Source organism: Cnephaeus nilssonii (assembly GCF_951640355.1).
Source record: "Cnephaeus nilssonii genome assembly, chromosome: 13".
Classification (NCBI taxonomy): Eukaryota; Metazoa; Chordata; class Mammalia; order Chiroptera; family Vespertilionidae; genus Cnephaeus; species Cnephaeus nilssonii.
This window is the reverse complement of record NC_137084.1, coordinates 19,927,747-20,043,386: the sequence shown is the minus strand read 5'-3', so window position 1 is coordinate 20,043,386 and position 115,640 is coordinate 19,927,747. Positions and strand designations below refer to the sequence as shown.

General features: G+C 43.2%; 4 protein-coding genes and 3 pseudogenes across 7 annotated transcripts; 4 read left to right on the top strand and 3 right to left on the bottom strand.

Moving 5' to 3' along the window:
- Positions 1 to 7,772: 7,772 nt before the first annotated feature.
- On the top strand, positions 7,773 to 22,922 carry LOC307110073 (glycine N-acyltransferase-like; the record flags this gene model as incomplete). The annotated part of the gene is made up of 6 exons (XM_079789118.1): positions 7,773 to 7,913; positions 14,999 to 15,094; positions 16,654 to 16,761; positions 20,614 to 20,740; positions 22,147 to 22,318; positions 22,520 to 22,922. The coding sequence occupies exons 2-6, from the start codon at positions 15,017 to 15,019 to the stop codon at positions 22,920 to 22,922; spliced, it is 888 nt and encodes a 295-aa protein (XP_079645244.1). The 5' UTR covers positions 7,773 to 7,913; positions 14,999 to 15,016.
- Positions 22,923 to 35,745: 12,823 nt separating this feature from the next.
- LOC307110075 (glycine N-phenylacetyltransferase-like) lies at positions 35,746 to 80,135 on the top strand (the record flags this gene model as incomplete). The annotated part of the gene is made up of 6 exons (XM_079789120.1): positions 35,746 to 35,886; positions 66,100 to 66,195; positions 67,293 to 67,400; positions 77,889 to 78,015; positions 79,360 to 79,531; positions 79,733 to 80,135. The coding sequence occupies exons 2-6, from the start codon at positions 66,118 to 66,120 to the stop codon at positions 80,133 to 80,135; spliced, it is 888 nt and encodes a 295-aa protein (XP_079645246.1). The 5' UTR covers positions 35,746 to 35,886; positions 66,100 to 66,117.
- LOC307109370 (large ribosomal subunit protein eL6-like) lies at positions 39,719 to 40,722 on the bottom strand (annotated as a pseudogene). Its single transcript has 3 exons — positions 40,624 to 40,722; positions 40,239 to 40,320; positions 39,719 to 40,191 (listed from the first exon to the last, which is right to left on the bottom strand). The product of its transcript is annotated as a large ribosomal subunit protein eL6-like (transcript).
- Positions 40,939 to 48,819, top strand: LOC307110065 (glycine N-acyltransferase-like; the record flags this gene model as incomplete). The annotated part of the gene is made up of 4 exons (XM_079789111.1): positions 40,939 to 41,016; positions 42,099 to 42,206; positions 47,180 to 47,306; positions 48,644 to 48,819. 4 exons carry the CDS (start codon positions 40,939 to 40,941, stop codon positions 48,817 to 48,819), a joined length of 489 nt encoding a protein of 162 aa, XP_079645237.1.
- LOC307109369 (large ribosomal subunit protein eL6-like) lies at positions 55,751 to 65,493 on the bottom strand (annotated as a pseudogene). Its single transcript has 3 exons — positions 64,896 to 65,493; positions 64,594 to 64,818; positions 55,751 to 55,947 (listed from the first exon to the last, which is right to left on the bottom strand). The product of its transcript is annotated as a large ribosomal subunit protein eL6-like (transcript).
- A 10,131-nt stretch (positions 80,136 to 90,266) lies between the features above and the next one.
- On the top strand, positions 90,267 to 111,684 carry LOC307110072 (glycine N-acyltransferase-like; the record flags this gene model as incomplete). Its single annotated transcript, XM_079789117.1, has 6 exons — positions 90,267 to 90,411; positions 95,010 to 95,105; positions 98,687 to 98,794; positions 107,860 to 107,986; positions 109,526 to 109,697; positions 111,282 to 111,684. Exons 2-6 carry the CDS (start codon positions 95,028 to 95,030, stop codon positions 111,682 to 111,684), a joined length of 888 nt encoding a protein of 295 aa, XP_079645243.1. The 5' UTR covers positions 90,267 to 90,411; positions 95,010 to 95,027.
- Positions 92,663 to 94,402, bottom strand: LOC307110062 (large ribosomal subunit protein eL6-like; annotated as a pseudogene). The gene is made up of 3 exons: positions 94,315 to 94,402; positions 93,590 to 94,085; positions 92,663 to 93,495 (listed from the first exon to the last, which is right to left on the bottom strand). The product of its transcript is annotated as a large ribosomal subunit protein eL6-like (transcript).
- Positions 111,685 to 115,640: the final 3,956 nt, after the last annotated feature.

Genomic DNA, 115,640 nt, shown 5'->3' with positions numbered 1-115,640 from the left:
AGAGTGGGAAGAACCAGACCCAGGGATGTGGCTATTTATTGAGAAGAGAGAATTTTAGAGGGAGAGCAGTACATCATGGGTACCTACCGTTTCACTTGACCTTGGCACATTGTTTCAGGATGCCTAAATTCTATGCAGTTCAGACAATATTCTCATGGGAAAATCTGGTTGGTGGTGTGGAGCAATTTTTGTCCCAGTTGGATCAGGGTAGTTGGGAGAGTTTCCTGCCACAACATTTCAACAGGAACAGCACTACACCTTGACACTGAGCAACAAGGAGAGCACTGGACTGAAGACAGTCACCTGGACTAAGAACCTGTGTGCTTGTGGTCCATCTACAACTAGAATTAGCTGCGGAATTGATGATTAAAGCCCCACAAACAGAGAAACCCGTGTGTGAGGTTTAATTTCTTGTCCCCTAAAAAGAGTGGAGGCTCAGTTTAGAGAAGGGATTCTCAACCTTGAAACAATGGGCATTATAGGGTGGACAATTCTTTGTTATAGGGCCATCCTGTGCATTTATAGGATATGGAGCAGGATCCCTGCCCACTACCCACTGGATGTCAGTAACATTTTCCATTCCTGTTATGACAATGTCTCCAGCTCTTGATAACCTCCCCTGGTGGCAAAATCAACTTCAGTTGAGAGCCACTGGTTTAGCAGTTGAAGTTCTCCCACTTGAGGATACATCTGAATCATTTTGGGGGATTTTTAATACAGATAGTGGGCCTCACCCTTATATTTTCTGATTCAATAGATTTGGGGTAGAGTCCCAGATTTACATTTCTAACACGTTTTCTGATGCTGCTGGTCCAGGAGCCATAGAACTATAGATGAAAATTAGTATTGAACACTTCTTATATATATTGTTTTACCTTAGTATTTATAATGTAAAATTTTTTGAAATCTATTTTTATTGATTTTGGAAAGCAAGGGACAGGGAGGGAGAGATAGAAACATCAGTGATGAGATAGAATCATTGATCGGCTGCTTCCTGCATGCCCCCTATTGAGGATTGAGATTGCAACCTGCGCATGTGTCCTTGACCGGAATTGAACCCGGGACCCTTTAGTCCCCAGGCTGACACTCTATCCATTGAGCCAAACTAGCTAGGGCAATGTAAATTTTTTTCTAATTGATATGTCATATTTCATAAAATTATTTTTTTCAATTAAATAGACCTTCAATATTTTATATTCACTGCAGCTATATATTACTAGAGGCCCAGCGCACAAAAATTTGTGCACTTGGGGGTCATTCTGCCCGGCCAGCGCCCTCTCGCAGTCCGGGACCCTTCTGGGGATGTCCGACTGCAGCTTAGGCCCTTTCCCTTGCGGCCGCCTCTGCGGAAAGGGAGGTGCCAGGACCAGGTCTGCGCCAGGATCTCTGCAGAAGCGGGGGGTGGGAGGTTCCCAGTACTGCCATGGCTGGCCTGGCAGCGCAGGCTCACTGGCCCCACCCCTTGCCCACTGGTTATTCTGGAAGGTTGTTCTGCCATCTGGTCTAATTTGAATATTAGCTCTTTACTATATAGAATAGTAGATAGTTATATAATTTGCAACATTATTTCCCTAATAAGTTTAGATACACCCTCGCTCCCTACATAGTTATTACAATATTATTGACTATACTAGAGGCCCAGTGCATGACATGCATGCACTAGGGGGGGGGGGGTGTTCCGCAGCCCCGCCTGCAACCACTTGCAGTCAGGTACCTCTTGGGCGATGTCTGACTGGTCCTTAGCACTGCCGCGGAGGCAGGAGAGCCTCTCACCACTGCTGCTGTGCTCACCATCCATGAGCTTGGCTTCAGGCTGAGTGGCGCTCCCCTTGTGGTTGCACACTGACCACCAGGGGGCAGCTCCTGCATTTAGCCTCTGCCCCCTGGTGGACACTGCACTTCATAGCAACCGGTCATTCCATCGTTTGGTTGATTTGCATATTAGGGTTTTATTATATAGGATTCATTATGCTATACTTTACATCCTCACGACTATGTTGTAACTGCCAATTTGTACTTCTCAAATTCTTCACCTATTCCACCTACCTTCCTGATACCCTCCCATCTGGCAAACATGAGTTCTCTGTATTGATGAGTCTACTTTATTTTGTTTGCTCATTTATTTTGTTCTTTAGATTCCACATAAAGTTGAAATTGTGTGGTATTTGCCTTTCTCTATCTGACTTACTTCACTTAGCCTAATATATCTAGGCCCATCATAAAAAATTCTCAAAACTTACATAAACATTGTCATTAAACAGTGCAATAACCAAACACCAAACTACCCTTTTACAACTTTGCCATGAAACCTGAAAACTAGAGAGCACCTGAGATTATTTTTTAATAAATGGGGAAAAAAAATTCAGCTATTGAGTGTTGTGCAGTGGCAAAGCACAGACCTTTGAGTGATAAGTCAAATGGGAGTTCCATTTTTAAATTTTTAAGGAAACTCCATACTGTTCTCCACAGTGGCTGCACCAGTCTGCATTCCCACCAGTAGTGCATAAGGGTTCCTTTTTCTCCACATCCTCCCCAGTACTTGTCGTTTGTTGATTTGTTGATGATAGTCATTCTGACAGGTGTGAGATGGTACCACATTGTCATTTTGATTTGAATCTCTCAGATGATTAGTAACTTTGAGCATGTTTTCATATGTCTCTTGGCCTTCCTTCTGTCTTCTTTTGGAAGGATTCTATTTAGGCCCATTGCCCATTTTTTTATTGGATAATATATTTTCCTTTTATTAAGTTGTATAAGTTTCCTATAAATGTTGGAGATTAGACCTTTATCAGTGATAACATTTGGAATTATGTTCTCCCATACAGTGGGCTTTCTTGTTGTTTTGTTAATGCTTTCTTTTGCTGTGCAAAAACTTTTTATTTTTATATAGTCCCATTTATTTATTTTTTCTTTAGTTTCCATTGCCCTAGGAGCAGTATCTTTGTTGTAGGTTCTTGCTATTCATCACTTTGAATATTTCTTTCCACTCTTATCTTGCCTGCATAGTTTCTGTTGAGAAATCAGTTGATAATCGTATGGGTACTCCCTTATAGATAACTAACTGTTTTTCTCTTGCTGCTTGTAAGATTCTCTCTTTTGTCTTTTGCCCTTGGCATTTTAATTATGATGTGTCTTGGTGTGGTCCTCTTTGGATTCCTTTTGTTTGGGGTTCTGTGTGCTTCCTGGACTTGTAAGTCTATTTCTTTCACCAGGTGGAGGAAGTTTTCAGTCATTATTTCTTCAAATAGGTTTTCAGTATCTTGCTCTCTCTCTTCTTCTGGCACCCCCATAATTCTGATGTTGGTACGATTGAAGTTGTCCCAGAGGCTTCTTACACTATCTTCAAATTTTTGGATTCTTTTTGCTTTTTGCTTTTCTAGCTGAGTGTTTTTTGCTTCTTTGTATTTCAAATATTTGACTTGATTCTTGCGTTCCTCTTGTCTTCTGTTGGGTCTCTGTATAATATTTTTTATTTCAGTCAGTGTATGCTTATTTCTAGTTGGTCCTTTTTCATATCCTCGAAGGTCTTGCTAAATTTATTGGCCTTTTCTAGTAAATTCTCTTCAAAACCATGATTTTGAATTCTATATCCAGTTGTTTGTTTTCCTCCATTTTTTTCTTTTGTGATCTGTTTCTTTGTCTCCACATTTTTGCTGCTTCCCTGAGTTGGTAGGGTAGCTTTGTGTGCTAGGTGTCCTATATGGCCCAGTAGGTCAGCCTCCCCAGTTACCTGAGGTGGACACTCTTGGTGCACCCCTTTGTGGTCTGTGTGTACAGCCTTGTTGTAGTTAAGTCTTGATTGTTGTTGGTATCACTGGGAGGAATTGATCTCCAGGCCAATTGGTTGTGAGTATCAGCTGTGTCTACACCGGGAGAACTTCTGTGCTGGAGAGAGCCTTATAGGACCAGACTTGCAAAATTGCAAAAGCCTCTGTGCTCAGCTTGAATGGGGTGGAGTCTCAGGGCTGAGCAGACAGTCTTGGCTTCACATCAGCCCTACCCTATGAGGCCCCTGGGTCTCAGTGTCCCTCAGTAATCTCTGCAAGCACCTCTGAGAGAAAGCCACGCTCGAGTTTCGCCCACTGCCAGACAGTCCAGTTTCTCCCCCAATGAATCTGGATTCCCAGATTCTTGCCCAGAACTGGAGTTCAGTGCAGTTGGAAGCTTCCGATTCCCTCCAGCTAGAGAAAGCCAGTGGCACACTCAGCAGACAGTCCTCTCTGCATGCACTTGTGCACGCGCCTCCAGACCTCTGCTTTTTGCGGCTCCCCTGAGTTTCTGCATGGCAGTCCAGATCCACCCCAGAAAGAGCCTGTGTCCCCAGTAGCTTGCCCAGAACTGGGGGTCAGTACAGTCGGTACTGGGGTTGAGTGCTTTTGGGAGCTTCCGACTCCCTCCCGTTAGGGAAAGCCAGTGGCGACCTCAGCAGTCAGTCCTCTCTGTGTGCACTGGCGTGTGCCTCCAGACCCCTGCCCCCCGTGGCTCCTCGAGTCTCCATGTGCCTTTCTTTCTACCTGATAGTCCAGACTCCCCCCATATGATCCGGTTTCCATAGGGTCTCACCCGGAAGTGGGGTTCAATGCAGTCAGAACTGGGGTTCAGTGTAGTCGGGAGCTTCCTTCTCCCTTCCACCAAAGAAAGCCAGCAAGGCACTCAGCCGCCCTTCCTCTCTGCGTGTGTGTCTCCATACCTCAGCCCTTTGCAGCTCCTCTGATTCTCCGTGAGCTTTTCTCTTTTCTTCTAGTTGTAGAATCTCCACTCAGCCAGCTTTCCTGTGGTTCTGGATGATGTCCGTTCTGTCTTTTAGTTGTAATATTGAAATTGTTGTGTGAGGCATCAGTTTAGGTTCTTACTTATGCCACCATCTTGGTTTCTCCCTCATTGTGTAGTCTTCATCTGGTTTTGGTATTATAGTGATGCTAGCTTCATAGAATGAGCTTGGAAGGGTTCCTTCCTCTTGAATTTTTTGGAATAGTCTGAGGAGGATAGGTTTTAGTTCTTCCTTGAAAGTTTGGTAAAACTCCCCCGTGAAGATATCTAGTCCAGGCTTTTGTTTGCTGTAAGAAAAACAATAATTTTTGATGACTGCTTCAATTTCTTCCATAGACTGTTTCAATTTCTTCCATAGTTATTGGCCTATTGAGATGTTTGAATTCTTCCTGATTGAGTTTTGGAAGGTTGTATTTTTCTAGGAATATGTCCATTTCCTCCAGGTTGTCTAGTTTGTTGGAATAGAGTTGTTCATAGTATTTTTTAATAATTTTTTATTTCTGTGGGGTCTGTTGTTATTTCTCCTCTTTCATTTCTGATTTTGTTTATTTGTGTCTTCTCTCTTTGCTTCTTGATGAGCCTGGCTAGAGGTTCATCAATCTTGTTTATCTTTTCAAAGAACCAGCTCTTGATTTTGTTGATCGTTTGTGTTGTTTTTTTGGTCTCTGTGTTGTTTATCTCTGCTCTGATCTTTATTATTTCCTTCCTTCTGTTTACACTGGGCTTTTCTTGTTGTTCCCTTTCTAACTCTTTGAGTTGTAGGGTTAGGTAATTTATTACCATTGTTTCTTGTTTTTTTCTTGCAGTAGGCTTGTAGAGCGATGAACTTCCCTCTCAAGACTGCTTTCACTGTGTCCCATAGATTTTGGATTGTTGTTTTTTCATTGTCATTTACTGCCATGATGTTTTTTATTTCTTCTTTGATCTCTCTGGTAACCCAGTCATTGTTTAATTTAGTCTCCATGTGTTTGATTTTTTTGGATTATTTTTATTGTAGTTGATTTCCAGTTTTATGCCATTGTGATCTGAGAAGATGCTTGATATGATTTCTATCTTCTTGAATTTGAAGAGACTTTGCCTGTGACCCAATATATGGTCAATCTTTGTAAATGACCCATGTGCACTTGAGAAGAATGTATATTCTGTGGCTTTGGAGTAAAATGTTCTGTAGATGTCAATTAATTCCATCTGGTCTAGTGAGTCATTTAGGATTGATGTTTCTTTGCTGATTTTTTGTCTAGAGGATTTATCCAGTGATGTCAGTGGTGTATTAAAGTCCCCTACTATGATTGTATTGTTGTCAATTGCTCCCCTAATATCTTCCAGGAGTGTTTTTATGTATTTGGGTGCGTATATGTTTATCAAGGTTATATCCTCCTGTTGTATCTATCTTTAGTATTATGAAGTGACCTTTCTTATCTCTTGTTATGGCCTTTACTTTGAGGTCTATTTTGTCAGATATAAGTGTTGCTACCCCAGCTTTGTTTCATTTCCATTTGCCTAAAAGATATTTTTTTAATCCCTTCACTTTCAGTCTGTATGAGTCCCTTGTTATGAGGTGGGCCTCTTGTAGACAGCATATATATGGGTCATGTTTTATTATCCATTCAGCCACTTGATGTATTTTGATTGGAGCATTTAGTCCATTTATGTTTAAAGTTATTATTGAAAGGTACTTGTTTGTAGCCATTTTTATTTTTTGTGTCTATGTTCCTTCTTACCTTTCTATTTCTTCTTTCATATCAGTCCCTTTAACATTTCTTGCATTGATGGCTTTGTAGTTATAAACTCCTTTAGCATTTTTTTTTTTTTTTTGGTCTGTGAAGCTTGTTATTTTCCCTTCAATTTTGAATGATAGTCTTGCTGGATAGCGTATTCTTGGATTCAGTCCATTGCTTTGCATCACTTTATAAATTTTCTTCCATTCTTTCCTGGCTTTATGTGTTTCTATTAAGAAGTCACTTGATAATCTAATGGGAGATCCCTTGTACGTAACTTTCTGTCTCTCTCTTCCAACCTTTAAGATTATCTCTTTGTCCTGAACATTTGCCATCGTAATTATGATGTGTCTTGGTGTGGGTCTTTTGGGGTTCATCTTGTTTGGGACTCTCTGTGCTTGTGTGACTTTTTTCTTCCTCACAACAGGGAAGTTTTCTGACATTATTTCTTCAAAAAGGTTTTCTAACCATTGTTCCTCTTCCTGTTTTTCTGACACTGATATTATTTGTATGTTGCTTAGTTTCATGTTGTTTCATAACTCCCTTATGCTCTCCTCCTGTCTTTAAATTTTTTTCTCCAATTGCAGTTCAGTTTGGGTGTGTTTTGCTTCCGTCCTCAAATTTGGTAATTCTGTCCTCTGCTTCTCCTAACTACTGTTGAAACTTTCCATGGTGTTTTTTGTTGCAGCTATATCACTCTTCATTTCTTCTTGATTCTTACATAAGTTGTTGATTTTTTTCATCCATCTGGTTTATGAACTGTATTACAGACCCTTATTCTGAATTATTTTTCTGACATATTGCATGCCTCTGTTTCACCTAGCTTCTTTTCTGGAGAGTTCTTATTTTCTTTCCTTTTAAAATGAGGTATAATTAACAAACACAGAGATATTAAGTTATAATTCTGTGCGGTTGAAACAAGTTTACACTTGTGGAACCTATATCATTTTCAAAGAAATAGAACAATATCACTTCTGATACCACTTCATTAATGTTAGCTTATTTAACTTAAAAACAAAAACACCAGTAAGAATGGGTACTATTATTCACCCTACTTGTAGATGAGGAAAGTGAAGCACAAAGATTACACAACTGGACAAACACTACTAAATGGATCCAACCCTGGGACACAAGCAGACTCTCAAACTTGTAGAACCTGCTTACTGAATAAGCCACCAAGAGGGAGGGACTGAATACCTCTGGATCACACACCAGTTAACAGAAATTTCCCATTCCTCCCAGCCTTTAAAAGGGCAAGTCCTGCATTAAGTGCTTTAACTTAATGATTTCTGTAGAAACCTTACCAAAACACGCTTTGCAGGTCTGAGCTGTGCATGCCAGGATAAAGGGGATTTTATATTCTGGAAAAGACTGCTGCCTTTCATTTGTTCCTGGAGACTATTCTGCGTGGAGTTCACCTTCCAGGTGAGAACTCATCCTACTGGAAAGAACCAGTGCTTTGTGACACCCCCTACCCCCCCTGCTCCCTTTTCTCCTACAACTAATGACCTTGGTGATTTTAGAGAGGAAGTGTTGAGCTTATTTAGTGATACTTGGACCATGGGAAAAGGAATCTATTACCATTGAGAGACAACGTTTCTGCACCTACTATGTACACAGCAGATGTAAGGTGGAAAAGTTCTCAGGAGGACTAAGTTAGTTCTCCTTTATGATCAAATAAATCTTATGAAGGGATTTTGGAAGCTGGTGGGTTAAGGGAGAGGTAATAACATTGAAAAGAAAGGATTCTTTGTCCAAGTAACATTAATTTAGTACCTAGTGTATAGAGACACTATGCAGACATTATTTTGTTTTTCCTTGGGGAAATATTTTAAACAAGGCAGCTTATTCCTTGCATAAGTGTTAACCAGGAGGGTAAAGTACTCTATTAAAATCAGAGAGAAAATATTCAGACCAGATGTACTGTTCATTTAAATCATGTGTGTGTGTGTGGGTCGGGGGGGCGGGGGGAGGGCGGTGGTGGGTGTAATTTAAATGATTTTATCTATAATGCTCTGACCGTAAAATAGGTTTCTTAAATTTTTGTTTAATATATTTGAATATTATTTAAAGCTTAAAAATAAGCTTTTCATCCAGCAATTACACTTCTAAGAACTTTATCTTAAGAAAATAAACATGGATGCATATTTACATAATTATTAACAATAGAGAAAAAGAGTTAACAACCTTAATGTCCAACAATAGGAGACTGGTTTAAAATATGTATGTTATGTGCATACAATGCAATAATAAAAATATAATGTTTATCATTTACAATAATGAAATATATATTCACTATATATAGATATTTTATAACATTCATGTTCTAAACATATTTTATGAAATGGATTATGTCATTTTAAAAACAAGCTATTAAATTATATATATATATATATATATATATGCCATTATTTTTGTAAAAAATTAATCAATGCCTAAAAACAAATGGATACATATTCTCAAGTTAATATGTATCCATATTAACTGGATAGTGGAATTTTTCTTTTATTTATAAAATAGTTTTTTAATATTTTATTTACCCTTCTAAATTTTTTCTATATTCTTAAAATTCTCATGTATATTGCATATTGAATATGTATAAGCACAGTTTATATACAGATATTATAATAATAATAAAAACTATGTACTATTTTCTGTTCCACATTTTCTCCTTTTGTTTTAATACTGTCCCTTGTGCATGCCTGTGTTGTATCATAGTTCTTATGTTAATGGCTCCTTGTAATTTCAATATATTAATTTATGTAACCTTATCCCAGTGACAAAAGTGACTGTGTCTTTTTTTTTTTCCTATTTGTTGATGTTGCTATATAAAAGTACTCTTTACACTCATTTTCCTTGTTTAAGTTATCACTTTTGAAAACATTTCCAGTAAGGAGAAGACTGGGTCTAAAGCCCCTTCTTTGTGGACTTTGCCCACTGCCTTAGGCTGAAAGCCCACATCAGCTATTTTAGAGCCACTTCAAGTTTCATAAACGTTGAGGATGAAGGAAATGTTCTCTCTGCTAAGTAAGATGAAGGATTCATGGGTTTATAACATGTCAAAGCTATAGAATTGTTCACATTATATGCTTTTAATTGTGCCCATTTAATTTACTCAGTGTGCCCTAGCCAGTTTGGCTCAGTGGATACAGTGCTGGCCTGCGGACTGAAGAGTCCCAGGTTTGATTCTGGTCAAGGGCACATGACCTGGTTGCGGGCTCAGTCCCCAGTATGGGGCATGCAGGAGGCCTCTGATCAATGATTCTCTCTCATCATTGATGTTTCTATCTCTCTCTCCATCTCCTTTCCTCTCTGAAATCAATAAAAATATAATTAAAAAATAAAATAAATCATTCAGCTTTGAAGTTGTTTTTAAAAGAGACCCAAAAAAAATCATAACAATGCCAGAAAAGACTTTCCTCTCCCCCAACTGAGAAGTAGTGTTAGGGGGATAAAATAGCTGTTATTTCCCCTCAAAGTACTGACAAGCAACTGAGGGTGTGGGACAGGACATATGCACATGGAAAAGTCAAGAACATTCACTTGTGCAATTTCAACCTGCTCAAACAGCAGTTGCCAAAGAGTAAATGAGATCTTTAGAACCAGAAACATTTTCCCATTGAAAACAACCACCACTGGTCCCATCGCTGTAGCTGATCATTCACAAAAGACATGTGTTTCTTAAACAAGAAAGAAGAAAGAAAGAAAAGAAGAATGAAAGAAAATAAAGGAAAGAAAGAATGCTAACAACGTCCTGGCCAGAGTTCTGGGAAGCCAGAGTGCTCAGCACTAAAGGGCTGAGTACATCAAACAATCTTTTCTCTGCTTCCTTCAGGGAATGATGGTAATCATGATACACAAATACTATTCTGTGCCAAGTACTTACTAAGAAATTCCCATGGTCTTTTTCACTCACTTGGTGCCAGTGCCTAGATTACCTCATTTAATCCTCACAAACTGTCTCTCACATAAGTGTTGATGTTATTCTCAGGACATGATTCACACTGAAAGCACTCACATGGTGGGCTAGGTTAAAGTTACACCCCATTTCTTAAAAAAACAACAACAATTAATCCAATGGACTGAGCTGAAATACTGTGTGGTTAGCTTCCAGTAATGATATCTATACTAATAAAAGGGTAATATGCTAATTAGACTGGGAGACCTTCCAAGAGACCTTCTAGATATTCTTCTGGAGAAAACCATTGTGGCGGGGATGAGGTAGAGGTGGTTAGAGGCCAAGAGGGGAGGGCAGTTGTGAGTGATCAGGCCAGGGTGGGATAGCAGTTGTGGGTGATCAGGTTGTTGAGGGGCGGGGCTGTTGGGGGTAAGCAGACCAGCAGGTGAGCCCGTTGGGGGTGAGCAGGCTGTCAGTGGGGGTCAGTTGGAGGTGATCAGGACAGTGGGGGGGGGAGCAGTTTGGAGTGAGAAGGCCAGCAGAGGGGCAGTTGGGGGCAAGCAGGCCAGTGGGGAGGGAAGGTGGGGGTGAGCAGGCCAGCTTGCGGGGGCAGTTAGAGGTGAGCAGGCTGGCATGGGGGCATTTGGGGGTGATCAGGCTGGCGGGCAGGCATTTGGGGGTGAGAAGGCTGGGGGTAGGGGTCAGTTGGGGTAAGCAGGCTGGCAGGCAGAGGGGTTAGGGGCAATTAGGCAGGCAGGCATGCAGGTGAGCAGTTAGGGAGCCAGCAGTCCCGGATTGTGAGAGGGATGTCCAACTGCCGATTTAGGCCAGAACCTTGTAAACCGGCAGTAGGACATCAGTCTAGGGGTCCCAGATTGGAGAGGGTGCAGGATGGGCTAAGGAACACCCCCTTACCCCAGTGCACGAATTTCATGCACTGGGCCACTAGTTAATAATAACAGTAGTAAAAAATTATAATTTGGAGATATTATATGCTAAAAACTCTACTATGCATTTAAGATGTATTAACTCATTTAACCATCAATATTATTTTCTTTTTATTTCTATACCAATAAGGTGTTCAGTTAGGTTTGTGTAAGACATTTCAGACACCAGTTTGTGAGGATAAAGACAATTGGTGAGAGCAACCGCAGAGGGGAGGTAGCCTGGAGCTGAGGAACAACTTTGATTTTTGGCAGAAGTTGCAAATCCATGGCTTTCTGATCAACCTCCCACTTCTCTGTCCTCTCTTATTTCTGTTTCTCTGTGTCAAGGGCTCAATCTCCTGATGACTGGGCTGACACTGCTCCTTCTTCCTAAAGTGAGATGTTTAAGATTTTGACCTCTCCTCTGTGTTTACTCTCACCAGTGGGCTTTATCCTCACAAACTGGTGTACTAAATTTCTTACAAAAAACTAACTAAACACTGATATTGGTCTTAGTAGAGATGGTGATGATGAATTTCTGGTGTGTTCTAGGCAGAGGAACTTAATTAAGGCACAGAGTCGCAGACATTAAGGCCCCTGCTCAGTTGCTTTAAGAAAACCACTCTCTTGCCACTGTGGTGCCCAAGGAGGATGATCAGAATGGTCCCGGGAGTAAAGTTGGCCCACAGTTTTCTCACATGCTGACTGAAGGGTATCTTGTCATGGCTCAAAAGCTTTGGTGGCACATCTTCAGTGGGATAGTATCTAGGAATTTTGCAAAGTATAATCACTTGGGTACCACCTTTCTTGTCACTACCAACTGGTTTTGTGACAGTAGCAGGAACTTTTTCCTTTTTCGTTTCAATCCAGGATTTAGCTACTGAATAATTCCACTTGTGCATGGCCTTTAGGAATACATAGCCAACTCCATCAAAAAATTATTAGACTTAATAAATGAATTCAGCAATGTAGCAGGATACAAAATTAATGACAAGAAATCTATGGCATTTCTATACACCAATAATGAACTTACAGAAAGAGAGACTAAAAAAGCCATCTCATTTACTATTGCACCAAAAAAATTAAGATACCTAGGAATAAATTTATCTCAGGAGGTAAAAGACCTATACTCAGAAAACTATAGGACACTGAAAAAAGAGATAGAGGAAGATATAAACATATGGAAGAACACACCGTGTTCTTGGATTGGTAGAATCAACACTATTAAAATGTTCATACTACCCAAAGCAATCTATAGATTCAATGCACTCCTCATTAAAATTCCAACAGTATATTTTGCAGACCTAGAACGAACTTTCCAAAAATTCATCTGGAATAAAAAGAGACCCCAAATAGCTGCAGCAATCTTGACAAAGAAGATCAAAGTAGGTGGGATCTCAATACCAGATTTTAAGCTGTATTACAAAGTCACTGTTCTCAAAACAGCCTGGTACTGGCACAAGAATAGACATATAGACCAATGGAATAGAATAGAGAACCCAGAAATCGACCCAAGCCACTATGCTCAATTAATATTTGACAAAGGAGGCATGAACATACAATGGAGTCAAGACAGTCTCTTCAATAAATGGGTATTGGGAAAATTGGACAGATACAAGCAAAAAAAAATGAAACTAGACTACCAACTTACACCATACACTAAAATAAACTCAAAATAGATAAAGAATTAAACATAAGACAGGAAACCATAAAAATACTAGAGGAACCCACAGGCAGAGAAATCTCAGACATATGCGAAGCAATTTCTTCATTGATACTGCTCCTAGGGCAATGGAAGTGAAAGAGAAAATAAACAAATGGGACTACATCAAAATAAAAAGCTTTTTCACAGCAAATAAACCATCAACAAAACAACAAGAAAGGCCACTGCAAGAGAGAACATATTTGGCAATGTTATCACCCATAAGGGCTTAATCTCCAACATCTACAGGTAACTCATACAACTTAACAAATGGAAGATAAACAGCCCAATCAAAAATGGGTAATGGATCTAAATAGATACCTTTCAAAAGAAGACAGAAGGAAGGCCAAGAGGCATATGAAAACATGCTCAAAGTCTCTAATCATCAAAGAGATGCAAATCAAACGACAATGCAGTACCATCTCACACCTGTTAGAATGGCTATCATCAACAAATCAACAAACGACAAGTGCTGGTGAGGATGCAGAGAAAAAGGAACACTTGTGCACTGCTGGTGGGAATGCAGGCTGGTGGGAATGCAGTCTGGTGCAGCCACTGTGGAGAACAGTACAAAATTTCCTCAAAAAACTAAAAATGGGACTCCCATTTGACCCAGTGATCCCACTTCTAGGAATATATCCCAAGAAAACAGAAACACCAATTAGAAAGCACATATGCACCCCATTGTTCATAGCAGCACAATTTACAATAGTTAAGATTTGAAAACAGCCTAAGTGCCCATCAGCAGATGAGTGGATTTAAGAAATTGTGGTATATCTACACAATGGAATACTACACTGCAGTAAAAAAGGAGTTCTTACCATTTGCAACAGCATGGATGGAACTGGAGAGCATTATGCTAAGTGAAATAAGCCAGGCAGAGAAAGATAAATATCACATGATCTCACTCATTTATGGAATATAATGAACAACATAAACTGATGAACAAAAATAGATCCAGAGACAGAGAAACATTGATTAGACCACTAACCGTCAGAGGGAAGGTAGGGGAGGGTGGGGGTAAGGGGGAGAGATCAACTAAAGTACTTGTATGCATATGTATAAGCCTAACCAATGGACACAGACAACAGGTGGTTGAGGGCATGAGTGGGCAGGGATAGGCAGATAATAGGAGAATAAGGACACATATGTAACAACTTAATCAATAAAGACATTTTTTAAAAAAAGGAATACATAGCCGACTAGGAATATCTGCCAATTGCTCTGACCAGGACAGGATTTCACCCCTGTAGGGCATCCTCTTCTTATACATATTGACTTTAGGGTTACCCTTCTTGACCTTGTCACTAGCATCAGCCTTCTTGGCTCCAGGTTTCTTCTCCTTAGTATCCAGCTTCTCAGCTTCTTCACCCTCCATCTTGCAAGATGAGAAAGAGAAAATAATTTTCTAGGTAGAATCTGTGTTCATTAGGAGGAATGAGTAAACCATGGAACCAAGAGGCTAAGGAACTTTTCCAAGGCTACAGAGGTTGTTAGTGGTGGCACTAGGGAATCACTGACTGCAACCTAATCGCCAAAGATGCACTAGCATATTTAAAGAACATATTTGTTAACATAAATGTTTATTAAATAAAATTTCAGGGTAGTGTAAGAAAGTGAAAGAAACATTTTCAAAATGAGAACCATGTGCTTTTTGCCAACTTCCTCCTTCCTTGCCATTACCAAGGACTTCAGTGTGGGTAACACCAATAGAGGGCACTGAAGAGGTCCTGGACATTAGCATAGAACCTGCTACTCTTGTCTCTTGGTGGTGGTCCCATCCGAACTTTTATGGTGTGTCTCCTTCATAGTAATGGTAGACATCTAGTGTGATTCTAATTTCTCTCCCCCCAAGGCAGTTATTTTAGAAGTGGGCAGAGTTATCTTACCTGTTACCTTCTAATATTCAGGTAAAGGTGTGTGGATCTAGTTCCTGTGTGTTCAACATTTTCTCATCCTGACTGTTTGTTGATCCTCCCTCTAGGCTAAAATACCAGTCAAGATGCTCCACTTGCAGGGTCAACAGATGCTGCAGATGCTAGAAAAATCCTTGAGGAAGAGCCTTCCTGAGTCCTTAAAGGTGAGACAATCTCAGGGAAAGAAAGGGTTGTGTATTCTTTTGATGGATGTGGGGAACAGAATGATCCTATCTAATAAAAGAGTAATATGCATATTGACCATCACTCCAACACACAAGATGGCCTCCCCCTTGTGGACAAATATGGCTGCCCCCATGTGGACACAAGATGGCCGGCAGGGGAGGGCAGTTGGGGGGGACCAGGCCTAAGAGGAGGGCACTTAGGGGTGGCCAGAATGGCAGGGGAGGGAAGTTAGGGGCAATTGGGCCAGCAGGGGAGCAATTAGGCATTGATCAGGCTGGCAGGGGAGTGGTTAGGGGGTGATCAGGCTGGCAGGCAAAAACGGTTAGGGGCAATCAGGCAGGCAGGCTAGAGGTTGGCAGCCAGCAGTCCTGGATTGTGAGAGGGATGTCGGGTGGGATTGGGCCTAAATGGGCAGTTGGACATACCTCTAGGGTTCCCAGATTGGAGAGGGTGAAAGCTGGAATGAGCCTCTACTCCCCACCCCCCGTGCATGAATTTTGTGCACCATGCCTCTGGTCCATTAATGAGCAGCTATTTTGTGGTGGAATTTCATTCATGCTCCACATCATTTACACTCATGTTCACATCACCTCTTTGCAAGAGGTATATTATGAAACTTCTTTGTACTATCTTTGCTACTTCATGTGAATAACTTAAAAGTTTAAGAAATAGCTATAGTCAATTTGGCTCAATGGATAAAGCATTGCCCTAAGGACTGAATGGTCCCTGATTCAATTCTAGTTAACGACACCTTCCTGGTTGCGAACTAGATCCCCAGTGGGGGACATGCAGGAGGCAGCCAATCAATGATTCTCTCTCATCATTGATGTTTCTCTTTCTCTCTCCCTTTCCCTTCCTCTCTGAAATTAATAAAAATATATTTAAAAAGTTTAAGAAATAAGGTTTGTTCATCCATGTCATAGAATGCTCTGAAGTTAATAAAATTATTTTTATTTATTAGAAAAGAACCATGACTAGAATGTATTAATTCAATGGGTAAAAACATTTTAAAATCACATCTATCTGAAATATTTATTTTGTAAATTTCCTGTGTATGTACATGAATAGTAGGAAATCTATTAAAAGATTTTTTCACCCATTTAAAAATTGAGGTATAATTGACATACATTACATTAAATGTTTACTAAATCCTACAATGGAGAGTTCATGATTTTCATTAATACATTTCACTAGTCTGAATATATTACAATGTAAATATATTTCTAAAAGATAAATTTATTGAGGCAAAACACTAAAACTTAAAATTGCTTGGCAGAAATACTCATTAGAGACCTTTCAATTTTAGAATTCCATCATTTCATAGAAATAACCATGTCTTGATCAAACAAGTTACTTTAACATCCTTTCATAATATAGGGTTGGGGAAAAGTAGTTTTACAGTTGTGAGTATGTGAAACAGAGTTAATAAAGCTATTGTAATAATCATGACCTGCATGTTTTTTCCAGATGAACAACCATAAACCTACTTTTACCAACCCCGGTATATTGACCCTTCCACTTTCTTGTAATGCTGCAGGTTTATGGGACCATCTTCCACATGAACCAGGGAAACCCTTTCAAGCTGAAGGTTCTGGTGGACAAGTGGCCTGATTTTAATACAGTAGTTGTCCACCCTCAGGAGCAGGTAAGGTGTCAGATATGGAATGACTGTGCATCTATGTTTGTACTTGCTAGGTGTTTATTTGCACCTGGCAATGTGAGAGACCTGGGAATATAGAAATGAATCCCAGGAATAGTGAACAGTCTCTGTCCTCAAAAATTGCACAGCCTGGAAGAGAATACAGGTGAATCCACAGAAAAATTACAGTATGGTCTGAAATGTGCAGCAACAGGAGAATTGAATGAGGTAATGATTGTCTAACCACTATGCTGTATACCTGAAACTAATCCTATCCTATCTAATAATAGACAAATATGCAAATTGACCACACCTCTGACACACCCACAAGCCACGCCCACCATCCAATCAGAGCGAGCATGCAAATTAATCCAAACAAAGATGGCTACAGCCACAGAGAGCAAGGTTTCCTAGGTAACAGAGGAAGCCAAGCTTTCCGCCTGCCCTTGCCAGGCCTAAGCCTCCACTCAAGCTACAAAGTTTCAATTATAGAAGGTAAACAAATTCAAACAAATGGCGGCAGAATGGAGCTTGAGAGAGCAGGCCAGGGTTGCCGCTGGCAACAGAGGAAGCAAAGCTTTCTGCACACCCTGGCAGGGCCCAACCGCTTAAGGCAACAAAGTTTCTATTATAACCCCAATACAAATGGCTGCCAGCCTCGGAGGGAGCCCCAGGCTTGGCTCCGCTCCAGGCTACAAAATTTCAATTGTAGAAGGAAAATAAATTCCAAATACCAGGGCCTCTGCTTGGGTTGCCAGGGGGCGTGGCCGGCCTGCAAACCACGACAGGCCCCTTGCTCAGGCCGCCCCATGCCCCAAGGGAACCCTCACCTGATCCGGGACACCCTTCAGGGCAAACCAGCTGGCCCCCACTCCTGTACCAGGCCTCTGTCCTATCTAATAAAAGAGTAATCTTCAGATTGATCATCACTGCAACACACAATATAGCTGCCCTCATGTGGTCAAAGATCCTGCCCCCATGTGGACACAGATGGCCACCACAAGATGGCCAGCAGGAGAGGGCAGTTGGGAGGCACCCAGCCTGCAAGGGAGGGCAGTTGAGAGGGAACAAGCCTGCAAGGGAGGGCAGTTGGAGGTGATCAACCCTGCAGGAGAGGGCAGTTAGGGGTGACCAGGCCATCAGAGGAGGGAAGTTGGGGGCAAACAGGCTGGCAGCAGAGTGGTTAGGGGGTGATCAGGCTGGCAGGCAGAAGCGGTTAGGGGCAATCAGGAAGGCAGGCAGGCAAGCAGTTGGGAGCCAGCAGTCCTGGATTGTGAGAGGGATGTCCGACTGCCCTCAAGGGGTCCCATATTGGAGAGGGTACAGGCTGGGCTGAGGGACAACTCCCCTCCGTGCACGAATTTCATGCACCGGGCCTCTAGTACTGTATAATAAAAGCCTAATATGCAAGTTGACCGAATGGCAGAATGACCAGTGGAATGACCACTCGCTATGATGTGCACTGACCAACAAGGGGCAGACGCTCAGTACAGGATCTGCCCTCAGCCCACCAGTCCAAGACCAGCCAATGTGGATGCCAGCAGGGATCCCCTGATCACCCCACTGGTCGCCCTGCATAGGGAGGTGACCGGCAGTGGTGGGAAGAGGGGCAGGGATGGCTGGCGAAAGGGACGGTGCCGCCTCCTGATCACCTTGCCAGTTGTTCTACAGATTGGCCCTGATCATTGGCCAAGCCTTGGGACCCTACCTGTGCATGAATTTCATGCACCGGGCCTCTAGCATAAAATAATATTGAAAAGCCGCTATAATTGGAAAATAAACTTTATTATTAAAAGAAATAACACAGATGGAATGCTGATTAAAATTTTATAGGAGACATTTTCATACTCACTGTGTTTTTTTTAAATTTCTTTATTGATTAAGGTATCACATATTTGTCCTCATCCCACCATTCCCATCCCAAACCCCTTTCCATACATGCCCCTACCCCCCTGTTGTCCGTGACCACTGATTAGGCTTATATGCATGCATACAAGTCCTTTGGTTGATCTCTCCCCCTTACCCCACGCCCCCTACCTTCACTCTGAGTTTTGACAGTCTGATTGATGCTTCCCTATCTCTGGGTCTGTTTTTGTTCATCAGTTTATGTTGTTCATTATTTCCCCTAGATGCTCACTCATTGTTATGTGTTTTTTTTAAATATCATTTTTATTTATTTATTATTTTTTATTAAGGTATTATATGTGTACATATCTTACCATTGCCCCCCCCACAACACTCCCTTACATGCCCTCACCCCCCAGAGTTCTGACTCCATTGGTTATGCTTATATGCATGCATACAAGTCCTTCGGTTGATCTGTTATCTTCCCCACCTCCCCTAACCTTCCCACTGTAATTTGACAGCCTGTTTGATGCTTTACTGCCTCTGTATCTATCTTTTTGCTCATCGGTTTGCAATGTTCTTTATTATCCACAAATGAGTGAGATCATGTAGCATTTTTCTTTCATTGACTGGCTTATTTCACTTAGTATAATGTTCTCCAATGCCATACAGGTTGCTGCAAATGGTAAGAATTCCTTCTTTTTTATGGCAGCATAGTATTCCATTGTGTAGATGTACCATAGTTTTCTGATCCAGTACTCATGGACGTTACTTTTCTCTTGGAAACTCCAAAGCAATTTCTTCACCGATACTACTCCTAGGGCAATGGAAACTGAAGAGAAAATAAATGAATGGGACTACGTCAAAATAAAAAGCTTTTGCACAGCACAAGAAACCATCAACAAAAACAACAAGAAAGCCCACTGTATGGGAGAACCTATTTCCAAATGTTATCACTGATAAAGGTTTAATCTCCAACATTTACAGGGAACTCATACAACTTAATAAGGAATATAAATGATCCAATTAAAAAATGGGCAATGGACCTAAATAGATACTTTTTGAAAGAAGACAGAAGGAAGGCCAGGAGACATATGAAAACATGCTCAAAGTCACTAATTATCCGAGAGATGCAAATCAAAATGAAAATGCAGTACCATCTCACACCTGTCAGAATGGTTATCACCAACAAACGACCAGTGCTGGGGAGGATGCGGAGAAAAAGGAACCCTTGTGCACTGCTGGTGGGAATGCAGACTGGTGCAGCCACTGTGGAGAACAGTATGGAGTTTCCTCAAAAAACTAAAAATGGAACTCCCATTTGACCCAGTGATCCCACTTCTAGGAATATATCCCAAGAAACTGGAAACACCAATTAGAAAGGACATATGCACACCTATGTTCATAGCAACACAATTTACCATAGCTAAGATTTGGAAACAGCCTAAATGCCCATCAGCAGATGAGTGGATTAGAAAACTATGGTACATCTACACAATGGAATACTACACTGTTATAGAAAAGAAGGAATTTTTACCATTTGCAGCAGCATTGATGAAACTAAATAACATTATGTTAAGTGAAATAAGCCAGGCACTGAAAGAAAAATACCACATGATCTTACTCATTTATGGAAAATAAAGAACATTATAACCTGAGGAACAAAAAGATAGATAAGGAGGCAGTATTGCACCGAACAAACTGTCAAATTACAGCGGGAAGGCTGGGGAGTGTTGTGGAGGGGGGGAAAGAGATCAACCAAAGGACTTGTATGCATGCATGTAAGCACAACCAATGGACATAAGACACTGGGGGAGGGGATGAGGGCAAACGACAGAGGGTAGGGGAGGCCAGGGGAAGATCAATGGGGTGAAAAAAGGTGATATATGTACTAGTATATGTAATACTTTAAGCAATAAAAAAAAATATCAGACCATAATGGAACTGAAAACCTGTATGGCAATCACAAAATACAATTATTTTGGTTGATTCTGCATTTCCCAATACAAACAGGAAATGGTGGATGACCTTGATCACTACACAAATACTTACCAAATCTACTCCAACGATCTCAAGAACTGTCAGGAATTGCTTGGCTCACCAGAAGTCATCAATTGGAAACAGCATTTGCAGATCCAAAGTAAGTAAGAGGAATGGGAAGTGTGCTGACTCGCTTCTCTCTCCTGACAATTTCCCTTATGATTCATGTCTTTCTCCATACTTCAGACCCTCAGCCTGCTATCAGGTTTTTACTCAGCTGTGAATATACCTGTAATGGAGAAAAACACTCTCAAAGCTTGCAAAAAAATGGGTTTCATATAGAAAACATAATATAATTGTATGATAGCCACAAATTTATTTTGCAGACATATCTAGAATCACTTAGGTTGATTGAATGGCAGGGCAGAGCTTCCCCTAGGTCCTTCCATGCCAGGAATAACAATGACAACTCATGCCATAAAGCACCTCCTAGATCATTAAGGAAACTGTCATGGTTATGAGCATACCATCCAGAATCACACTCCCTAGGATGGCATTTGTCTGTTATTTGCTATATCATACTAGCCACATGACTTACCCTCCCTGATTTCATACATAAAAGTGAGGATAACGGTAACTAAAACACAGGGGTGTTGAAAAGATGAGATAACATGTTGAATAGAATTGCTTAGCACAATAGCTGGCTGTGTCAATTAACTTGGACTGCATAGCAAACCCCATAATTCTGTGAATCAACATTTGGGCTGGGTTTTGCAAGGCAGTTCTTCTGCTGGTTTCATCAGGATTTCCTCTTGGAGCTGTAGGGTGTTAATGGATGGACTATGTGTTGGTTGCTCTAGTATGGCATCACTCACATGCCTGAATGACCGTTCTGGCTGTTGGTGCTGGCCACCATAGTGACAGCATGATAGAAGCACAAGTCCTCAGCTGACTAGCCTAATCCTATCCATATAGTGTTGGTCTCAAGGAAATCAGGGGCACAAAGAAAGCCCAGGTTGCAAGCCCCCTTTAGCCTCTCCAAGCATCAAATTTACTCTTTCCCAGTGGGAAAAGCAAGCCATATGGGCAAGGCCAGATGCAGTGCCTGAGAGGACTATTCCAGGGAAAAGATACAAAGAGATGTGGGCACATTGTGGGTTATTCCTGCAGCAATCTGTCATACTATGAACAGAGTAAGCACACAAGAGATGTTGGCTACTATTGTTTTATAATGCACCTCCTGTGATTATGAAAACAATATGTTCATGTAACCCAGAAACTTGGTTCCAGTCTTTGTATGAACACAATATGTTCATGTAACCCAGAAACTTGGTTCCAGTCTGTGCATTGCCACAAATGGTATGACCCTGGTTGTGAATGAATCTCTGAGCATGTTCATTGCACAAATCCTGACTATAATCACATGTTGGCAGTACTAAGCCAGAACCTAGGTTTTTAGACTGTAAACGTAGACACGTACCACTCTGGACAACTAACCTAGGTTCTGGACAGCTTCTCCATAAAATGCACTGAAATAATTGCATGTCTCCTTAAAACCCCATCTAGGTTCCCAGTCCAACCTGAATGAGGTGATACAAAATCTCGCAGCCAGGAAATCCTTCAAAGTCAAGCACACAGAGCGCTTTCTCTATGCGGAACTTGACACTGTAAAGAAACTGATTCCTTCCTTGTTGGATGTAAAGAACTTACCACCTGGTGGTGGCAAACCCAAGGCCATGTAAGTTTGCACTACTCACACCTCCCATTCCTGAAGTAGCCTCCCAACTTCTCTTTCTGCTTTTATTCCTGCCTCCCTATGGTCAACATGCTTCAAAGCAGCACAAATCATCGTTTTTCAGAAATGTATTATGGAAAATAGTTATAAGAACAAATATAATAAGTACTCATGGACTTTACTTTTCTCTTGGAAACTCCATAGCAATCAAGAAATGCTTAAACTCTCATCCCTGGATGTTACCCACGCTGCCCTGGTGAATAAATTCTGGCATTTTGGTGGCAATGAGAGGAGCCAGAGATTCATCGAGCGCTGTATACAGACCTTCCCCACACTCTGTCTGCTAGGGCCTGAGGGGAACCCTGTGTCCTGGGACCTGATGGACCAGACAGGAGAGATACGGATGGCAGGCACCCTGCCTGAGTACCGGAAGCAGGGCCTCATCTCCTATATCATCTATATCCAGTCCCAGGCTCTAAACAACCTCAGCTTCCCCGTATATTCTCACACTGACAAGAATAACAAAATTATGCAGAAAATGAGTTATAATCTGCATTATACCCGCATGCCCTGTACCTGGAACCAGTGGTACTGTGTGCCTCTGTGACTCCATCCTATAAACAAGTATCAGATGAGCCCCAACTTGTGGCTGGAGCAATGGATGGGTTGGCAAAAGAAAGAATAAATTGTACATAATTTTAATTATCAGTAAAGCAGTGGGCTCTGGGGAGGCAGTGCAAATATTCAATACCATGTTCCCTGCACTCAAGTCACTGCTGGCTTCCCTTAGATGTCTCAGGTTGACGCAGTTCCTGGCACTCCACATGGTTTACTTCCCCCACACTTCCGGGCATCTCCATGACACTCTCATCAGCTGAATGCTGCCCAGAATGGCTTCTCCTGGAACTCATAGTGTGGATGTGTAGAGCCTTGACAGATTTTCGAGGGAGAGGTATAGTTTTTGAGCATTATGACTTATTCTTCTCTCTTCCTATGGTCTTTCTCTTAATGATCAGCAAGTGGACTCTGCTCAGTAGGTCTGTAGAGATCATCCTCTCCTCTTATTGCTGCTTTCTCAATACATTAAAGGATTATACATAAATATGTATGAATACTAGGTTAAACATAGTGTACGTGATATGTCAGGGAGAGTTTTGAAGAAAGAGAGTAACTTATATTAGCCTGTCCTCTCTTCACTCCCACAGCAGGGAAAATGATTCAATGTTGCTTCTAAAAGCAGAGCTTTCTAAATCCACCCAAACCCCAGACAATAAAGAGACTTTGTGTTTGACTGTACAAGTTGACATGAAATGGGTCGTGATGGGAAGAGCCTGAGTTGGGTTTATGGAGAGTGAGAAGACCCAGACCTATGGAGGTGGCTATTAATTGAGAAGAGAGAATTTTAGGGGAAGGCAGTACATCATGGATACCTACCGTTTCACTTGACCTTGGCACATTGTTTCAGGATGCTTAAATTCAATGCAGTTCAGACAATAGTCTCATGGGAAAGTCTGGTTGGTGGGTGGTGTTGGGCAATTTTTGTCCCAGTTGTATCAGGGTAGTTGGGAGAGTTTCCTGCCACAACATTTCAACAGGAACAGCACTACACCTTGGCACTGGGCAACAAAGAGAGCACTGGACTGAAGACAGTCACCTGGACTAAGAACCTGTGTGCTTTTGGTCCATCTACAACTAGAATTAGGCTGCGGAATTAAGGATGAAGGCCCCACAAACAGAGAAACCAATGTGTGAGGTTTAATTTCTTGTCCACTCAAAAGAGTGGAGGCTCAGTTTAGAGAAGGGATTCTCAGCCTTGGTACAATGGGCATTATAGGGTGGACACTTCTTTGTTATAGGGCCATCCTGTGCATTTATAGGATATGGAGCAGGATCCCTGCCCACTACCCACTGGATGTCAGTAACACTTTCCATTCCAGTTATGACAACTAAAAATGTCTCCAGCTCTTGATAACCTCCCCTGGTGGCAAAATCAACTTCAGTTGAGAGCCACTGGTTTAGAAGTTGAGGTTCTCTCACTTGAGGATGCATCTGAAGCATTTCGGGGGATTGTTAATACAGATAGTGGGCCTCACCCTTAGATTTTCTGATTCAGTAGATTTGGGGTAGAGTCCCAGATTTACATTTCTAACAAGTTTTCTGATGCTGCTGGTCCAGGAGGCATAGAACTATAGATGAAAATTAGTATTGAACACTTCTTAGATATATTGTTTTGCCTTAGTAGTTATAATATAAATTTTTTAAAATCTATTTTTATTGATTTCAGAGAGGAAATGAGAGGGAGAGAGAAATAGAAACATCAGTGATGAGAAAGAATCTTTGATCGGCTGTTTCCTGCATGTTCTCTACTGGGAACCCCGCCTGCAACCTGTGCATGTGCCCTTGACCATAATTGAACCCGGGACCCTTTAGTCCCCACGCGAACACTCTATCCATTGAGCCAAACTGGCTAGGGCAATGTAAATTTTTTTCTAATTAATATGTCATATTTTATAAAATTATTTTTTTCAGTTAAATATATATTCAATATTTTATATTCACTGCATCTATATAATACTAGAGGGCCAGTGTATGAAAATTGGTGTACTCTGGGGTCTCTCAGCCCGGCCTACACCCTCTTGCAGTCTGTGACCCCTTGGGGGATGTCCGAATGATGACTTAGGCCCACTCCCCAAGGGATCCCCTAAGCTGTCAGTCACACATCACTCTGGCAGCATGGGGGCACTCAGGGGATGGCCAATTGTGGCCTAGACCAGCTCCTTTGTGGCCGCCTCCTTGGAAGACACGACACCAGGACCAGGCCCATGCTACTGCCTCTCCCACTACCTTTGCAGAAGCGGGGGGTGCCAGGACCGCCATTGCTGGCCTGGCAGTGCAAGCTTGCTGGCTACGACCCCCACCTACTGGTTGTTCTGGTAGGCCATTCCAGAAGGTTATTCTGCCATCCAGTCTAATTAGAATATTAGCTCTTTATTATATAGGATAGTAATTAGATAGCTATATAATTTACAACATGATTTCCCCAATAAGTTTAGTTCCTACATCACTCCACATGTAGTTATTTTAATACTAGAGGCCCAGTGAGCCAATTCGTGCATGGGTGTGGTCCCTAGGGTTGGCTGTCAATTGAGGTCCATCGAGAGGGCCTGCGGGCCAGAAGTAAGGACCCTGGAATGTTGGCCAGCCGACCCCCAATCAGGTCCTATCTGGGGGTGGGGGGGTTGGCTGGCAGGGTGGGGGACCATGGGAGGTTAGCCGGCTGGGTATATGGGTTCTGAGAGGTTGGCTGTGGGAGCACACGAACCACCAGGGGGTAGTTCCTGCGTTGTGCGTCTATCCCCTAGTGGTCAATGCATGTCATAGAGACTTGTCATTCCACCGTTCGGTCAATTTGCATATTAGGGGTTTATTATATAGGACTAGAGGCCCGGTGCACAAAATTCGTGCACTGGAGGGTGATACCTCAGCCCAGCCTGCACCCTCTTGCAGTCTGGAACCCCTCAGGGGATGTCCACCTGTTGGCTTAGGCCCGTTATCCCCGAGGAACGGGCCTAAGCCAACAGTTGGAAATTCCTCTCACAGTCCAGGACCCCTCCTTACCACCCACCTGCTTGCTGCTCCTTACCATTTGGCTCGCTGCTCCTTAGTGCTGCCACAGAGGCAGGAGAGGCTCCCGCTACCACCACTGTGCTCACCATCTGTGAGCCCCACTTTTCTGTGTAGTTTTCTGTGGGCCAACTGCTTTCTTCCTTCTCATTTAGGGCCAGCAGCATGTGAGAGCAGAGTGCAGTGCTGTGGAATGCAGAGGGCTGCCCAGACCTGAGGGGAGTGGCCAGGCCCATGGGGTCAGAGGTGGACACAGAGGACATTAACTCACCGAATTGGGGGGCAGTCTGGCCAGCCTGGTACCTGCCTGACCCAACCCAGGCAGGTACCAAGCAGAGTGTTTGCCTCTCCATTCTCCATCTTTTCATCTGTGACACCTGTCACTCTTGCCAGGCCTCCCCCAAAGTGAGTTCAGCTCAATCCCTCAATGTAAAAGGGCAAGGGCAGGGGGCTCCACTCCAGTGCCCCCTGATTCCCAGTGAAAGGACCTGGTCTCAGGATGGTGGCCACAGCTGTAGACCATACATCTGTTTCAAGAAAAGTTGGGAATGCAGAATTTTGTATGAGCCCCTATTCCAAAAGGTGGCAGTTTATTCACATTGTGGCAAAGACACCTTTAAGAGTAACATAAGTGGGTAAAGTCAGGGCCAAACCGGGCCATTTACTCATCCAATATCTCTGAGGTGTATGGACAGAACCAACTCTCAGCTCTTAGCAGGACACTTTCGGGGTGTTATTTAAGCCTAAAGGACAGTAGACTGTCTCCATTCTTGTTCTTTGGGATTTTTTCATCATTGGATAAAAGGATACATACATTGGGGCAATCCTCTCAAGATACAATATTCCAGTTGTACCCATGTAACCACAACAGCGCCACTCAGAGGGAGGGAGCCAACAGATTGGGAAAAGGCAATTCTGAAAATCAAAGCAATGACAGAGATGCTAAGCCTTTCCTTCACGTATCTGACACCCTTCCTCTTGCGGCCTGTAGGCCGGGCATCTGCTGTACCTTTACCACTTGATGTCCTGTCAGGTTGCCCTGGACTCTGTTAGGTGCTGTGCAGGGCCGAGTGTGCCCACGGGGAGTCACCCCTTCTCCCAGCCACCCCTGGTACAGCTCCTGCACATGGTGACTGGTCTCTGGGGACCACACTAGATGGCAGCATAGATGCCTTCCACCTGCTGCAGCACACCCTATCTGCATGCCCATCGTCCGCCTGGGTCTGGCCCCTGCTGCTTAGGCATCCCTGGCACAGGCCAGGATCTCCACGAAGTGGCAAGGGAACTTGCCCCTCTACAGCTTCAGTACCACTTCTGGATGTTTGAAAAGCCATAGCAGCCTCAAAGCATAGCAGAACCTCTCCATCCCTTTCAAGGGTGACCTCCTGGAAGTCTTTGTTCCTCAGGGTGTTGTAGGTGAGCACCCCCACGTCCTCGTTGAATAGCTCCTTGACCATGTGCCTGAAGATGTGCGCCAGGTACCCATCAGAGCTGGAACCCTCGTGGAGCCTCAACTCCTCCTCCTTCATGTCTCCAAACAGAGTGTCCATGGCAGCGTCATTCGAGGCGAGGTCACTTTGCTCCATTATTGGGACAATTTCACCTGAAGCTAACACTCAGTCAGAACTCTGGGAACTATGCAAAGCTGTGGAAACATCTTCTTGAAGGGCCTCCAGTTTAGTGTCATAACACGGGGCCACAATAACTTGGAAAATCTTGTCTGGGAACAGGTTCTGCGGTCTGGCGAAGTAATCCTTCATCAGAGAGGCTATGATCTGCCTTGGAGACTTGGCTGTACAGAGGTGGGGGGTGATGGGGTGACCCAGCACATGCTCTGCATATTGGACCCAGCCGGGGTAGGCGAAGGTCAGCATGGGTAGCTGGGGCTCTTCCTCATGGAGCTGGCAGTACCAATGCACACATTCCTTCTGACTCTTCAGGATGCTGAAGTCTGCAGCTATCTTCATGTCAAAGACAGTGCTCCCCAAGGCTTTTGAGGAGGCCACAGAGCCTTCTGGATACATCAGTGACACTGAGGCTGAATTTAGCAGCAAAAGAAGGCAGAGACTGAGGACACACAGACACTGCCAGCACCGTGTGCTGTGCTGTATCACATTTCTTATTAAGGTTCAGAACAGGGAAGAACTTCTTGGTGTTCTGCTGAGAAACTTGGACTCCCTCCTCTGAGGTCACACAACTGTCACACACCAGGCAGTCACTCAGAATCATCTTGGCATTGGCCAACTATGGAATTCTCCATTCTCCTGAGCCAGACTCTAGACGTTGACTGCAATATTCTCTTGGTCATCAGTTTTTGTTTTTTACTACATTTCCTTCCTTGTGCAGTGCTCACACTTCATCTGGAGCGGGGCGGGTGGGGCCGGCTCAAGTGACCTGGTGGAAGCACAGGGAGAGCAGTCACCGCTGGTTGCCCATGGCACTGGTGGCAGTATCCTTTCTTCCTTGCGCAGTGTTTAGGGAGGGGAAGCGGACGCAGTGCCCGAGGTCAAATTCCAGGAGGCCGGCAGCACTGTCGGGATTGTGCCTGCAGCGCTGATCCGTTGGTGCCTGGCCTGTCCTCTGGAGATTGAACCTGCAAGACTACTAAGGGAGCCAGTGCCCAGTTCCACCCCTTCTCTGCCACCAATTGATTGGTGTCTGAGAGCTGAGAGGAGGGACCAAAAGGTCTGCTTTCCAGCCACTTGCCAGTCAGCACTGCCACCTATTGATCAGAGCCTGAGGGAGCCCGGTTCCCCCTTTATCATGCTCTGATCAATCTGAGCCTGAGGTCCAGGTGGGATGGACCAGTCGTTTAGTTGTCCTGGTTATCATGGCCATGGGCTTTTTAGATAGGTAGATAGATGATAGATAGATAGATAGATAGATAGATAGATAGATAGATAGATGATAGATAGATTCCCTATACTATACTTTACATCCTCATGACTATGTTGTAACTTCCAATTTGTACTTCTCAATTCATTCACCTTTTCCACCTACCCTCCTAACACCCTCCCATCTGGCAAACATTAGTTTGTTCTCTGTATCTATGAGTCTGTTTTATTTTGTTTGCTCATTTATTTTGTTCTATAGATTCCACATAAAGTTGAAATTGTGTGGAATATTTCTCTATCTGACTTACTTCACTTAGCCTAATATCTCTAGGCCCATCATAAAAAATTCACAAAACATGCATGAACATAGTCATTAAATAGTGAAATAGCCAAACACCAAACTACCCTTTTACAACTTTGACATGAAACCTGAAAACTAGAAAGCACCGGAGATTCTTTTTTAATAGATGGGGAAAAAATCTTCAGCTATTGAGTGTTTTGCAGTGGTAAAGCGCAGACCTTTGAGTGATAAGTCTTGCCCATAATGTATATTCAACTGGGTTGTTTGAAATCTGACCTAAAAGAATTTTTCTATTCAGAGTGACATCTTTACTGTCCTCATGGCCCCACATTTAAGGGCACATTTTCTGTCTATGCTGCTCAGCACCAGCCCAGCTCTACAACTACTTGTGATGAGCCCCCTTCATACCACCCCAAGGTAAGTTGCATTCACAATCTGGCATTCTTCAAAGTGCTTTATGAGCTAAGCTGGAGACCTCCACACATGAAAGCTGCCATTTGTTTTTAGTTTTTAGTGCCTTTGTCAAGAGCACAAAGGATTACAGTGGACAAGATAAGCGCCACCCCTCCAGGAAGTACCTGTGGTCAGTGAGGAGGAAGAGGCTGATGACACTGAAATAGGGAGAAGGACCTCAGGGTCAGGTAAAGGAGAGCACACTCCACTCATGACACCAGCACAAAAGACGAGATCTCATGACATTTATGAAATCAATAGGATATACTGTGGAACACAGCAGACTAAGTGAGGGTTGAGTTTAATGTGTTATTGTTATAATTTTAAGGATTTGTAGTTTTATAAAATAAAGGTCCAAATTTTAAATATGCTTTATGTTGTGGATAGGATTAATTGATTTTCACATTTTTCAATGATGCAATAAATAAGTTAATAATACCACATTGTCTGTGTGTAATTGTGGACTCATAATGCCTCATAGAATTGATGTATTTCAATGACAGTCATAGCTCTCCATTATTGCAACTTTCACAAATAAAACCCCATATTCTGTTGATTCTTAAATTCATTGGACATGACCTCATTAATGTTTGAAATCTTTCTTGCTTTCTGACACATAAAATGGTTCAAATTTATTTTGTAAGTCTCTGCAGGAAATCAGAATCAATTATTTCTTCAAAGAAGTCATAGTTCTTTTTACTGATAAAAATTAGTGTTAGAGATAAGAATGTCTGTATCTTAAAATTTTCATATGTAGAATGAGAATAGCACTACCTACTAACATTGACTTGTTCAAATAATTAAACAAGATAATTCATATAAATTTCAGTGCCCACTGTCTGGTCCACAATAAATGTTACCTTCCCTTATTATTATAACTGAAATGAAAAAAATATGAAAGAGATTCTCTGAATATTTCAATTCTTCAAGAATTGGTGAGGAATTCATTGGTCTATGATTAATCTACTTGCTTTAGAAAAGACTCAGGCCATTTACTTAGGACATTCATTTTTTATTTCACTCTCAACTCCTCTCACATCTGTAATATTTCTTAGTCTTCCTTGAGCTGGAGGTCCCAGCCAAGTTGCTTCTTTTACAAAGCTCATGGATGCTAACTTTAGTAGGGAATTCTTTTAAAGGAAAAATCCAATGTCCTTAAAGATGAAGATAAGATATTTTATGGGAAGACTTTGCAGTCTTTGATGCATATCTTTGGATATCTTTTAGCATGCTGAGTGCCTTATTGTTTGATGTAGATGGTAGAAAAAATATCCAGAATACCTCAGGATTTACCCTCATGTCCATCTAAAGACTTAAAGTTTCTCGCCCCTAAGTCTCCCTAACATAGCTCAATTGTCTCTGGTAACTTTCTCCTTTGTTTTAATATCAAGGATTTCCTGCCTTGGGTTAATAATAGTACTCTATCAAGAGCTTTGTAAGGCCCAGCTGGCTTGGCTCAGTCCTTGAGCATTGATGTATGAACCAGGAGGTCAAGTCTGATTCCTGGTCAGGACACATGCCAGTGTTACGGCCATGATCCCTAGTGAAAGATGTGCAGGAGGCAGCTCATCAATGATTCTCTCTTATCATTGATGTTTCTATCCCTCTCTCCCTCTCCTTCCCTCTCTGGCATATATATCTACACTAATAAAAGAGAAAGATGCAAATAACCATACCTCCGTGACACCCACAAGCCAATCAGGAGTGAGTATGCAAAGTAACCCAACAAAATGTTGGGTAAATTTGCATATGCAGGCACAGAACAAAGACTGAAGGCTCTGCCCAAGCAAAGACTAAAGACTGAAGACTTAAGACTGAAGGCTCCAGTGAAGGCTGAACGCTTAGCTCCACTGCAGCTGGAGCCAAGCCTGAAGGCTGAAGGCTTGGCTCCACTGCGATCTGGGTTTTGGGTGCCAGAGGAAAACTGGTGCTGGCAGCCAGGGGAAAGAAGGCCTATTGCACGAATCTTCATGCAACGGACCTCTAATATATATACTAAATTTTTTATTGGAAAAAGAGAACACACTGCATGTGAAAGTGACTTGCGACTGCTACATGTAGTGGAACTACAGATTATTGTTTTAAGTGCCCAAATCTAGTGCACTAGGTCATGTGGTAACAAGGAAGGACTAGAGGTCAGGAGTGTGTCTACTTTTGGGTGTAGTTTAGCCACTCAGTGGAAGGTACTGGGCAAATTACATTAGCATGATATGTTTTTATTTCCCATTTCAAAAATGCAGTTAAATATATGTACTTGTAAAAATAGATATAAAGAGGATTGTATAAGTGCATGTTAGAGAATTGGCTCAGTATTGCAGGTGGAGTCTAGTTATTATCTGCCTAAGCTTCATTTAATGATTAAATTAACATCAATAAGAGCCAGGGAAGAGAAGAATTCATTAATACTTCAGTGGTGTTGGGGAATTCCTACAAGCTGGAGAGTGAAGATCAGGATTAGGGAGAAACGAACCTGCAAGCATCCACCACCTATAATGCATGTGAAATGTCTGCTAGGAAGGCACAAGGGGGAGGATCAGCAGAGAGTCAACACACAAGTTGGAGGAAACCCAACTCAGGCCTATTATTGATCAGAGCTAGATTACCCAAAGCTTGGCACGTTGACCCTTGATTCCATTCTTATTTTTGCTACATATTTTGCTAGTGTGAGGCAGTAAGGAGGGATACTGGGGAGGGGAAGGAACAGAGTTTCTCACCCTTGGAAGAGCAGAGGGTCTTAGCAAAAAGATGGCAAACTATTGTCATATCTTGCAATGTGTCCCATCCTATCTCCCAAAATACCAGGCACATGCAACTGTCATTTTTTTTAGGTGCGGGGACGAACTTTCAAACTCAAAGATAAAATGAAAACCAGGAATGACTAAAGAATTGGCAAGGAAAAGAGAGGCATCAGACTCAACCTGTGGCTGAATTCACACCTGCTGAAGAAAAAATAGAATAAAGAGAAGACTATCTGCTACATGCATATGAAAGAATCACTTAGAGATTTTGCAAATTAAATAATGGAACTTCAGTAAAAATCTCAGTAGACAGACTGAGTAGCAAAGTGGACACTGTTGACAGATAATTAGAAAGCTGGATGATCTAGCAGATCATAACACAAAATGAAGACCGGATGGGAAATATGAAAGAAAAGACAAGAGAATTGAACAATACTGACAAGTTTAAACATCCACCTAAATGGCATTCCAGAGAGTGAGAACTGTACAAATGGAGTGGTAACAGTAATTTAAAAGGAGGAAAGGAAAGCAATGCAGACTTAGCAGAAGAAGCAGACATTTTTCTAAAAGTGAAGATTGTCTTAAGATTGAATGAACGCACTTGAGACTGAGTGTGAAAAGAAATCATTAGATATATTACTGTGCAATTTCAGAGCACCAGAGATGAAGACAAATTCTTACACATTCCAGAGAGAGGGAAGAGATGGGTTATGGTCAGAAGACTAAGAATCACACTGACTTTAGACTTCTGACCAGCATCTCCAGGTACCTTGTAAACAGAGAAGTAATATAAAAGTTATCGTGTTTTAGGCCTACACACATAAAGGTAGGCAAAACTTTGGGAATAAAGTACAGCATAGGGAATCCTATCTAATAAAATAGTAATATGCAAATTGACCATCACTCCAAGACACAAGATGGCCATCCCCAGTGGTCAAAGATGGCTGCCCCCATGTGGACAAAAGATGGCTGCCACAAGATGGTCTGCAGAAGAGGGCAGTTCTGGGCAGTTAGGGGTGATGAGGTCAGCAGAGGAGGGCAGTTGGAGGTGACCAAGCCAGTAGAGGAGGGCAGTTGGGGGAGACCAGGCCAGCAAGAGAGGGTGATTGGGGGGGACCCAGGCCTGCAGGGGAGGGCTTTTGGGGGGGACCAGGCCTGCAGGTGAGGGCAGTTGGGTGGACCAGGCCAGCAGGGGAGGGCAGTTGTGGGCAATCTGGCAAGCAGGGAGTGCAGTTAGGGGTGACTGGACCGGCAGAGGAGGGCAGTTGGGGGAGACCAGGTCAGCGGGGTGGGGGGCAGTTGGGGGGGACCAGGCCTGCAGTGGAGGGCAGTTGGGGGTACCAGGCCTGCAGTGGAGGGTGGTTGGGGGGATCCAAGCCTGCAGAGGAGGGCAGTTGGGGGAGACCAGGCCTGCAGGGGAGGGCAGTTGGGGGAGACCAGGCCTGTAGGGGAGGGCAGTTATGGGAGATCAGGCCAGCAGGGAGGGCAGTTAGGGGTGACAGGGCCAGCAGAGAAGAGCATTTGGGAGAGATCAGGTCTGTAGGGGAGGGCAGTTGTAGGTGATCAGGAGAGCAGGGAGGGAAGTTAGGGGTGACTGGGCCATCAAAGGAGGGCAGTTAGGGGTGACCAGGCCTGCAGGGGAGGGCAGTTAGGGGCAATTGGGCCGGCCGGGGAGCAGTTAGGCGTTGACCAGGAGGGCAGGGGAGTGGTTAGGGGGTGATCAGGCTGACAGGCAGAAGCAGTTAGGGCCAATCGGGCAGAGGCAGGAGAACGGTTGAGAGCCAGTAATCCTGGATTGTGAGAGGGATGTCAGAGATCCCTCAAGGGGTCTCAGATTCAAGAGGGTGCAAGGTGAGCTGAGGGACACCCCCAACCGTGAATGAATTTCATGCGCTGGACCTCTAGTATAGTCAATAATGTTGTAGTAACTATGTTTGATTCAGATGGGTACTAGACTGATCAGCATGATGACTTCATAAAACATTATATAAGTATGTTTTAAACATTATATAAATATGAACAAACTAATATGTTGTTCACCTGAAACTAATATGATATTGTATGTCAAATGTAATTGAAAAATTTAGAATAAAGAAAATGTACTAATAAAATAAAAAATGTTAAATACATCTATACTAATAAAAGAGAAACATGGAAATTAACCATCACTCTGGTACACCCACAGCCAATCAGGAGTGATTATGCAAATTAGCCCAACCAAGATGGCAGCGGCCATAGAGCTGGAATGAGCAAGAGGCTTGGGTTGCCGCTGTCAATGGAGGAAGCCAAGCTTCCCACCAGCCCTGACCAGCCCTGGCCTCTGCTCAAGGCTTCAATTGTAGAAGATAAATAAATCCCAGATACCTGCTTCCAGCTGGCCCTGGCATCCGCACAAGGAGGCACTAAAAAAAAAGAAAGAAAAGAAAAAAAGAAGGGGCTGGGAGCCTGGATTGTTAGGGGGCGTGGCAAGCCTGAAAACAGCCCTCAGTCCCTCATCACATCAGTTGGGGTCAGTTGGAGATGATCAGGACAGCAGGGGGGGCAGTTTGGAGTGAGCAGGCCAGTGGGGAGGGGAGGTGGGGTGAGCAGGCCAGCAGGGGCCAGTTGGGGTGAGCAAACCAGCAGGTGAGGCAGTTGGGGGCGAGCATACTGGCACGGGGGGCAGTTGGGGGCGAGCAGGCTAGCAGCAGGGGCCTGTTGGAGGCAAGCAGGCTGGCAGGCAGTGTGGTTAGGGGCAATCAGGCAGGCAGGCAGGCAGGTGAGCGGTTAGAAGCCAGCAGTCCCGGATTGCGAGAGGGATGCCCGACTGCCGGTATAGGCCAGAAACTTGTAAACCGGCAGTAAGATATCCATTGAGGGGTCCCAGATTGAAGAGGGTGCAGGATGGGCTGAGGAACACACACCCCCAACCCGTGCACGAAATTCATGCACTGGGCCTCTAGTTAGAAAATATGACAAAACAGCATTTAATTAGAAGAACAATTTTTAAAAAATTTGGAAATACAATTAACTCAGTAAGTTTACTACACAGAGGTTCTCACTTACTATCTTTTAAAATGAGGTATAATTTACAAACACACAGATCTTAAGTTACAATTTTGTGGAGTTGAAACAAGTTTACACTTATGGAACCTATATCATTTTCAAAGAAATAGAACAATAGTATTACTTCTGATAGCACTTCATAAATGTTAGCTTATTTAACTTAAAAACAAAACACCAGTAAGAGTGGATACTATTATTTATCCTGCCTGTAGATGAGGAAACTGAAGCAGAAAGATTAGACAACTGGACAAACACTAGTAAATGGATCCAACCCTGGGACACAAGCAGACTCCCAAACTTGTAGAACCTGCTTGCTGAATAAGCCACCAAGAGGGAGGGACTGAATGCCTCTGGATCCCACACCAGTTAACAGAAATTTCCCATTCCTCCCAGCCTTTAAAAGGGCAAGTCCTGCATTAAGTGCTTTAACTTAATGATTTCTGTAGAAAATATACCAAAACACGCTTTGCAGGTCTGAGCTGTGCATGCAAGGATAAAGGGAATTTTATATTCTGGAAAAGTCTGCTGCCTTTCATTTGTTCCTGGGGACCAGTCTGCGTGGAGTTCACCTTTCAGGTGAGAACTCATCTCACTGGAAAGAACCAGTGCTTTGTGACACGCCCCCCCTTCTCCCTTTTCTCCTACAACTAATGACCTTGGTGGTTTTAGAGGGCAAGTGTTGAGCTTATTTAGTGATACTTGGACTATGGGAAAGGGAATCTATTCCCTTTGAGAGCTGATGTTTCTGCACCTACTGTGTACACAGTAGATGTATGGTAGAAAAATTCTAAGGAGGACTAAGTCAGTTCTCCATTCTGAATAAACAAATGTTATGAAGGGATTTTGGAAGCTGGTGGGTTAAGGGAGAGGTAATAACATTGTCAAGAAAGGATTCTTGGTCCAAGTAACATTAATTTAGCACCTAGTGTAGAGAGATACTATGCAGACATTATTTTGGTTTTCCTTGGGGAAACAGTCTAAAGGAGGCAGCTTGTTCCTTAGATAAATGTTAACCAGGAGAGTAAAGTACTCTAGTAAAATCAGAGAGAAAATATTCAGACCAGATGTACTGTTAATTTAAATTGTGTGTGTGTGGGGGGGGGGGGGTAATTTAAAAGATTTTATCTATAATGCTCTGACCACAAAATAGGTTTTTTAAATTTTAAAATTTTGTTTAGTATTCTATATAATAAAGACGTAATATGCAAATTGACATTCACTCCAACACACACAATGGCTGCCCCCATGTGGTCAAAGATGGCTGCCCCTATGTGGACACAAGTTGGCTGCCACAAGATGGCCAGCAGAGGGGGGCAGTTGGAACAAACCAGGCCTGAAAGGGAGGGAAGCTGTGGGGGGACCCAGACATGCAGGGGGGGCAGTTGCAGGGGACCAGGTCAGCAGGGGTGGACAGTTAGGGGTGATCAGGCCTGCAGGAGATGGAAGTTGGGGGTGACCAGGCTGGCAGGGGAGGGCCCTTAGGGGCAATTGGGTTTGCAAGGGAGCAGTTAGGTGTCGATCAGGCTGGCAGGGGAGTGGTTAGGAGGTGATCAGGCTGGCAGGCAGAAGTAGTTAGGGGCAATCAGGCAGGAAAGTCTAGTGGTTGGGAGCCAGCAGTCCTGGATTTGAGAGGGATGTTTGACTGCTAGTCGGACATCCCTCCAGGGGTCGCAGATTGGAGATGGTGCAGGCTGGGCTGAGGAACACACACACCCCGTGCACGAATTTTGTGCACTGGTCGTCTAGTATATGAATATTATTTAAAGCTTAAAAACAAGCTTCTCATCCAGCAATTACTCCTTAAGAATTTTATCTTAAAAAAATAAACATAGATGCATATTAACACAATCTGTTCAACAGAAAATTATTAACAATAGAGAAAAACAGTTAACAACCCTAATGTCCAACAATAGGAGACTGATTCAAAATATGTATGGTACATTCATACAATAGAATAATAAAAATATAATATCTATTATTTATAATAATGAAATTATATTCACTATATATAGATACTTTTTAACATTCATGTTCTAAACATATTTGATGACATTATGTCATTTTAAATTTAAAACAAGATACAAATATATATATATATATATCATGCCCTTGTTTTGTAAAAAAAAACAATGTGTAAAAACAAATGTATACGTATTTTCAAGTTAATATGTATCCACTGGATAGTGGAATTTTTCTTTTCTTTATAAAATAGTTTTTAATATTTTATTTTCCCTTCTAAAGTTTACTTTCTATATTCTTAAAATTTTCATGTATTGCATTTTGAATATGTAAAAGCACAGTTTATATACAGGTATAATAATAATAATAATAATAATAATAATAATAATAATAAAAAACAATGTACTATTTTCTGTTCCACATTTTCTCCTTTTGTTTTAATACTGTCCCTTGTGCATGCCTGTGTTGTATTATAGTTCTTATGTTAATGGCTCCTTGCAGTTGTAATATACTAACAGGTCATAATTTATGTAACTTTATCCTAGTGACAAAAGAGACTGTGTCTTATTTTTTCCTATTTGTTGATGTTGCTTTATAAAACTACTCTTTAAAACTCATTTTCCTTGTTTGAGTTGTCCCTTTTGAAAACATTTCCAGTAAGGGGAAGACTGGGTCTAAAGCTCCTTCTTTGTGGACTCTACCCACTGCCAAGGCTGAAAGCTCACATAAGCTATTTTAGAGCCACTGCAAGTTTCAGAATTGTTGAGGATGAAGGAAATGTTCTCTCTCTTAAATATGATGAAGGTTTCATGGGCTTATATCGTATCAAATCTGTAGACTTGTTCACATTATATGCTTTTAATTGTGCCCATTTAATTTACTCAGAGTGCCCTAGCTGGTTTAGCTCAGTGGATACAGTATTGGTCTGCGGACTGAAGAGTACCAGGTTTGATTCTGGTCAAGGGCACATGACCTGGTTGCGGGCTCAATCCCCAGTAGGGGGCATGCAGGAGGCCTCTGATCAATGATTCTCTCTCATCATTGATGTTTCTATCTCTCTCTCCCTCTTCCTTCCTCTCTGAAATCAATAAAAATATAATTTGAAAATGAAATAAATTACTCAGCTTTAAAGTTGTTTTTAAAAGAGACAAAAAAAAAATCATAATGATGCCAGAAAAGACTTTCCTCTACCCCAACTGAGCAGTAGTGTTAGGGGGATAAAATGGCTGTTATTTTCCCTCATAGGACTGACAAGCAACTGAGGGTGTGGGACAGGACACATGCACATGGAAAAGTCAAGAACATTCACTTGTGCAATTTCAACCTGCTCTAACAGCAGTTGCCAAAGAGTAAATGAGGTCTTTAGAACCAGAAACATTTTCCCATTGAAAACAACGACCACTGGTCCCATTTCTACAGTGTCTGTAGTTGATCATTCACAAAGGATATGTGTTTTTTAAACAAGAAAAAAGGAAAGAAGAAAAACAAGGAAGGAAGGAAGAAAAGAAGGAAGGAAGGAAGGAAGGAAGGAAGGAAGGAAGGAAGGAAGGAAGGAAGGAAGGAAGGAAGGAAGGAAGGAAGGAAGGAAGGAAGACGAAGCAAGCCAATGATGTCTTGGCCAAAGGTCTGGGTAGCCAGAGTGCTCAGCACTAAAGGGTTGAGTACATCAAACAATCTTTTATCTGCTTACTTCAGGGAATGATGATAATCATGACACACAAATACTATTCTGTACTAGGAACTTACTAAGAAATTCCCATGGGCTTTTTTACTTACTTGCTGCAGTGCCTGGATTACCTCATTTAATCCTCATAAACTATCTCACACAAGTGTTGAGTTATTCTCAGGACACGATTCACACTGAAAGCACTCACACTGTGGGCTAGGTTAAAGTCACACCCCATTTCTTAAAAAACAAAACTAAACAACAACAACAATCCAATGGACTGAGCTGAAATGATATTAATAACAGTAATAAAAATAATGATTTTGAGTTATTATATGCTAGAAACTCTACTATGCACTTAATATGTATTAAGACATTTAACTATCCCTATAATTTTATTTTCATTTCTAAACCAATAAGGTGTTCAGTTAGGTTTTTGTAAGAAATTTCCAACACCAGTTTGTGAGGATAAAGCCAGTTGGTGAGAGCAACCACATTGGGGAGGTAGCCTGGAGCTGAGGAACACCTGTGATTTTTGGCAGAAATTGCCAATCCATGGCTTTCTGATCAACCTCCCACTTCCCTGTCCTCTCATATTTCTGTTTCTCTGTGTTGAGGAGCTCACGCTCTTAGTGTCTGGGCTGGCACTGCTCCTTCTTCCTGAAGGAAGCACCAGTGAGATGTTTGGGGATTTTCACCTCTCCTCTGTGTTTGCTCTCACCAGTGGGCTTTATCCTCACAAACTGGTGTACTAAATTTCTTACAAAAAAAAACCAACACTAATTAAACACTGATATCGGTCTTGGTAGAGGTAGCAATGATGAATTTCTGGTGTGTTCTATGCAGAGGAACTTAATTAAGGCACAGAGTTGCAGACATTAAGGCCCCTGCTCAGCTGCTTCAGGAAAACCACTCTCTTGCCCCCGTGTTGCCCAGGGAGGTCGACTAGAATGGTCCTGGAAGTGATGTTGGCCCACAGTTTTCTCACGTGCTGACTGAAGGGTTTCTTGTCATGGCTCAAAAGCTTTGGTGGCACATCTTCAGTGAGATAGTATCTAGGCATTTTGCAAAGTATAAGCACTTGGGTACCACCTTTCTTGTCACTACCCACTGGTTTTGTGACAGTAGCAAGAACTTTCTCCTTTTTTGTTTCAATCCAGGATTTAGCTACTGAATACTTCCACTTGTGCATGGCCTTTAGGAATGCATAGCTGACCAGGAATATCTGCCCATTCCTCTGACCAGGACAGGGTTTCACCTCTGTGGGGCGTACTCTTCTTACAAACATTGACCTTAGGGTTACCCTTCTTGACATTGTCACCAGCATCAGCCTTCTTGGCTCCAGGTTTCTTCTCCTTAGGATCCAGCTTCTCAGCTTCATCACCCTGCAAGATGGGAAAGAGATAATAATTTTCTAGGTAGAATCTGTTTACATTAGAAGAAATGAGTAAACCAGAGCAAAGAGGGTAAGGAACTTTTCCAAGGCTACAGAGGTTGTTAGTGGTGGCACTGAGGGAATCACTGACTGCAACCTAATCTCCAAAGATGCACTAGCATATTTAAAGAACATATTTGTTAACATAAATGTTTATTAAATAAAATTTCAGGGTAGTGTAAGAAAGTGAAGGGAACATTTTCAAAAAGAGAACCAGGTGCTTTCTGCCAACTTCCTCCTTCCTTGGCATTACAGAGGACTTCAGTGTGGGTAACACCAACAGAAGGCACTGAAGAAGGTCCTGGACATTAGCATAGAACCTGCTACTCTTGTCTCTTGGTGGTGGTCCCATCCGAACTTTTATGTTGCTCTCCTTCGAAGTAATGGTAGAAATCTAGTGTGACTCTACTTTCTCTCCCCCCAAGGCAATTATTTTAGAAGTGGGCAGAGTTATCTTACCTGTTACCTTCTAGGATTCAGGTAAAGGTGTGTGGATCTAATTCCTATGGGTTCAACATTTTCTCTTCTTGACTGTTGATCCTCCCTCTAGGCAAAAATACCGGTCAAGATGCTCCACGTGCGGGTTCTACAGATGCTGCAGATGCTAGAAAAATCCTTGAGGAAGAGCCTTCCTGAGTCCTTAAAGGTGAGCGTGAGACAATCTCAGGGAAAGAAAGGGTTGTGTATTCTTTTGATAGAAGTGGGGAAGAGGATATTTTAATAAGCAGCTATTTTGTGGTGGGAATTCACTCATGCTCCATCTCATTTACATTCATGTTCACATCACCTCTTTGCAAGGGAGGTATATTGTGGAACTTCTTTGTACTATCTTTGCTACTTCATGTGAATAAATTAAAAGTTTAAGAAATAGCTATAGTCAATTTGGCTCAGTGGATAAAGCGTTGGCCTAAGGACTGAAATGTCCCTGGTTCAATTCTTGTCAAGGGCACCTGCCTGGGTTGCAGCCTTGATCCCCAGTGGGGGGCATGCACGAGGCAGCCAAACAATAATTCTCTCTCATCATTGATGTTTCTATCTCTCTCTCTCTCCCTTCCTCTCTGAAATTAATGAAAATATATTTAAAAAGAAAAGTTTAAGAAATAAGGTTTGTTCATCCATGTCATAGAATGCTCTGAAGTCATTAAAATTATTTTTATTTATTGAGAAAGAAATATGACTAGAATGTATTAATTCAATTGAGAAAAACACTTTAAAATCATATTATCTGAAATTGTTATTTTGTAAAATTTCTTGTGTATGTACATGAATAGTAGGAAATCTTAAAAAGATTCTTCCACCTTTTAAAAAAATTGAGGTATAATTGACATACATTACACTAAATGTTTATTAAATTCTACAATGGGAGAGTTCATAATTTTTATTAGTCTGAATGTTTTACAATGTAAATATATTTCTAAAATATACATTTATTGAGGCAAAACACTAAAACTTAAAATTGCTTGGCAGAAATACACATTAGAGACCTTTCAATGATAGAATTCCATCATTTCATAGAAATAACCATGTCTTGATCAATCAAGTTACTTTAACATCCTTTCATAATATAGGGTTGGGGAAAAGTAATTTTACAGTTGTGAGTATGTGAAAAAGAGTTAATAAAACTATGGTAATAATCATAACCTGCATGGTTTTTCCAGATGAACAACCATAAACCTACTTTTGCCAACACCTGTATATTGACCCTCCCACTTTCTTGTAATGCTGCAGGTTTATGGGACCATCTTCCACATAAACCAGGGAAACCCTTTCAAGCTGAAGGTTCTGGTGGACAAGTGGCCTGATTTTAATACAGTAGTTGTCCGCCCTCAGGAGCAGGTAAGGTGTCAGATATGAAATGAATGTGCATCTATGTATGTATTTGTTAGGTGTTTATCTGCATTGGCAATGTGGGAGACCTGGGCATATAGAAATGAATCCCAGGAATAGTGAACAGTCCCTGTCCTCAAAAATTCCACAACCTGGAAGAGAATACAGGTGAATCCACAGAAAAATTACAACATGGTCTGAAATGTGAAGCAACAGGAGAATTGAATGAGATAATGGTTATCTAACCAATGTGTTGTACACCTGAAACCAATCTATACTAATAAAAGGGTAATATGCTAATTAGACTAGGAGACCTTCCGGGAGACCATCCAGACATCCTTCAGGACAAAGCCATGGTGGCAGGGCCGAGGCAGAGGTGGTTAGGGGTGATCAGGCTGATGGAGGGGCGCCGTTGGGGGCAAGCAGGCCAGCAGGGGGCAGTTGGGGGCAATTGGGCTGGCAGGAGGGGCAGTTGGGGGTGATCAGACTTGCAGGGGAGCCAGTTGGGGCAAACAGGCCAGCAGGGAATGGCAGTCAGGGGTGATCAGCCCAACAGGGGAGGGCAATTAAGGGTGAGCAGGCCAACGGGGGGAGGGGTAGTTAGGGGTGACCTGTCTGGAAGCAGGGGGCATTTGGGGGCAATCAGGCTGGCAGGCAGAGTGGTTAGGGATGATCAGGCAGGCAGGCAGGTGAGTGGTTAGGAGCTACTAGTCTGGATTGTGAGAGGGATGTCCAAGTGCCAGTTTAATGAAATGTTTATTAAATTCTACAATGGGAGAGTTCATGCACCAGGCCTCTAGTATAAAAACCGGCAGTCTGACAACCCCCAATGGGTCCCCTATTGGAGAGGGTGCAGGCCAGGCTTAAGGACACCTCCCATGCAGGAATTTCATGCACTGGGGCCCTAGTCCTATATATAAAAGCCTAATATGCAAATTGACCAAACAGCAGAATGCCCAGTGGAATGACTGGTCACTATGATGCACAATGACCACCAGGGGGCAGATGCTCAATGCAGGAGCTGCCCCCAGACTGCAGGACCCAGGCCAGCCAAGGTTGGTGCCAGCGGGACCCCCAGATCACCCCACCAGTCGCCCTGCAGAGGGAGGCAACTGGCAGTGGTGGAGGGGGCAGGGCTGGCCAGGGGGCGGGGCCAGCTGGCGAGCGGGTCGGCACCACCCTCCAATCACCCTGCCCATTGCTCCACAGATCGGTCCTGATCACTGGCCAGGCCTCGGGACCCTACCCGTGCATGAATTTCATGCACCGGGACTCTGGTGTAAAATATTATTGAAGAAGAGCAACTATAATTGGAAAATAAACTGTATTATAAAAAGAAATAACACAGATGGAAAGCTGATTAAAATTATATAGGAGACATTTTCATACTCACCCAATGTTTTAATTGGTTTTCAAGACAAGACTCCAAACCGCATGCTGGTTATGCTGAATGCCAAGCACTCTTCATTATTTCCTTTTTTTAATTAAAATTCTTTATTGTGTAAAGTATTACATAAGTCTCCTTTTCCCCCCATTGACCTCTCTCCAGCTGCCCCCACTCCCCAGCACATGCCTTATTCACCCTCCCCCCCGCACCCTCTCTGTGTCCATTGGTTTTGCTCATATGCATGCATATAAGTCCTTTGGTTGATCTCTTACCCCGCTCAACCTCTGCCTTCTCTCATAGGTTGGACAGTTTGTTCGATGCTTCTATGACTCTGGTTCTATTTTGGTTCCTCAGTTTATGTTGTTCATTATATTCCACAAATGAGTGAGATCATGTGATACTTATCTTTCTCTGACTGGCTTATTTCACTTAGCATAATGCTCTCCAGTTCCATCCATGCTGTTGCAAATGGTAAGAATTCCTTCTTTTTCACAGTAGCATAGTATTCCATTATTTCTTGCATCTAGTTTATGGAAAGAGAGGCACCTACTGGAAGATTGTGCTAATGTAACATTATGTTGAGGGCATAGACAAAAGGCTGAACTTTTGTTAAAGATATTAAAGCAACATTTCTCAGACTCAACATCTTTATTGGTATGAATCAAACTCTAAGTCCATTTTTACCTCTTAACCTATGGGGAAAAATTATTTCCTATCTATTAAAAATATCAACCTTGAAACCACACCAACTCACTAGTGCTAACTCACAACTTCTCTTTGTGATACTGCATTCCCATTGAGAGGTTGAATTGTATTTTAACCAACTGTCATCAATAAAATCAATAAAATAGGGCATTAAAAAAAACCCCATATGTAGTAGAGTTTGCAGGGAAAGGATCAGAAATGCTTCCTAGTGGAAAATTTACCAAAACTGCATGTCAAGGATAAATAAAAATATTTTTATAGAGAGTCAGGACTGGACTTCATCCAAAGCAAACAAATTACAAATTGTGAGACATAATGTGTAAAACAACACAGTGAATTAGGGAACTTAAAGGGCAAAATGACATGGTTGTAGTTGTTGGTTACATATTGTGATAATTTTTAAAAGTTAATGAAATTAAATAGTTAAAATATTTCCAAACTAAAAATCCTATATAATAAAAGCCTAATATGCTAAGTGTCTGGTCATCTGGTCGTCTGTTCAACCAATAAAAGCGCAATATGGTAATGATATGCTAAAGCCACTCAACTGCTTGCTATGACATGCACTGACATCAGGGGGCAGACAATCGACTGGTCGACCAGTCGCTATGACATGCACTGACCACAAGGGGGCAGATACTCCAACCGGTAGCTTAGCTTGCTGCTGTTAGGGGTGACCTGGCTGGAAGGGGGATGCTTCTGAGGGGGGCATTTGGGGGCAATCAGGCTTATCGGGACTAAGCGAGATGGGCTAGACATGCCCTAAAGCCCTCCTACAGTCCCTCCCCGGCCCTAATTGTGCATCGGTGGGGTGCCTTGGCCTGGCCTGCACCCTTTCGCAATCTAGGTCTCCTTGGGGGATGTCGGAGAGCCAGTTTCAGCCTGATTCCGCAGGCCAGGCCAAGGGACCTCACTGGTGCACGAATTCGTGCACTGGGCCTCTAGTTTATTAACATTAAAATATTAAATTTGTATATATCTTGCATATAAGTAAAATTGGTAAAAAAATATTTCATCAAATCAAATAATTTGGGGGAAAAAGAGACTGTATTATTGATAAAACCTCAATGAGAAGTATTACTTGAGCTACTTTCAAAAATACAGTTTTAAAAATAAGGTTTTCCATCTCATGAGAGATCATTGACATATAAGACTGTGTAAGTTTAAGATGTGCAATGTGTATATTTGATCATTACCATGGTTGTAGTTGACACCTCCATCATGTTACATAATGACTATTTCTTTTTTGAGATGAAAATATTTAAGCTTTTCTCTCTTAGCAGTTTTCAAGAATACATAATACAGTATTACTAACTACAATCACCATGCTGCACATTAGATCCTCAGAACTTATTCATCTTACAACTTTGTTTTGTTTCATCATTCATAGGAGGATATTCTAAGTCTGTTACTTCCATCAATTTTGACAGAGACATGTTCAGAGCCCACATTTTGTAGAAATCTTTGGTCTAGAGCAAGATTTATACTTTTGGCCAAAGATGTTCACTGTCAATTTACTCTCTACTTGAGTTTTGTAAATGTTAGCTAAATACTTTGTCTGATTTTAGTTTTGAAAATGTTGCTTCTTTATTTAGAAAACTAGAGGCCCAGTGCATGAAAATGAGTGCACTTAGAGGGGTCCCTCAGCCTGGCCTGAACCCTCTCACAATCCGGGACCCGGGTAAGGTCCCTAGGCCTGGCCTGAGATGAGGGCCTATGGAGCTTTCCTTCTCCCGGCTACAGGCAGCTGCCCCCAACCCCGCCACTGCTTCTGCTTTCCATCTGTGCAGTGCTGCCCCCCCTCCCCTGCCACTGGTGGGCTCCCTCTGCAGGCAAGAGGCTGGGGTGCAATGGCTTGGCTAGCCTGGGCTTCCCTCTTTCTTTGCGGCGGGGGGGGGGGGGGGGGGGGGGGCAGCCCTGTGAGAGGCTGTCTGCCTAGTGATCGCCCCTAACCACTTGCCTGCCTACCTGATCACCCCTAATCGCTGGTCTGCCTGCCTGATCATCTCTAACCACTCTGCCTGCCTACCTGATCTCCCTAACCACTGGCTTGCCTACCTGATCACCGCTAACCACTCTGCCTGCCTGCCTGATCACCCCAAACTGCTTGCTTGGGGGTGGGGCCAGCCCAGCGAGGGGCCATCTGCCTACCTGATTGCCCCTAACCACTTGCCTGCCTACCGTCACCCCGAACCGCTGGTCTGCCTACCTGATCACCCCTAACCACTCTGACTGCCTGCCTGATAACCCCTAACTGCTTGCTTGGGGGTAGGGCCAGCTCGGTGAGGGGCCATGGTGGTCTGATCTCTGGTCGTTGTGGTCTTGTCACTTATGGCCTCTGACCTTTTATTATATGAGATCATTATTGATATTTAGAAAGTTTTGATAATTGCATCTGCTGTTCCTAAGAATTTGCATAACATGGTAGAATGTGAACATTTCCCTAATCTGATTTGTTTAAACATCATAAGAGAACACAAAGTATCTTTTTTTTCGTTTTGTTTTGCTTTGCTTTTACTTTTGTTTACTGAAGACTTTGGAGATAACACATTTACTACCAGAGAATAAACATGTAAAAAAGCATTTTACTAAAAGTCTGACTGTCCTGTGCTTTTTGAAAGAAATGTTAAATTTTAAATGTCATTTTTGTTTGAAATTTCAAACCAAGACCTGAGTTTAGAATAGTTTTATTCAGGAAATTTTAAATATGAATTGAATAAGGAAGTACTTGACTTGCCTTCATAACATAAATACTTTCTCAATAAAGATAATACACCAACAAAACACCTGATATTTAAAAATATCAGAGCATAATTAAACACTGACAACCGGTATGGCAATCAAAAAATACAAATATTTTGGTTGATTCTGCTTTTCCCAATGCACACAGGAGATGGTAGATGACCTTGATCACTACACAAATATTTACCAAATCTACTCCAAGGATCTCAAGAACTGTCAGGAATTGCTTGGCTCACCAGAAGTCATCAATTGGAAACAGCATTTGCAGATCCAAAGTAAGTAAGAGGAATGGGAAGTGTGCTGACTCACTTCTCTCTCTGACAATTTCCCTTATGATTCATGTCTTTCTCCATACTTCAGACCCTCAGCCTGCTATCAGTTTGTTACTCAGCTGTGAATATACCTTTAATGGGGAAAAACACCCTCAAAACTTGCAAAAAAATTGGCTTCATTTAGGAAACATAATATAATTGTTTGATAGCCACAAATTTATTTTGCAGACATATCCAGAATCCCTTAGGTTGATTGAATGCCAGAGCAAAGCTTGCCCTGGGGCCTCCCATGCCAGGAATAACAATGACAACTCATGCCATAAAGCACCTCTTAGATAATTAAGGAAACCATCATGGTTATGAGCATGCCATCCAGAATCACACTCCCTAGGATGGCATTTGTCTGTTACTTGCTTTGTCATTTTAGCCACTTGAATTATCCTCACTGAGTCATATATAAAAACGAGGATAACAATGGGCTAAAACACAGGGGTGTTGAAAAGATCAGATAAAATGTTGAATAGGAATTGCTTAGCACAATACCTGGCTGTCTTGGACCGCAGAGCAAACCTCATAATTCTGTGAATCAACATTTGGGCTGGGTTTTGCAAGGCAGTTCTGCTGATTTCACCGGGATTTCCTCTTGCAGCAGTAGGGTGTTAATGGATGGACTAAGTGCTGATTGCTCTACTATGGCATCACTCACATGCATGAATGACCATTCTTGCTGTTGGTGCTGGCACCATAGTGACAGCATGATAGGAGCACAAGTCCTTAGCTGACTAGCCTAATCCTATCCATATAGTGTTGGTCTCAAGGAAATCAGGAGCACAAAGAAAGCCCAGGTTGCAAGCCCCCTTTAGCCTCTCCAAGCATCAAATTTACTCTTTCCCAGTGGGAAAAGCAAGCCATATCGGCAAGGCCAGATGCAGCGCCTGAGGGGACTATTCCAGGGAAAAGATACAAAGAGATGTGGGCACATTGTGGGTCATTCCTGCAACAATCTACCATACTATGAACAGAGTAAGAACACAAGAGATGTTGGATACTATTGTTTTTATAATGCATCTACTGTGATTATGAAAACAATATGTTCATGTAACCCAGAAAACGTGGTTCCAGTCTTTGCATTGCCACGAATGGTATGACTATGGTTGTGAATGAATCTCTGAGGATGTTCATTGCACAAATCCTGACTATGTGATGCCAAATCACACGTTGGCAATACCAAGGCAGAACCTAGATTTTTAGACTGAAAATGTAGACACGTACCACTCTACTGGACAGCTTCTCCATAAAATGCACTGAAATAATTGCATGTCTCTTAAAACCCCATCTAGGTTCCCAGTCCAGCCTGAATGAGGTGATACAAAATCTTGCAGCCAGGAAATCCTTCAAAGTCAAGCACACAGAGCGCTTTCTCTATGCGGAACTTGACACTGTAAAGAAACTGATTCCTTCCTTGTTGGATGTAAAGAACTTACCACCTGGTGGTGGCAAACCCAAGGCCATGTAAGTTTGATAAAAGTCACTGCACTACTCACACCTCCCATTCCCGAAGTAGCCTCCCAACTTCTCTTTCTGCTTTTACTCCCGCACCGCCCCCCGCCCCCCTCCTACGGTCAATATTTTTAAAGCAGCCTAAATCATTGTTTTCAGAAATGTATTATAGACAGTAGGGACAAGAACAAATATAATAAGTACTAATGGACTTTACTTTTCTCTTGGAAACTCCATAGCAATCAAGAAATATTTAAACTCTCATCCCTGGATGTTACCCACGCTGCCCTGGTGAATAAATTCTGGCATTTTGGTGGCAATGAGAGGAGCCAGAGATTCATCGAGCGCTGTATACAGAGCTTCCCTACATTATGTCTGCTGGGGCCTGAGGGGAACCCGGTGTGCTGGGGCCTGATGGACCAGACAGGAGAGATACGGATGGGATGCACCCTGCCTGAGTTCCGGAAGCAGGGCCTCGTCGCCTATGTCATCTATATCCAGTCCCAGGCTCTAAACAACCTTGGCTTCCCTGTGTATTCTCACACTGACAAGAATAACAAAATTATGCAGAAACTGAGTTACAATATGCATCATATCCAGATGCCCTGTACTTGGAACCAGTGGAACTGTGTGCCTCTGTGACTCCATCCTACAAACAAGTATCAGATGGGCCCCAACATGTGGCTGGGCAATGAATGGGTGGGCAGAGAGAAAGAATAAATTGTACATAATTGTAATTATCAGTAAAGTAGTGGGCTCTGGGGAGGCAGTGTGAGTGTTCAATACCATGTTCCCTATATTCTAGTCACTGCTGGTTTCCATTAGATGTCTCAGGTTAAAGCAGCCCCAGACACTCCACATGGTTTAGTTCCCCACACTCTGGGGATCTGCATGACACCCCCATCAGCTGAATGCTGCCCAGAATGGCTTCTCCTGGAACTCATAGTGTGGATGTGTAGAGCCTTGCCAGATTTTCCAGGAAGAGGTATAGTTTCTGAGCATTATGACTTATTCTTCTCTCTTCCTATGGTCTTTCTCTTAATGATCAGCAAGTGGACTCTGCTCAGTAGGTCTGTAGAGATTATTCTCTCATCTGATTGTTGTTTTCTCAATACATTAAAGGATTTTACACAAATATGTATAAAATACTAGGTTAAACATAGTGTACATGATATGGCAGGGAGAGTGTCAAACAAAAAAGATTAACTTATATTAGCCTGTCCCTTCTTCACTCCCACAGCAGGGAAAATGATTCAATGTTGCTTCTAAAAGCAGAGCTTTCTAAATCCACCCAAACCCCAAACAATAAAGAGATTGTCTGTTTGATTGTACAAGTTGAAGTGAAGTGGGTCGTGATGGGAAGAGCATGGGTTGTGTTTATGGAGAGTGGGAAGACCCAGACCCAGGGAGGTGGCTATTAATTGAGGAGAGAGAATTTTAGGGGGAGGGCAGTACATCATGGATACCTACCGTTTCACTTGACCTTGGCACATTGTTTCAGGATGCCTAAATTCTATGCAGTTCAGACAATAGTCTCATGGGAAAGTCTGGTTGGTGGTGTGGAGCAATTTTTGTCCTAGTTGGATCAGGGTAGTTGGGAGAGTTTCCTGCCCCAACATTTCAACAGGAACAGCACTACACCTTGGCACTGGGCAACAAAGAGAGCACTGGACTGAAGACAGTCTCCTGGACTAAGAACCTGTGTGCTTGTGGTCCATCTACAACTACAATTAGGCTGTGGAATTGAGGATGAAGACCCCACAAACAGAGAAACCAATGTGTGAGGTTTAATTTCTTGTCCCCTCAAAAGAGTGGAGGCTCAGTTTAGAGAAGGGATTCTCAACCTTGGTACAATGGGCATTATAGGGTGGACAATTCTTTGTTATAGGGCCATCCTGTACATTTATAGGATATGGAGCAGGATCCCTGCCCACTACCCACTGGATGTCAGTAACACTTTCCATTCCAGTTATGACAACTAAAAATATCTCCAGCTCTTGATAACCTCCCCTGGTGGCAAAATCAACTTCAGTTGAGAGCCACTGGTTTAGAAGTTGAAGTTCTCTCACTTGAGGATGCATCTGAAGCGTTTTGGGGGATTGTTAATACAGATAGTGGGCCTCACCATTAGATTTTCTGATTCGGTAGATTTGGGGTAGAGTCCCAGATTTACATTTCTAACAAGTTTTCTGATGCTGCTGGTCCAGGAGCCTTAGAACTATAGATGAAAATTAGGTATTACACACTTCTTAGATATATTGTTTTGCCTTAGTAGTTATAATGTAAATTTTTTTAAAATCTATTTTTATTGATTTCAGAGAGGAAATGAGAGGGAGAGAGAAATAGAAACATCAGTGATGAGAAAGAATCATTGATCGGCTACTTCCTGCATGTTCTTTACTGGGGATCAAGCCTGAAACCTGCGCATGTACCCTTGATGGGAATTAAACCCGGGATGCTTTAGTCCCCAGGCCGACCCTCTATCCATTTAGCAAAACTGGCTAGGGCAATGTAAATTTTTTTCTAATTAATATGTCATATTTCATAAAACATTTTTTCAATTAGACATTCAATATTTTATATTCACTGCATCAATATATCACTAGAGGCCCTGTGCATGAAAATTCGTGTACTCAGGGTTCCCTTAGCCCATCCTACATGTTCTTGCAGTCTGGGATCCGTTGGGGATGTCCGACTGAAGGCTTAGGCCCACTCTTCAGGGGATCAGGCCTAAGCTGTCAGTCAGATATTCCTCTGGCAGCTGGGGAGCCTCCAGGGGATGTCCAATTGAGGCCTAGGCCAGCTTCTTTGAGGCCGCCTCCTCTGAAGACATGGCACTAGGACCGGGTCCATGCCACTGCCTCTGCCACCACCTTTGCAGAATCAGGGGGTGCCGGGACCTCCACGGCTGGCCTGGCAGCGCAAGCTTGAGGGCCACGACCCCCACCCACTGGTTGTTCTGGCAGGCCATTCCAGAAGGGTGTTCTGCCTTCCGGTCTAATTAAAAAATTAGCTTTTTATTGTATAGGATAGTAGTTAGACAGGTATATAATTTACTACATGGTTTCCCCAATAAGTTTAGTTCCTACCTCACTCCATACATAGTTATTACAATACTATAGGCCCAGGGCACAAATTTGTGCATGGGTGGGGTCCCTCGGCCTGGCTGGTGATTGAGGTCTATCGGGGGTCCTGCCAGCCAAAGGGAGGGACCCCGGAAGGTTCGACAGCCAACCCCCAATCAGGGCCTATTGGGGTGGCTGGCTGGCAGGGGGGAGGGACCGTGGGAACTTAGCCGGCTGGGTGGAGGGGCCATGAGAGGTTGGCTGTGGGAGCGCACTGACCACCAGGGGTCAGCTGCTGTATTAAGCGTATGCCCCTTGGTGGTCAGTGTGCGTCATAGTGACTGGTCAACCAGGCATTCCAGTCATTGAGTTGTAATGGTCACTTAAGCTTTTTTATATATAAACTAGAGGCCCGGTGCACGAAATTCGTGCACGGAGGGAGGTTGTCCCTCAGCCCAGCCTGTACCCTCTCCAATATAGGACCCCTTGAGGGATGTCTGACTGCCCGTTTAGGCCCGATCCCAGGTGGGATCGGGCCTAAACGGCCAGTCGGACATCCCTCTCACAATCCAGGACTGCTGGCTCCCAACTGCTTGCCTGCCTGCCTTCCTGATTGCCCCTAACCGCTTCTGCCTGCCAGCCTGATCACCCCCTAACAACTCTGCTGCCAGCCTGTTTGCCCCCAACTTCCCTCCTCTGACGGCCTGATCACCCCTAACTGCCCTCTCCTGCAGGGTTGATCACCTCCAACTGCCCTCCCTTGTGGGCTTGGTCCCTCTCAACTGCCCTCACTTGCAGGCAGGGTGCCTCCCAACTTCCCTCTCCTGCTGGCCATCTTGTGGTGGCCATCTTGTGTCCACATGGGGGCAGATATATTGTGTGTTGCAGTGATGATCAATCTGCATATTACTCTTTTATTAGATAGGATAGAGGCCTGGTACAGGGGTGGGGGCCAGCTGGTTTGCCCTGAAGGGCGTCCCGGATCAGGTGGGGGTTCCCTTGGGGTGTGGGGCGGCCTGAGCGAGGGGCCTGTGGTGGTTTGCAGGCAGGCCACGCCCCCTGGCAACCCAAGCAGAGGCCCTGGTATTTGGAATTTATTTTCCTTCTACAATGGAAACTTTGTAGCCTGGAGCGGAGCCAAGCCTAGGGCTCCCTCCGAGGCCGGCAGCCATTTGTGTTGGGGTTATAATTGAAACTTTGTTGCCTTAAGCGGGTGGGCCCTGCCAGGGTGTGCAGAAAGCTTTGCTTCCCCTGTTGCTGGCGGCAACCCTGGCCTGCTCTCTCAAGCTCCATTCTGCTGCCATTTGTTTGAATTTGTTTACCTTCTATAATTGAAACTTTGTAGCTTGAGTGGAGGGTTAGGCCTGGCAAGGGCAGGCAGGAAGCTTGGCTTCCTCTGTTACCTAGGAAACCTTGCTCTCTGTGGCTGTAGCCATCTTGGTTTGGGTTAATTTGCATGCTCGCTCTGATTGGATGGTGGGCGTGGCTTGTGGGTGTGTCGGCGGTATGGTCAATTTGCATATTTGTCTATTATTAGATAGGGTTATTGACTAAACTAGAGGCCCAGTGGATGACAGTCGTGCCCTGGGTAGGTGGTGGCCCTCAGCCCAGCTTGCTCCCTCGTGCAGTTTAGGACCCCTTGAGGGATGCCCAATTGGTCCTTAGCGCTACTGCAGAGGAAGGAGAGGCTCCCACCACTGCCGCTGCAGTCACCAGCCATGAGCCTGTCTTCTGGCTGAGTGGCACTCCACCTGTGGGAGCGCACTGACCACCAGGGGGCAGCTCCTGCATTGAGCATCTGCCCCCTTGTGGTCAGTGCATGTCATAGAGACCAGTCTTTCCACCATTCGGTCCATTTTCATATTAGGGTTTTATTATATAGTACTAGAGGCCCGGTGCACAAATTTCGTGCACTGAAGGGGGGGTTCCAGAGCCCAGCCTGCACCCTCTAGCAGTCTGGGATCCCTCAGGGGATGTCCACCTGTTGGGTTAGGCCCGTTACCCCTCGGGAAACAGGCCTAAGCCAACAGTTGGAAATTCCTCTCACAGTCCAGGACCCCTCCTTACCACCCACCTGCTCACTGCATCTTACCATTCGGCTTGCTGCCCCTTAGTGCTGCCACAGAGGCAGAAGAGGCTCCCGCCACCACCACTTGCTCACCAGCCGTGAGACCCATCTTTCTGTGTAGTTTACTGTGAGCCAACTGCTTTCTTCCTTCTCATTTAGGGTGAGAAGCATGTGAGAGCAGAGTGTAATGTTGTGGAATGCAGAGGGCTGCCCAGAGCTGAGGGGAGTGGCCAGGCCTATGGGGTCATAGGTTTATGGGTTGGACTGGTCAGCCTTCATCAGCCTGACCCCACCCAGGCAGGCACCCTGCAGAGTGTCCTCCTCCCCATTCTCCATCCTTCTATCTGTGACACCTGTCACCCTTGACCGGCCTCCCCCAAACTGAGTTTAGCTCAAACCCTCAATGTAAAATGTCAAGGAGAGGGGGCTCCACTCCAGTGCCCCCTGATTTCCAGTGACAGGACCTGGTCTCAGGATGGTGGCCACAGCTGTAGACCATACATCTGTTTCAAGAAAAGTTGGGAATGCAGAATTTTATATGAGCCCCTATTCCAAAAGGTGGCAGTTTATTCACATTGTGGCAAAGACACCTTTAAGAGTAACATAAGTGGGTAAAGTCAGGGCCAAACCAGGCCATTTATTCATCCAATCTCTAAGGTGTATGGACAGAACAAAGTCTCAGCTCTTACCAGGACACTTTCGAGGTGTTTTTTAAGCCTAAAGGACAGTAGACTATCTCCATTCTTGTTCTTTGGGATTTTTGCATCATCAGATAAAAGGATACATACATGAGGATAATCCTCTCAAGATACAATATTCCAGTTGCACCCATGTGACCACGACAGTGCCACTTAGAGGGAGGGAGCAGACAGATGGGGAGCAGGGAATTCTGAAAACCAAAGCAATGACAGAGATACTAAGCCTTTCCTTCACGCATCTGACACCCTTCCTCAGGCGGCCTGTAGGCCGGGCATCTGTTGGACCTTTATCACTTGATGTCCTGGCAGGATGCCATGAGCCATGCTAGGTGGTGTGCAGGGCTTCCTGAACCAATGGGGAGTTACCACCCTCCCAGCCACACCTGGTACAGCTGCTGCACATGGAGACTGGTCTCTGGGGGCCTCACCAGATGGCAGCATAGATGCCTTCCATTTGCTGCAGCACGCCCTATCTGCACGCCTGTCCTCCGCCTGGGTCTGGACCCTGTTGCTTAGGAATCCCTGGCACAGGCTAGGACCTCCATGAAGTGGCAGGGGAACTTGCCCCTCTACAGCTTCAGTACCACTTCTGGATGTTCCAAAAGCCATAGCAGCCTCAAAGCATAGCAGAACCTCTCCATCCCTTTCAAGGGTGACCTTCTGGAAGTCTTTGTTCCTCAGGATGTGTCAGGTGAGTACCCCCATGTCCTCATTGAACAGCTCCTTGGCCATGCGCCTGAAGATGTGCGCCAGGTACCCGTTGGAGCTGGCACTCTTCTGGAGCCTCAACTCCTCCTCCTTCATGTCTCCAAACAGAGTGTCCATGGCAGCGTCATTCGAGGCGAGGTCACTTTGCTCCATTATCGGGACAATTTCACCTGAGGTTAACACTCAGTCAGCACCCTGGGAACTATGCAAAGCTGTGGGAACATCTTCTTGAAGGGCCTCCAATTTAGTGTCATAACATGGGGCCACAATGACTTGGAAAATATTTTCTCGGAACAGGTTCTGCGGTCTGGCGCAGTAATTCTTCATCAGAGCGCCCATGATCTGCCTTGGAGACTTGGCCGTACAGAGGTGGGGGGTGATGGGGTGACCCAGCACGTGCTCTGCATATCAGACCCAGCCGGGGTAGGCGAAGGTCAGCATGGGTAGCCGGGGCTCTTCCTCATGGTGCTGGCAGTACCAATGCACAAATTCCTTCTGACTCTCCAGGATGCTGAAGTCTGCAGCTATCTTCATGTCAAGGACAGTGCGCCCCAAGGCCTTTGAGGAAGCCGCAGAGCCTTCTGGATACATCAGTGACACTGAGGCTGAATTTAGCAGCAAAAGAAGGCAGAGACTGAGGACACACCGACACTGCCAGCACCGTGTGCTGTGGGGTATCACATTTCTTATTAAGGTTCAGAACAGGGAAGAACTTCTTGGTGTTCTGCTGAGAAACTTGGACTCCCTCCTCTGCGGTCACACAACTGTCACACACCAGGCAGTCACTCAGAAACATCTTGACATTGGCCAGCTATGGAATTCTCCCGTCTCCTGAGCCAGACTCTAGACGTTGACCGCAACATTCTCTTGGTCATCCGTTTTTGTTTTTTACTACATTCCTTCATTGTGCAGTGCTCACACTTCATCTGGAGTGGGCCAGGTGGGGGCCGGCTCAAGTGACCTGGTGGAAGCACAGGGAGAGCAGTCACCGCTGGTTGCCCATGGCACTGTGGCAGTATCCTTTCTTCCTAGTGCAGTGTTTAGGGAGGGGAAGCGGACGCAGTGCCCGAGGCTGAATTCCAGGAGGCCGGCAGCACTGTCAGGATCGTGCAATTGGCACTGGTCCGTTGGTGCCCAGCCTGTCCTCTGGATATTGAACCTGCAGGACTACTAAGGGAGCCCGCGCCCAGTTCCACCCTGTCTCTGCCACCGATTGATTGTAGTCTGAGATTTGAGAGGAGGGACCCAAAGGTCTGGCTTCCTGCCGCTCACCAGTCACCACTGCCATGATTGATCAGAGCCTGAGAAACTCCGGTTCCTGCTTTAGCCATCTTCTGATCAATTGGAGCCTGAGGTCCGGGAGGGATTGACCAGTCTGTTGGTCGTCCTGGTCATCATTGCCACAGGCTGTATATATATATATATAGATTCCCTATACTATACTTTACATCCTCATGACTATGTTGTAACTGACAATTTGTACTTCTCAATTTCTTCACCTTTTCCACCTACCGTCCTGACACCCCCCAATCTGGCAAACATCAGTTTGTTCTCTGTATCTATGAGTCTGTTTTATTTCATTTGCTCATTTGTTTTGTTCTTCAGATTCCACATAGAGTTGAAATTATGTGGTATTTACCTATTTCTATTTGACTAACTTCACTTAGCCTAATATCTCTAGGCCCATCCTAAAAAAGTCTCAAAACTTACATAAATATTGCCATTAAACAGTGCAATAGCCAAACACCAAACTACCCTTTTAGAACTTTGCCATGAAATCTGACAACTAGAGAGCACCTGAGATTCTTTTATAATAAATGGGGGGCGGGGGGAATCTTCAGCTATTAAGTCTTGTGCAGTAGAAAAGCACTGACCTTTGAGTGATAAGTCTTGCCCATGATGTATATTCAACTGGAATATTTGAAATCTGACCTAATGGATCTTTTCTATTCAGAGTGACATTTTACTGTCCTCATGGCCCCACATTTAAGGGCACATTTTCTGTCTATGCTGCTCAGCACCAGCCCAGCTCTGTAATTACTTGTCATGAGCACCCTTCATACCACGCAAAGTAAGTTGCATACACAATCTGGCATTCTTCAAAGTGCTTTATGAGCTAAGCTGGAGACCTATACACATGAAAGCTGCCATTTGTTTTTAGTTTATAGTGCCTTTGTCAAGAGCACAAAGGATTACAGTGGACAAGATACCTACCCCTCTAAGTAGTACCTGTGGTCAGTGAGGAGGAAGAGGCTGATGACACTGAAATAGGGAGAAGGACCTCAGGGTCAGGTAAAGGAGAGCACACTGCACTCATGACATCAGCACAAAAGACAAGATCTCATGACATTTTTGAAATCAATAGGATATACTGTGGAATGAAGCAGGCAAAGTGAGGGTGGAGTTTAATGTGTTATTGTTGCAATTTTAAGGATTTGTAATTTTATAAAATAAAGGTCCAAATTTTAAAAATGCCTTATGTTCTGGATAGGATTAATTGATTTGCACATTTTTCAATGATCCAATAAATAAGTTAATAATACCACATTGTCTGTGTGTAATTGTGGACTCATAATGCCTCATAGAGTTGATGTATTTCAATGACAGTCATAGCTCTCCATTATTGCAACTTTCACCAATAGAACCCCATATTCTGTTGATTCTTAAATTCGTTGGACATGACCTAATTAATGTTTGAAAGCTTTCTTGCTTTCTGACACATAAAATAGTTCACATTTATTTCATAACTCTCTGTAGGAAACCAGAATCAATTATTTCTTCAAAGAAGAAGACTATCAAGTATTTCCTGCTACATGCATACAAAGGAACCACTTATAGGTTTTAGAAATTAAATAATGGAACTTCAGTAAAAAAAATCTCATTAGACAGACTGAGTAGCAAAGTGGACACTGTTGACAGATAACTAGAAAGCTGGATGATCTAACAGATCATAACACAAAATGAAGACCAGACAGGAAATATGAAAGAAACGACAAGAGAACTGAACAACACTGACAAGTTTGAACATCCACCTAAATGGCATTCCAGAGAGTGAGAACAGTACAAATGGAGTGGTAACAGTAATTTAAAAGGAGGAAAAGGCAGACTTAGCAGAAGCAGAAATTTTTCCAAAAGTGAAAAATGTCTTAAGATTGAAAAACGCACTTCACACTGAATGTGTAAAGAACTCATTAAACATATTACTGTGCAATTTCAGAGCACCAGAGATGAAGACAAATTCTTACAAGTTCCAGAGAGAGGGAACAGATGGGTTATGGTTAGAAGACTGAGAATCACACTGACTTCAGATTTCTCACCAGCAGCTCCAGGTACCTAGTACACAGTGAAGTGATATAAAAGTTATCAGGTTTTTGGCCTACACACATAAAGTAAGGCAAAACATTAGGAATAAAGTACAGCATAGGGAATCCTATCTAATAAAAGAGTAATATGCAAATTTACCATCACTCACCAAGACACAAGATGGCCACCCTAGTGGTCAAAGATGGCTGTCCCCATGTGGACACAAGATGGTCTGTAGGGGAGGGCAGTTGTGGGCAGTTGGGGAGACCAGGCCAGCAAGGGAGGACAGTTGGGGGAACCCAGGCCTGCAGGGGAGGGCAGTTGGGGGGGGGGGACCAGGCCTGCAGGGGAGGGCAGTTGGGGGAACCAGGCCTACAGGGGAGGGCAGTTGTGGGCAATCAGGCAAGCAGGGATGGCAGTTAGGGGTGACCGGGCCAGCAGAGGAGGGCAGTTGTGGAAGACCAAGTCAGCAGTGAAGGGCAGTTGTGGGTGATCAGGCCAGCAGGGAGGGAAGTTAGGGGTGACCGGGCCGGCCAAAGGGGAACAGTTAGGCGTCAACCAGGCTGGCGGGGGACTGTTAGGGGGTGATCAGGCTGGCAGGCAGAAGCAGTTAGGGGCAATCAGGCAGAGGCAGGTGAATGATTGGGAGCCAGCAGTCCTGGATTGGGAGAGGGATGTTGGACATCCCTCAAGCGGTCCCACATTCGAGAGGGTGCAGACTGGGCTGAGGGACACCCTTCCTCGTGCACGAATTTCATGCACTGGGCCTCTAGTATAGTCAATAATGTTGTATTAAGAATGTCTGATGTCAGATGAGTACTAGACTGATCAGCATGATGACTTTGTAAAACATTATATAAATGTCTTACTAATATGTTGTTCACCTGAAACTAATATAATATTGTATGTCAAATGTAATTGAAAAATTTAGAATAAATAAAAGGTACTAATAAAATAAAGAATGTTAAATACATCTACACTAATAAAAGAGAAACATGCAAATTAGCCATCACTCAGGTATACCTACAGCCAATCAGGAGTGAGTATGCAAATTAGCCCAACCAAGATGGCAGTGGCCACAGAGCTGGAGAGAGCAGGAGGCTTGAGTTGCGCCGGTCAATGGAGGAAGCTAAGCTTTTCACCCACCCTGGCCGGCCCTGGCCTTCTATCATGGCTACAAAGTTTCAATTATAGAAGATAAATAAATCCCAGATACCTGCTTCCAGCTGGCCCTGGCCTCTGCTCAAGGAGGCACTGAAAAAAAAAAGAAAGAAAAGAAAAAAAGGAGGGTCTGGGAGCCTGGATCACTGGGGGCGTGGCCAGCCTGAAAACAGCCATCAGCCCCTCACCCCATCAGTGGAGGTGAGTTGGAGGTGATCAGGACAGCGCGGAGAGCAGTTTGGAGCAAGAAGGCCAGCAGGGGTCAGTTGGGGGCGCACAGGCCAGTGGGGAGGGAAGATGAGGGTGAGCAGACCAGCAGGGAGGGCAGTTGGGGTGAGCAGGCCAGCAGGGGAGGAAGTTGGGGGTGAGCACACTGGCACGGGGGGCAGTTGGGGGTTATCAGGCTGGCGGGGGGCATTTGGGAGCGAGCAAGCTGGTGGCAGGGGGCAGTTGGTGGTGAGCAGGCCAGCAGGCAGAGTGGTTAGGGGCAATCAGGCAGGCAGGCAGGCAGGTTAGGAGCCAGCAGTTCCAGCTTGCGAGAAGGATGTTCTACTGCCGGTATAGGCCCGATCCCTGTAAACCAGCAGTAGGACATCCTTTGACAGGTCCCAGATTGGAGAGTGCAGACCGGGCTGAGAGACACCCGCCCCCACCCCTGTGCAAGAATTTCGTGCACCAGGCCTCTAGTTAGAAAACATGACAAAACAGCATTTAATTAGAAGAACAATTTTTTAAAAATTTGGACATAAAATTAACTCAATAAGTTTAATGCACAGAGGTTCTCACTTTCTATCTTTTAAAATGAGGCATAATTTACAAACACAAGATCTTAAGTTACAATTTTGTGGAGTTGAAACAAGTTTTACACTTATGGGACCTATATCATTTTCAAAGAAATAAAACAATATTATGACTTCTGATAGCACTTCATAAATGTTAGCTTATTTAACTTAAAAACAAAAACACCAGTAAGAGTGGGTACTATTATGCATCCTACCTGTAGATGAGGAAACTGAAGCACAAAGATTAGACAAGTGGACAAACACTAATAAATGGATCCAACCCTGGGACACAAGCAGACTCCCAAACTTGTAGAACCTGCTTGCTGAATAAGCCACCAAGAGGGAGGGACTGAATGACTCTGGATCCCACACCAGTTAACAGAAATTTCCCAATCTTCCCATCCTTTAAAAGGGCAAGTCCTGCATTAAGCGCTTTAACTTAATGATTTCTGTAGAAACCTTACCAAAACACGCTTTGCAGGTCTGAGCTGTGCATGCAAGGATAAAGGGGATTTTATATTCTGGAAAAGTCTGCTGCCTTTCATTTGTTCCTGGGGACCAGTCTGCGTGAAGTTCACCTTCCAGGTGAGAACTCATCTTCCGGGAAAGAACCACTGCTTTGTGACACACACCCCCTCCTTCCTTTACTTCTATAACAAATGACCTTGGTGGTTTTAGAGGGAAAGTGTTGAGCTTATTTAGTGATACTTGGACTATGGGAAAGGGAATCCATTCCTGTTGAGAGACGATGTTTCTGCACCATCTATGTACATAGTAGGTGTATGGCAGAAAAATTCTCAGGAGGAATAAGTCAGTTCTCCATTCTGAGCAAACAAATGTTATGAAGGGATTTTGGAAGCTGGTGGGTTAAGGGAGAGGTAATAACATTGGCAAGAAAGGATTCTTGGTCCAAGTAACATTAATTTAACACCTAGTGTAGAGAGATACTATGCAGACATTATTTTGTTTTTCCTTGGGGAAACAGTATAAAGGAGGCAGCTTGTTCCTTAGATAAATGTTAACCAGGAGAGTAAAGTACTCTAGTAAAATCAGAGAGAAAATATTCAGACCAAATGTACTGTTCATTTAAATCATGTGTGTGTGTGTGGGGGGTGTAATTTAAAAGATTTTATCTATAATGCTTGACCATAAAATAGGTTTTGTAAATTTTAAAATTTTGTTTAGTATCCTATATAATAAAGAGGTAATATGCAAAGTGACAATTACTCCAACACACACAATGGCTGCCCCCATGTGGTCAAAGATGGCTGCCCCCCTATGTGGACACAAGTTGGCTGTCACAAGACGGCCATCAGGGGCAGGCAGTTGGAATGGACCAGGCATGAAAGGGAGGGCAGTTCGGGGGGACCCACACATTCAGGAGAGGGCATTTGGGGGGGACCAGGCCTGCAGGGGAGGGAAGTTGGTCAGACTAGGTTAGCAGGGGAGGGCAGTAGAGAAGGACCAAGCCTGCAGAGGTGGGCAGTTTGGGGTGACCAGGCTGGGAGGGGAGGGCACTTAGGGGCAATCGGGCCTGCAGGGGAGCAGTTAGGTGTTGATCAGGCTGGCAGGGGAATGGTTAGGGGGTGATCAGACTGGAAGGCAGAAGCAGTTAGGGGCAATCCGGCAGGCAGGCAGGCAGGTGAGTGGTTGGGAGGCAGCAGTCCTGGATTGTGAAAGGGATGCCTGACTGCTAGTCGGACATCCCTCGAGTGGTCGCAGATTGGAGAGGGTGCAGGCTGGGCTGAGGGACACACACACCCTGTGTATGAATTTCATGCACTGGGCCTCTAGTATGTGAATATTACTTAAAGCTTAAAAATAAGCTTTTCATCAAGCAATTACTCTTTAAGAACTTTTTCATTAAAAAATAAACATGGATGCATATTAACACAATCTGTTCCACAGAAAATTATTAACAATAGAGAAAAACAGTTAAGAACCCTAATGTCCAACAATAAAAGACTGGTTCAAAATATGTAGGTACATGCATACAATAGGATAATAAAAATATAATACCTATTATTTATAATAATGAAATTATATTCACTATATATAGATACTTTGTAACATTCATGTTCTAAACATATTTGATGACATGGATTATGTCATTTTAAATTTAAAAACAAGCTACAAATTTATATATACCATGCCCTTTTTTGTAAAAAAAAAAATGTGTAAAAACAAATATATACATATTTTCAAGTTAATATGTATCCATTGGATAGTGGAATTTTTCTTTTCTTTATAAAATAGTTTTTAATATTTTATTTTTTCTTCTAAAGTTTACTTTCTATACTCTTAAATTCTCATGTATTGCATATTGAATATGTAAAACACAGTTTATATACAGGTATAATAATAATAATAATAATAATAATAATAATAATAATAATAAACTATGTACTACTATTTTCTGTTCCACATTTTCCCCTTTTCTTTTAATACTGTCCTTTGTGCATGCCTGTGTGTGTATCAAGGTTCTTATGTTAATGGCTCCTTGCAGTTGCAATATACTAACAGGTCATAATTTATGTAACCTTAAGAAGAGACTGTGACTTATTTTTTCCTATTTGTTGATATTGCTTTATAAAACTACTCTTTACAACTCATTTTCCTTGTTTGAGTTGTCCCTTTTGAAAACATTTCCAGTAAGGGGAAGACTGGGTCTAAAGCTCCTTCTTTGTGGACTTTGCCCACTGCCAAGGGTGAAAGCTCACATAAGCTATTTTAGAGCCACTGCAAGTTTCAGAAATGTTGAGGATGAAGGACATGTTCTATCTCTTAAATATGATGAAGGTTTCATGGGCTTATAACGTGACAAATCTATAGACTTGTTCACATTATATGCTTTTAATTGTGCCCATTTAATTTACTCAGTGTGCCCTAGCCAGTTTGGCTCAGTGGATACAGTGTTGGTCTGCGGACTGAAGAGTCCCAGGTTTGATTCTGGTCTAGGGCACATGACCTGGTTACTGGCTCAATCCCCAGTAGGGGGCATGCAGGAGGCCTCTGATCAATGATTCTCTCTCATCATTGATGTTTCTCTCTCTCCCTCTCCCTTCCTCTCTGAAATCATTAAAATATAACTTAAAAAATGAAATTAATTACTCAGCTTTAAATTTGTTTTTTAAAAAAGACAAAACAATCATAATGATGCCAGAAAAGACTTTCCTCTACCCCAACTGAGCAGTAGTGTTAGGGGGATAAAATGGCTGTTATTTTCCCTCATAGGACTGACAAGCAACTGAGGGTGTGGGACAGGACACATGCACATGGAAAAGTCAAGAACATTCACTTGTGCAATTTCAACCTGCTCAAACAGCAGGTGCCAAAGAGTAAATGAGATCTTTAGAACCAGAAACATTTTCCCATTGAAACAACCACCACTGGTCACATCTCTACGGTCTCTGTAGCTGATCATTCACACAGGACATGTGTTTCCTAAACAAGAAAGAAGGAAGAAAAAGGAAGCAAGCCAACGACGTCCAGGCCAAAGGTCTGGGAAGCCAGAGTGCTCAGCACTAAAGGGCTGAGTACATCAAACAATCTTTTATCTGTTCTTTCAGGGAATGATGATAATCATGACACACAAATACTATTCTGTACCAGGCACTTACTAAGAAATTCCCAAGGGCTTTTTTACTCACTTGCTGCAGTGCCTGGATTACCTCATTTAATCCTCATAAACTGTCTCAGGTAAGTGTTGGTGTTATTCTTAGGTCACCATTCACACTGAAAGCACTCACACTGTAGGTTAAAGTCACACCCCATTTCTTAAAACGACAACAACAACAATCCAATGCACTGAGCTGAAATGATATTAATAACAATAATAAAAATAATGATTTTGAGTTATTATATGCTAGAAACTCTACTATGCACTTAATATGTATTAACGCTTTAACTATTCCTATGATTTTCTTTTTATTTCTAAACCAATTAGGTGTTCAGTTAGGTTTTTGTAAGAAATTTAGTAAACCAGTTTGTGAGGATAAAGCCCACTGGTGAGAGCAACCACATTGGGGAGGTAGCCTGGAGCTGAGGAACAACTTTGACTTTTGGCAGAAATTGCCAATCCATGGCTTTCTGATCAACCTCCCACTTCTCTGTCCTCTCATATTTCTGTTTCTCTGTGTTGAGGAGCTCACCCTCTTAGTGTCTGGGCTGGCACTGCTCCTTCTTCCTGAAGGAAGCACCAGTGAGATCTTTGGAATTTAAACCTCCCCTCTGTGTTTGCTCTCACCAGTGGGCTTTATCCTCACAAACTGGTTTACTAAATTTCTTACAAAAACTAATTAAATAATGATATCGGTCTTGGTAGAGGTAGCAATGATGAATTTCTGGTGTGTTCTATGCAGAGGAACTTAATTAAGGCACAGAGTTGCAGACATTAAGGCCCCTGCTCGGCTGCTTCAGGAAAACCACTCTCTTGCCCCCGTGGTGTCCAGGGAGGTCGACTAGAATGGTATCAGGAGTGATGTTGGCCCACAGTTTTCTCACATGCTGACTGAAGGGTTTCTTGTCATGGCTCAAAAGCTTTGGTGGCACATCTTCAGTGGGATAGTATCTGGCATTTTGCAAAGTGTAAGCACTTGGGTACCACCTTTCTTGTCACTACCCACTGGATTTGTGACAGTAGCAAGAACTTTCTCCTTTTTTGTTTCAATCCAGGATTTAGCTACTGAATACTTCCACTTGTGCATGGCCTTTCTGGAATGCATAGCCGACCAGGAATATCTGCCAATTCCTCTGACCAGGACAGGGTTTCACCTCTGTGGGGCTTCCTCTTCTTACACTCATTGACCCTGGGGTTACCCTTCTTGACCTTGTCACCAGCATCAGTCTTCTTGGCTCCAGGTTTCTTCTCCTTAGTATCAGCTTCTCAGCTTCTTCACCCTCCATCTTGCAAGATGGGAAAGAGATAATAATTTTCTAGGTAGAATCTGTGTTCATTAGGAGGAATGAGTAAACCATGAACCAAATGGGTAAGGAACTTTTCCAAAGCTACAGAGGTTGTTGTTGGTGGCACTGGGGGAATCACTGACTGCAACCTAATCGCCAAAGATGCACTAACATATTTAAAGAACATACTTGTTAACATAAATGTTTATTAAATAAAATTTCAGGGTAGTGTAAGAAAGTGAAGGGAACATTTTCAAAAAGAGAACCAGGTGCTTTCTGCCAACTTCCTCCTTCCTTGGCATTACCGAGGACTTCAGTGTGGGTAACACCAACAGAGGGCACTGAAGAAGTTCCTGGACATTAGCATAGAACCTGCTACTCTTGTCTCTTGGTGGTGGTCCCATCCGAACTTTTATGTTGATCTTCTTTAAAGTAATGGTAGAAATCTAGTGTGACTCTACTTTCTCTCCCCGCAACGCAGTTATTTTAGAAGTGGACAGAGTTATCTTGCTTGTTTCCTTCTAAGATTCAGGTAAAGGTGTGTGGATGTAATTCCTACCAGTTCAACATTTTCTCATCCTGACTGTTTGTTGATCCTCCCTCTAGGCTAAAATACCTGCCAAGATGCTCAACTTGCGAGTTCCACAGATGCTACAGATGCTAGAAAAATCCTTGAGGAAGAGCCTTCCTGAGTCTTTAAAGGTGATTGTGAAACAATCACAGGGAAAGAAAGGGTTGTGTATTCTTTTGATAGAAGTGGGGAAGAGGATGATGTTTTAATGAGCAGCTATTTTGTGGTGGGAATTCACTCATGCTCCACATCATTTACATTCATGTTCACATCACCTCTTTGCAAGGGAGGTATATTGTGGAACTTCTTTGTACTATCTTTACTACTTCATGTGAATAAATTAAAAGTTTAAGAAATAGCTATAGTAAATTGGGCTCAGTGGATAAAGTGTTGGCCTAAGGACTGAAGGGTCCCTGGTTCTATTCTGCAAGGGCACCTGCTTGGGTTGCGGGCTTGATCCCCAGTACGGGGAATACAGGAGGCAGCCAATCAATAATTCTCTCTCATCATTCATGTTTCTATCTCTCTCTCCCTCTCCCTTCCTCTCTGAAATTAGTAAAAATATATTTAAAAAGAAAAGTTTAAGAAATAAGGTTTGGTCATCCATGTCATAGAACGCTCTGAAGTCATTAAAATTATTTTTATTTATTGGGAAAGAACTATGACTAGAATATATTAATGTAATTGAGAAAAGTACTTTAAAATCATATTATCTGAAATTGTTATTTTGTAAAATTTCTTGTGTATATACATGAATAGTAGGAAATCTTAAAAAGATTTTTCCACCTTTTTAAAAATTGAGGTACAATTGAAATAGATTACATTAAATGTTTATTAAATTCTACAATGGGAGACTTCATAATTTTTATTCATAAATTTTATTACTCTGAATATTTTACAATGTAAATATATTTCTAAAAGATACATTTATTGAGGAAAAACACTAAAACTTAAAACTGCTTGGCAGAAATACTCATTAGAGATCTTTCAATGATAAAATTCCACGATTTCATAGAAATAACCATGTCTTGATCAAACAACTTACTTTAAGATCCTTTCATAATATAGGTTGGGGAAAAGTAGTTTTACAGTTGTGAGTATGTGAAACAGTGTTACTAAACCTATGGTAATAATCATAACCAGCATGTTTTTTTCCAGATGAACAACCGTAAACCTACTTTTACCAACCCCTGTATATTGATCCTCCCACTTTCTTGTAATGTTGCAGGTTTATGGGACCATCTTCCACATGAACCAGGGAAACCCTTTCAAGCTGAAGGCTCTGGTGGACAAGTGGCCTGATTTTAATACAGTAGTTGTCCGCCCTCAGGAGCAGGTAAGGTGTCAGATATGGAATGACTGTGCATCTATGTATGTATATGCTAGGTGTTTATCTGCATTGGCAATGTGGGAGACCTGGGCATATAGAAATGAATTCCAGCAATAGTAAACCATCCCTGTCCTCAAAAATTCCACAGCCTGGAAGAGAATACAGATGAATCCACAGAAAAATTACAGCATGGTCTAAAATGTGCAGCAACAGGAGAATTGAATGAGATTATGATTGTCTAACCACTGTGCTGTACACCTGAAACCAATCTATACTAATAAAAGGGTCATATGCTAATTAGATTAGGAGACCTTCCAGGAGTCCTTCTGGACATCCTTCAGGACGAAGCCATGGTGGTGGGGCCGAGGCAGAGGCGGTTAGGGGTGATCAGGCTGGCGGGGAGGGGGACAGTTGAGGGCAAGCAGGCCAGCAGGGGGGGGATTTGGGGGTGATTGGGCCAGCAGGAGTGGCAATTGGGCGTGATCAGGCTGGCAGGTGGGCCAGTTGGGGCAAACAGGCCAGCAGGGGAGGGCAGTCAGGGGTGATCAGGCCAATAGGGGAGGGCAATTAAGGGAGAGCAGGCCGGCAGGGGTGGGGCGGCGGGCAGTTAGGGGTGAACTGGCTGGAAGGGGTGGCAGTTGGGGGCAATCAAGCTGCCAGGAAGAGTGGTTAGGGGTGATCAGGAAGGCAGGCAGGTGAGTGGTTAGTAGCCAATAGTCCGGATTGTGAGAGGGATGTCCAACTGCTGGTTTGCAACCCCAAGGGGTCCGATATTGAAGAGAGTGCAGGCCGGGCTGAGTGACACCTCCCATACAGGAATTTTGTACACTGGGCCCATAGTCCTATATATAAAAGCCTAATATGCAAATTGACTGAACAGCAAAATGCCCAGTGGAATGACCGGTCACTATGATGCACACTGACCACGAGGGGGCAGATGCTCAATGCAGGAGCTGCCCCCAGCCTGCAGGACCAAGGCCAGCCAAGGTTGGTGCCAGCGGGGCCCCCAGATCACCCCACCAGTCGCCCTTCAGAGGGAGGCAACTGGCGGTGGTAGGGGGGCAGGGCTAGCCAGGGGGCAGGGCCAGCCAGTGAGCGGGTTGGCGCTGCCCCCCAATAACCCTGCCCATTGTTCCACAGATCAGCCCTAATCACCGTCCAGGTCTTGGGACCCTACCCATGCATGAATTTCATGCACCAGGCATCTAGTATAGAATAATATTGAAGAGCAACTATAATTGGAAAATAAACTTTATTATAAAAAGAAATAACACAGATGGAAAGATGATTAAAATTATATAGGAGACATTTTCATACTCACTCATTGTTTTAATTGGTTTTCAAGACAGGACTCCAAACCGCATCCTGGTTATGCTGAACGCCAAGCACCCTTCATTATTTCCTTTTTTTAATTTAAATTCTTTATTGTTTAAAGTATTACATAACTCTCCTTTTTCCCCCATTGACCTCTCTCCAGCCGCCCCCACCCCCCAGCACATGCCTTATTCCCTGCCCCGCCCCCCACTGTGCCCTATCTGTGTCCATTGGTTTTGCTCATATGCATGCATATAAGTCCTTTGGTTAATCTCTTACCTCCCTCAACCTCTGCCTTCCCTCATAGGTTGGACAGTTTGTTTGATGCTTCTATGACTCTGGTTCTATTTTGGTTCCTCAGTTTATGTTGTTCATTATGTTGCACAAATGAGTGAGATCATGTGATACTTATCTTTCTCTGACTGGCTTATTTCACTTAGTACAATGCTCTCCAGTTTCATCCATGCTGCTGCAAATGGTAAGAATTTCTTCTTTTTCACAGCAGCATAGTATTCCATTATTTCTTGCATCTAGTTTATGGGAAGAGAGGCAACCAATGGAAGATTGTGCTAATGTAAGATTATGTTGAGGGCATAGACAAAAGGCTGAACTTTTGTTAAAGATATTAAAGCAACATTTCTCAGACTCATCATCTTTATTGGAATGAATCAAACTCTAGGTCCATTTTTAACTCAACCTATGGGGAAAAATTATTTCCTATCTATTAAAAATATCAACCTTGAAACCACACCAACTCACTAGTGCTAATTCACAACTTCTCTTTGTGATACTGCATTCCCATTGAGAAGCTGAATGGTATTTTAACCAACTGTCATCAATAAAGTCAATAAAATAAGGCATTTTAAAAAAAACACCATGGAATAATAATGGCGGCAAAATAGACAGACGAGTCCCGAGCCTTGTCCCAGAGCAGAAAGAAAGAACATCTGAGGGTCACATGGGGAGTATTTGTTGATGAGTTAAGGGACAGCTAGACTCCAGGAGAAGGTGGGGGACTGCTGGATGTGGTTCCACTGACCGGGCAGCCCCCACTGCTGCTGGGTCCCCTCCCAGAGCTATAGGCTTGGACGTGGAGATCACGCCATCTTGAAGGTGAAAGTGGATCTTATTAGAAGCCTGAAAATCTACAACTGTGGCAACCACTGAACAGCTGCGAGCTGCAGAACACCGGTCCCCAATTGGTGGAAACACGCAGATTCAGAGGAGCTCTACACTCCACCACGGAAAGGAGAGGGAGAACTACATAACCAGACATCTGGAGAAGAGAGACCATGGGGAGACAAAGAAACAGCCCGCATATGAAAGAAAAGCAGGCATCACCAGAAAAGGAAGTAAACAAAATAGAGGCAAGCTATCAAAGAAAGAATTCAGAGAAATGGTCATAAGATGGCTGAAAAGAATGGAAGACAAATTTGACAATATGAGTAAGAACCAAGAGGAAATGAAGAAGAACCAAGAAGAAATGAAAAATGACATCGCTGATGTAAAGAACTCAATAGAAAGCATCAAGAGTAGACTAGAAGAAGCAGAGGACCGCATCAGTGAGCTAGAAGACAAGGTGGGGAAAAATACCCAAGTAGAACAGCTTCTAGAAAAAAAAATTAAAAAGCAGGAGGAGAGCCTAATGGAACTTTGGGACAATATGAAACAAAACAACACCCTCATAATAGGAGTTGGAAACTGAGCAAGGAATAGAAAACCTGTTTGAAGAAATAATGACAGAAAACTTCCCTGATATAGGGAAGAAAAAACCCACACAAATCCAAGAAGCTCACAGAGTCTCAAGCAAAATGAACCCCAAAAGACCGATGCCAAGGAACATTATAATTAAATTGGCAAACACCAATGACGAAGTAAGAATCTTAAAAGCGGCCAGAGAGAGACAGAAAGTTACATACAAAGGAACCCCCATCAGACTAGCAACTGACTTCTCAACAGAAACTCATCAGGCCAGAAGGGAATGGAATGAAATATACAAAGTCATGCAAAGGAAGGGTCTGAAACCAAGAATACTGTACCCAGCAAGGCTATCAATCAAAATTGAAGGTGAAATCAGAAGCTTCACAGACAAAAAAAAAGACTAAGGGAATTTATTACCACCAAACCAGCAATGCAAGAAATGCTAAAGGGTCTGCTGTAAAAAAAAAAAAAAAAAAAAAAAAAAAAGTAAAGAAAAGAAATAAGAAGTGAAGAAGGAACACGGGGGTAAGGAATAAAAATGGCAACAAATAAGTACCTATCAATAATAACTTTAAATGTAAATAGATTAAATGCTCCAATCAAAAGACATAGGGTAACGGATTGGATAAGAAAACAAGACCCATATATCTGCTGTCTACAAGAAACCCACCTCAGAAAAAAAGACGCACACAGACTGAGGGTGAAGGGATGGAAAAAAGGTTTTCCAGGCGAATGGAAATGAAAAAAAAAAAAAAAAGCTGGGGTAACAATACTTATATCTGACAAATTAGATCTCAACGTGAAGGACATAACAAAAGATAAGGAAGGCTACTTCCTAATACTAAAGGGAGCAATCCAACAAGAAGAAATAACTCTGGTAAACATATACACACCAAATACAGGCACATCCAAATACATAAAAATACTCCTGGAGGATATCAAGGGAGAGATTGACAGCAATACAATCATTGTAGGAGACTTTAATACCCCACTATCACCATTGGACAAATCCTCTAAACAAAAAAATCAGCAATGAAACATCAATCCTAAATGACTCACTAGACCAGATGGAATTAATTGAGATCTTTAGAACATTTCACCCAAAAGCCACAGAATATACATTCTTCTCAAGTGCACATGAGTCATTTTCAAAGATAGACCATATGTTGGGTCATAGGCAAAGTCTCTTCAAATTCAAGAAGATAGAAATCATATCAAGCATCTTCTCAGATCACAGTGGCATAAACTGGAAATCAACTACAATAAAAATAATCCAAAAAAATCAAACACATGAAGACTCAGCAGCATGCTATTAAGCAATGACTGGGTTACCAGAGAGATCAAGGAAGAAATAAAAAACATCATGGCAACAAATGACAATGAAAACACAACAATCCAAAATCTATGGGACACAGCGAAAGCAGTCTTGTGAGGGAAGTTCATAGCTCTACAAGCCTGCTGCAAAAAACAAGAAACAATGGTAATAAATTACCTAACCCTACAACTCAAAGAGTTAGAAAGAGAGCAACAAGAAAAGCCCAGTGTAAGCAGAAGGAAAGAAATAATAAAGATCAGAGCCGAGATAAACGACATAGAGACCAAAGAAACAATACAAAAGATCAACAAAACCAAGAGCTGGTTCTTTGAAAGGATAAACAAGATAAATGAACCTCTAGCAAGGCTCACCAAGAAGTAAAGAGAGATGACCCAAATAAACAAAATCAGAAATGAAAGATGTGAAATAACAACAGACCCCACAGAAATACAAAGGATTGTTAAAAAATACTACAAACAACTCTATTCCAACAACCTATACAACCTGGAAGAAATGGACATTTTTCTAGAAAAATATAACCTTCCAAAACTCAATCAGGAAGAATCTAAACATCTTAATAGGCCAATAACTATGGAAGAAATTGAAGCAGTCATCAAAAAGCTTCCAGTAAACAAAAGCCAAGGGCCAAACGGCTTCACAGGGGAGTTTTACCAAACATAAGGAAGAACTAAAACCTATCCTCCTCAGACTATTCCAAAAAATTCAAGAGGAAGGAACACTTCCAAGCTCCTTCTATGAAGCCAGTATCACCCTAATACGAAAACCAGATAAAGACAACACAATGAAAGAGAATTACAGGCCAATATCCCTCATGAACATAGATGCCAAAATCCTCAACAAAATTCTAGCAAATCAGATCCAGGAGTACATCAGAAAGATCATACACCGTGACCAAGTAGGATTTATCCCAGGGATGCAAGGATGGTACAATATCCACAAATCAATAAACGTGATACATCACATAAACAAATTGAGAGATAAAAATCACATAGTCATATCAATTGATGCAGAAAAAGCATTTGACAAAATCCAACACCCTTTCTTGATAAAAACTCTCAACAATGCAGGAATAGAAGGATCATACCTCAACATAATAAAAGCTATGTATGGTAAACCCATAGCTAACATCATAATCAATGGGCAAAAATTGAAACCATTTCTCCTAAGAACAGGAACAAGACAGGGATGCCCACTCTCACCACTCCTGTTTGACATAGTACTGGAAGTATTACCCATTGCAATTAGACAAGAAGAAGAAATGAAATGCATCCAAATTAGAAAAGAAGAAGTAAAGCTGTCCTTATATGCAGATGACATAATATTGTACATAAAAAATCCGAAAGACTCCATAAAAAACTAATGGACTTAATAGATGAATTCGGCAATGTAGCAGGATACAAAATTAACACCAAGAAATTTATGGCCTTTCTATACACCAATAGTGAACATACAGAAAGAGAGACTAAAAAAGCAATCCCATTCACCATTGCACCAAAAAAATTAAGATATCTAAGAATAAACTTAAATAAGGAGGTAAAAGAAGTATATGTGGAAAACTATAGGACACTGAAAAAAGAGATAGAGGAAGATGTAAAGAGATGGAAGAACATACCATGTTCATGGATTGGTAGAATCAACATCATTAAAATGTCCATACTACCCAAAGCAATCTATAGATTCAATGCACTCCCCATTAAAATACCAATGGCATATTTCACAGACCTAGAAAGAACTCTCCAAAAATTCATCTGGAATTAAAAAAGACCACGAATAGCCACAGATATCCTGAGAAAGAAGAATAAAGTAGGTGGGATCTCAATACCAGATTTCAAGCTGTATTACAAGGCCACTGTTCTAAAAACAGCATGGTACTGGCACAAGAACAGACATATAGACCAATGGAATAGAATTGAGAATCCAGATATCGACCCAAACCATTATGCTCAATTAATATTTGACAAAGGAGGCATGATCATACAATGGAGTCAAGACAATCTCTTCAATAAATGGTGTTGGGAAAATTGGACAGATACATGCAAAAAAAAAAATGAAACTGGACCACCAACTTACACCATACACAAAAATAAACTCAAAATGGATAAAGGACTTAAACATAAGACGGGAAACCATAAAAATACTAGAGGAATCCACAGGCAGCAAAATCTCAGACATATGCCGAAAGAACTTATTTACTGATATTGCTCCTAGGGCAATGGAAGCTAAAGAGAAAATAAACAAATGGGACTACATCAAAATAAAAAGCTTTTTTACAGTAAAAGAAACTATCAACAAAACAACAAGAAAGTCTACTGAAGGGGAGAACATATTTGCATATGTTCTCACTGATAAAGGTTTAATCTCCAACATCTACAGGCAGCTTATACAACTTAATAAAAGGAAGATAGATGATCCAATAAAAAAATGGGCAAATAGAATCTTTTCGAAAGAAGACAGAAGGAAGGTCAAGAGACATATGAAAACATGCTCAAAGTCACTAATTATCTGAGAGATGCAAATCAAAACAACAATGCGGTACCATCTCACACCTGTCAGAATGGATATCATCAACAAATCAAAAAACGACAAGTGTTGGCGAGGGTGTGGACAAAAAGGAACCATCGTGCACTGCTAGTGGGAATGCAGGCTGGTGCAGCCACTGTGGAGAACAGTATGGAGTTTCCTCAAAAAACTGAAAATGGAACTCCCATTTGACCCAGTAATCCCACTCCTAGGAATATATCCTAAGAAACTAGAAACACCAATCAGAAAGGATATATGCACCCCTATGTTCATAGCAGCACTATTTACAATAGCTAAGATTTGGAAACAGCCTAGGTGCCTGTCAGCAGATGACTGGATCAGAAATCTGTGGTACATCTACACAATGGCATACTATGCTGCCATAAAAAAGAAGGAATTCTTACCATTTGCAGCAACGTGGATGGAACTGGAGAACATTATGCTAAGAGAAATAAGCCAGTCAATGAAAGAAAAATACCACATGATCTCACTCATTTATGGATAATAAAGAACATTATAAACTGATGAACAAAAGATATATACAGAGGCAGTAAAGCATCAAACATACTGTCAAATTACAGCAGGAAGGTTAGGGAGAGGTGGGGGAGATAAGAGATCAACCGAAGGACTTGTATGCATTTATATAAGCATAACCAATGGACGCAAAACACTGGGGTTGAGGGCATGTATGGGAGTGGGGTGGGGGTGCGGGCAATGGTAAGATATGTACACCTATAATACCTTAATAAAAAAATGGAAAAAAAAAACTATATGTAGTAGAGTTTGCAGGGAAAGGATCAGAAATGCTTCCTAGTGGAAAATTTACCAAAACTGCATGTCAAGGATAAATTTTAAAAAATTTTATAGAGGGTCAGAACGACTTCATCCAAAGCAAACAAATTACTAATTGTGAGACATAATGTCTAAAACAACACAGAGAATTAGGGAACTTTAAGAGCAAAATGACATGGTTGTAGTTGTTGGTTACATATTGTGATAATTTTTAAAAGTTAATGACATTAAATAGTTAAAATATTTCAAAACTAAAAATCCTATATAATAACAGCCTAATATGCTAAGTGTCTGGTCTTTCCGTCATCTGTTCAACCAATAAAAGTGCAATATGCTAATGATATGCTAAGACCACTTAACTACTCGCTATGACATGCACTGTCATCAGGGGGCAGACAATCGAGTGATCAACCAGTCGCTATGACGTGCACTGACAACCAGGGGGCAGAGGCTCCAAGCAGTACCTTAGCTTGCTACTGGGGTCCGGCTGATCAGGACTAAGTGAAATGGGCTAGACATGCCCTATAGGCCTCCTGCAGTCCCTCCCCGGCTAGCCAACCTCCCGCATCCCACCCCAGCCCTCATTGAGCACAAGTGGGGTTCCTTGGCCTGGCCTGCACTCTCTCGCAATCCAGGACCACTTGGGGGATGTTGGAGAGCCAGTTTCAGCCCGATCCCGCAGGACAGGCTGAGGGACCACACTGGTGCATGAATTCGTGCACCGGGCCTCTAGTTTATTAACATTAAAATATTAAACTTGGATATAACTTGAATATAAGTAAAATTGGTAAAAAAAATATTTCACCAAATCAAATAATTTGGGGGGAAAAGAGACTGTATTATTGATAAAACCTCAATGAGAAGTATTACTTGAGCTACTTTCAAAAATACAGTTTTAAAAATAAGTTATCCATCTCATGAGAGATCATTGACATATAAGACTGTGTAAGTTTAAGATGTGCAATGTGTATATTTGATCATTACCATGGTTGTAGTTGACACCTCCATCATGTTACATAATGACTATTTCATTTTTGAGATGAAAATATTTAAGTTTTTCTCTCTTAGCAGTTTTCAAGAATACCTAATACAGTATTACTAACTACAATCACCATGCTGCACATTTGATCCTCAGAACTTATTCATCTTATAACTTTGTTTTGTTTCATCATTCATAGGAGGGTATTCTAAGTCTGTTACCTCCATCAGTTTTGACAGAGACATGGTCAGAGCCCACATTTTTTAGAAATCTTTGGTCTAGAGCAAGATTTATACTTTTGGCCAAAGATGTTCACTGTCAGTTTACTCTCTACTTGAGTTTTGTAAATGTTAGCTAAATACTTTAGCTGATTTTAGTTTTGAAAATGTTGCTTCTTTATTTACAAAACTAGAGGCCCGGTGCACGAAATTGCGTACACTTGGAGGGGTCCCTCAGCCTGGCCTGCACCCTCTCACAATCCCGGACCCCTTGGGTAATGTCCCTAGCCTGGCCTATGATCAGGGCCTATGGGACTTTACTTCCCCTGGCTGCCAGCAGCTGGCACCAGCACCAACACTGCTACTGCTTGCCATCTGTGCGGTGCTGTACCCCAACCCTGCCACTGGTGGCCTCCATCTGCAGGAAACAGGCTGGGGTGCAATGGCTTGGCTGGCATGACCCTCCCTCTTTCTTTGCTGGGGGCGGGGCCAGCCCTTTGAGGGGCTATCTGCCTAGTGATCGCCCCTAACTGCTGGCCTGCCTACCTGATCGCCCCTAAGCACTCTGCCTGCCTGCCTGCCTGCCTGCCTGATCAGCCCTAACTGCTTGCTGGGTGGCCGGAGAGCCCAGCAGGGGCCCTCTGCCTACCGGATTGCCCCTGAACTGCTGGCCTGCCTATATAATCACCCCTAATCACTTGCCTGCCTATCTGATCACCGCTAATTGTTGGTCTGCCTGCCTGATCACCCCTAAACATTCTGCCTGCCTACCTGATCTCCCCTAGGCAATGGCCTACCTACCTGATCACCCCTAACCATTCTGCCTGCCTGCCTGATCACCCGTAACTGCTTGCTTGGGGTTGGGGCCAGCCCAGTGAGGGGCCATCTGCCTACCTGATCACCTCTAACCACTTGCCTGCCTACCTCTCACTCCTAACCACTGGTCTGCCTACCTGATCACCCCTAACCACTCTGACTGCCTGCCTGATCAGCCCTAACAGCTTGCTTGGGGGCAGGGCGAGCCCAGTGAGGGGCCATGGTGGTCTGATCTCTGGTCGTTGTGTTCTTGTCGCTTATGGCCTCTGGCCTTTTATTATATCAGATCATTATTGATGATTAGAAACGTCTGATAATTGTGTCTGCCTGTTCCTAAGAATTTGCAAGCATGGTAGAATGTGAACATTTCCCTAATCTGATTTGTTTAAAAATCATAAGAGAACACTAAGTATCTTTGTTTTTGTTTTGTTTTGCTTTGCTTTTGCTTTTGTTTGCTGAAGCCGTTGGAGCTAACACATTTACCACCAGAGAATAAACATGTACAAAAAGCATTTTACTAAAAGTCTGACTGTCCTGTGCTTTTTGAAAGAAATGTTAAATTTTAAATAGGTCACTTGTTTTTAATTTTAAAGCAAGAGCTGAGTTCAATATAGTTTTATTCAGAAAATTTTTAAATATGAATTGAATAAGGAAGTCCTTGACTTGACTTCATAACATATATACTTTCTCAATAAAAATAATACACGAACAAAACACCTGATATTTAAAAATATCAGAGCATAATGGAATTGACAACCGGTATGGCAATCACAAAATACAAATATGTTGGTTGATTCTGCTTTTCCCAATGCAAACAGGAAATGGTGGATGACCTTGATCACTATACAAATACTTACCAAATATACTCCAAAGATCTCAATAACTGTCAGGAATGGCTTGGCTCACCAGAAGTCATCAATTGGAAACAGCATTTGCAGATCCAAAGTGAGTAAGAGGAATGGGAAGTATGCTGACTCACTTCTCTCTCCTGACAATTTCCCTTATGATTCATGTCTTTCTCCATACCTCAGCCTGCTATCAGTTTTTTACTTAGCTGTTAATATACCTGTAATGGGGAAAAGCACCCTCAAAGCTTGCAAATAACAGGCTTCATATACGAAACATAATATAATTGTTTGATAGCCACAAATTTATTTTGCAGACATATCCAGAATCCCTTAGGTTGACTGAATGCCAGAGCAAAGCTTGCCCTGGGGCCTTCCATGACAGGAATACGAATGACAACTCATGCCATAAAGCACCTCCTAGGTCATTAAGGAAACCGTCATGGTTATGAGCATGCCATCCAGAATCACACTCTTTCGGATGGCATTTGTCTGTTACTTGTTATGTCATTTTAGCCACTTGAATTATCCTCACTGAGTCATATATAAAAACAAGGATAACAATGGGCTAAAACACAGGGGTGTTGAAAACATTAGATAATATGTTGAATAGGAATTGCTTAGCACAATACCTATCTGTGTCAATTAACTTGGACTGCAGAACAAACCCCATAATTCTGTGAATCAACATTTGGGCTGGGTTTTGCAAGGCAGTTCTTCTGCTGGTTTCATCAGGATTTCCTCTTGTAGCTGTAGGGTGTTAATGAATGGACTATGTGCTGGTTGCTCTAGTATGACCTCACTCACATGCCTGAATGACGGTTCTGGCTATTGGTGCTGGCCACCTTGGTGACAGAATGATAGAAGTACAAGTCCTTAGCTGACTAGCCTAATCCTATCCATATAGTGTTGGTCTCAAGGAAATCAGGAGCCCAAAGAAAGCCCAGGTTGCAAGCCCCCTTTAGCCACTCCATGCATCAAATTTACTCTTTTCCATTGGCAAAAGCATGTCACATGGCCAGGGTCAGATGCAGTGCAGGAGGAGACTATTCCAGGGAAAAGATACAAAGAGATAAGGGCAAATTGTGGGTCATTCCTGCAACAATCTGCCATACTATGAACAGAGTAAGCACACAAGAGATGTTGGCTACTATTGTTTTTATAATGCATCTACTGTGACTATCAAAACAATACAGTCATGTAGCCCAGAAAACTTGATTTCTATCTTTGCATTACCACGAATGGCATGAGCACGGTTGTGAATGAATCTCTGAGCATGTTCATTGCACAAATCCTGACTATGTGATGTCCCATCAACTGTCGGCAGCACCAATCCAAAACCTAGGTTTTTGGACTATAAATGGAAGACATGTGCCACTCCACTGGACAGCTTCTCCATAAAATGCACTGAAATAATTGCATGTCTCCTTAAAACCCTGTCTAGGTTCCCAGTCCAACCTGAATGAGGTGATACAAAATCTCGCAGCCAGGAAATCCTTCAAAGTCCAACACACGCAGTGCTTTATCTTTGTGATGCTTGATACTGTAAAGAAACTGATTCCTTCCTTGTTTGATGTAAAGAACTTACCACCTGGTGGTGGCAAACCCAAGGCCATGTAAGTTTGCACTACTTTCACCTCCCATTCCCGAAGTAGCCTCCCAACTTCTCTTTCTGCTTTTACTCCTGCCTCCCTATGGTCAACATGCTTCAAAGCAGCACAAATCATCGTTTTTCAGAAATATATTATGGAGAATAGGGACAAGAACAAATATAATAAGTACTCATGGACTTTACTTTTCTCTTGAAACCTCCATAGCAATCAAGAAATACTTAAACCCTCATCCCTGGATGTTACCCATGCTGCCCTGGTGAATAAATTCTGGCATTTTGGTGGCAATGAGAGGAGCCAGAGATTCATCGAGCGCTGTATACAGACCTTCCCCACATTCTGTCTGCTGGGGCCTGAGGGGAACCCTGTGTGCTGGAACCTGATGGACCAGACAGGAGAGATACGGATGGCAGGCACCCTGCCTGAGTTCCAGAAGCAGGGCCTCATCACCTATGTCATCTATATCCAGTCCCAGGCTCTAAACAACCTCGGCTTCCCCGTGTACTATCACACTAACAAGAATAACAAAATTATGCAGAAAGTAAGTTACAATCTGCATTATATCTGCATACCCTGTACTTGGAACCAGTGGAACTGTGTGCCTCTGTGACTCCATCCTACAAACAAGTATCAGATGGGCCCCAACATGTGGCTCGAGCAATGGATCGGTGGACAGAGAGAAAGAATAAATTGTACATAATTGTAATTATCAATAAAGTAGTGGGCTCTGGGGAGGTAGTGCAAATATTCAATACCATGTTCCCTGTACTCAAGTCACTGCTGGCTTCCCTTAGATGTCTCAGGTTGATGCAGCCCCAGGCACTCCACATGGTTTAGTTCCCCCACACTACTGGACATCTTTCATCAGCTGCATGCTGCCCAGAATGGCTTCTCCTGGAATTCATAGTGTGTGGATGTGTAAAGCCTTGCCAGATTTTCCAGGAAGAGGTATAGTTTCTGAGCATTATGACTTATTCTTCTCTCTTTCTATGGTCTTTCTGTTAATGATCAGCAAGTGGTCTCTGCTCAGTAGGTCTGTAGAGATCATCCTCTCCTCTGATTGCTGCTTTCTCAATACATTAAAGGATTATACATAAATATGTATGAAATACTAGGTTAAACATAGTGTACGTGATATGTCAGGCAGAGTTACAAAGAAAAAGACTAACTTATATTAGCCTGTCCTCTCCTCACTCCCACAAAGGGAAAATGATTCAATGTTGCTTCTAAAAGCAGAGCTTTCTAAATCCACCCAAACCCCAAACAATAAAGAGATTTTGTGTTTGATTGTCCAAGTTAAAGTAAAGTGGTTCGTAATGGGAAATGACTGAGTTGGGTTTATGGAGAGTGGGAAGACCCAGACCCAGGGAGGTGGCTTTTTATTGAGGAGAGAGAATTTTAGGGGGAGAACAGTACATCATGGGTACCTACTGTTTCACTTGACCTTGGCACATTGTTTCAGGATGCCTAAATTCTATGCAGTTCAGACAATAGTCTCATGGGAAAATCTGGTTGGTGGTGTGGAGCAATTTTTGTCCCAGTTGGATCAGGGTAGTTGGGAGAGTTTCCTGCCACAACATTTCAACAGGAACAGCACTACACCTTGGCACTGGGCAACAAAGAGAGCACTGGACTGAAGACAGTCACCTGGACTAAGAACCTGTGTGCTTGTGGTCCATCTACAACTAGAATTAGGCTGTGGAATTGAGGATGAAGGCCCCACAAACAGAGAAACCAGTGTGTGAGGTTTAATTTCTTGTCCACTCAAAAGAGTGGAGGCTCAGTTTAGAGAAGGGATTCTCAACCTTGGTACAATGGGCATTATAGGGTGGACAATTCTTTGTTATAGGGCCATCCTATGCATTTATAGGATATGGAGCAGGATCCCTGCCCACTACCCACTGAATGTCAGTAACATTTTCCATTCCAGTTATGACAACTAAAAATGTCTCCAGCTCTTGATAACCTCCCCTGGTGGCAAAATCAACTTCAGTTGAGAGCCACCGGTTTAGAAGTTGAGGTTCTCTCACTTGAGGATGCATCTGAAGCATTTTGGGGGATTGTTAATACAGATAGTGGGCCTTACCCTTAGATTTTCTGATTCAGTAGATTTGGGGTAGAGTCCCAGATTTACATTTCTAACAAGTTTTCTGATGCTGCTGGTCCAGGAGCCTTAGAACTATAGATGAAATTTAGTATTGCACACTTCTTAGATATATTGTTTTGCCTTAGTAGTTATAATGTAATTTTTTAAAATCTATTTTTATTGATTCCAGAGAGGAAATGAGAGGGAGAAAGAAATAGAAACATCAGTGATGAGAAAGAATCATTGATCGGCTGCTTCCTGCATGTTCTCTACTGGGGATTGTGCCTGCAACCTGTGCATGTGCCCTTGACTGGAATTGAACCCGGGACCCTTTAGGACCTAGGCCGACACTCTATCCATTGAGCCAAACTGGCTAGGGCAATGTAATTTTTTTTCTAATTAATTTGTCATATTTCATAAATGTTTTTCAATTAAATAGACATTCAATATTTTATATTCACTGCATCTATATATAACTAGAGGCCCAGTGCACAAAATTTCATGTACTCCGGGGTCCCTCAGCCCATCCTACATGCTCTTGCAGTCTGGGACCCCTTGGGGATGTCCTACTAAAGGCTTAGGCCCACTACCCAGGGGATCAGGCCTAAGCTGTCAGTCAGACATCCCTCTGGCAGCCTGGGAGCCCTTAGGGTTTGTCCAATTGCAGGGTAGGCCAGCTCCTTTGTGGCCGCCTCCTCGGCAGGCACGGCACTGGGACTGATCCTATGCTTCTGCCTCTCTCACTACCTTTGCAGAAACGGGGGTGCCAGTACCTCCTTGGCTGGACTGACAGAGCAAGCTGCCTGACCCTGACCCCCACCCACTGCTTGTTCTGGCAGGCAGTTCCAGAAGGTTGTTCTGCTTTTGGGTCTAATTAGAATATTAGCTCGTTGTTATATAGGATAGTAGTTAGATAGCTATATAATTTACAACATGAGTTCTTCAGTAAGTTTAGTTCCTACATCGCTCCATACACAGTTATTACAATACTAGAGGCCCATGGCACAAATTTGTGCATGGGGGCGGGGGGTGGCTCTCAGCCCAGCCTGCTCCCTCTTGCAGTTTGGGACCACTTGGGGGATGCCCAATTGGTTCTTAGCACTGCTGCAGAGGAAGGAGAGGCTCCCACCACTGCCGCTGTGCTCACCAGCCATGAGCCTTCCTTCTGGTTGAGTGGCACTCCCCCTGTGGGAGTGCACTGAACACCAGGGGAAGCTCCTGCATTGAGCGTCTGCCCCCTGGTGGTCAGTGCATGTCATAGAGAATGGACGTTCCACTGTTCAGTCTATTTGCATATTTGGGTTTTATTATATAGGACTAGAGGCCCGGTGCACAAAATTCATGCACTGGAGGAAAGTCTCTTAGCCCAGCCAGCACCCTCTCACAGTCTGGGACCACTCAGGGGATGTCCACCTGTCGTGTTAGGCCCGTTACCCCAGGGAATTGGCCTAAGCCAACAGTTGGAAATTCCTCTCATGGTCCAGGACCCCTCCTTACTGCCCACCTGCTCACTGCATCTTACCATTCGGCTCGCTGCCCCTTAGTGCTGCCACAGAGGCAGGAGAGGCTCCCTCTACCACCACTGTGCTCACCAGCCGTGACACCCATCTTTCTGTGTAGTTTTCTGTGGGCCAACTGCTTTGTTCCTTCTCATTTAGGACGAGCAGCATGTGAGAGCAGAGTGCAGTGTTGTGGAATGCAGAGGGCTGCCCAAAGCTGAGGGGAGTGGCCAGGCACACGGGGTGAGAAGTGGACACAGAAGACACTATATCACCCAATTGTGGGGTGGGCTGGCCAGCCCTCATCTTCCTGACCCCACCCAGGCAAGGACCAAGAAGAGTGTCAGCCTCTCTATTCTCCATCCTTCCATCTGTGACACCTGTCACCCTTGCCACGCCTCCCCCAAAGTGAGTTCAGCTCAATCCTTAATGTAAAAGAGCAAGGGGAGGGGGCTCCACTCCAGTGCCCCCTGATTCCCAGCGACAGGACCTGGTCTCAGGATGGTGGCCACAGCTGTAGAACATACATCTGTTTCAAGAAAAGTTGGGAATGCAGAATTTTATATGAGCCCCTATTCCAAAAGGTGGCAGTTTATTCACATTGTGGCAAAGACACCTTTAAGAGTAACATAAGTGGGTAAAGTCAGGGCCAAACCAGGCCATTTACTCATCCAATCTCTCTGAGGCATATGGACAGAACCAAGTCTCAGCACTTAGCAGGACACTTCCGGAGTTTTTTTATGCCTAAAGGACTGTAGACTGTCTCCATTCTTATTCTTTGGGATTTTTTTATCGTCAGATAAAAGGATACATACATTAGGGCAATCCTCTCAATATACAATATTCCAGTTGCACCCATGTGACCATGACACTGCCACTTAGAGGGAGGGAACCAATAGATGGGGAGCAGGGAATTCTGAAAACCAAAGCAATGACAAGAGATGCTAAGCCTTTCCTCCCCGCATCTGACACCCATCCTCAGGCGGCCTGTAGGCCGGCCTTCTGCTGGACCTTTACCACTTGATGTCCTGGCAGGATGCCCTGGGCCCTGCTAGGCAGTATGCAGAGCCGCTTGGGCCAATGGGGAATCGCCCCTTCTCCCAGCCACTCCTGGTACAGCTCCTGCACATGGTAACTGGTCTCTGGGGGCCTCACCGGATGGCAGCATAGATGCCTTCCATCTGCTGCAGCATGCCCTATCTGCATGTCTGTCCTCCGCCTGGGCCTGGCCCCTCCTTCTTAGGCATCCCTGGTGGAGGCCAAAACCTCCACGAAGTGGCAGGGGAACTTGCCCCTCTACAGCTTCAGTACCACTTCTGGATGTTCGAAAAGCCATAGCAGCCTCAAAGCATAGCAGAACCTCTCCATCCCTTTCAAGGGTGACCCTCTGGAAGTCTTTGTTGCTCAGGGTGTGAGCACCCGCACACCCTCATTGAACAGCTCCTTGGCCATGTGCCTGAAGATGTGCGCCAGGTACCCATCAGAGCTGACACCCTCATGGAGCCTCAACTCCTCCCCCTTCATGTCTCCAATCAGAGTGTCCATGGCAGCGTCATTCGAAGCAAGGTCACTTTGCTCCATTATAGGGACAATTTCACCTGATGTTAACACTCAGTCAGCACCCCGGGAACTATGCAAAGCTGTGGGAACATCTTCTTGAAGCGCCTCCAGTTTAGTGTCATAACACGGGGCCACAATATCTTGAAAAATCTTGTCTGGAAACAGGTTCTGCCGTCAGGTGAAGTAATGCTTCATCAGAGCACCCATGATCTGCTGGGGAGAGTTGGCTGTACAGAGGTGTAGAGTGATGGGGTGACCCAGCACACACTCTGCATATTGGATCCAGTCGGGGTAGGCGAAGGTCAGCATGGGTAGCTGGGGCTCTTCCTCATGGTGCTAGCAGTACCAACACACAAATTCCTTCTGACTCTCCAGCATGCTGAAGTCTGCAGCTATCTTCATGTCAAAGACAATGTGCTCCAAGGCCTTTGAGGAAGCCGCAGAGCCTTCTGGATGCATCAGTGACACTGAGGCTGAATTTAGCAGCAAAAGAAGGCAGAGACTGAGGACACACAGACACTGCCAGCACCGTGTGCTGTGCGGTATCACATTTCTTATTAAGGTTCAGAACTCAGAAGAACTTCTTGGTGTTCTGCTGAGAAACTTGGACTCCCTTCTCTGCGGTCACACAACTGTCACACACCAGGCAGTCACTCAGAAACATCTTAACATTGGCCAGCTATGGAATTCTTCCTTCTCCTGAGCAGGACTCCAGATGTTGACTGCAACATTCTCTTGGTCATAAGTTTTTATTTTTTAACACATTCCTTCCTTGTGCAGTGCTCACACTTCATATGGAGTGTGCTGCCTCAAGTGACCTGGAGGAAGCACAGGGAGAGCAGTCACCGCTGGTTGCCCATGGCACTGCTGGCACTATCCTTTCTTCCTTGTGCAGTGTTTAGGGAGGAGAAGTGGCCGCAGTGCCCGAGGTCAAATTCCAGGAGGCCGGCAGCACTGTGGGGATCGTGCCAGCAGCGCTGATCCGTTGGTGCCTGGCCTGTCCTCTGGAGATTGTACCTGCAGGTCTACTAAGGGAGCCAGTGCCCAGTTCCACCCTGTCTCTGCCACCGATTGATTGGAGTCTGAGAACCGGGAGGAGGGACCAAAAGGTCTGGCTTCCAGCCGCTCACCAGTTGCCACTGTCATTTATTGATCTGAGCCTGAGGGACCCCATTTCTTGTTTAGCCATCCTCTGGTCAATCGGAGCCTGAGGTCCTGGAGGATGTACTGGTCATTTGGTCGTCCATGTCTTCATGGCCATGGGCTTTATATATATATATATATATATATATATATATATATATATATAGCTTATTTTACAAAGAAGCTGTCCTCATGGCCCCACATTTAAGGGCAAATTTTCTGTCTATGCTGCTCAGCACCAACCCAGCTTTAAAACTACTTGTCATGTGTCCCCTTCATACCACCCCAAGGTAAGTTGCATACACAATCCGGCATTCTTCAAAGTGAAGAATGTGTCCCCTTCATACCACCCTCACTTTTGCTTTGTAAAAGAAATGCAAATTGACCATACCTCCATGACGCCCACCAGCCAATCAGGAGTGAACATGCAAAGTAACCCAACAAAATGGCGGGTTAATTTGCATATGCAGTCACAGAGCAAAGGCAAAGGCTCTGCCAGATAGAAGACTGAAGACTGAAGACTGAATACTGAAGGCTCCACTGAAGGCTGAAGGCTGAAGGCTTGACTCCGCTGTGGCTAGAGCCACACCTGAAGGCTGAAGGCTTGGCTCTGCTGAAGGGTGAAGGCTTGGCTCCACTGAGGCCGGAGCCAAGCCTGAAGGCTGAAAGTTTGGCTAGGCTGCGGCCAAAGCCAAGCCTGAAGGCTGAAGGCTTGGCTCTACTGCAGTCTGAGGTCTTGAGTGCCGGAGGAAAATGAGTGCCAGCCGCCAGGAGAAGGAAGGCCTATTGCACGAATCTTTGCACAAAGGGCCTCTAAATATATATATATATATAATTTAAAGAGATTTTATAGGGAAAAGAGAACACACTGCATGTGAAAGTGACTTGTGACTGCTACATGTAGTGGAACTACAGATTATTGTTTTAAATGCCCAAGTCTAGTGCACTAGGTCATGTGGTAACAAGGAAGGACTAGAGGTCAGGAGTGTGTCTACCTTTGGGTGTAGTTCAGCCACTCAGTGAAGATACCGGGAAAATTACTTTAGCATGCTATGTTTTTATTTCCCATTTCAAAAATGCAGTTAAATACATGCACTTGTAAAAATAGATATAAAGAGGATTGTAGAAGTGCGTGTTAGAGAATTGGCTCAATATTGCAGGTGGAGTCTAGTTATTATCTGCCTAAGCTTCATTTAATGATTAAATTAACATCAATAAGAGCCAGGGAAGTGAAGAATTCATTAATGCTTCAGTGGTGTTGGGGAATTCCTACAAGCTGGAGAATGAAGATCAGGGTTAGGGAGAAATGAAACTGCAAGAATCCACCACCTATAATACATGTGAAATGTCTGCTAGGAAGGAGACAAGGGGGTCTACAAGGGGGAGGATCAGCCTAGAGTCAACACACAAGTTGGAGGAAATCCAACTCAGGCCTATTATTGATCAGAGCTAGATTACCCAGAGTTTGGCATGTTGACCCTTGATTCCATTCTGATTTTTGCTAAGCATTTTGCTAGTTTGAGGCAGTAAGGAGAGATACTGGGGATAGGAAGGAACAGAGTTTCTGATGCTTGGAAGAGCAGAGGGTCTTAACAAAAATATGGCACACTATTGTGATGTCTTGCAATGTGTCCCATCCCATCTTCCCAAAATACCAGGCACGTGCAACTGTCATTTTTCAGGTGTGAAGAGGAACTCTCAAACTCAAAGATAAAATGAAAACCAGGAATGACTAAAGAATTGGCAAGGAAAACAGAGGCATCAGAGTCAACCTGTGGCTGAATTCACACCTGCTGAAGGAGAAATAGAACAAAGAGAAGACTATCAAGTATTTCCTGTTACATGTATATGAAAGAATCACTTAGAGATTTTGGAAATTAAATAATGGAACTTCAGTAAAAAAATCTCAGTAGACAGATGAGTAGCAAAGTGGACACTATTGACAGATAATTAGAAAGCTGGATGATCTAGCAGATCATAACACAAAATGAAGACCAGATGGGATATACGAAAGAAAAGACAAGAGAACTGAACAACACTGACAAGTTTGAATAGCCACCTAAATGGCATTCTAGAGAGTGAGAACAGTACAAATGGAGTGGTAACAGTAATTTAAAAGGAGGAAAAGGCAGACTTAGCAGAAGAAGCAGAAATTTTTCCAAAAGTGAAGAATGTCTTAAGATTGAAAGAACGCACTTCAGACTGAGTGTGTAAAGAACTCATTAGACATATTACTGTGCAATTTCAGAGCACCAGAGATGAAGACAAATTCTTACAAGTTCCAGAGAGAGGGAAGAGATGGGTTATGGTCAGAAGACTAAGAATCACGCTGACTTCAGACTTCTCACCAGCAGCTCCAGGTATCTAGTAAACAAAGAAGCAATATCAAAGTTCCAGGTCTTCAGCCTACAAACATACAGGAAGGCAAAACTCTGGGAATAAAGTACAGCATAGGGAATATAGTCAACAATGTTGTATTAACTATATTTGGTATCAGATGGGTACTAGACTGATCAGAGCAGTAACTTTGTAAATTATATAAATGTCTATACACTATGTTGTTCACCTGAAACTAATATAATATTGTATGCCAAATGTAATTGAAAAATTAAGAATAAAGAAAATTTACTAACAAAATAAGTGTTAAATACATTAGAAATTATGGCAACACAACATTTAATTAGAACGACAATTTTTTAAAAAATTTTGGACATACAATAACTCGGGAAGTTTAATACACAGAGAGTTTCTCTTTCTATCTTTTAAAATGAAGCATAAAATTTACAAACACACAGATCATAAGTTACAGTTCCATGGCATTGAAACAAGCTTACACTCATGGACCTTAGATCCTTTAAAAAAAACAGAACAATACTATTGTTACAGAAAACTGGAGAAGAACCAAGCAATACTTAGAGAGATGGAGTTACATTTATTACGCGCCGGTCCAGAGGAAAATGTCTCTCAAATTCTGGGCCCCAACATGGAGGAACTTTCCCTATTTATATGTTTTACCTTCTTTGTATCCCAAATATGGGGTGTTTCTGGCCCCCTTTGCAAGTTCTTAAAGAGCCCCTATGTGCTAGGGCCTTGAGACCTCAACCAAAGGCTTGGCCTGGTGCCAGCGCTGATAATTTTGTCCGGGGAAGGTTTAATGGCCTCTCTGAATTGGGAGTAGTCTTATTTTCCTTATTATTTAAGCAAGCAAGCATTTATAAAAGCCAAATAGCAGGGTTAAAATTTCAAACAGCAGTTTTTATATAAGATGGATGCTTCACTATTACTTCTGATAGCAGTTCACAAATGTTAACTCATTTTATTTTATTTTTTTTTAATTTCTTTATTGATGAAGGTATCACATATTTGTCCTCGTCCCCCCATTCCCATCCCACACCCCTCCCCACACATGCCCCCACCCCCCTGTTGTCCTTAACCGCTGGTTAGGCTCATATGCCTGCACGCAAGTCCTTTGGTTGGTCTCCCCCTTTACCCCCACCCTTCCCTACCCTCCCCCTGAGGCCCGACAGTCTGATCCATGCCTCCTTGTTTCTGGGTCTGTTCTTGTTCATCAGTCTATGTTGTTCATTATTTCCCCTAGATGAGTGAGATCATGTGCTATTAGAAATACACTTATAAGAACCGAAAATGAGACAAGCAATAATGGTTATGGTGACAGGCAAATGAATCAGTGTGTAGTGAGTTTTTTTCTGGGCCAACAGTTCTTTTGAGACCCAATTTCAATGTCCAACAGTTCCTTATGTGTACATGTCAGCACTGACATTTCAGTTCTGGATGGTGGACAAATGGTGGTAATGCAGGTCCGACTCTGTCCGGTTTGGTCCTGGGCTATCTGCAGTGATGCACAGCTGCTATCATTTTATTTATTTTTTTTATTATTTTTTTTAAAGTACTGACTACTGTGCCAGGCCAGCACGCTTCAGTGTTTTGTTTTGTTTTTGTTTTTTAATATATTTTATTGATTTTTTACAGAGAGGTAGAGAGAGGGATAGAGAGTTAGAAACATCGATGAGAGAGAAACATCGAAGGTACATGCCCCTGACCGGAATCGAACCTAGGACCCTTGAGTCCACAGGCCGACGCTCTATCCACTGAGCCAAACCGGTTTCGGCGTTAACTTATTTTAGCTTAAAAAAAATATAAGAAAGAAAATACCAGAAACTAGTAAGAATGGGTAGCATTATTCACCCTACCTGCAGATGAGGAAACTGAAACACAAAGACTAGATAACTGGACAAAGACAAACAACTAGTAAATGGATCCAACCCTGGGACACAACCAGATTCCCAAACTTGGAGAACCAGCTCTCTGAATATGCCACCCAAAGAGAACGATTGAATGCCTCTGTATCCTACACCAGCTTACAGAAGCTCTCCACCTCCCCGTCCTCCACCCCCAGCTCTTCAAAGAGCAAGGTCCACATTAAGAGCTTCAGCTTAATGATTTCTGGAGAAAATTTACCAAAACACGCTTTGCAGGTCTGAGCTGTGCATGCAAGGATAAAGGGGATTTTATATTCTGAAAAAGTCTGCTGCTCTCATTTGTTCTGGGGACCAGTCTGCGTGGAGTTCACCTTCCAGGTGAGAACTCATCTCACTGGAAAAAAAACCCCACTGCTTTGTGACCCCCCCCCCTTCTCCCTTTCTCCTACAACAAATGACCTTGGTGGTTTTAGAGGGCAACTGTTGAGCTTATTTAGTGATACTTGGACCATAGGAAAGGGAATCTATTCCCGCCGAGAGACAACGTTTCTGCACCTACTATGTACACAGCAGATGTAAGGTGGAAAAGTTCTCAGGAGGACTAAGTCAGTTCTCCATTCTGAACAAACAAATGTTATGAAGGGATTTGGGAAGCTGGTGAGTTAAGGGAGAGGTAATAACATTGGCAAGAAAGGATTCTTGGTCCAAGTAATATTAATTTAGCACCTAGTGTAGAGAGATACTATGCAGACATTATTTTGTTTTTCCTTGGGGAAGCAGTCTAAAGGAGGCAGCTTTTTCCTTGGATAAATGTTAACCAGGAGAGTAAAGTACTCTATTAAAATCAGAGAGAAAATATTCAGACCAGATGTACTGTTCATTTAAATCATGTGTGTGTGTGTGTGTGGGGGGGGTAATTTAAAAGATTTTATCTATAATGCTCTGACCATAAATGGGCTTTTTAAATTTTAAAATTTGTTTAATATATTTGAATATTATTTAAAGCTTAAAAATAAGCTTTTCATCCAGCAGTTCCACTTCAAAAAACTTTATATTAAGAAAATATAAACATGGATATATGTATAATTACAGAATATGTTCAACAGAAAATTATTAACAATAGAGAAAAACAGTTAACAACCCTAATGTCCAACAATAGGAGACTGGTTCAAAATATGTATGGTACATGCATGCAATGAAATAATAAAAATATAATATCTATTATTTATAATAATGAAATATATATTCACTATATGTAGATACTTATTAACATTCATTTTTTAAACATATTTGATGACATGGAATATGTTATTTTAAATTTAAAAACAAGTTACAAAATTGTACATATGTCATGTCTTATTTTTATAAAAAATAAAATAATGTGTAAAAACAAATGGATACATATTCTCAAGTTAATATGTATTCATATTAACTGGATAGTAGAATTTTTCTTTTCCTTATAAAATACTTTTAGTATTTTATTTTCCCTTCTAAAGTTTACTTTCTATATTCTTAAAATTCTCATGTATATTGCATATTGGATATGTATAAGAACAGTTTATATATTATAATAATAATAAAAAACTATGTACTATTTTCTGTTCCACATTTTCTCCTTTTGTTTTAATACTGTCCCTTGTGCATGCCTGTGTGTGTATCAAAGTTCTTATGTTAATGGCTCCTTACAGATGCAATATACTAACAGGTCATAATTTATGTAACCTTATCCCAGTGACAAAAGAGACTGTGTCTTATTTTTTCCTATTTGTTGATGCTGCTTTATAAAACTACTCTTTACAACTCATTTTCCTTGTTTGCGTTGTCCCTTTTGAAAACATTTCCAGTAAGGGGAAGACTGGGTCTAAAGCTCCTTCTTTGTGGACTTTGCCCACTGCCAAGGCTGAAAGCCCACATCAGCTATTTTAGAGCCACTTCAAGTTTCAGAAACGTTGAGGATGAAGGAAATGTTCTCTCTCCTAAGTAAGATGAAGGTTTCATGGGCTTATAACGTGTCAAATCTGTAGACTTGTTCACATTACATGCTTTTAATTATGTCCATTTAAATTACTCAGTGTTTAAGCTGTTTTTAAAAGAGACAACAAAAATCATGATGCCAGCAAAGACTGTCCTCTTCCCAAACTCAGAAGTAGCCTTGGAGGGGATAAAATGGCTGGCAAGCAACTAAGGGTGTGAGACAGAACACATGCACATGGAAACGTCAAGAACACTTAGTTGTGCAAACAATTTCAACCTGCTCAAACAGCAGGTGCCAAAGAGCATATGAGATCTTTGGAACCAGAAATATTTTCCCATTGAAAGCGACCACCACTGGTTCCATCTGTACAAGTCTCTGTAGCTAATCATTTCCACAGGACCTGGCTTCTTAAACGAAGAAAGAAAAAAGGAGAGAGAGAGAGAGAGAGAGAGAGAGAGAGAGAGAGAGAGAAGGAAGGAAGGAAGGAAGGAAGGAAGGAAGGAAGGAAGGAAGGAAGGAAGGAAGGAAAGGAGGGAGGGAGGGAGGGAGGGAGGGAGGGAGGAAGGAAGGAAGGAAGGAAGGAAGGAAGGAAGGAAGGAAGGAAGGAAGGCAGGAAGGAAGGAAGGAAGGGAGGGAGGGAGGGAGAGAGGGAGGAAGGAAGAAATGAAGGGAGGAAGGAAGGAAGGAAGGGGAGAAGAAAAGAAATAAGGAGAGAGGAGAACATCCTGGCCAGAGTTCTGGGTAGCCAGAGTGCTCAGCACTAAAGGGCTGAGTACATCAAATAATCTTTTCTCTGCTTCCTTCAGAGAATGATGATAATCATGACACACAAATACTATTCTGTACCAGACACTTACTAAGAAATTCCCATGGGCTTTTTTACTCACTTGGTACCAGTGCCTAGATTACCTCATTTAATTCTCATAAATTGTCTCACATAAGTGTTGGTATTATTCTCAGGACACGATTCACACTGAAAGCACTCACACTGTGTGCTAGGTTAAAGTCACACCCCATTTCTTAAAAAAAAAACAAAAAACACAACCGCTACAAAAATCCAATGGACTGAGCTGAAATGATATTAATAATAGTAATAAAAATAATGATTTTGAGTTATTATATGCTAGAAACTCTACTGTGCACTTAAAAATGTGTTAACGCATTTAAACATCCCTATGATTTTCTTTTTATTTCTAAACCAATAAGGTGTTCAGTTAGGTTTTTTTAAGACATTTCAGACACCAGTTTGTGAAGATAAAGCCAGTTGGTGAGCAAACATAGAAGGGAGGTAGCCTGGAGCTGAGGAACACCTTTGCTTTTTGGCAGAAATTGCAAATCCATGGCTTTCTGATCAACCTCCCACTTCTCTGTCCTCTCATATTTCTGTTTCTCTGTGTTGAGGAGCTCACGCTCTTAGTGTCTGGGCTGGCACTGCTCCTTCTTCCTGAAGGAAGCACCAGTGAGATGTTTGGGGATTTTCACCTCTCCTCTGTGTTTGCTCTCACCAGTGGGCTTTATCCTCACAAACTGGTTTACTAAATTTCTTACAAAAAAAAAAAAAAACCAACACTAATTAAACACTGATATTGGTATTGGTAGAGGTGGCAATGATGAATTTCTGATGTGTTCTATGCAGAGGAACTTAATTAAGGCACAGAGTTGCAGACATTAAGGCCCCTGCTCAGCTGCTTCAGGAAAACCACTCTCTTGCCCCCGTGGTGTCCAGGGAGGTCTACTAGAATGGTCCCAGGAGTGATGGTGGCCCACAGTTTTCTCACGTGCTGACTGAAGGGTTTCTTGTTGTGGCTCAAAAGCTTTGGAAGCACCTCTTCAGTGGGATAGTATCTGGCATTTTGCAAAGTGTAAGCACTTGGGTACCACCTTTCTTGTCACTACCAACTGCTTTTGTGACAGTAGTAAGAACTTTCTCTTTTTTTGTTTCAATCCAGGATTTAGCTACTGAATACTTCCACTTGTGCATGGCCTTTCTGGAATACATAGCCGACCAGGAATATCTGCCAATTCCTCTGACCAGGATAGGGTTTCCTCTTCTTACTTGTCTTGATCTTGGGGTTACCTTTCTTTTTTTAAATATATTTTTCTTGATTTCAGAGAGGAAAGGAGAGAAAGAGAGATAGAAACATCAGTGAGAGATAATAATTGACTGACTGCCTCCTGCATACCCCCTACTGGGAATCAAGCCTGCAACCGGGGCATGTCCCCCTGACTGGAATCAAACCTGGAACCCCTGAGTCCACAGGCCGATGCCCTATCCGCTGAGCCAAATCAGCTAGGGCAGGGGTTACCCTTCTTAAGCTTGTCACCAGCATCAGCCTTCTTGGCTCCAGGTTTCTTCTCCTTAGTATCTTGCCTTTTAGCTTCTTCACCCACCATCTTGCAGATGGGAAAGAGACAATAATTTTCTAGGTAGAGTCTGTTTTCATTAGGATTAATGAGTAAACCGTGGTACAAAGAGGGTAAGCAACCTTTTGAAGATTACAGAGCTTGCTAGTGGTGACGTTGGGCTAATCATTGACTGCAACCTGATTCCCAAAGACTCACTAGCATGTTTATATAATATGTTTGTTAAAATAAATGTGTATTAAATGAAAATTTAGGGTCGTGTCAGAAAGTGAAGGGAAAACTTTCAGAAAGAGAACCAGGTGCTTTCTGCCAACTTCCTCCTTCCTTGGCGCTACAGAGGACTTCAGTGTGGGTAACACCAATAGAGGGCACTGAAGAAGGTTGTGGGCATTAGCATAGGACCTGCTACTCTTGTTTCTCCCTGGTAGTTCCCTCAGCACTTTTATGGTGTGTCTCCTTCAGAGTAAGGCTAGAAATCTAGAGTGACTCCACTTTCTCTTCCCCCAAGGCAGTTACTTTAGAAGAGGGCAGACTTATCTTACCTGTTACCTTCTAAGATTCAGGTAAAGGTGTGTGGATCTAGTTCCTCTGGGTTCAGCATTTTTACATCCTGGCTGTTTATTGATCCTCCCTCTAGGCTAAAATACCTGCCAAGATGCTCCACTTGCAGGGTCCACAGATGCTGCAGATGCTAGAAAAATCCTTGAGGAAGAGCCTTCCTGAGTCCTTAAAGGTGAGACTGGGACAATCTCAGGGAAACAAGGGTAGCATCTTCTGTGACAGAGTGGGAAAGAGAATGAGCTGTTAATAGGCATCTATTTTTAAAATATATATATTTTTTTTATTTCAGAGAGGAAGGGAGCGGTAGAGAGAAATGAAAACATCAATGATGAGAGTCATTGTCAGCTGCCTCCTGCATGCTCCCTACTGGGGACTGAGCTGGCAACCAGGGCATGTGCCCTGACCTTTAATCAAACCATGACCTCCTGGTTCATAGGTCAACATTGAGCCACACCAGCTGGTCAGGAATTCACTCACGCTACATCTCATTTAGTTCACGTCACCTCTTTGCAAGAGAGATATATTATGGAACCTCTTTGTACTTTCTTTGCCACTTCATGTGAATAAATTAAAAGTTTAAAAAATAAGGTTTGTTCATCCATGTCATAGAATGTTCTGAAGTCATTAAAATTATTTTTATTTATTGGAAAATATGACTAGAATGTATTTATTCAATGGAGAAAACATTTCAATATCACATCTATGTGATTTTTTCCATTATTTTATTAAGGTATTACATGTGTACATATCTTACCATTGCCCCTCCCCACCCCAATCCCATACATGCCCTCACCCCCCAGAGTTTTGAGTCCATTGGTTATGCTTATATGCATGCATACAAGTCCTTCGGTTGATCTCTTATCTCCCCCACCTCTCACTAACCTTTCTGCTGTAATTTGACAGTCTGTACCCATAAATGAGTGAGATCATGTGGTATTTTTCTTTCATTGACTGGCTTATTTCACTTAGCATAATGTTCTCCAATTTCATCCAGGTTGCTGCAAATGGTAATAACTCCTTCTTTTTTATGGCAGCATTGTATTCCATTGTGTAGATGCACCATAGTTTTCTGATCCAGTCATCCGCTGACAGGCACCTAGGCTGTTTCCAAATCTTAGCTATTGTAAATTGTGCTGCTATGAACATAGGGGTGCATATATCCTTTCTGATTGGTGTTTCTAGTTTCTTAGGATATATTCCTAGGGGTGGGATTACTGGGTCAAATGGGAGTTCCATTTTCAGTTTTTTGAGGAAACTCCATACTGTTCTCCACAGTGACTGCACCAGTCTGCATTCCCACCAGCAGTGCACAAGGGATCCTTTTTCTCCGCATCCTCGCCAACACTTGTCGTTTGTTGATTTGTTGATGATAGCCATTCTGACAGGTGTGAGATGGTACCGCATTGTTGTTTTGATTTGCATCTCTCAGATAATTAGTGACTTTGAGCATGTTTTCATGTGTCTCCCATGAAACTGGAAACATCAATCAGAAAGGATATATGCACCCCTATGTTCATAGCAGCACAATTCACCATAGCTAAGATTTGGAAACAGCCTAAGTGCCCATCAGCAGATGAGTGGATTATCTGCTTCCTTCTGTCTTCTTTTGAAAAGATTCTATTTAGGTCTGTTGCCCATTATTTTATTGGATCATTTATCTTCCTTTTATTAAGTTTTATAAGCTGCCTGTAGATGTTGGAGATTAAACCTTTATCAATGATAACATTTGCAAATATGTTCTCCCATACAGTGGGCTTCCTTGTTGTGTTGTTGATGGTTTCTTTTGCTGTAAAAAAGCTTTTTAGCCGAAACCGGTTTGGCTCAGTGGATAGAGCGTCGGTCTGTGGACTGATGGTCCCAGGTTTGATTCTGGTCAAGGGCATGTACATTGGTTTTGGGCACATCCCCAGTAGGGTGTGTGCAAGAGGCAGCTGGTTGATGTTTCTCTCTCATCAATGTTTCTAGCTCTCTGTCCCTCTCCTTTCCTCTTTGTAAAAATCAATAAAATATATATTTTTTTAAAAAAGCTTTTTATTTTGATGTAGTCCCATTTGTTTATTTTCTCTTTAGCTTCCATTGCCCTAGGGGCAGTATCAGTGAAGTTCTTTCGGCATATGTTTGAGATTTTGCTGCCTGTGGATTCCTCTAGTATTTTTATGGTTTCCCATCTTATGTTTAAGTCCTATATCCATTTTGAGTTTATTTTTGTGTATGGTGTAAGTTGGTGATCTAGTTTCATTTTTTTTGCATGTATCTGTCCAATTTTCCCAACACCATTTATTGAAGAGACTGTCTTGACTCCATTGTATGTTCATGCCTCCCTTGTCAAATATTAATTGAGCATAGTGGTTTGGGTCGATATCTGGATTCTCTATTCTATTCCATTGATCTATATGTCTGTTCTTGTGCCAGTACCATGCTGTTTTTAGAACAGTGGCTTTGTAATAAAGCTTGAAATCTGGTATTGAGATCCCTCCTACTTTATTCTTCTTTCTCAGGATTGCTGTGGCTATTCGGCGTCTTTTTTTTATTCCAGATGAATTTTTGGAGAGTTCTTTCTAGGTCTGTGAAATATGCCGTTGGTATTTTAATGGGGAGTGCATTAAATCTATAGATTGCTTTGGGTAGTATGGACATTTTAATGATGTTAATTCTACCAATCCATGAACATGGTATGTTCTTCCATCTGTTTACGTCTTCCTTCATCTCTTTTTTCAGTGTCCTGTAGTTTTCTGCATATAGGTCTTTTACATCCTTGGTTAAGTTTATTCCTAGGTATCTTAATTTTTTTGGTGGGATGGTAAATGGGACTGCTTTTTTAGTTTCTCTTTCTGTAAGTTCACTATTGGTGTATAGAAAGGCCATAGATTTCTTGGTGTTAATTTTGTATCCTGCTACATTGCCAAATTCATTTATTAAGTCCATTAGTTTTTTGATGGAGTCTTTTGGGTTTTTTATGTACAATATCATGTCATCTGCAAATAAGGACAGCTTTACTTCTTCTTTTCCAATTTGGATGCCTTTTATTTCTTCTTCTTATCTAATTGCAATGGCTAATACTTCCAGTACTATGTCAAACAGGAGTGGTGAGAGTGAGCATCCCTGTCTTGTTCCTGTTCTTAGGGGAAATGGTTTTAGTTTTTGCCCATTGAGTATGATGTTAGCTGTGGGTTTATCATATATAGCTTTTATTATGTTGAGGTATGATCATTCTATTCCCACCTTGTTGAGAGTTTTATGTGATTTTTTTAATTTTGCAAAATTTGTTGTGCATGTACATAAATAGTAGGCAATCTATTAAAAGATTTTTTCACCTTTTTAAAAACTGAGATACAATTGACATACATTACATAAAATGTATATTAAATTCTACAATGGGAGAGTTCATGATTTTTATTCATAAATTTATTAGTCTGAAATTTTACAATGTGAATATATTTATAAAGGATACATTTATTGAGGAAAAACACTAAAACTTAAAATTATTTGGCAGAAATACTCATTAGAGACCTTTCCATGATAAAATTCCATGATTTCACAGAAATAAACCTGCCCTGATCAAACAAGTTACTTTACCATTCTTTTCTAATGCAGGGGTGGGAAAAGTAGGTTTACAGTTGTGAGTACGTGAAACAGAGTTCATAAAGCTATTGTAATAATCATAACCTGCATGTTTTTTCCAGATGAACAACCGTAAACCTACTTTTACCAACCCCTGTATATTGACCCTCCCACTTTCTTGTAATGCTGCAGGTTTATGGGACCATCTTCCACATGAACCAGGGAAACCCTTTCAAGCTGAAGGCTCTGGTGGACAAGTGGCCTGATTTTAATACAGTAGTTGTCCGCCCTCAGGAGCAGGTAAGGTGTCAGATAGGGAATGAATGTGTACCTATGTATGTATTTGCTAGGTGTTTATCTGCATTGGCAATGTGGGAGACCTGCGCATATAGAAATGAATCCCAGGAATAGTGAACAGTCCCTGTCCTCAAAAATTCCACAGCCTGGAAGAGAATACAGGTGAATCCACAGAAAAATTACAGCATGGTCTGAAATGTGCAGCAACAGGAGAATTGAATGAGATAATGATTGTCTAACCACTGTGCTGTACACCTGAAACTAATATAAAATAATATTGAACATCAACTCTAATTGAAAAGTAAACTTTAAAAAAGAAGTAACACACGTGGAAAGCTGATTAAAACTATATATGGTACATTTTCTTTTTTAAATATATTTTTATTGATTTCAGAGAATAAGGGAGAGGGAGAGATAGAAACATCAAAGATAAGAGAGAACCATTGATTGACTGCCTCCTGCATGCCCCTCACTGGGGATCAATCACACAACCTAGGCATGTGCCCTGATTAGTAATGGAACCATGACCTCCTGGTTTATAGATCAATGCTCAACCACTGAGCCACACCAGCCGGGCTATATGGTACTTTTTCATACTCATTCATTGTTTTAATTTGTTTTCAAGAAAGGACCCCAAACAGCATTCTGGTGATGCTGAAGACCAAGCACCCTTCATTATTTCTTGCATCTAGTTTATGGGAAGAGAGACACCCAATGGAAGGTTGTGCTAATGTAAGATTATGTTGAGGGCATAGACAAAAGCCTGATCTTTGGTTCAAGATATTAAAGCAACAATCATCAGACTTGACATCTTTATTGTTATGAATCAAACACTTTTAACTCTTAACCTATGGGGAAAAATTATTTCCTATCTTTTAAAAATACCAACCTTGAGAGAACCAAGATGGTGGCATAGGTAAATACCTATACTTGCTGCCTCTTACAAGCACATCAAAATTACAACTACAAGGCAGAACAATTACCACCAAGAACCACGGGGAAAGCTGGTTGAGTGGAAGTTCCACAACTAGAGAGGTGAAGAAAGCACATTGAGACTGGTAAGGGGTGCGGAGGCGTGGGAAGTGCTGGCTCTTTTCATTGGGAGGAAGATACAAGCTCCCGCTTGCTCTGAACTCCAGTTCTGGGCGAGACTCTGGGGGACCCAGACACATATGGGGAGAAACTGGACTGTCTGGTATCAGGACAGGAATGTGAGGGCAGCTTTCTCTCAGAGGTGCGGGACCCAGGGACCTCTCCAGTGCAGGGCTGACTGGCAGCCATTGCTGTTTGCTCCACCCTGGTGATTCCCTGAGACCCCGCCCCACCCAATTTACAACCCCACCCAAGCTGTGCACAGTGGCTTTTGCATATGAATGGCCTGTCCTTTTTCCACCTAAAACATGTCAAACTGCAGTTGGGTCAGAGGGCCCCAGAGCTTCCAAAAGTAGGCCCAAGGCCCAGCAGCAGCAGCCTGCCTTGCTTCACAGCTGGGCCTCGTCTGCATACTTCCAAACCCCATACAAAGAGGAGGAATCTGCAGATATCTCTGTAGTTCCTGCTGGGCAACCCCAGACAGTGGCTGACCTTGCATCTCCTTGGAGATCCAAGAGCCAGTATACCCAGTGGTCAGAGTGAGACCATACTGGATTACAACTCTTCACATCCATAAGAGACACAAGGGGCAGACTCAGTGAGCACCAAAGCCCCACTGAAGCAAGTCCTGCCCCATAAGGGTGTCTCCTGCGCAACAGATCTTCCAGTGTAGACACAGCTGGTCATCACAGCCAAATGGCCTGGAGGTCAATTTTTCCCAGTGATACCAACAGCAATCAAGGGTTAACTACAACAAGACTATGCAAATAGCCCACAAAGGGGTGCACCAAGAGCGTCTACCTCAGGTAACTGGGGAGGCTGAGCCAGTGGGCCATATAGGACACCTACCACAAGGCCACTCTATCAACTCAAGGAGACTTAACAGCTACCCAGTATATAGAAAAATCAAACAAGCAGGGAAGCAGCCAAAATGCAGAGACAAAGAAACAAGTCACAAATGAAAGAAATGGAAGAAAGCAAAATACTGGATATAGAGTTCAAAACCACAGTTATAAGGTTACCCAAGAATCTTCTAGAAACCTCCGAGAGAGAGAAACCAAGATGGCGGCATAGGTTAAACACCTAACCTACAGCCGGGCACAACAATATCAAAAACACAACTAAAAGTCAAAACGGACATCATCCAGAACCACAGGAAAGCTGGCTGACTGAAATGCGCACAATTAGAAGGAAAAAGAAAACCACAAGGAAAATCAGAGAAGCCGTAAAAGCTTGAGGTATGGAGACACGGGCGGAGACACGAGCCCGCGCGTGCGGGGAAGCCGGAGCCGGAGAGGAAGGGGCAGCTGGCCGCCTGGCTGGCGTTCTCTGGCGGGAAGGAGATAAAAGCGCCAGATTGTGCTGAACCCCAGCTCCGGGAAAGACCCGGGGAAGCCATGCTCATACTGGGGAAAGCTGGGCTGTAAGGCAGAGATGCAGAGAGGCGGCGAAGAACAGAGCACCGGAGGCGCACACAGGATTGTGCGCGGAGGATGGGCTGTTGACTGTGCCGCTGAGTCGCCCTGGAGGGAAGGAGACAAAAGCGCCAGACTGAGGTGAGCCCCAATTCTGACTACACAGAAACCCAGTTCCGGGAGAGAATCTGGGAATCCAGATTCATTGGGGGAGAAACTAGACTGTTTGGCAGCGCGCGAAACTCCAGGGCGCTTTTCTCTCAGAGGTGTTTGCTGGGAATACAGAGGGACACTGAGACACAGGAACCTCATAGGGCGGGGCTGACGGGAAGCCAAGGCGGTAGGCTCCGCCCTGTAACTCCGCCCCATCCAAGCTGAACACAGAGGCTTTTACAATTTTGCAAGTCTAGTTGAATGGGGCTGTCTCCTGGCATAGACACAGCTGATCCTCACAGCCAATTGGACTGGAGGTCACATCCTCCCAGTGTACCAACAGCAATCAAGGCTTAACAACACCAAGACTTTGCACTCAGCCCACAAAGGGGGGTATCAAGAGCGACCACCTAGGGAGATTGGGGAAGCTGAGCGATAGGGAGGCAGCCAAAAGGGGAAGACACCGAAACAGGTCACGAATATAAGGGATGCTGTAATTCCTGCTGAGGGGCCTCAGGCAGTAGCTGACCTACACTCCATTGGAGACCCAGAAACGAAGGCATCTAGTGGTCGGTGTGAGATGACATCAGATTTCGACCACTCCCATAAGGGACACATTCAAGAGGCAGACGCAGTGAGCGCCGAAGCCTTGCTGCACCAAGACCCGGCACATAGGCGTGTCTCCCGCACAGCAACTCTTCCTTTATAGACACAGAGGGTCCGCACGACCAATTGGCCTGGAGGACAATTCCTCCCAGTGACACCAACAACAATCAAGACTTAACTATACAAACAAGGACCAAGATGGAGGCATAGGGCAGAAGCCTGATTGCTGCCTACCACAACGGTTTTGAGACTACAACGGGAGAGCGGAGCGGACACCATCCAGAACCACCGGAGGGCTAACTGAGCGGATGCTATACAACTAGAATAAAAGAGAGGGGTACGCGGGATGAAGCTGATGCCGGTGACCCAAAGACCACACTTTAAAAACTACGGCTCAGGCGACACAATGGCGGCCTGGAACGTGCTCGGCGCAGTTCCCCCAGCGGTCTCCGGCTGAGGGGAAGGCTTCACTCGCTGCCGAGCACGGACAGACGAGCCCCTGGGAGACATGGGGCGGGAGACTACGCGCTTGCTGACCTCCGAGTCCTTCAAGAATCTTAACGCCCCGGAAGCGGCCAGGTGCGCACGCTCGGCGACCGGCCACCGCTGCAGACCCAAGGGCCGACGCAGCCACCCCGGACCAGCCCGCCGCCGCGCACCGGGCACACCGGAGCTTTGCCGAGCCCGCCGCCCAACGAGTTCTGCGGTGGCTGCCCTGGAACTCTGAGAAAATGGCCGAAGGAATTGCTGAGAGGGAATTGACCAACAGGAATTGGGATCAAGAAGACGAAACTCCGCAGGGTCCCGGATCCGGGTGAAGCCGCGTGCCCCTGGGTCCGGGTGAGGCTGGGCCCCGGGTCCGGGTGAGGCCACGAGCCCCTGGGTCCGGGCGAGGTCATGCGCCCCTGGAGCCGGGTGAGCCTGGGTCCCGGGTCCGGGTGAGGCCGCGGGCCCCTGGAGCCGGGTGTGCCTGGGCCCTGGGTCCGGGTGAGGCCGCGGGCCCCTGGAGCCGGGTGAGCCTGGGCCCCGGGTCCGGGTGAGGCCACGGGCCCCTGGAGCCGGGTGAGCCTGGGCCCCGGGTCCGGGTGAGGCCGCGGGCCCCTGGAGCCGGGTGAGGCCGCGGGCCCCTGGAGCCGGGTGAGCCTGGGCCCCGGGTCCGGGTGAGGCCGCGGGCCCCTGGAGCCGGGTGAGCCTGGGCCCCGGGTCCGGGTGAGGCCGCGGGCCCCTGGAGCCGGGTGAGCCTGGGCCCCGGGTCCGGGTGAGGCCCCGGGCCCCTGGAGCCGGGTGAGCCTGGGCCCCGGGTCCGGGTGAGGCCGCGGGCCCCTGGAGCCGGGTGAGCCTGGGCCCCGGGTCCGGGTGAGGCCGCGGGCCCCTGGACCCGGGTGAGCCTGGGCCCCGGGTCCGGGTGAGCCTGGGTCCCGGGTCCGGGTGAGGCCGCGGGCCCCTGGATCCGGGTGAGCCTGGGTCCCGGGTCCGGGTGAGGCCGCGGGCCCCTGGATCCGGGTGAGCCTGGGTCCCGGGTCCGGGTGAGGCCGCGGGCCCCTGGATCCGGGTGAGCCTGGGTCCCGGGTCCGGGTGAGGCCGCGGGCCCCTGGATCCGGGTGGGCCTGGGTCCCGGGTCCGGGTGAGGCCGCGGGCCCCTGGATCCGGGTGGGCCTGGGTCCCGGGTCCGGGTGGGGCCGCGGGCCCCTGGATCCGGGTGGGCCTGGGTCCCGGGTCCGGGTGGGGCCGCGGGCCCCTGGATCCGGGTGGGCCTGGGTCCCGGGTCCGGGTGGGGCTGCGGGCCCCTGGATCCGGGTGGGCCTGGGTCCCGGGTCCGGGTGGGGCCGCGGGCCCCTGGATCCGGGTGAGCCTGGGCCCCGGGTCCGGGTGGGGCCGCGGGCCCCTGGATCCGGGTGAGCCTGGGTCCCGGGTCCGGGTGGGGCCGCGGGCCCCTGGATCCGGGTGGGCCTGGCCCCGGGTCCGGGTGGGGCCGCGGGCCCCTGGATCCGGGTGGGCCTGGCCCCGGGTCCGGGGGGGCCGCGGGCCCCTGGATCCGGGTGGGCCTGGCCCCGGGTCCGGGTGAGGCCGTGGGCCCCTGGATCCGGGTGGGCCTGGCCCCGGGTCTGGGTGAGGCCGTGGGTCCCTGGATCCGGGTGAGCCTGGCCCCGGGTCCGGGTGAGGCCGTGGGCCCCTGGATCCGGGTGAGCCTGGCCCCGGGGCCGGGTGAGGCCGTGGGCCCCTGGATCCGGGTGAATCAGTGCCCCTGGGTCCGGCCGAGACCAAACCAGAGGGAGTCGGACCTGCATTACCACCATTCGTCCACCATCCAGAGCTGAGGGGTCAGTGCCGACATGTACTCATAGGGAACTGGTGGACATTGATATTGGGTCTCAAAAGAACTGTTGGTCCAGAAAGAAACTCACTACAGACTGATTCATTTGCCTGTCAGCATAACTATTATTGCTCGTCTCACATTCAATTCTTATAAGTATATCTCTAGTGATACATGATTTCGCTCATCTAGGGGAAATGATGAACAACATAGACTGATGAACAAGAACAGAACCAGAAACAAGGAGGCATCGATCGGACTATCGGGCCTCAGAGGGAGGATAAGGGAGGGTGGGGGGAGGGGGGAGAGATCAACCAAAGGTCTTGTGTGCATGCATATGAGCCTAACCAATGCTTAAGTTCAACAGAGGGTTGGGGCATCCAAGGGGAGGGGTGTGGGATGGGAATGGGGGGATGAGGACAAATATGTAACACCTTAATCAATAAAGAAATTAAAAAAAAAAAAAAAAAAGAAACCTCCGAGAAATTTAGTGAGACCCTCAAGGATATGAAAAAGGACCAATCAGAAATTAAGCATACACTGACTGAAATAAAGAATAATATACAGAGATTCAATAGCAGACTAGAGAATCTCAAGAATCAAGTCAAAGATTTGAAATACAAAGAAGCAAAAAACACCCAACCAGAAAAGAAAAAAGAATCCAAAAATATGAAGATAGTGTAAGGAGCCTCTGGGATAACTTCAAGCGTACCAATATCTGAATTATGGGGGTGCCAAAAGAAGAGAGAGAGCAAGATATTGAAAACCTATTTGAAGAAATAATGACAGAAAATTTCCCCTACCTAGTGAAAGAAATAGACTTATAAGTCCAGGAAGGGCAGAGAACCCCAAATAAGAGGAATCCAAAGAGGACCACTCCAAGACACATCATAATTAAAATGCCACGGGCAAAAGACAAAGAGAGAATATTAAAAGCAGCAAGAGAAAAACAGTTAGTTACCTACAAGGGAGTACCCATACGACTGTCAGCTGATTTCTCAACAGAAACTATGCAGGCCAGAAGGGAGTGGCAAGAAATACACAAAGTGATGAATAGCAAGAACCTACAACCAAGATTACTCTACCCAGCAAAGCTATCATTTAGAATTGAAGGTCAGATAAAGAGCTTCACAGACAGGAAAAAGCTAAAGAAGTTCATCACCCCCAAACCAGTATTATATGAAATCCTGAACGGTATTCTCTAAGGAGAGAAAGAAGGAGGAAAAGGTAAAGATAAAAAATTATGAACAACAAAGTGACAACAAATACATATCTATCAACAAGTGAACTTAAAAATCAAATGAATAAAAAACCTGATGAACAGAACAGACTGTTGAATGTAATAGAATCAGGGACATGGATGACAATTCTCAGGGGAAGGGGTTGTGGGGGGTGTGGGAAGAGATTGGACAAAGAGCTTAAACCTATGGATGAGGTCAGTGCAGGGGGGGGCTGGAGTGGGGTGGGGACAGGATGGAGGGGAGCTGGGGGGGGGGGAGAGGAACATCTGTAATAATCTGAACAATAAAGATTTTAAAAAATAGGGCCAATGAAACAAGAAAAAATAAAAAATAAAAATACCAACCTCGAAACCACACCACTAGTTAACTCACTAGTGCTAACTCACAACTTCTTGTGATACTGTCTTCCCATTGAGAGGCTACATGGTATTGTAACCAACTGCCATCAGTAAAGTCAATAAAACAAGGCATTTAAAAAAACTATATGTAGTAGAGGTTGCAGGGAAAGGAGGAAATTTTACCAAAACTACATGTTAAAGATAAATAAGACTTTTTTATAGAAGGTCAAGGCAGGACTCTTCATCCAAAGCAAACAAAATACCAATTGAGCGGCATAAGGTCTAAAATAACACTGTGAATTAGGGAAATTTAAAAGCAAAAGACATGGTTGGAGTTGTTGGTTACATATTGTGATAATTTTTTTAAATTAATGAAATTAAATAGTTAAAATATTTTATAACTAAAAAATGTATAATTATATTTTAATAATTCAAGTAATAATATAAATATATTAATATTAAACATATTATTACTTGTAAATTTCACCAAATTAAATAATTTGAAAAATAAAGACTTTGAATTATTGATAGAAACCTGAATGAGAAATATCATTTGAGTAACTGTCAAAAATACAATCTTGCCCTAGCTGATTTGGCTCAGTGGTTACAGTCTCGACCCAGAGACTGAAGGGCCGTGGGTTGGATTCCAATCAAGGGTATATACATTGGTTTCAGGCTCAATCCCTGGCCCAAGTTGGGGACTGTGCGGGAGGCAACCCATTGATGTGTCTCTCATACATTGATGTTTTTCTCTCTGTGTCTCTCCCCCTCCTGTCCACTCTCTCTAAAAATCAATGGAGGACTTTCAACAATAAAGATTTTTTTAAAAATCAATGGGGGGGATCCTCAGATGAGAATTGATGAAAAAAGTATTTAAAATAAGGTTTTCCAGCTTTATGAGAGACAATTGACATATAAACTTGTGTATGTTTAAGATGTACAATATATAGATTTCATACACACATATATTGCAAAATGATCACCATCATAGCTTTAGCTGACACTTCTATCAGGTCACATAATTAGTTTCTTTTTTGTGGTGAAAATATTTAAGATTTTCTCTCTTAGCAGCTTTCAATTATATATAACACAGTATTTACTAACTATAATCATCATGCTGTACATTAGATCTTCAGAACTTATTCATCTTATAACTTTCCTTTAGTTTCATCATATATAGGTGGGTATTCTAAGTCTGTTACCTCCATCAAATTTGATAAAGACATGTTCACAGCCCACATGTTCTAAAAATCTTTGGACTAGAGCAAGATTTATTCCTCTGGCTAAAGATTTTGCTTGTAATAAATAACTTTATTTTATTTGGGGCAGGGAGAGAGCAATATTGCATCTTTATTTGGAAAATCATTATTGATGTTTAGAAATATCTGACAATTGCATCTGCCTGTTCCTAAGAATTTGCATAGCATGATACAATGTGATTATTTCCCTATTGTGATTGGTTTTAAAAATCACAAGAAGGAAATACAAAGCATCTTTGGTTTGGGTTTTTTCTTTTTGCTATTGTTTTTTACTGGAACCAGTGGAACTAACACGTTTACTACCAGAGAATAAGTTTGTACAAAAGACATTTTACTAAAAGTCTGACTTTCCTGAGCTTTTTGAAAGAAATGTTAAATTCTAAATTGATCATTTTTGTTTGAAATTTTAAAGTAATAGTTTATTTAGGAATAGTTTATTCAGGATATTTTTTATTGTTAGTTGAATAAGGAAGTTCTTGAGTTGACCTAATAATATAAATCATTCTCTTCAATAAAGGTAATACACCAACAGGAAAACCTAATATTTTAGTACTTTAAAATATCATAGTATAACGGAACACTGACAACCACATATGGCAGTCACAAACTACAATTATTTTCGTTGATTCTACTTTTCCCAACCCAAACAGGAGATGGTAGATGACCTTGATCACTACACCAATACTTACCAAATCTACTCCAAAGACCCCAAGAATTCTCATGAATTCCTTGGCTCACCAGAAGTCATCAACTGGAAACAACATTTGCAGATTCAAAGTAAGGGTACTGGAATGTGTGCCAGTTGCTGGGATTTTCCATGTCTATACCTTTAGAGTCACTTTTCATTTTGAATAACACCCCTACATCCCATATATCTTTACTTCATGCCCCAGACACTTGGCCTGCTATCCATTCTCTCTCTCTCTCTCTCTCTCTCTCTCTCTCTCTCTCTCTCTCTCAGCTGCCACCACCTTCACAGTGAATTAGAACCTGAAAATTGGAATGCATGGGGTTTGCAAAGAAATAATAAGCAATATAACTCCTTACTAGCTAAATACTTATTATTTATTTTCCAGGGTCTGTTAAGGATGATGAGTATAGGAGCAGAACTTCCCCTCTGTCTCATCTGTTTTATCATTCTATTATATTTATAAAGTAGAAATCTAGTGGTTTCTGAACTCATACTACCTAAGATTGAGACCCTATTAAGCCTATTATTAGTTATGTAACCTAGGGTAATTAACAACCTGTCTGTGGATCAGTTTCCTCCTGGCTAAAAATGAGGATTATAATAGTATTTAAAACATAGAGGCTTTGAACGATTAAATGAGATCTTGAATGAGAAGTGCTTGACACCCTCTATGTCTGGTTTTATCATTTGGTTTTCAAACCATCCCGACACAGTGACTTAAAACAGCAATAATTTATTAGCTCACAATTTGGTGGGGGCAGCAATCTATATTTTAAAATATATTTTTGTTGATTTCAGAGAGGCAGAGACATCAATGATGAGAGAGAATCATTGATTGTCTGACTCTTGCATGCCTCCACTGGGGATGGAGCCCGCAACCTGAGCATGTACCCTGACTGAGAATAGAACTGTGACCTCCTGGTTCATAGGTTCAACCACTGAACCACGCCAGTCAGGCATGAGGCAGCAATTTAGATGGGACTCATCTGGGTGATTCTTCGGCTAGACCCCCCTAGATTCATCCATGCGGCTGCTATCCACAGGAGGTTGTCTATGAGCTGGTGGGACTAGTTAGCCACAGACTCAGGCCTGGCTGTTGTTGGCTTTGCTTGTGCTGGCAGAAATGGATTGGGCAATGTATAGAAGTCACAGGGTTTTCAAAAGTAGAGAGAGAGTGCAAGAAAAAGAAAATAAAGAGAGGGCGAGACTCAGTGCACCATCCCTTTTCAAGCTTCTTGCTAAATTACATTTACTATCGTTGCATTGGCTAAAACAAGTTTCATGGTTAAGCCCAGAGTCATATCAGGAGGAAAAATCAGGGTAGTGAGGAAAATACAACCCTCTCAAAACCATTGCAGCAACAACCTACTGCATGCAGCGCATAGGCTTGTTTGAGACATTTTGGTCATCACATTTATACCTCATCACCTTTGATAGTCACGACTGTACTGTGTTGTCCCAATTTTTAATTTAAAAAATGTGGGAGTGATTTAGCCTCGATCCTATAGAGGCCATGTCATGATTGAACATGGGTTTTGAGGACTCTAAACCACAAACTTTCCAGCCCCTAGGCAACATAGAAAGAAAGAGTGATACCTCATACTATTCCTATTTTCTTCATCTAGGTTCACAATCCAACCTGAATGAGGTGATAGAAAATCTTGTAGCTGTTAAACAGAATCAGGTCAAGAGAACACAATGCTTCCTCTATATGATCCATCTGACAGCAAAGAAATTGGTTCCTTCCCTGCTGAATGCAAAGAAGTTATCGCCAAGTGGGGGCACACATGATTCCATGTAAGTCTGACAGCAGCCATTCTGCACTGCTCATATCTCTCAGGAGCCCGTGCATTCATTTCCCGACTTCTGTGAAAAATGGCCTCAAACTGGGGTTGCTTGGAACCACAGAAATTTATTCTCTGAAGTCAAGGTGTCGGCAAGCCATTGTTCTCTTCAAAGCCTCTAGGAGAGAGTCCTTCCTTGCCTCTTCCAGCGTCCGGTGGCTCTAAGCATTCTTTGGCTTGTGGCTGCATCACTCAAGTCTCTGATGTTGTGCTCACATGGCCTTCTCCTCTGTGTGTGTGTGTCTTTTATTCTGTCTGGTATAAGGATTATCTTTGGATTTTAAGGTCCAGGATGATTTCATGTTGAGACCTTTAATTTGTTTACATCTGCAAATACCCTTTTTGAAATAAGGTGATGTTTTCAGGTTCCAGGTGGGAATACGTTTGAGTAGACACACCATTCAGCACACTATACCTCCCAACTTCTCTTCCAGTTTTTGCTTAGACTCCCCATGATCCACTTTCTGCAAAGCACCCAAACTAATCTTTTAAAAAACAAAAATTAGAACACGTCCCTCTCCTCTTAAAAGATCTAGTGTTCCTGTCTCACCTGGAAATAATTCTGAACTCCTTTATGGCCTTACGAGAGCCAGCATTCATTTACCTTTTAGACCTCATCTTCCTTGCTTACTTCCCCAGCAACACTGGTCTTCCTCCCGCTGTTGATCATTGAAGAAGCTTTATTCACATGGCATCGCAAATTCCACCTGAAAGATACCACCAAATATATCAACTCATTTGATTTTCTTGCCCATCCCATGAGATAGACAAGGTAGGAGATATTCTCTGTCTCCTGCCAGAAACCAGGCTCAAGTGAAAAATAATCACTTTTCAGGTCACATGGAAGGTCAAGGCATAACTGGGCCTTGAGTCTCCATCTTCTAGTTCTACATTGTGGGTTCTTTCCAAGACACTTGCTGAAGCCCCTCATACCGTAGCAGAAGCCTTCAGACTTCAGTGTTCTGTGCCTCGGGGGCTGCCTGCACTCCACATCACTGCCCCTCTCTGGACTTGAGCTTCCCCACCGTGGCCAAGGGCCCTCTGCCACCAACATCCTAAGAGTCCATGATTCTCAGCTCTTGTTTTACCTACAGCTCATTAACATGTGCATCAGGGAAACTTGTTTAATTTCTTGGAAATATTTGACTTTTACGTAAAATGAGAATAAGGACACCTACCCTATCTAGCTTGGAGGGTGATGGCCAAATAAAACAATTGCAGCTAATTTTGGTGGAGTGCTTACTATCTGCCAGGTACGGGTTCTGAGTGTTGATATCCATGGGCTCATATAAGCCTTATGATGATTCTAGGAGGGAGGTGTCATTATCATCCCTAGTTATTAGATGACAAAATAAAGGAAATGAGGGATTAAGTAATCAGCCCCAAATCACACAAGTAGTCCATTGATGAACCTAGGCACAGCACAAACCCTTAAATGTACGCCTCATTGCCTCATGACACTGTCTGTGTGGAAACAAATGCAATACTTCACAATATGTATGATGTTTGGGCTGTTCTTCTCCCTTGTTCCCAATAGCAACCAAGAGATGTTTAAACTCTCATCCCTGGATGTCACACATGCTGCCCTGGTGAATAAATTCTGGCATTTCGGGGGCAATGAGAGGAGCCAGAGATTCATCGAGCGCTGTATCCAGACCTTCCCCTCCTTCTGTCTTCTGGGGCCTGAGGGGACCCCTGTGTCCTGGACCATGATGGACCAGACAGGAGAGCTGAGGATGGCAGGCACTGTGCCTGAGTACCGAAGACACCATCTCATCTATCATGTCATCTGTGCCCAGATCCAGGCTCTGGGGAAACTTGGCTTCCCCATGTATTCCCATGTGGATAAAGCCAACCACACCATGCAAAGAATGAGTCTCAAAATCCAGAGTGTCCGTATGCCTTGTGACTGGAACCAGTGGCAATGTGTGCCTCTGTGACAAGACAGTGTTGGTGAGCTGGTCTTGTAGCAGGAGGAACATGTGATGAATGGAGAGAAAGAATACATTGTCGTAATGAAGTGGTCTCTAAGGACAGACTCAATCTTTATACTCCACCTTCCTAGGCTCCCCTTAGCTTCCTCCTTAGGAAGCTGCCCAGCCATCATAGCTTCCACATTTCCAGGATCTTCCTCACACTTAGTATCAGTTGCACACTTTCTTATGTTATCCTTCCTGGAACTCTTGCTCATTGATTGACCCTTGCCAATTTGCCAGGAGGTGATAATATTTGGTGGGTTCTATATTTTTGCCCCTCTGGCTTTCTTTTTTCTTTTTAATGTTGGCAGGAGAGTGGTCTGTCTTCTCAGCAGGTCATCCTTTCCCAAGTCACATCTCAAGCCTTATATTATAATCACGTGAAATATCACACACACACACACACACACACACACACACACACACCATTTAACTTGAGGGTGTTATGCAAATGAAATAAGTCAGATGGAGAAAGACAAATACTGTATAATTTCATTTATATGTGGAATATTAAAACAAACAAATGAAACAAAACTTGTGGACACAAACTGCAGACTGGTGTGTATCAGATGGAAATGGGGGGCAAAACAGTAAATGGGGTCAATTGTATGGTGACAGAAGAAAACTAAACCTTTCATGGTGAGCATGCTGTAGTGTATACAGATGTTGAATTATAATGTAGTGCCTGGTGAGAATGCCATATGTTGGAATTTACACATACCATGAACATTTGTAGGCCCTGTGCTGGTTAACATACAATGGTGAACAAAAGAGGTGATTCCTAACTGTATGGATCTAATAAATCAATCATCTAAGGAAAGAGATGGAGATCACAAGTACAATCACATCAATATAGTCTTAGAAATTTGCAGTGCTATAAAGAAAAAAGTGAAAGTAGCTACAAATTTGAATCTCAATTGACTTCAGGAGGGGTAGGAGAAGGCTCCTGTTAGAAAAAGAGGGGAAGCATGTTCTAAGCAGTGTGTTAGAAAGAAGATGGGACTTTAAGAGTCTTAGTTTTACTCTGAAGTAGCCATGACTCACTCAGGTAAATTACTTAAACACCTGGACCACTGTCCTGTCTCTCTTACAGATGTGTTCACTAGAAAATGACTTGCTTTCTGTCAGGGTGTGCTGTGACCTGTAAGCTTTGATAATCTTATTCTTTGAAGTAAATGCTAATCAGAAACTCCTGACCCCTTCCTACAACTTCATGGTCTCTAGGGGATCTTGACAGGTCTGAAAATGACATTATCCTGTCTATGTCAAATTGAGTCACGTTTCCTCTTCAATTTCTCACCCTTCCCACCTACTCCCATCTCTTTTTCCATTCTCTTTTAACTGCCATATCTTTATTTATTTATTTATTTATTTATTTATTTAATCTTTATTATTGAAAGTATTATAGATGTCCTCCTTTTTCCCCCATTAACCGGCTCCAGTTGCCCCTGCCCCTCGTCCCAATCTTTCACCACCTAATTGTCCTTTGTTCATGTCCATGCGTTATACATATACTAGTATACATACAAGGTCTTTGGTTGATGACCTCCCACCCACCTACCCTCCCCTGCCTTCCCTCTGAGATTCTGCATTTTGTTCCATGCTCCCATGTCTCTGGATTCTCTCTGTTCATCAGTTTATTTTGTTAATTAGGTTCCATATATGAGGGAGATCATGTGATACTTCTCTTCCTCTGACCGACTTATTTCACTTAGCATGATACTCTCCATGTACCTCCATGATTAACTGCCATATCTTTAAAAGAACACGTCATTCAAAGCCACCCTCCAAAGCTCCTCCTATCATAGAGCCTTTTTTAAAATGTCCAATTTGAAAATGATTTTTCTCTCCTAAGAACTCCTCCAGAATTTTACCCATACCTTTCTGAGGGACTTAATACCATCTAGTCTGCTTTCTTTAAAATAGTTTTTGCAAAGCTGCTGGCATTGGAAGGTAATTGGCCTTAAAGGAAGGGTTTTCTTGCTCCTGGATGTCTGAGAGCTGATGCTGTGAAGTAAGGAGCCCTGGCGACCTGGAACTGGGGTAAAGCAGTTGAGAAGGACTCTGATGAGGCCATTTCCTTTCTTAATGGTATAATTAAATAAGTTCATTAATTTTTATCCACTTTATATTATAATCTGCTAAAGGGGAGATCAAAGAGCCTTCTAGAAAGAAAAGGACCCACGCTCCAGCCGGTTTGGTTCAGTGGATAGAGCGTTGGCCTGCGAACTGAGGGGTCCCAGGTTCGATTCCGGTCAAGGGCATGTGCCCGGGTTGTGGGCTCGGTCCCCAGTGGGGGGCTTGCAGAAGGCAGCCGATCCATGATTCTCTCTCATCATGGATGTTTCTGTCTCTCCCTCTTCCTCTCTAAAATCAATAAAAAAAAATATATTAAAAAAAAAGAAAAGGACCCAGAAAAGAAGGACTAAGGATGAGATAGAGTGCAAAGAAGTGGTTTAAAAATTCCTCCAGAAGTCATGTCCTTTTCCAAGGATGGCAGAAGTGACTTCGGGTGCCATCAGTGGGAGTGGCAAAGTAAAGACCTATAAAAATCCTTTCCTTCATAAAAGCAACAAGAACACTGCAAAAATTGTCAAAAGAAACTTTAAAAAATCTTTATTGTTGAGAGTATTACAGATGTCCCCTCTTTTCCTCCCACTGCCCCCCTCCACCCAGTTCCCAACCCACCCCAGGCCTTCACCACCCTAACTGCCTGTGTCCATAGGTAAGATCTGTGGTTAATCTCTTCCCCTTCCTCCTCCCCGCTTCCCTCTGAGATTCATCAGTCTATCTTCAGAACTCTAAAAATTAACCAAAGGCATGCAACAACCCAAGGAGCATTTATTCAAGAAAATGGTTGAATCCTAGTAAGAACATTGGGCTTTATGGTGCTGTAACTTGCCCTCAGCATCCTTTCCCCCAGCTTTTCAGGGGCTATGTAAACCAACAGCCCTGTAATCCTGGTGAAAACCAGCAGCGTAGGAGCCACTGGAGAGGGGAGAACTCCCCAAAAGCAACATTCTCAGAGGGTTTTTCTTTATTTGATCTCCAGCAGTTCTCTACAAACCCCTACTCTCAGGGCTTTTCTTTATAGGATCTGAGTCTTATAAACATATCTAGGAATCTAGAAGACTGCATGTACATAGGGATATGCACATACTTGGGGCTGTATGCATGCCCCAAAAATGACAGGGAAGGATCTAAGCTCTCACCTCTGCCTGACCTTGAGGCTTTCCACACACAGAAGGTGAAGGTTAACAGAATTGCACTGCCTGCCTACACATTGAAAGCTTCCCTCTGGCCACCCAGGACCAGGGCTTCCCTCACAGCCCCGACTTCTTATTCTGGAAAGATATCCAGTCTAATTAGCATACTACGCTTTTATTATTATAGATGTGGCTTTCTAACCACTATTGGAGGGGAGGGGAGTCATTCAGTTTCACAAAACAGCCTGCAAGGTGATGTGTCTGTGTGGAACCGAAGCACCCACCCTAATTGACAGCCTCAGCTTGCAGGTGTTCATGGATCATTGGGATAAGTGGGCTAGCTGTCTCCGGTGCCTCTTAAGCTGGGCATATGAGCAGGAAACTAAAGAAAACAGTCAATTGTGTTCATACTTGCTTATAAAGGCTTAATAACATTCCTTTCCCTTTTCTTGTGGATTTTAATAAATAATCAAAGGAAGTGTTTTATGTTTTAAAAAAAAAAAAAAGCCTGGAGAAGGAAACATCTGCGGTCTGCCCTGCCCTCTGCTGGTAGGTGATGCCAATGTAGAGAGGACTGCTCCCTGTGTTCAGCACAAAATCTGCTCACCACTAGGGGAGTCTTTTACTTTATAGGCACTCGGTTTTTAAAACAGAAAGAAAGTATACTCCTGGGGCAAGAACTTAGTTAAATGTCTGCACCATAAACCAAGAAGG